At 46.5% G+C, this 121,896-nt stretch overlaps 1 protein-coding gene across 2 annotated transcripts; it reads right to left on the minus strand.

Moving 5' to 3' along the window:
* Positions 1-6,053: 6,053 nt before the first annotated feature.
* Positions 6,054-114,627, minus strand: SV2B (synaptic vesicle glycoprotein 2B). Of its 2 annotated transcripts, XM_005294870.5 has the most exons (14): positions 114,358-114,459; positions 106,670-106,976; positions 53,113-53,994; positions 35,907-36,087; positions 33,521-33,672; positions 30,657-30,790; positions 29,611-29,700; positions 27,016-27,126; positions 26,058-26,146; positions 23,749-23,913; positions 16,984-17,117; positions 14,777-14,977; positions 12,334-12,493; positions 6,054-10,472 (listed from the first exon to the last, which is right to left on the minus strand). In XM_005294870.5, exons 3-14 carry the CDS (start codon positions 53,624-53,626, stop codon positions 10,289-10,291), a joined length of 2,115 nt encoding a protein of 704 aa, XP_005294927.2. In that variant the 5' UTR covers positions 53,627-53,994; positions 106,670-106,976; positions 114,358-114,459; the 3' UTR covers positions 6,054-10,288. The 2 variants fall into 2 exon arrangements, with proteins under 2 accessions (XP_005294927.2, XP_005294926.2); XM_005294869.5 differs by lacking the exon at positions 106,670-106,976 and having other exon boundaries at positions 114,358-114,627.
* Positions 114,628-121,896: the final 7,269 nt, after the last annotated feature.

The following is a 121,896-nucleotide window of genomic DNA, read 5'->3' on the forward strand; positions in this document are numbered from 1 at the left end:
CCTGCTTCAGGCTTCCCGGGAAGCAGGGGAGGGGGCGGAGACTTTGGGGAGGGGGCGGGGTTGGGCGGGGGTGTGGGCGGGGCTGGGGGCGGGGCCGGGGGCCGTGGAGTGTCCTCCATTTGGAGGCACAAAATATGGTAACCCTAACTTTGCACCATGCATGCTGGTTATTTCCTCTTTGCATTTAACAGGCTTTATCAGTAAAATTAAACTGGTTGGTTTCACTTTTGTTTCTAGTCCATTTCCCTTTATAGTCATTGCAGGAAGTAGCCTAATTCCTTTGTTTGGGGTTGCAACAGTAGGGGAGGAGGTGTGGAAGGTGGGCCTGATCCAGAGCCAATTAAAGCTAATAGAAATATTTTTTTAGGATTGGGCCCTGTTCGAATAAAAATCCTGCTTACATTGAAATTTGTTTTAAAGATAATGTCAAAGGTTTCCATGTCAGTTGAGTTTCATTTGTTTAAAAAGACGGTTTTTGTGACAAGATTTAAATATGGGGCCAAAAGTTAGTGAATGTTAAACCTGTAGCCATCACACTCATATAAGACGGGGCTCTCAAACTTCATTGCACCGCCACTCACTGCGGACAACAAAGATTACTACATGACCCCAGGAGGGGGAACCAAAGCCTGAGCCCTGCCACCCTGGGCTGGGGCAGGGGCAAAGCCCAGGGCTTCAGCCCCAGGCCTGGGGCCTGTAACCTGAGCCCCGCCACCCAGGGCTGATGCCTTCAGTCTTCAGCTTTGGTCCCGGGTGGTGGGGCTGGGGCTTTGGCCCGGGCCCCAGCAAGTCTAACGCCAGCCCTGGCAACCCCATTAAAACAGGGTCCCGACCCACTTTGGGGTCCCGACCCACAATTTGAGACCCGCTGTTCTAACGCATTGGTATGTGTGTTACAGCTCCTACTCTGGGCCCAGTCTGCAGGGTATATGTACCTGTTGCAGCCTTTAGCTAGCAATCAGTGGCTCTTTAGCTCAAATTGTAGCAGCTTGTGTTTCTTGTTTGTTTGTGTTTTTAAAGCTCTGGAGGTCCCCACTTTAATCCCCGGTATGTTGACCAAGATAGGGAAAGTCACAATAACAAGACTGTGTTGTCGCAGGCAGAAGATTAGGAGCAGCTCAGGTTACACGAGGTTGTGTGGTTGTGAAACTCCTGTTTTGTTGTTTTTTCATGTAACTCTCCTTTCTAAGGGGAGAGGAGAAATGCAGGTGGTAGATGAAAGGGTCATAGAAAAGCATTGTGTTTAGAAACAGCTCTATCTCTTTAAACCTCAGTCATAGTCAAGAACAATGATTGCGTGGCAGCTTCCTACTCAACATTGCTACTGACTTGACCCAAGGGAACTTAGAGCCATACTTGCTGAACTGACAGAGCTGTGAAAGCACATTCAATTCTTGTGCCTCGCCCAAACAACCCATGGGGATGTCTTTGCAAATGGAATTTGTTATTGTGTTTGGATTGTTGCTCAGCGCTGCAGATCAGCTTGCTGCGTTTACAAGCTCAACTTTGACAGGGATCTCCAGTGGTTACTGAACCAACGGAGACACCTTGGCTGAAGAGGGAAAATTATGTGGGCACTGAAAGAAAAATCACCCCTCGAAAGCCAAAAATTCCTTAGGCAGGAAAACCTAGGAGAAGGCAAGATGGAGAAAGCTCTGTGAGATTCTCCTGTGGACTTCCCAGCAAATTCTTCCATCAGGGTAGAGGTGGGCCCAGCATGGAAGAAGCAGGATATTCGCCTAATCAAATATCACTGATCCCTTGAGCTGTGGGTGGTTCTCAGGGCTTCTGACCAGGGTTATCTACTAGGAGACCCTGAGCTTCTGAGCTGCTCCTGCCCAATGAGGTCTCTTCCCAGGTCCCAGTCACCATAGCTCCTGTCAGCTGGGGGCAACATGGCTTACGCAGTGGGTATTACCTCATGGAGCTCTCCCTTAAGGGGACGGTCAAAAGCACGGAGGAAATCTGCTCAGGAGTTAATACTGTCATTGGCAATTTCACCATGAGACCAAGGGCATGCCGGGGGTTCAGAGACAGGGCAAGCTGTATAGGGAGGATGAGATCCATAGGGCATGATCTGGCCTCCTGGGCTGAGTCCTTCTGCTTCTGTTATGCCACGTAGTATGGCTGCAAGTCCCATTATTTCCCTCCCACAACCCACTTCTCTGTGCGCATGCACCCACACACACATCCTTTATGGCGGGTAGGGTGACCAGATGTCCCGATTTTATAGGGACAGTCCCGATTTTTGGGTCTTTTTCTTATATAGGCTTCTATTACCCCCTACCCCCGTCCCGATTTTTCACATTTGCTGTCTGGTCACCCTAGTGGCGGGTGGGAGAGTGTCACTCCTGCTGCCAAAATGGGTGTTTGAGGGTGAGTTACAAAGGAAAAACGGAACCAGAAAAGGAAAAGAGATGAACCAGTTAAAGAGAATAATCATAGAGAAATGGACAAAAATCCTCCTACTAGTTTCCTCTGCAAGTCCAGGTGGCAGCATAGAGACAGCAGCATTAACTCCACCAATAGGTTACCCTTCTCAGCCTGTTCCCTCCGAATTCCATCCTTCCACATTAAATGATATTGGCATATTTCTGACTTTTTCTTCTGTTTGTACAGTGCCTAGCACAATGAGTTCCTGTCCCATGACTAGAGGTCCTGGGAGCTTCCACATAATACATAGAAGAAGAAGACAACTTTTCTCTGATCTTTGTTCGTAGGCCAGCAGAAGTCTATTTTGTGTGTATGTGCTGCCATCTAGTGGTACCAAAAAGACAAATTATTTCAGAGGCAAGATGGGGAAGAATTTGAGAGAAAATCAGCAGAGACAAAATGGAATAGTCTGTTATAGTTTAGCCCAGGGGTCGGCAACGTTTGGCACACGGCTCGCACCCTGGTGGGCCGGGCCAGTTTATTTACCTGCTGACGCGGCAGGTTCGGCCGATCGCGGCCCCCACTGGCCGCAGTTCGCCGTCCCGGGCCAATGGGGGCAGCGGGAAGCCGCAGCCGGCACATCCCTTGCCTGCGCCGCTTCCTGCCGCCTCCATTGGCGAACCGCGGCGAGTGGGGACCGTGATCGGCCGAACCAGACACGTCAGCAGGTAAATAAACTGGCCCGGCCCGCCAGGGTGCTTACCCTGGTGAGCTGCCTGCCAAACATTGCCGACCCCTGGTTTAGCCCATGTGTATATGTGTGTACAAATATATATGGCCTTTATTTACTATAACAGGCCAAGCAGGTGCTACAGAATAAACTGTTCTCCAGTTGAATTATAACTTTTGAGATGTAAGTAGTAGTTGGTTAATTTTTGCACTGTGCTTTAAAAATGTAAACTGCTATATAAATATTATTATCATAATGTGCTGTAAATCCACTCAGTGCATTGAAGGTGGCAGAAAAAATGCTTCTGTTGCAAATCACTTGATCAGTTCTTTTGTTATAGACACCTGCTCACTAGGAACTGCACTGAGAAATACAAACTAATTTCCTGTAGACCTCTGAACAGCCCTCACATGGCAAGGATTTTTATTGCTACCAAATTGGGCTCAGTTTCAGCCAACAACTTCAAAATCAAGGACTCTGTCTCCTATTGCCAATTCTCTGAGCCAATCATTCTCCCTTTCCAGCTTTTTAAACAGAAACTCAAAATTGCAAAATTTGGAAGCTGGTCTCAACTTTGAAATTTCCATAGTAGAGGGGAGTTAAAATCCGAGGCCACTAATAAAAAAGGGACTGCTTCCCAATAATCTTGATCCAGATTTAGTTTCCAGTTTCAAACCACCTCACAGTTCAGGTATATGGTTTAGACCAGGGGTTGGCAACGTTTGGCACGCGGCTCGCCAGGTTAAGCACCCTAGGGAAAAATGCTCGCTTTGGTTCACCTCATAGAACTGCAGTCCACCGGGAGGCTGAGGCACCTGGGTAAGTCTCAGATTAGGAAAGTTGTCTTACCAATGGAGCTGGAGTGACCTCTTTGTTTCACAAAAAGAAGAACAGGAGTACTTGTGGCACCTTAGAGACTAACACATTTATTAATAAATAAACTAATAAATAATAACTAATAAATTTGTTAGTCTCTAAGGTGCCACAAGTACTCCTGTTCTTCTTTTTGCGGATACAGACTAACACGGCTGTTACTCTGAAACCTCTCTTTGTTTCATTAATTCCAGTTTCAAGGTGTTATGTTTCTTTGTCCTTGAATGTTTCTCTGATTCACTTTAGGTTGTTGCACCTGTTCTGTAGCTAGAGAACTTGAACACTCAGTGTAGCATCTTTCAGCAACACTAAATTCATTAGCACCACATGAGAGATGGTTCAAAATCAAACCCTGGGTCCAAGTCCCTCTGAACTTCACTGAAGTCTATGTCCAGAACTGAACTTTGTGCGGCAGGCCTGGCACTCCATCCTATATAGTAGATATAGCTCAAATCTATGCTTGAGCCCCACTTATTTTTCAGACTTCCTGCTCTGATCTCCATGTGGATGATATCTCCATGCTGCCTTGTGCATAATTGTTGTCCCATGTAGCACATGTTCTTTTAATTCGATTGTAAGCTCCTTAGGGCAAGTACCTCTACAGTTATGGGGCTCTGTGATGAATAATAAATTTATACGGCTTCAGTGTTTATGTACACATATATACTATGTGTTAGTCTGTCTACAACTCTGTGTCCTCCAGTATCTGGCCTCCTTTTTTGCACAGAAAGCCATTAATTGAGTCTGAAAATGTCACTTAGATGTCTACATACCTGATTTGCAAGCACAGTTGAATATTTAGATATCTGCATGTCCTAAACCACGTCTACATATAATTACAGGTGGAAAATATGGATGACTCCATGGCAATATTGAGGTGTGTGTGTTAGCTTTGTTTTAGATTGATGGTTGTGACGTTAGCTGATTAAAATATGACCATGTAGATCATTGTTGCTACCACTGTTATATAATTGCAATAAATCTTATACAAAGTGGGTCAAGTAAGGTGTCAATTGAAAAGTTATGATTTGCTGAATATGATTATGCTATTTATATGCATGTATTGTTTTTATATTTGAAGTTATGAGTATTGGCTCTGTACCTGTATTTCAAATGTTTGCTTCTGGGTAGCACCCACAAGGTATTTAGCCTGCACATCTTGAAGGTACTATTCAAGTTAAATGGCTCATCAAGGAACACTTAACTCGCAATGGACCCTGGGATAGCTACACTTAATAAACTTTCCTGTGAACATTCCATCTGGAATATAGGTAATGTCTTCTGCTGTGACTAAGCGAAATCAGGCATGGACATGTGACTTGCCCATGTGACCCCAAACACCATCTTGCTACCTGTACTTTTCCACAGTGAGAACAATGGGTTTCCCTTCACCTGAGAGAAGCTATAAAAGGCCCTGAAAATATCTCCATTTTTCCTCTTTCCTGCTCAAACCTCTGGACTATGGACTTACACTAATGGGAGCATTCTAACCAAGGCACTGAGGACATTCCAGTGATTTGGAGGCAACCAGAGTTTAAGCCAGCAGTTTATTCCATCACTGCTACAAGCCTGATCCAAGAACTTTGCAACTGTAGTACATATCTGATTCCTTTAACCAATTTTAACACTCATCATTCTTTCTTTCTTTCTTTCTTTCTTTCTTTAAATAAACCTTTAGATTTTAGATATTAAAGGATTGGCAACAGTGTGATTATTGGGTAAAATCTGAGTTGTATATTGACCTGGATATGTGGCTGGCTTATAAAGAGAAATGTTCATTTATGAGGTATTTTCTTACAAGAAGACACAATTTAGCTGTGTCTGGAGGTCATTGTTTTTGTTGGGTGCCCTCTCCATCGGTTGCTTTCAAAACGAGAGGTTTTCTGTACAGTACATTAGAAAGTATGAGGCCTGACAAAAGAGTGGTAGGAATGAGACTTAATCAAGTTGGGATTGGCAGGGAGGATACAGGTATCCTACATCAAATGAAGACCCTTATTTTTGAGGTGAAAGGTCAGCAGCTACAACCCCAGTAGAAGAAGGCGAGCTATACATTGATGCATGGACACAGCAAGAATTGTTTTATTTCTTCCAGATTTTAATGTGACAGAACAAAAACAAAGTCCATTGCAATGACTCCATTTTCCAGTGACAGTCAGACACGGATCAAACCAAAAAATTTTAAAAAAGAAAGAAAAGAAACCAAGGAAATGGAATTGGCCATTTCACACATACAGAGTCAGCTGAGAGAACATCTACATGAAACATTCCATTAAATGTACCACACTGGATATTATTTACAGAGAAACACAAGTTTAGACAGCTCTAAACGGCCTGGGACGGCGAACCTGCACCAGTGGGAGCTGCGATTGGCTGAACCTGCAGACACTGCAGGTAAACAAACTGGCCAGGGGCTTTCCCTGATGGGCCACGTGCCAAAGGTTGCCAATCCTTGCAGTAGGGTGAGGATAAAATCACTGGATGATTGGGTGCAGCTTTACAGGGAGCTAATTGGGCTGCAGGTGAACAAAAAACGGGATGTGTTGAGGGTGTATTTAGGGATTTGACAGATCTCTGTAATAAGAACAAGCTGGGTTTTATTCCCCCATGCTACAGTCTTTGTTATATCCCTAGCACTGTGATATTAGCTATCAGATGCAGTGTGTGTCTAAGCTCTCATGTTAGAACTGGGCTGGTGAACTCCTCGTCCAAAGTTCACAGACAAGGACTGTACTATCCATCAAGATGCATCCTGTGCACCTCTGAGTGATTGATTCATAGACATTAGAGTTGCAACCGGCATATTATATCATCTAGCTGATGCCCCTGGCTAGTGTAAGCCTGATACCCACTGTCTACTGCTTAGTATTTTGTCCCCACAAACCTCTGGAATCCAAACTTTCACCATGCAGACTCTGGGGAAGATTAATCCCCGGAAGAAGAAAGGCTTCTAAAGTTTCAGTGACCATCTCCTACTTCCCCATCTCTAATCACTGAAGATCTCAGTTTCTGCCTCCTGAGAAGCGAATTGATGGGTTTTTCAACATAAACACCGTGGCTACAGTCGTACAAAATCAGTGCAGAACACAATCGGGTCAGGTTAGTACTTTTGAATGTCCCACCGCTACACACTTATCTGACTAACAATGCTTAGTAAAATTAATAAAGATGACCTCTACATCACAGAGTCATGCAACACAATTGCCCAGAACATGAAACATTCTCCCCAAATACACTGGGACAAATGGAGTAAGTCACCCTGATAGTGGTTTAATCACAAGAAAGTCTGTGATCTCTTCAGCGCTGAAGTACATATTTAAGGTCAGGCTTGACAAAGCCCTGTCTGGGATGATTTAGTTGGTGTTGGTCCTGCTTTGACCAGGGGGTTGGACTAGATGACCTCTTGAGGTCCCTTCCAATCCTGATATTCTATGATCCCTCCAGCAGTGGGAAAGGATAGGAACACTGCTTTCTGGGACACAATCCTCAGCAGCAGCGAAGGGGTTAAGGAGGTGCCCGTGTACTGTTGCCATATTTAAAAGGACATAGCAGCATTAGCTTCAGCCTTTCCGAGGGACCGTGTGATGTGCATAAAGAAAGCTGGACCTAGCCCTTTTGAAGACTAGTAGAGAAGGGTTCAAACTCAAAGCTATCCATGAATTGAAGACAGGAGGCATAAGAAGCCTAGAACTATTACAGCAGCTCATGATTTTGTCACTTTCATAAGCCTCAACCTGAATCTGAAAAATCCATAGCCAGTTGTAACCTGGGAGCTTCACAATTACTTATTGCAATTTTCTTGCTTGAGACGACCACAGAACAGTGAAACCCAATGGAGATTTAGTGTCGGGGCAAGGAGTCACTGAAACATTTGCTTCCAATCATTTACATATACTCTGTATACTTCTACTGTAGAAAATATACTCCTGACAGTGGTGCCATGAATGAATCCCGCAGCTATTAGGGAACAATATTAATGTGAGTTACTGCTTATATATAACTGCCTCTGTGCAGCGGAGGAGTTAGACTTCAAAGTCTTTAACCCCAGGTATAGGGGATTCAGAGTGGCCTCTTTCCTATCCTTAAAGGCAGGGAACCCAGCTGGGGAGATCAATATGGCTTTTGAAGGTCATGAAAGAGGAGAGGGAGCACATGGACAGAGCAGTGGGTGGATGAGGAAAAAAGGAGAAAGAAAGAGCAAGTGATCCACATAACTCCAGAATCCAATCAGCATGTGAGTTTCTAGTGATCTGTTAGCCAAATTAGTGATCTTCCCTAGTAGTAAGATGCATCATTGCATGGTAACTGTGCCATTATAACTCATTTCATTTCCGCAGTGTTGTGTAAATGGGAAATCCCTGTGGATTTTTACTGTGAACCAGTGATTTTTAAAAGCACATATGGGAACCTTGGTTTTCCTTTGCACTGTACCACTTCTCCATCAAACCCGACAGTGGCAATAGTACCAAACAGCTTTTTATGTCACCAACTGTCATAGTGACACAAATTTCCCGTCACTCATCGGTTCCCATTAGATATCAGCCAGCCTCTGTGCCTGCTAATGGTCTGATTAGCATTATCTATATTGTCAAGAGCAGTGGAAGATGGTTTATTTTTTTGCCTTTCATTCTTGCTTCCAAAAAATATATCCAAAAATGCAACTGAACATGCATAGTAGAACCTCAGAGTTACGAACACCTCGGGAACGGACATTGTTCATAACTCTGAACACAACATTATGTTGTCCTTTCAAACGTTTACAACTGAACGTTGACTTAATACAGCTTTGAAACTTTACTACGCAGAATAAAAAATGCTGCTTTTAACCATCTTAATTTCAATGAAACATACCCTTACCTCATCAAATCTCTTTTTTAAACTTTCCCCTTTTTTTAATAGTTTACGTTTAACAACAGTATTGTACTGTACAGTAGTTGCATTTTTTTTGTCTCTGCTGTCTTATCGCGTACTTCCGGTTCCAAATGAGGTATGTGATTGACCAGTCAGTTTGTAACTCTGAGATTCTACTGTAAAGTATCACTTTGTGTCTAGTTGTGTGGCAAAGCCAAAGTCATATCATGAGGAATATAGGAATTCCAAGAACGATCTTTACAGGATTTAAAACTTAATTATTCCACTTATCAGACAATTAAATGTACTGTACAATGAAAGTTTGCTAAGTGCATTCTCTAGACATCAGGTTACAAGGCTATAAATACAGTAATTGTGCTTACAGTGCTTCAATAAGACCCAAATCTATAGGAAACTCAAACATCATTTTCCTTAACTAATATGGCTAAAATGCTGGTAAATTCTAGTAGTTACCATACTCTAGACTTTAAACAAAAATTGTCCCCTATTTACACTGCATAATATATACACATTTGGTTTGCAGAATCCCCAACATCATGCCAATTTCTCTTAAACAGAACTAGGCAGAAAAAAATCCCTATTATAGAAATATCCTAAAATCAACACCATTAAAGAACTGTTGACTGGACAAGAATGACATGTCTCTTCCTAGGGATTGCTCTGGATGTCTTGGATTAGTGGGACTTGGTTTTAGTTTTGTTTTAGTTTTAGATTCTTCTTGATGAGAACAATATAGAGATTTAAAATTAGAAATTGAAATAGGATATATTTTTATTTAAAAAATATCCCAGATCAAGAACATGACTAGTGATTCTTGGTGCCCAACTAGAGATAATATAAAGGGGTCTGATTTTCAGACAGCACTGAGCACTTACCTTCTAAAAAATCAGGCCCCTGAAAGGTGTCTCAACTTGGGCCCCCCAAAATCAAGATATTCCATATCACTAGTCATTTTTGGAAATCTTGACCCCAAAGCTAGACCTAGCCTCAGCAGAGTTGGTTTGTTAACTATCTTCCAGTTCTTTTGCAAGCCAGGACAGCTTGTGCTAATTGCCTGAAACAGCTCGGAAATGCAGATGTTTTCTTGCAACTCACCCAGGGCATATAAGGGTTTGAATCTGTTCTCCCCTTTGATGCCTGCACACACAATGCTGCTGTTAATATTTTGTGTCAGTTATGCCCATGCATACCCGGGAAGGACAGATCCTCAGTCTCTCCCCAGCGTGGGTTGGATCTAAAGCAAATGAGCAAAGTTCTGCAGTGTGTATGTACCCTGGTTGCAAAGAGCCAATCATGGATGGGAGGTGATCTTAAATTAGGGGTTGTTCCCCCCGCTCCCAATAGCTGAGGTATCAGCAGCAAAGGATAAATGGACATTTTAATTTTTCTAGACATGGCTCTTTTTTGTAGCTCTTCTTCATTTCCCTGCTGCCCAATTGCTCACATCAGGACCTGTTCTCGAGTCTCTGGTAGCCTCAGGGCTAGCAGGCCTCCCGCAACCAGCACAGAGGAGGCCAGAAGGATGGGAACCACTTTGGTTATCCCGACAAAGGAAGCAAAGATAGAGTTCCCCAGGATGGCACCAAACTTGCAGAGACCGTTGAGGATGCCGAAGGCTGTTGATCTGCAGGAGAGGAAGAGCAGAAAGTGATGATTAGGAGTCAGACAGGATTGCGGGTTATTTGGTTGGTTCCTCCATCGCTAAAGGAGAGTTGGGTCATTGCATGAGTCCTCTAATACTAGCAGCTCCTATTCTAATTATAGGATGACTGCCGGCATCCAGTGTGATAATGGTTAAGCTCTAAATGAAGCCTGATTTGAGCTATGGAAGTTAATGAAACCTCATGCATCAGAGCACATGCTGTTCGCCTGCAATTGTCAACAAAGAATTTCCCCATCCCCACAAGTGCAGACTTGAACATTTGCTCAGGTGCATGTCGTGGAGTGTCCAATTTCCTTTGAAAAATCACATACTGGCCACTGCTGGCGTCAGGATGGCAGGCTGAGTAGACCAACAGTCTGATCTGATATGCGGAGTCTATGCTCCCAGCAAGTAACTGGAGCCAGACTGAATGAATGCCCCTGAGCTTTCTGGGAGGGCAAAGGCAGGGTGTATTTGGCAGGCCTTATTTATTTCCACACCACCATCTCTTGGACTTCGTGGAGTGCTTAATTTGTGCCCCACAATTTGTGCCGACACCTCTCGGCTTGGTAGTTCGAGCCCCGGCACCTCTGGGCTTGGCAGTTCAGAGCCCCAACACCTCTGGGCTTGGCAGTTCAGAGCCCCGGCACCTCTGGACTTGCTGCATTACTTATGAAAGTAAAAAAGTTGCTTGAGTCCCGGCACCTAATTGCTTGAGTGCTGGCACCTCGTTCATTACAAATTAAGCACTGAGTTCATGTCATGGATAATGTTTTGTTGTGGACATAAAGCCATGAACACAGCTTCCTCTAGAGCTTGTCAAAGTCACTCCAAGTGCTGGTTAGAGTGGGTGGTGGCTGGAGAGTCACAGAGTCTCCCCCACACCCTGATTCACCCAGCAGCTGAGCCCGGTGCTGTCCCAGCGCAATCCCAGTACCACCCTTACAGCTGTCATCAATAGATTGAAAAGGGCAGAAGAGACTTGTCACTATCCTCTTCTCTCAAAAACTCACTCCTGAAACCTGAATACGGTGCCTCATTTCCACATCCACATCTTTATGGGTTGTCTGCAAGAACTGGAAGCTAAAATAACCAGGAGTGGTACACCGTGACAAGAGATTGGAGGACACATTTCCAAAGGGGCTTCAACCTGTCCTCTAATCACATACCTGCAATTGACAGAGTCTTCCTATACAAGTTCTGTCTGTGCGTAATTTACGCTTGCCTGTGCAAATTCATGTACGCAAGTTATATTACATGTAGAATAGAGCTGGGCGAAGTTTTTCAGAAAACAGTTTATTGGATAGAAAATGCAGTTTGGATCAACTGGAAAATATTTGTGAACTTGACACAAATCGTTTTGGCCATTCACAAAATGGCCAGAGGAAGAGGAGGTGGTGTTGCTACTACCACTCCCCTAATCTGCATCTCCACATCACCTTTAGCCCAGTGAATAGGGCACTTACCAGAGATATAGGAGACCCACTTTCAACTCCTCCCTGCCTCCCCCAGAACAGACCCCAAATGGACTTTTCTTTGATTCACTCCCAGTTCTGAATATCTTTAGATTCATTTAGACCCAAACTGTTTGGGGGTTTTCTGATTCTTTTTTCCTCCCAGAACTGCCACCAAACCAAAAAATCAGTTGTTTGCCCACTTCTACTTCTGAATACCTGTGCAGATCAAAAGTATACACAGGAACAGTAGGACCCGTGAGATTTATTTAAAAAAAAACCTTCCATCACATATGTTTTAACTCAGTAATGGGCTCTTAAGATGAGAGTGGCTGTGCCTGAAGTCAGAGAATAAAAATCAAAGAGAAGAATATTCTCAGCATAGTTACCGTTTACTGGTGGGATAGAGCTCCACGGTGATCACGTCCAGGGCATTCCAGGCAGCAATGCTGGCCCCGCAGAACAGACACTGCAAGCCAATCATCGCAGACTCACTATTGCCAAAGAACAGAAAGAAGCAGCACACTGCAGAAATCAGCATTGAGCCACCTGCCAGGGAAGTAAGGAGAAAACACTTGGCATCATTCTCTTGGCATCTCCGGGCAGCCAAATCCACCATTAATAAGAAGAGTCTTCAGATGATGGATTTTCTCCCTAGAGAGGAGTGGTCTCCACAAGATTCAACTCAGCATCCAAATGATTCTGTCTAGCTCATTGGGGCCAGGAAACAGGTTGGAAATCTCCTGGTACTAGGCTGATGTCACCAATAGTCTCACCCTGCAGATACCACAAACGTGGGCTCTCTCGTGTGGTATTGCAGCTGGACCCAGGACGAGCTGAAGCAAGTAAACATGAACATCGGTGAATGGGAAGAGTTGTCTGAAGGTTGCTGAAGCTGAAAAATGGTTTGAGTTTTGGGTGAGGCGTTAGGGCTGGTATATTGCATTCAAATCACCTGGCTCATCCGTAGTCTCAGGATTAATTTGCCGTCTATAATTAAGGGATACCCCAAGTGCTTTATACAGTTAAGATGTTATTCGACTGCCTGACACATTTTATGCACAAGCCCAAGGGAGAAAGTGAGAACATTCATGGTTCATTAGCCTCAATTCAGGCTCACTGATCTAGGGTCTACACTGTTAATATTTGCAAGAGCTAGCTGGGAATTTCCCCTTGGGATGATTTTCCAATGTTTCTATTTCCTGTCAGGAAAACCAAAAGCAAGTATTTTGTTTTGGGTCAGTTTGACTGAATCAAAATATTTTGAACTGTTGAACTGACACTAAATGTTTCATTTTAGGTCAGTTCAACATAAAACTGAATTTCCTTATTGTGGCACGTTGCCTCATGGGAATCATAGTTTGGGTCCCCTTTCTTTCCTATGGGCTGGCCAGACTACATCTCCCACAATGCAACACATTCCTCTGACTAAGTGACGTGGTGCATCATGAGAGTCGCATAACTTGGGGTATATCATAGGAGATGTTGGTCAGGGAGCATAGCCCATGGGGGATAATAGGGGCTTCAGGCAACCTGAACTAAAGCTCTCATGAAGCCATGTACCATTACAGGGAAATGCAGTTTAATGTTGAACTGATTGGAAATGAAGTATTTTGGATCAGTTCAACAAACCACAATGAAATATTTCAGCTTGGGCATATCAAAATGTTTTGTTTTGATCAAAAATGCCAAAACAAAATGTGGTGTTTTTTTTCCAAATTGAATTTTTTTCAGAACTTTTCATTCTGTGAAAAGTTTCAATAGTTTAACCTTTTGTCCCACTTTGGGATGAAAAGAAATGTTGAACAATCAGAATTTTCTGCAGTAAGGAAATTCTGATTTTTATTTAGCTCTAACATTTGCCAGCTATCCCAATTTTTCCATAGGACACTTTTGGTTTGGTTGGGCATGTCCATTACAAGAACTCTGAATTCACTTTGACGTTGATACAGTTTGGTGTCGCCATCCCACTGTGCCGTGAAGCTATACTGGGACTAGATGAGTTACCTGGCCACTTTGTGAAACAACCTCAGAAAATCCTTGTATATGCGTCACAGTCACATAAAATGAGGATTTAGTCCCGCAAGACAAGAAGGTGACACTTTTATCAGCATGTAGCATAATCAGTAATCCAGGCCAGGATTTAGGCACAATCTGAGTTTATTCAATTTGGGAGCTTGAGGCCCTGAGCGAGAATTATAGGATCTCTCTGTGTCCAACAGCCATAGTAAAGAATCTCTTTTTATATCAATTACTAATGAGCTATGTCTCTTCTCTACCACAAAGGATGATACAGGCATCAGCATCACCATCAACACAACCATGCCTAGAGGTCCCAACTAAGACCAGAGCCCTATTGTGTCCTATAGGTACTGGACAAACCCAGAGTGAGAGACAACCCTTGCCATGAAGAGCTGACAGTCTAAATAAACAAAATACATAAAAGGTGGGAGTAGAGATGCACAGAGAGGGGGAGTGACCTGTGCACGTTATTACAGTGGGTCAGTTGCAGAGCCATACGTTTCTATGGCCTGTGTAACACAGGAGGTCCAACTAGATGATCACAATGGTCCCTTCTGGCCTTAGAATCTAGGAATCTATGAAATAGGACCCAGATGCCCTGAGTCCTCATCTAGTGCCCTACCCACTGAACCATCGACTCCTCTGCTTTATTTGGTATTGGAGTGACTCATCGCATGCTTAGCCGGACCATTTTTCATTTGTGCGCACAGAAACAGAGAGACCTTTGTATTCACAATATCCCTTTATTATGCCCTGGGTCATCCACGCACCCAGCTGTTGATGTGTCAGTTGACCATCACCTTCACTCACCAATCATCTTTATCCTTCCTATTTTGTCCATGAGCAGTGCTGAGATGATGTTGCCAGGCAACACGGACAAACTACCCAGGAAACTGACGAGATAAATTAGGAAGTCGTTTTCCTGCTCGAAGTCCAGGTGACATCCCTCCTTCTGGTCCAGGAAGGTGACGTTTATAAACCTGCACTCGATGAATTTGTCTTCATAAAGATCTGAGAAGGCAAGAGGCAAAGATTGGACCCTCCGTGTAGCAGCAACAGCAGCTGGGAATAAGGGTACATTCTCGGAGCTCGGTTTCGATGGAGGCACACCGGATTAGAAAGGTGTTCCCTGCCTGAGTGGAGGTAGCTGGCGGCATTATGCCTGAGTAGCCAGACGCAGGCATACTATGTGAAAGGCCACTGTGTGCAACACACATAGAACAGATATAAGCCTGTGCACCTCCTTGCATTAACTGATATGCAGGGAACGGGGTCGTATACATACACCCAAACTGCCTCATCTGGCTTCTTCAGTGTCGATCATCTCCCTACCCTCCAGTGCCTGGGGAGTGCTGGCTACAGCATTATGCCTGCCTTCTGCACTAAAGGGAAGAGGAGCACCATTTTAATGCACCCCTGCCGGAGCAGCCATAATTTGGCCCTAATTGATGGGCATTTCAACCAGTGATGAGCAATAGCCCAGGAGCTGGTGCTGCAGGCTGCAATTTTCATCGTCCAGTGGTTTATTTTCAGTTAAAGGGGAAGTGAAAAGCTCTTTCAAAATTAATAAATGAATGAATTAAATTAGTTAAGCTGCTTGAGATCCCAAACCAGAAGCTGGATATGGGCTGAAAAATGACTATTTTAAGCCAAACTTGTTGAATCAGTTCTTCTGTTACTTTAACTTGCCAAGGTCTGAATTCATTTTTTCTGGGTTTCTGCTGCAACCGTCAATGACACCATAAGCAGTGCAATTAAGGAAGGCTGGGAATACAGCTGTCTGATCTGCCCTAAGTCCCTCACCAAGTGTTACCTGAAACTAAAGATGAGACGGAAGCTGCAGATGGGAGCAGTCTTAATCGCTGGCAAAATCCTGATCTCAATGTAAATTTTGTGACTCAGACACATATGTGCATGGACTGGTAAGCTCAGGTCTGGAAAGATGGGAAAATTCTAGTTCACCTTACATTTTAAGGCAAGTGTAGCATGTAGACCTGGTTCTACAGAAGTTCACCATAGTCATAGAGCTAACACCACAATTGGTCTCTTGTTTGACTTCCCCCTTCTTATTCCCTGATCACTGTCACAGCACAACACACACATTTCTATAGCCCCACTACAAACCGTTCACCACAAATCAGACATGCACATTGTTCCACAGCCTAGACCAGGGGCGGGCAAACTTTTTGGCCTGGGGGTGCATCGGGTTTTGGAAATTGTATGGAGGGCTGGTTAGGGGAGGAGGTCGTGGCCCGGGCCCCACCGCTTATCTGCCCCCCCCCCCCCCCCCGGGACTCCTGCCCCATCCAACCCCCCTGTTCCCTGACGGCCCCCCCCAGGACCCCTGCCCCATCCAACCACCCCTTCTCCCTGTCCCCTGATTGCCTCCGTAACCCCTGCCCCTGACTGCCCCCCGCCAGCCCATCCAACCCCCCCTCTTATTCCTGACGGCCCCCCCCGGGACCCCTGCCCCATCCAACCACCCCTTCTCCCTGTCCCCTGACTGCCTCCAGAACCCCTGCCCCTGACTGCCCCCCGCCGCTCCATCCAACCCCTCCACTTATTCCTGACTGCTCCCCCAGAACCCCTACCCCCATTCAACACCCCTGTTCCCCGCCCTCTGACTGCCCTGACCCCTATCCACATCCCCGCCCCCTGGCCACCCTCCTGAACTCTCCTGTCCTCTGTCCAACCCCCCTACTCCCTGCTCCCTTACCACGCTGCCTGGAGCACTGGTGGCTGGCCACTCCGGCGCCACCGCGCAGCACAGAGCACCAGGTCAGGCTGGACTCTTCAGCTGTGCTAACCCAGGAGCTCGCAGCCCTGCCGCCCAGAGCATTGTGCTGGCAGCGCGGCAAGGTGAGGCTGCAGGGGAGGGGGAACAGCAGGGGAGGGGCCGGGGGTAGCCTCCCGGGCCAGGAGCTTGGGGCCGGGCAGGAGGGTGTTGCGGGCCAGATGTGGCCCGCGGGCTATAGTTTGCCCACTTCTGGGCTAGACCAAGCCAGGAATCCCCTTACCAGTGTTATAGAAGACAGTGGCTAAAATGGTGCAGTTTTTGAAGACGGTCTCGGTGGATGTCACATCTTCAAAATAGCATTCCTCAAACAGCATGTCCTCAAAAGTCACATCTTTGAATTTCATCTTAGCAAACCTGCAGGGCAGGAAAAGAAGCCCCACCCAAGCAGCAGTGAGTAAGCACAAAGCGCTCAGTGACCATTCCCATAACCTCCTAACGTGTAAATGATGTGGTCGCACAGAGTGGCAATGGTGGATTCTGGGGTTCCTGAGGAAAGGTGTTGTGTGAATGCAAGAAACGGGTTGTTTTAGTAGACACAGGTCATCTAGGATTCCCTGCACCTGCTTCGCTCCTCAGAGTCCTCACATCAAACCAATCCACCCTTTCAGCCAACGAGGACTGGATACAGCTCCTGTCAATACTGCTCCTGGATCAGCTGGAGAACGTATCACTCAACAGTAATGCATAGCACTCTCTCTGTCCCTGGGCAGAGCCTCTTGTCCCCATTCTTCCTCCTATCCCCTTGCCAATAAAAAATATCCTTTATCAGAGGCCATTGGATCTATTGGGCTAAGCATGAGGTCTCAGAGGCACAAACACCTAATTTCCAGTCCCATCTCTGCCACTGTTTCTCTCTGTGGCCTTGGATAACATCTCTGTGCCTTATTTTCACCATCTGTACAATATGATGGAGGGAATCAACAGATGGCGCTGTTACATATTGTTTCCAGAGTTCTTTTCCTTAGTGTTCGAGCACTGTACATTTCTGGAAGAAAAGCAGCATTGTTGTTAGTGTGGTGATGTAATTTCTTTCTGTGGAGCTGTTGCAAACAGCAATCAAGTTTTCTCCTTGCCTTGATTTCTCCAATTAGAGTCAATTCTTCAAGCAGAATTGCTTCCTGGGAATGAGGCGTTGGAGCTGGGCTTAGATTTTTGGAAGAAGAGATTCACCGCATGTTGTTTGTGACTGCCTCTGTTCAAGGACTACTGTGTGTAGTGTAAATAAAACAATTTAAACTAAGAATATATTCAGGCTCCACATTGCTGATTTTCTCCTCGCATGGGAAGCCAACCTGCAAGGCCCTGACATCTGCTACCCACTTCTTAGATGGGTGACACTACCCTTACTTACCTACAGTATCTCAAAATTTATTCGTTAATATGTAGGAAGCGCTTTGAAGTTGTAAAAAAGTGTGTGTAGGAAAGTGCAAGTTTTATTGTCCAGGTTAATGAGACCAGGGCAGGCACTAGATAAAAGGCTTTGAACAAAGATCCAGAACCTTCATTTAGTTGAACTTTTGCAAGAGATGCTAGTTTGATGTTTTTACTCCACTAAATTAATGCTACACACGTCTCAACAAAGGCCTCAAACAGACATTATTAGTGCTCAAAAATTACATGAAGACTAATCAAGCCCTATGTTCCATAAAGAAGGTCTCGGAGGTTACAGCAAAACTGAGGCTGATTTGCATTTGCACAGTATTAGCCTGTGAGGCATTTACTCTCCAAGACCTTTAAAGAGCCCTCTCCCTGCAGTTTGATTTCTGAACATTCCTCTTTAAAGGAGTTATAAAGCAGTTGCATGGCCTCCAGGGGGGTTTTAACTCACTGCCAAGGGCTGATGGGAAAATGGAGCCATAAGTCATACCAGGATGCGATGCAGGCCGTGCTGAAACACAGTCTGAGAACTTCTGAGTGAGTTACTGCACTAGGAAAGAACCAAACAGGGACTGGGCTAACCGTTAATAACATGGCTGACGGCTCCTTTCACTCCAAAGAGATGAATGTCTGGTCACATCCCCACCCAGAGTTCAATCCTGTAAGGTGCCGAGTGCCCCTGATGCCGGCTGAAGTCAAGAGGCGCTGAGGACATTCAGCACCTCATCTGAATAATCAGCCCTTTGCACGATCAAGCTCCCAGTCCCTTCACCAAGACACTGTCCCAATCCTGCCAGCCAGTGTCTGGCTGCTCCCCAGTGGGGAGATAATCGTCCGGAAGCTATTCCCAAGTGCTATCAAGGAATACCTGACTCTATTAACTGTGGCTGAAACTTGCCAGGTTACAGCAGATGGGAAATGAAGCTTATTTCCTTTCACAAACGCTGAAGAGCATCGCCCTGTACAGATGAAAAGCAGGACCAGGAATGCAAAACAACATGCAGGGAGGGCTGAAAGGGAAGAACATTTAATACCTGTACTGACACGCACATACATGCACACACACACACATTCATCCTTGGGCCATATCCTATATTAGAATTTTGCATTGAGAGTTCACATACAACAACGGTGTCCACATAGTAGTTTACAAACAAAAAAGATTGTGGGATGGGGGGTATTTGGGGTGTAGTCTATTTACTTTCTTTGGCCAGATCCAAAAGACACTCTATTGTATTATAGTCTAAAGGAATTCTTTGTGCTACCGAACAGCCTTGGATCTGCCCAGGGTTTTGTTGTAAGTTCCCATGGACCAGACCGATAACCATTTTGATTCCTCCATCAGAGGAGTGAAGTTCTGGAACAGCCTTCCAAAAAGAGTAGTGGGTGCAAAAAACCTAACTGGCTTCAAGACTGAGCTTGATAAGTTTGTGGAGGGGCTGGTATGGTGGGACTGCCTACATGTAGCCGATCTGCAACTGCTAATGGCAAATCTCTCCAATGGCCGGTGATGGGACACCAGATGGGGAGGGCTCTGAGTTATTACAGATAATTCTTTCCCAAGTTTCTGGCTGTTGGGTCTTGCCCACCTGCTCAGGTCTAACTGGTTGTCATATTTGAGGTCAGGAAGGAATTTTCCCCCAGATCAGATAGGAAGAGATCCTGGGCGGGGGGGTCATCTTCTTCTGCAGCATGGAGCACAGGTCACTTGCAGGTTTAAACTAGTGTAAATGGTGGATTCTCTGTAACTTGAAGTCTTTAAATCATGATTTTAGGACTTCAGTAACTCAGCCAGAGGTTACGGGTCTTTTACAGGAGTGGGGTGGGTGAGGTTCTGTGGCCTGCAATGTGTAAGAGGTCAGACTAGATGATCATGATGGTCCCTTCTGGCCTTAAAGTCTATGAATCTATCAACTGGTCTTTCTGTAGCATGTTTCATCCGAAACACATTACAGACATCCATTAACAAAGCTTCACAACAGCATCACTGCAGTGTCAGTCAACATTATCTCCACTTTAAATAGAGGGAAGCTGGAGGAGTTGGAAGGCAAAAGGGAATGAAGTGATTTATCCAAGGTCATGTAGTTACTCAGTGGCCGAGACAGGAGTCCTAGCACTTTAACCACCGAACACACTTCCGGTTAGGTTGGATTTTGGGGCGGGAAGAGGAGGGCTTGCATCCTACTGCAGTAGTGGTCTCACCCAGGATGATTGGGCATCAACAAGAAGCAGCCATAAAAAGGCCACACTGATGTCAAGCTCCATCAGAAACACATGGACGTATCCCAAACCAATGTTTGACAAATGGAAATGGACAATAGCGATAGGGAATGCCATGTAGTTTTCAACTACTAGGAGTAAAATAAAATGTGATTGTAGGATGGTGACTCTGAGTCCATAATGTATTCCTCCCAGAAATTTTAGAGAGTCTAAGTCTATTTGGAACTATGTGAGTAACACCTAGAAGGCGATGGGTGAATTTCCATTTAGACAGGGGACATGGTCCCTGTAACAGAGTGCTGAGGGCTAGCACTTGAGCCAGCACCCTGGTCACTGTTTGTACTAATTAGGTTCCTCTAGAAAAGGCCTAATTGGACAAAGGTGTACCTGATTACCAGGTCAGATTGGAGCTAGTGAGTCAATGAGCCAATTAGCCATTAACAGGGAAGCTGTACAAAAGGGCACGGGAAGGAGTGCTTGTGGGAGGAAGAGAAAATGGGAGAGAGAAACCAACCAACCAGAAAGCTACAAGAGCCCAACAAAGGGGGTCCTCGAAGTAGAGTCACCTTATCTTCCCGGCCTTTGGAGAAGGAGTTAGAAAGTTGAGATACAGCGTGTAAAGGTGTATGGTGGAGGGATTGAAACACTGAAAATAAACTATACAGTGGCATTTACAAGCAAGAAGGTCTCAGAGCAGTCTGTGTTTGTGACAAAGGCAGGGGTGTGGCACACTGCCCCATCACAGCCCCCCCATCATTTTCATTGTTTATATTGTGGTAGTGCCCAATACATTCTCCATGCTGTACAGATGCAGAAGAAGACACTAGCCCCAAAGAGCTTTCAAACCAGAAAGACCAAAAAGAAAAACTAGACCCAGGGTAGGGAAAAGAGATACCACATACAAACTAATCACAATGATGACGGATACATGTCTTGACAGTTACATAGGGACAGATCCTCAGCTGGTGTAAATCGGCATAGCTCCATTGACTTCAAAGCATTAACTAAGGATCTGGCCAATATATTTTGTTTTGAGTTGGCAAGGGTGGGTGTGGGAGAAGTTTGTGAGACAGATACAAAGTCAGTGGCAAAGCTCACGTTGACTGTGATGGTGCAGAATGGTGGCCATGGTAAATAATAGCTTTAAGCGAGCACAGAAGTGTTTGCTTTCAGGAAGCAGAAGTGGAAAGTATATTTAAAAAGAAAACAAATCTTTCTTGCCCAGGACCACTAGATGTCAGTGTGTCCTAAGGAAAGAGAAGAAAGCCACCTCTGGCTCCAAAGAGGCCCAGGAGAGCAATTCCACATGCTCTGATTCCACATGCACTGGTCCCAGATAAGAAGGTCCCATCATGAGGACATGTGAGACTGGTAGGAGAAGAATTCTGGGAAAGGAATTCTTCAAATACACTTCTTTAGGACTGTAGGTGTGGATAAATGGGGTGGGGTGGAGAGAGAGCAGAGTAGAAAGAGCACATGATCTCTTGATGCTCCATGGGTTTGCACGTGGTGTTTCCCACAGAACGAGGGTTATGGCTAGCTGGGTGAATAATGCAAAAATGCAAAAAGATGGTTCCTACAAATATCCTTTCCACTCTTAATTTACATAATGTTGCATTGGCTGTGTGCATGGCTTTACTGGGGGCTTGGGGTTTATCTTTCTCAAATGACTAAGTTCAACTGGCAAAACATATATGCTGAAAACAGATGTCACAGGCATGAGGATTCATAGAAAGTGAGTTTCAAATCCATACGCGTGTGTTTTCAGACCAGAAGTGCTTATGCACGTCCTTGTTGCTGCCAGCCTGATGGTAGAGAATTGAGATAGGATCATGGGCCCACCTCTTCCTCATCCCTCGCCATACCCTTTGTGGCACCGTGTCTCCCCAGGAGTGTATCCAAGGAATCAGACCATATGCACCACTGGCAGAAATACTATAAGCATGGCAATTACAGGTGGCATAAGTAGGACCTGACACAATCTATCTGAGGTACTTCTATGGCCCTCAAGGGCACCTCACAACCTTTTAATGGATTTATCTTCACATCATCTCAAGAGGTAGGGCAGTGCTATTGCTCCCATTGTACAGATAGGGAACTGAGACAGAGAGAGATTAAGTGACTCACCCCAGGTTATATGGGAAGTCTGTGGCAGATCAGGGAATTTAACTTGGGTCTCACAGGTCCCAGGATAGAACATTAACCACTGGACTATCATTCCTCTCTGCCTGGCCCTAAATCTTCATTTAGACTGGCCCCAGCCTGAATTTTTTTATTATTTATTTATTAATGGAGATATCCTATCTCCTAGAACTGGAAGGGACCTTGAAAGGTCATCGAGTCCAGCCCCCTGCCTTCACTAGCAGGACTAAGTACTGATTTTTGCCCCAGATCCCTAAGTGGCCCCCTCAAGGATTGAACTCACAACCCTAGGTTTAGCAGGCCAATGCTCAAACCACTGAGCTATCCCTCCCCCCACTTCTAATTGAAGAGCAATTAGATTTCCTAGGAAGCTGGCAACATGACATGAAAGGGACCATATGACACACCTGATACTGAGGGCCATATTTATACACTACCACTAAATGCTAGACTGCCTTGCTACGGAATGGCAACTTAATGGCCAAGATTTCAAACAAGTTAGGTATGTGTTTTGAGTAGAAATGCATGTCTAATTTCTGCATGCAGTTATTGTAACTGCATGCTTAAATCAGGTAACTGTGTGTACAAACAGTAAACATGCTTGCCCAGGTAAGTACCCAATTTGCACATGCAGTTGCAGCATTTGCCTGTCTAATTAGTTTGAAAAACTGGCTGTATTCTAAAACTTCAGAGAGTCATGAATGGTGATCACCGGCATTCCCAGACTGGTAATGATTTAGAACAGGGATCAGCAACCTTTGGCATGCAGCCCATCAGGGAAAGCCCCTGGTGGGCTGGGCCGGTTTGTTTACCTGCAGCGTCCACAGGTTCGGCTGATCATGGCTCCCACTGGCTGCAGTTCCCCGCTCCAGGCCAATGGAGGCTGCGGGAAGGGTGGCCAGTACATCCCTTGACCCGCGCCGCTTCCCACAGCCCCCATTGGCCCGGAGCAGCGAACCACGGCCAGTGGGAGCAGCGATCAGCTGAACTTGCAGACACTGCAGGTAAACAAACCGGCCTAGCCCGCCACGGGCTTTCCCTGGTGGGCCATGGGCCAAAAGTTGCCGATCCCTGATCTAGAATGTCCAATCCACTGCTACTCCTTACTAGTATGAGGTAAAGCCTGGGGAGCATTCAAATGCTTGAAAATTTCAGCTCTTTCTCTAGAAATGATATGTGCCATGTTTTATTGAACCATATGCCCTCATCCCTCAGATATAAAGGAAATCAGGTCACGTTCACTTACTTAATATTGACAAATACCCCATTCCTATGGATCTGGTTTTCCAGTGTGAAGTTTATGGTGAAGTGCGTTACATGTTCCCGATTGAAGGTTTTGAGTCGGGAGTCATACTCCTCATTCTGGAGATATCGGATCATGTCAGGGAACCAGACAGTAAGGCCATAGTAACTGCAGTAAAGGAGAGGAAAGGGGCATGTTCAGATAAGGTTTACACATATTTTGGTGTTGGCCCTGCACAATATCTGACTTCTAAGCAGCTCTAATTTTTGGTTCTCTGTCAATGCTTTCAGGTAAATTTAATGCTGGGGGAAAGTGTCAGATTGACAGACTGGAGAGCGAAGTCTTCCATTTATCCACAGCACAGGAATGTCATGGGCAATGGCAAAACCTGCCTTGGAGGGACCAACTGCCTTAAGTGACAAGCAGTAGTTCAGTCTCTAGGGAATTCTCAGCCCTTGAATAAAGCAAAAGAGGGTCCTGTGGCACCTTTAAGACTAACAGAAGTATTGGGAGCATAAGCTTTCATGGGTAAGAACCTCACTTCTTCACTTGCATCTGAAGAAGTGAGGTTCTTACCCATGAAAGCTTATGCTCCCAATACTTCTGTTAGTCTTAAAGGTGCCACAGGACCCTCTGTTGCTTTTTACAGATTCAGACTAACACGGCTACCCCTCTGATACTCAGCCCTTGAATGATCAGTTGAGGTTGCCAATGAAGAAGGCACCATTGGTGCCAACCAGAGATGGGTAAATACAGTAAAAATATTCTATATACATTGAATTCCAATTTTGTTACCAAATTCACTTTTTCGTGTCTGTGGTTCTTTTGCGTTCACTTTCTGGAGCAAGTGCAATCAAGTTGCATTAGCATGGCTCCTTGTGGAAAGCAAAGGTAAACCACACATTCCCTAATTCGCTGTAAAAGAGATTGTAAATTCACTTCCCACGAGCATTCACACCAGAAGCCCAACCGTAAGTTACATTCATCTGCACAAGGATCAGAAACTAGACCATGTGCTGTATGTGACTAATTAAACAGCATAGTACATGCCACAGAGCTTAGGAAAATCATCTAACACTTTTTCTAATACTTTTGAATCATGGTTGTATTCAAGAAAGCCATGATCCATTCATAGATGTTCTATGAACAGAAAAGGACAAAGCATTTTTTGTTATAAACTATTTCAGGGGTCGGCAACCTTTGGCATGCGGCTCGCCAGGGTAAGTACCCTGGTGGGCCGGGCCGGTTTGTTTACCTGCTGTGTCTGCAGGTTCGGCCGATCGCGGCTCCCAGTGGCTGCAGTTCGCCGCTCCAGACCAGTGAGGGCTGCGAGAAGCCGTGGCCAGCACATCCCTCGGCCCACGCTGCTTCCCGCAGCTCCCATTGGCCTGGAGCGGCGAACCGCGGCCAGTGGGAGCCGCGATCGGCCAAACCTGCAGACGCGGCAGGTAAACAAACAGGCCCGGACTGCCAGGGTGCTTACCCTGGCGAGCCACGTGCCAAAGGTTGCCGACTCCTGAACTATTTGCTCATCTTTATCACCAGATCAGGGAGTGGTGTCCCTAGCGTGGACACTTATTTGTTCTTAAGTGGACTGAAATCCACCCACTTAGTTGACACAGACCAATGAATAGCCAGCCAGCTGGTAGCAATTACTTTTCGACACTACTAATATAGACAGGATTCAGACGAGGGACCTAGAAGTGAAAGGCTCCATATAAGACTACTGAGCCATGCAGTACTAACCCGTCTTCCCCAAGGCCTGGTTTGTTCAAGGTATACTAAACTCTCTGTTATGGGCAGTTGGATGACTGAGTAAAACATAGATACTTAGCAGACCATGGCCTAGTTCAGGGGTCGGCAACGTTCGGCACGCGGCTTGCCAGGGTAAGCACCCTTGCGGGCCAGGCCAGTTTTATTTACCTGCTGACGCAGCAGGTTCGGCCGATCGTGGCCCCCACTGGCCGCGGTTTGCCGTTCCGGGCCAATGGGGGCGGCAAGAAGCCGCGGCCAGCACATCGCTTGCCCCATTGGCGGCGTCAGCAGGTAAATAAAACTGGCCCGGCCCGCCAGGGTGCTTACCCTGGCGAGCCGCGTGCCGAACGTTGCCGACCCCTGGCCTAGTTTTTCATGGGCTCTGTCTCCTTAAAATAGGATCAAGGGGGCAAAATTTGATTTTCATAATAATTTATTCATATGCACAGTTAATCCCACAAAAACTCAGAGCACACTTCATTGTAGATGGACCCTGACTGCAACAACTAAGCCCTCGATGGCTACTGTTTCTTGAGAAAGTTAGAGAAGTGACTTACCTAAAGGCCATTGAAAACCAAACCATAGCCAGAATCAGTGTATTCATCTTGTACTGGGCTGTCAAGCAATACAACAGGTTGTCCCAGATCTACAAATCCACAGGAAGGGGTCAGTCACAGAGAAATCCTAGCAGAGATCTTGAAAGATTCATTTCTGGGCAGGTCAGGAATTTAATATTAACAGTGAAGAGAGCTCATTTAGGGAAGGTGGATGATCTGCTTAGATCCCAGTGTTTGTTCCAAACTATGTTTCACGAGATACGTATGAGGACCTGAGGGGACAATGTTCATGAAGCTTTGCTCCAGTATCCTTCAGTATAAGCATATCTGTAATGAGCTGGCTAGTGTGTACGTGTGACACTGCCCTCCACTAAATGAATCTGGAGCTGCTTAATTGTGTTTCATAGAATCTAGACTGCTAACAACCAAGGGAGATTCTTCTTTACTTCAAGTGACAGGAGCTTTTGCTTTTGGAGCCTAAGAATCTAGGTTTAACCCCACAGCTGCTGTGAATTTCTGGGCAGTTGTGGTGGGCAGTAGAACGGCAGGTGTGAAATCCGTAGCTGGCCAAAATGTTTATATTATAATCCTGGAGACTCAGCCTTAGCAAGCAACAACATTAAGCAGATAGAATTTTAATTCATTCACTGGGGATGGTATTCTCTGTTAGGTTTGGCCAGCAGAGCATCTCTGTTCGTGCAAGTGGAAGGGAAATCAGATACTTGTATGCTGTGGTCTGACCCTGAGGTCTTCCTTTAGCCATATACAGCATATCCGTTCAGGAACTCATTGGTGGCTTGGGTTAAGAAGAGACAGGGTGAGGATAGGGGGTGGGGGAAGTATAGCAAATGCTACCAGAGCCCAGGCCCATTTATCCTACATAGTAACCCGAGGGATGTTGTGAATATGAATCAGAATCTCAATACATCTCTTGTGGGATGGTCCTCATGCTCCATACCTGTTTTAATGTGGTCGTGAATCTGACCAACCAGCGCTGGTACCATGCCCCTGTTGAGCTCTGGATTTCAATAAACTCATCTATTTGCTTTGGAGTTTTGATGTGGGCGACCTGAAAAACGCAAACCAAAGTTTCAGCAATTGACCCTGGATGGATTCAATCATTTCTCCGTTTTCAGCACAATCCCTTCTCTGCCTCCTGCACAGCAATCTTCTCTGATGTTTGCCACAGAATTTTCACCTGCTATCTTTTCTTGATGTGTTGCCATTGGATACTGAGTTTTTCTCATGGGCTAAAAATCTCTCTCTCTGTAACACATTTCAAATTTTTCACATCAACCTCAAACCTTCATTTATTAGATTGATAATAAAATGTAATTCTAACACTCAACACGTTAAGCTAACACACATACACTATGTGATCTTGATGTCTTTAAGAATCTGCCCGGTAATTAGAGCTGATAATTACTGCTTAAAATTTTCAATGAATAGTTAATACAGTTTTAAATAAACTTGCTTCAACTGCTTTCATGTTCTCTTTTCTCAAATGCAACTGGCAAAAGCATTCTCTAACACAGTAAATTTTAAGTGCCAATGGAAGAACATTTGTGGAAAGTCAATTCTGAGTGCATAAATGTGTATGTTTGCATCAGAAAACTCATCCAATCAGGGAATAGAAACATACCATATGACTAATTTGTCCAGTCAAAATAGCCTGAATTTTGAATATTGAATACTTGTAAGTAAGTGCTCGTGAATGGGTTATAACCTAGGAATCAGTCACAGAAAGTATTTGGTGAATAATTTTGAGTAAAGAACATATTCAAGAAAATCACAATCTGTTCACATGCAGAAAAAGAGGTGAAATTCACTGAATAATTCATTCAGTATGAATGATTCACCCAGCTCGATAAGATAGTGTCTATGTTCTCCTGACTGGAACTGTTTAAATGTCAGATCTGGGAATTGTCCCAGTAACAGCTGGTGCATGACTGACTGACTCCTGCTGCCAATTAGCAAAATACAACTTCACGTGGAAAGTACAAGGCAAGGAGAGCTCATTGTCTGTCTGTGCCAGGAGGTTTCAGTAATTCTTGATTCAACAGCCAAACTCCAGATCTGAAGTACAATGTTTCAACCCATTATGACACATGGCAAATAGGACATCATTAGCTGGAATAATAAGTGTTCATGAGTGCAGTATAGTTTGACAGACTGAGTCCTAACAGGAGCAGATGCCTTTACGATCATCAGATGCAGGAGCAGGTACACGTGGATTTGACACAGGAGCGACAGACAATACATGGTTTTAATCCAGGAGCAGCATTGGAACAGGGGGCCCTAAATCCTCGAGGATGGTCAGTCTCACATTACAATACGAATGTGCCCGGCTTATCCCAGTGCAAGTAGGAGAGAAGCTGGTGTGCATTGAGGCTGCTGATGTATATTAAAGGTGAGAGGTGGGGACAGCTCCTTAATAAGGGGCATGCAGCAGAGGGGAGAGCATCTGAAACATGCAGGGTCCTGTTTGCCACAGCTTATAGATCTGCAGCATAACTGACCATCCCAGTTTTACAGGAGCAGCCAAGTTTCTTTCTTTCTTTCTTTCTTTCTTTCTTTCTTTCTTTCTTTCTTTCTTTCTTTCTTTTCACAGCAGTCAAATAGCTTGTGCCCTGGAAATAGCTCAGGCTCATTAAGCCCATTTTCTGACCTTGGAGTCTTAGCCCACTTGGAGGTACAGTAAATTAATCTCTTGTATTATTGATGGGCTCATTCATTATGGACAGTGTTCTTCCATAACTCCTTTTTCCAGTTAATCGGGCTTTTTGCACCATAAAGCTGAATTCTGCAGCCACATTTTTCTTCCCTCCCTCCTTCCTTTAAGGGTATGTGCCTTCTCTGACATAACCTAATTCAAGGAGCATTTCCTAGCCGATGCACTCACTGTTTACAACACCCTCACTGCGATTTACAATTAACCCCACCACACGCCTTCTCTAAACTCACTAAATTAGACTCTGTCCAGTTCAAATTTTTCACTCTGAGCATTGGCCTAGTGAGTAATAATCATTCACCTCACTTTCCTTCAGAGAGATTAAAGGCTGGCTACCAGGCAGATGGGGTTTGGGAAGCTCATTAGGAAGTACATGGAGCTTAATCAGAGTTTGATTAGAAGCTGGAATGGAGAAAGGAGTCGTCCGGATTTCCCACATGAGTAATGTCCCTCTCATTTACTTTGCTCCTAGAACAGAGCAATTAGATGTCTGAGTATAATTGGAAACCTGCTGGGCTATCCACTGTGCTTTATCCCCATGCATATACAACTCCCATCGACTTTCCTGGGATTGAGCACAGCAAAACAAGGCTTGTGTATGGCCTGAAGTGTGCAGTCCTTATCTTCTCCCATTCTCCCTCCTGGCTGCTGGAGGTCACATAGTGTCGGAGAAACTGGAAACCACAGGGGGGAGAATAAGGCAGCTCTGGTGCCTACTAAAGCAGATTCCAAACCAACACCTGGCATATGAAGACTCCCATGTGCCAGTGACCCCTTTACCACAGTAGAACTAACTGCTTTCCAGAAGGAAACCACACTCACCGTAAACACCCTCTCCGGCTCCCCCTTGGCCCGCATGTTGGTATCATGAACTTGCTTGAGAATCATCCAGGCTTCATCATGTTTACCTATCTGGAAACACCAAGGGAAGAACATCTCAAGTCAGCCATTAAATACTATGGTCTCCAGTCATGTGGTTTTAAAATTGACACAGGGACCAGCTCTGGAGGCCCAGGTGTAATGGAGCAGGGCTGTGCCGCATCGTGTGTTGAGGAGGGAGAAGCAGAGGGCAGAAGGCTGAACCATCAAGGTTTATATTTGCTGACTGTGCAGTAGTTTTGTGGTAGAAGAAGGAAACCACTCTGTAATTATTATTTGGGAGGTGGGAGTTAGGCAAAGTGTTGTCTCCAGGATAAGCAGAGCGTACGTCAGGAGACGTAGTTCTCTGCCCAGCTCTGCTAATGACTTGCTGTGTAACCTTGGGCAAGTTGATGTGCCTCAGTTGTTCCATCTATAAAATGGGAATAAATAATACTTACATACATTGCGGTGGGGTCTGAGGTTTAAGCCATGTATGTCAGCTGCTTTGAGAGCCTCAGGTGAACGGTACTATGTACAATAAGTGCAAGGTGATAATAAATAATTAAATGCTGTCCCTTCAGCTGTGTGAGTAGTGCACTTCCCCTGCTGGGTCTGAGATCCAACTCCCCACATATTTTATCCTGCTCCTGTTTCTTGCCCTTCACTCCTCTTCCTGCCCAGCTCTACTAATTACATTTCCAAAGGGTACATGCTTGTGTTTTAATCAGGTACGCAAACCCTTTAATGGGTTTATGAATCCCAGGAGTCTGCATTTTGCTTGTTGTTCAATGCAGATGTCAACATTAAAAAGTGATACGATGAAAGTATGTGATTAGCACCTTAATACAGAGAGTCTCTAAGATTTAAATGAAGCTGGCAAGCCAACATGTGGGTGTGTGACCAGGGAGCTGGGGAGAGGGCAGTGAAGAGATAGCCAGAAACATGCAAGGACCAGGCCTCCTTTGTTAATTGATATTGGAGTACAGTTTTCAGATGAGTCATCTTACCTCTAGCAAAAAACGTGGACTTTCCGGCATGAATTTAAGTGCCACCAATGAAGAGATACAGGGCAGAACACAGATGATTACAAATACCCTCCAGCTGTGGAAGTGATACTTGGTTCCCATGCTGAAACCCCAGCCTATGAACAACAAAAGCCAGAGTGAAAATTCTGTCCACCTAGTCAGATTTCTCTCTCAGATACCCACTGGACCGTATGGGCTCTGTGCAAGATGGTGATAGGCTGACAGAGTCCCATCTGATGAAAGATTTATTATGCCTGGTAATGAATTCCTTTGTGGACTCCATCAGACAGTCAGATGGATAACAGCCTATGGGTTTGTGCTCAGCACAGACAATGGAATCGGTTATTATTAAGTTCCTGCCTTTTTAAAATCTTCCTTTATCTTTACATTTAGAAATCAGGCTGGAAGTGAGCTATGCAATAAAACTAAGGATACTGTGGCACGGGTCACATGGGATCCACTGACATATTTTATTACACTTCTGTGGCCTCCTTACATAACATTACAGAGAATTTCTAATACGTAGCCCTTTTCTGATTTCCAGAGCAATTACGAGACAGCCTGACAACATATCTGTAAGGGAAGTGTTAGTCCCCATTTTACAGAGAAGGAAGCAGGGGCAGGCAAGCCCCATAGTCACCAAACAAGGGGCACGAGGGTGTCTGAGAGCAGCACAGACACTTTAAAACTCAAATGGCAGCTTGACCAAAGCAGGTTTTTGGGAGGGTGCAATCAATCAAACTTTAATTAAAGACACACCAAAAAGATCATGAATCAAAATTCTTTCTTTCTCAGTTTGTCTTCCCACAGTCAGATCTCAGGGAGGACGTTTATTTCAAATGTTTCTTTATAATATACTCTTGCTCATAATATTGAAAAAAAAACCAAGTTACAGCTTTTGCAGTGATGAGGACTGTATCAACTACAATACTACACACAATTGAGTTCCAAGACAATATTGAACAAAGGGATACTGGAAAGGAAAAACTGTACAGCCTGGGGCTCAGATGCTCCAACATGTGACAGAGACAATGTTGACCATCTGCAAAATTTAAATATTACCCTTTAAAGGATTGGGTTTTAAAACCATGTTTGCAAATAATGTATGTGCGTTAGCCTGACACCATTTCACTCTAGTTTACATGTCTGTTCCAACAGCCTGTTTCCAGCCAAAACTTGAAGGTTTCTAAATACGGAGGCTAGTTTTAGCTTGTAAGATGGGTGGGTGGATATTATAGTCCCTCTTCATGATCTTTTTGGACTGTCCTACTTTTCTCAAACAAGATTTTGCAAACAGTTGGCAATACTGGATACTGGGGGAATTAATCTTTCTCAATAGATAGTGAAGTCTGATGTTTTCCTAGGGGATGCAAATGAATTACCAGGAAAACCATGTGACATGCAGGTGTTTGTTCCTCATAGTAGTATTGTACATTTCAGAATTACCATATTCAACACCATGGGAAAATCAGTAGAAATCAGAGGTGATCCCAGCAAATTTAGGTTTTAGGGAGACATATTCACACACAAAAATTACCCCAAATACATTGGTATCGGCTAAGACATGGTGGAATGTGCTGACCTTGATAATGTGCTGCTTAGCCCCCCGTCCCAATGTTATTGTTCAGCAGAGTTACACTTTATTGATAACTGCTTAGCTCAGCTCTGCAGTCAACATGGACACGAGCCATGAAGTTACCTGAGTCAACCTATCCCCAAATTCAGGGATGTGTGGATTTGTGGTCCTGGGTTTGACCGTTCATAGAGAGAGGCCAGCATTTATAATCTGCAGTACCAAACGTGTGATGTATTAGAGGCTTTTATCACAAAGGAGCCATCCTACCTAAGTATTGATCCTACCTAAGTATCAATCATTCAATTTCTCTCTATCATTGGTATGTATAGGGCCCCAATCACAATAGCGTCTTCAGTGCTAGAGCTAGACCAGCAGTTCTCAAACTGGGGCTACCGCTTGTGTAGGGAAAGCCCCTGGCAGGCCGGGCCAGTTTGTTTAGCTGCCCCGTCTGCAGGTCCGGCCGATCATGGCTCCCACTGGCCGCGGATCGCTGCTGCAGGCCAATGGGAGCTGCTGGAAGCATCAGCCAGTGCGTCCCTCTTCCAGCAGCTCCCATCGGCCTGCAGTGGCGAACTGCGGCCAGTGGGAGCTGCGATCAGCCAGATGGGGCAGGTAAACAAACCGGCCCAGCCACCAGGGGCTTTCTCTACACAAGTAACGGCCCCAGTTTGAGAACCACTGGGCTAGACAATCCTTCCTGTCCTTCTGGGGATGTCCTGACTTGCAGGATGAATTCCACTGATTATCTTCGAGTTCCTGTAAAAAGGCAGGTGGTGGGATTTGAAAGTTCCAGGATGGCAGGGGTGAGTTTGGTTGCAGTTGGTACAAGCGTGTCGGACTCTGGTTTTACACACCACAGAAGCTGCAGGGCTAACTTGCCACAGATCATGTTAAGAATCGATAGCCCACCAGATGGGGGAGGGGGATGTTGTTAATGAGTGAGGGCTAGTCTATACGAACCGTTAGTGCGCAGCAAGCTGGGGTGTAATTTGACAACGTACTAGCCTGCCAAGCACTAACTGGCCATGTGGACCCTGCTACCATGCACTAAGATTTCCATGGTGCACTTTAATCTATGCCAATTTGAAACGGGAGTAGGTCGAAGTGCATTATGGAATTTTTAGTGCATAATGGTAGAGTCCAAGCAGGCAGTTAGTTTGCAGCAGGCGAGTGCACTGTTGCCATGCACTAACTGTAAGTCCTTATATCTGTGTGCGCAGGGGTGGTGTGGAGGTGGTGTTATCTGTAACCGAAAGCACAAGGCAGTTACCATAGTGGGGAATGATGCTCCAAGCCATTGCAGAGGCATAAATGCCACCGATCATCCAGAACATGCAGAGCCAGCTCAGGTGTTCCCCCCTCTTCTCACGAGATAGGAATTCAGAGAAATAAGCAAAGACGATGGGGAGGGATCCCCCGATGCTGAGGAGAGAAAACACCACATGGGAAGAATAAAGGACTTTGCCAAACAGGTGTCACCAGCACATCTGGAGCTTCATAGGTTTGGATTCATCTACAGTAAAGGTCTCTAGAGTTACAGCCCCGCAGGGGGAGGGCAGCTTTTCTTTCTGGAACTCACTGGAATTCTAGGCGATTCTCACAGACTCTCTACTCAGGGAGTCATGAGAGAAGAATATCAAGCTCCCCATACCGGGTTGTTCTTGAACATGAAGGATGCACAGGAAGCTTGTCACAAGCAGAAAGTTGATTTTACTTTCCCGTTTTAACAAAGCGAATTAACCTGGCCTCGAGGGGACCTGGATATGCTCGGCAGAGCATTGTGATTTGGATGCTTGTGCCCTAGGAAACTGGAGAACTGCACAGGAGAGCGTAAACTCATTTCACCGGGGCAGCAAACAGCCAGGCAATAACAGCCTTTGGTTGCTAGTGACTCCAGCCAAATTTGACCCAGTCCACCCAAGGAAGGACCCATTCTGCAATACCCCTTCCACATCCCCTCCACCATCTTTTCAAAGTAGCTCAGTTGCCTCATGACTCAGAGATGGGAGGAGCCAAGGAGTGCTGGGATTGCGCGAACTTTTGGAAATATTTCTGAAGTTCTAAGAAACATTTTGGAATTAACCATTTTAAAATGGGCCAATGTTTTCAAACGATTTGGGGTGCCTCCATTTTGGGGTATCCAAACGGAGACACCATAAACGGCCTGAGTTTCACAAATTCAGTATTCAGTTCTTTCTGAAAATCAGTCCCCCTCAATGTGTCTCGAGCCAGGCATTGAAAATCACTGGGCACTTTTGAAAATCTTGGCCATGGGCCCAAATTCACTTATCACATGCACCAGTGTAACCTTACTGACATCAGTGGGATCATTCCTGGCTTAATTAGCATAAGGGGGGAATGAAATCTGCAGCCTTTTGTCAAAGGTTTAAAACAAGTTCTCTCTCTTGAACAAAAGCTTACCTTTTACAAGGCAAAGTTCCAAATGACTATAAATGAAATGAGAGGGTATGGGCCCTCCCCTCTCTCCTTATTAATAGCATGGAAATTTATAAAGAGTGAGCTCTGGAATTCTGCCTTTGCCCAAAGTGACTTCCTGATGCTTTGTATAAGCCAAGCCATATCATTGTATCAGCAATTTGGGAGACTGTATGGCTTGGGAGAGCTACAGATCCTTTCACCTCTAAATCACCTATTTAGATTCAGAGCAGGTCAGTCGTGACTGAAAGTTACCAACTTAATGTTGTTCCATGCCTATGAAACGGGTAGAGATCTCAGTACAGTGCCTAGTATAGACAAGCATCTACATTGCAGTCAACATCAATCAGCACCCGTGTTCACAGTTTCATCAGGGAGATTGAGATTTCAGTGACTGAGTTCTCTTAGGTCAACTTTGAGGTGTCTTATCCTGAAGTGGTGAACAGATGCTGTTGCATCCTTTTATGCACCTCTTTTCTGGCTAAGACCTCAGACTATCTGACTGTCAATTTTCCAAGCATTAAATTGTTTTGTTTAAGGAAAAACAAACTATATAATCCCCCTTGTCTAGTGCCTTCTCCCTGGCTGGCTCTAGATCGGGGTGGCCAAACTGTGGCTCCGGAGCCACATGCGGCTCTTCAGAAGTTACTATGCGGTTCCTTGTATAGGCACCGACTCCGGGGCTGGAGCTACAGGCGCCAACTTTCCAATGTGCCAGGGGGTGCTCACTGCTCAACCCCTGGCTCTGCCACAGGCCCTGTCCCCACTCCACCCCCTCCCCTGAGCCTGCCGTGCCCTCGCTCCTCGCTCCTCCCTCCTCCCCCCCAAAGCCTCCTGCACCCCACAGCTGATCGGGAGGTGCAGGAAGGGAGAGGAGGCGCTGATTGGCGGGGCTGCTGGTGGGCAGGAAGCGCTGGGAGCCGGGGGTGGGAGCTAATGGCGGGTGACTGGTGATGTGTTACTGTGGCTCTTTGGCAATGTACATTGGTAAATTCTGGCTCCTTCTCAGGCTCAGGTTGGCCACCCCTGCCCTAGATCCTTCCAGGGTGATGTGAACATTGTATTTAGAACACACACATGCTGTGTAGAACCTGTCCAGTCAGTCCTTCCATTTCCTCAGCTGGCAATCCCAAATCATTGTGCAGTCTCATCTAGCACAAAGGGTTCTCCCACCTTAAACCTCAGCCTGGAGCTGAGGGACTAAAGAGAGTGTTACCCACCCGAGGCCGGAGATAAGGCGGCAGAAAAGGAAGAATCCATATCCCTGGACGAAGGAGGAGAGGAATGCAAAGGCAGCGTTGATTGCGAGTGATATGATGAGGCATTTCTTCCTTCCCAGTTTATCTGCCAGGCCACCCCAAATGACAGCTCCCACCATCATTCCCAGGTAGACTATCAGCCCTAGAGAAAAGAAAGACAGGGAGCTGAGTGACATCCTCTCACACGTGCAATACAGGGCAATTAGGTCGATGTTGCACAGATATCCAATGTTTGGAGCACTTCCTCACAAATCCCAACCAGCCACCAACCAAGGCCCTGTTAGCAAATATTGAAATACTTCACCAGCCTGAATGCCTGTCACATTCACTTTCTACTTGAGCGAAACAGCACCCTTTGCCAGATACCAGTCAGGCCAAAGTTGCTTCACCAAGTGCTAGTGATGAGCTCATACATACTCATCTGAGAATCAAATTTCTAGGCACTGTAAAGTCAGTCATCAGCTTTCAGGTGGAGTACGCCCTCTGGTGACATCCAAAATGGTACCTCAGGCTACTTCAGAGGGAGTCATCTTATGTCGCTTTTCCAACCCTTGGACACTCAAAGCCCCATGAGTCTGGAGGAACCTGCAATCATATTTGTCTAGAAAGTTCCTGGCACATAGTGGGTGCTCTCAGGATACAAAATGATCATTATGAATAATAATATTTTACAAACAGGGTAGGCCCAGCTCTCAAACATAAACCCCTCAGGCAACTGGCTGTTTATTATTTCCAGGAGCTGCTCTCTTGGGAGTCAGTGTGGCTGAGTGGTCTGAGCATGAGGCTAGAGGCCAGGAATGCCTGAATTCTACTCCTGCTTCTGCCACCAATTCATCAGGTGTCCTTGAGTTTGTTGCTCCCAGCCTCAGTGTGCCCATCTGTACAACAGTGATAATGATGCCTGCCTACCAGGGCTGTTATTAGGACTGAGTAATATTATTTTTCTCAGACCCTCCTCTGACTCAATTCCAGGTAACAACAAACACCCAATTTGCTCAGTGAGATCTCATTCCCCCCTCCCTCACCACAAAACGCCTCAGGAGCGGTCTCATTTGACCAGGCCCGCAGCCTCTCTTCCCTAGCACGTCCCAGGCACATCAGCCAGAGCCAGGCATAAGCAGCTTAGAATGCACGTGTCCCTGCTGTATGCCACTAACTGCACAACGGGAGTCTGACGTCTTATATCTGCTAACCCCGCTCAGTGCAACTGGTGCTGAGGGAGCACAGGGACGGGTGCTGTGTGGCGGTTGATGATAACTCAGGCAACTGGGAGAGGGCAGAAGGAGAGCTAAAGGAATGGAAAATTTCTTTGCAGGTTACATATTTCATTCGAGTGCCCCTTTAAGTATATCACCTCCTTTCCTCTCTGTATTTCGTAGAGACATAGACTTCTGAGACTAGAAGGGACCATTTAGTCTGACCTCCTGAATAACAGACCATAGAATTTCAGCTAGTTACTACTGTATTGATCCCAATGGCGTGTTTGATTAAGGCATATCTGCCTTGATCTGAAGACTTTGAGAGATGGAGAATCCACCACTTCCCTTGGCAGTTTGCTCCAAGGGTTAATTATCCTGGCTGTTAAAGAAGTGTGCCTTATTTCTAACTTGAATTTGTCTGACTTCAGCTTCCAAACATTGGTTCTTTGAAAAGAAAGTTTTAGTGCTGGCTGAAAGTGCTGGATTGAGAAGAAAGAATTGATTCACCCCTGAAACAGGTATTCTGTGCAGTAGCATCCTCACATCCTAGGCACCATGTTCCTCTCAACTCTGTCCTGGAAAGAAGGGCAATTCAGCCTCCAAGACCCATTCAGTCCTTGGCCACTCTGCTGATACTACCAACAAAGGGGCCAAATGAGGAGCTAAGTTTTTTATAAGGACACCAGACCAAGTCCTTCCAACTCATCCATGTTCCAACCCCACCTCATTTTTTTAAGATCCACTGATTTCAGCAAGGAAATAGAATATTCAGATTAAGGGCCCCATCCCGAAGTCTTTTTGCTGGCAAAATGCCCACTCAAGCCAGCAGGCATTTGGCTCATGTAAGGACAGCAGGATCAGATGTTAAGCATTTAAATCTGATTACATACAGTGCGTATCAGTGCCTGAGGGGTTGGAAAAATTGATCAGGTAGAGTTAGATGATTTGTTTAGCTATAAGGAGAAAACATTTGGTGATAAGTCAGTCCAGCAGCAGGCAACCAATGGAGAGAGTCTGGGAATGCAACAAGTCATGGCTTGGTCTGGTTTCCAGCTTTCAGAGCTTTGATTTAACTTTCTCTATTAGCAAATTCCCTATATTAATTCTCTTAATCAATGGAAGATGCAATACAGGAGATGATCGGCCAGGAACAGTTGCCCGAGTGTCTCTTTCAATCATCCCAGAGGTGGTGTGGACATGCTTAGATGCTTGGGTCAGGTAGTCATCTGATATCAATCAGTGTTATTCCACTGAAATCAATGTCATTCCACTGACTTACACCAGCTGAGGATGTGGCCCTTCAAGTAGTCCATTTGCTGCTGTGTAACGGTGCTGCTGCTACCCCAACATCCAGGAGTGAAATGTCTGGCGACCAAGTAGATCTTCATCATATGTTCTGCTGGACCTGTAAGCATGCTGAGTCTATGGTGTCCAGGCAGCACCTCCATGAAGAACATTACAGCATCAGCAGCTACATGGCTAATAAATTGGGCATGGGGCCCAAAGTTTCCCCCCAGTGGGTTGTCATCTTCAAGTTATTGAGCCACAGAATAGTTTAGGAGTATCAGGAATGGTATGTTTTATTGGCAATTTCATGTGAGAACCCAAGGACCCAGTGGGCCATGGGAGAAAATGGATTTGCAAAGTTACCAAACTGTTTATCTTCCTCTTTTTAATTATTCTCCAAGGAGTGCGAGGCAGAAAACCCAGGGCCAAGTGAAGGGAGGTGAACTGACACAACAGCCTTTCATCCTGCTGACAGATTGGTGATAGAAAACCCAACCAACCAACCAGGACTAAAAAATCAGCCCCAAAACAGAGGTTACTGATTGGACACTGTTAATAACTCAGCAAGCAATGAGCGTCCTCAATTCCAGCAGGCATTCTTTTTGGTTCCCAGAGCACTCTCCCTAGCTCTGGTGTGCTTTGATCAGCCACTGCAGTAACAGTCCCACCTGTCAATCTTGGAATGGCCCTGATTTTGCGGTTTGCTGTCTCTCTATCTATAAAATTGTCCAGATTACATCAGCCAGTAACATTTTCAAACAGAAAAGGAAAACTAAGCTTCCTTAATTGTGATGCAACACTGCTATCATTGAGCCACTGGTGAAACAGCTAGAGGGAAACCCAGCCCAACCCGTCTTGCACCAAGAGTGATGTGCAAACAGATTGGCACTGAGATGCTCATAAGATAAACATGTGGATGGTATCCCAGATGAAGCTCCATGAGACAAGTCTCTTGATTCCCTGGGACCTCTGTGAGCTGGCACCCAAAGTCAGACACTCCACGGGGCAAGGGGCAAGCACCCACAACTCCTGCTGGAGACAAAAAGATGAAGGTGCTCAGAACCCCTCAACAACCAGCCCACTCCCATTTAGGTGCCTATATATGGTTCAGGGGTCTGATACTGAGAGATGCTGTTATTCTGGGATGTGTTAGGAGTGGCATGTGTAAGATAGGAGGTAATTGTCCCAGCTACTTAGACTGGTGGGGCATCAGCTGGAGTACTGTGTCTAGTTTTGAGCACCACACTTTAAGAAGGATGTCAACAAATTGGAGAGAGTCCAGAGGAGAGCAACAAAAAATGAGAAGTTGTTTGGGAAACATATGCTATGTTAGTCTAGAGAAGAGAAGGCTGAGGGGGGACATAATAGTCTGCAAATGTCTAAAAGGTTCTTATAAAGAGGACAATGATTAATTGTTCTCCATGTCCACCAAGGGTAGGATTAGAAGCAATTGGCTTTGTTTGCAGCCAGGGAGATTTAGGTTGGCTATTAAGAAAAAGTTTGTAACTGGAAGAATAGCTAAGCACTTGAACAGGTTACCAAGAGAGGATGTGGAATCCCTATCATTGCTGTTTTTTTAAGAACAGGTTAGACAAACACCTGTCAGAGATGGTCTAGATCTACCTAATCCTGCCTCAGCACAGGGGGCTGGACTGCATGACCTCTTGAGGTCCCTTCCAGCCCAACATTTCTATGATTTACAGCCCTGGTTCTAGACCAACGAGGTTCTGGTAAAAGTGTCCTTTCATAGGCCGAGCTAAAGAAAAATTCTGACCCTACAGGGGTTCAGCCCTCACCGTGAGTCAAAGCCTGTCTTCACTGAGAATTACCAGTACTTCTCAGGAACTGGTCCTATGATGTGTAAAACCTCCTGCCCAAAAAAAACTTGTCAGTGGGAGACCAGGGAACAGTAATGAACATTCTTGCAATACATAAATGACTTGACTTAAGCCGATGACTGCAGGCACCATTCAACCATTCAGCAGAGGATTGATGGAGGGCAGCATCTGGCACAGTCAACTCCAATATTCTTCTGGATTGTAAATGAGCCTATTTTTTTCTGTGGCATATGTTAATCAGATCTTGGGAAAGTACATACGACTAAAAACACTGTCATCCCCTAACTAGAGCTGCGGGATTAACTCATAGTGAATTATTTAGTTTTCTTTCTCTGTTCACAGACTTTCCATGACCTAATCATAATTTCCTTTTGTGTATTCATTGTATGAATTTGTTCAACATTTTTTTTCCAATTATTCTTTTTCATTCTGTGGTGATCACAAACAGTTCTCTAAGCATATTTGCTATTCAAAATTCCATCCATGTTGATTGGTTAGACAAGTAATAGCGTAAGTAGTTAACACTTATTCTAACAGGCCACTTCACTTTGACTGGTCCCTTAGAGCAGTGTTTCCCAAACTTGGGACTCTGCTTGTGTAGGGGAAGCTTCCCGCAGCTCCCATTGGCCTGGAGCAGTGAACCACGGCCAGTGGGAGCCACGATCGGCCGGACCTGCAGACGCGGCAGGTAAACAAACCGGCCCGGCCCACCAGGGGCTTTCCCTACACAAGCGGCGTCCCAAGTTTGGGAAACACTGCCTTAGAGTATGTGCTAACTACTTATGCTAAACTATCTGTTGGACCTTGTATGTAGCTGTGACACTCTTAGTATCTTTCCCAGACCCGAAGCAAAGCTCTCTGTAGCTCGAAAGCGTGTCTCTCTCACCAACAGAAGTTGGTCCAATAAAATATATTGATATGACCTCACCCATCTTGGCTACAGATATACAGACAGCATGGCAGCCAGAAAAAGTGCACGCACATGGCATAGGAACTCTGGGCCTCTCTCTCCACAAACACAGGCCTCTGCCACGTTCACTAAAATTAGAGATTTGGAAGACACCGCAGCAATACATACAATACCCAAAATCATAATGAAGGCGAATCTCCAGGGGCTGCCATGTGGGTTAGGACTTTTACACTAGCTCCTGGGAGACACTCTAATCCCACAAACTGGAGCAGCTCTGATTCCATCCAGGAGAGGGAAGTGGCAACGCAGGCTGGGCATGTTGGTTGGTGTGTCACAGTCACCTATCCGGCTGATAAGCCTGGCCAACAGAATAAGGGATGTTCATGCAGCACCACTAAGCCCACGTTCCTGCACCCAGATTAAAAATGAATGATCAGGCAGGGTTGTTTTCTGCAGAGAAAATCCAGGTTGGCAGCTGTTCATCCAAAGCTTCTTAAAAACAACAAAACCAAAAATGAATCTGCTCAGAAGGCGATTGCTGCATTCTAACCTCCAAGACTCCTTTCTGGTAGCCAGTGATCTATTATTATTATAACTGGATATCCCAACTGAGGGCGTGAGAGCCAGGTGCCCAGCCCTGGGGGGGTATTTGTTATTCAGCAGCAGCCGCCCAGCTCAGAGTGAATAAGCAACTGCTCCAATACTTTGGATATTTTATGGACGTCCCCATTGGTTATAAAATGTCTGACTCAGCCATTTGGACTGAAGCAAATGCTGCTTCCTCTCTTTCTGCAAACAAGAGACCCGGTGGACTTCAGGGCTTTGTTAGAGGAGTGATAATATTGAGGGAGATCCACAGTTCTACAAAAACTCCAGGACTCTAGTATCTTGCCCCGATGCTCTCATTTCTTTCTTTTATTTAACAAAGAAGCTGATCCGTATTAGCCTGTGTGACGCAGAAGCAGATATTGAGGTGGTTTGTGCACCACAGCTGGTGACCACAGACACACTGCAGGTGCAAACTTGTCAGTCTGCAACAATGTCTGCATCTTGCATGCGCTCTTTATTGGCATCCTTTGCTCCCCAAGGGCTGAACTGAGGCTCATCGCCCTAGTGCCTCAGGATGTCATCTAAGGGAGTAGAGAGGCTACTGTGCAGGCAAGAGTGGAGGAGACTTGTCGTCAGGCCTCCTTGGGCCAAATCCTGGTTTCCGAACTCCAGTGCACAGATGTCAATTTAGGCAACAGCAGTTCTCCGATCAAGTTGAAGGTACTCAGCTCCAGGAAGGAGAGAAGGGCAAACATTTGTTCACAGGTGTATCTTTGCTTGGTTTGGGGCCAGAGCAGGATTTGGCCGATAGTGTTATTTCTAATCAATGATAGGATTTGAATTAATTGCACTGCTGGTGTCAGGGTGACAGTTGATGCAGAGAGTGTAGTGCTCTGATTTTAAAGTCACTGCAGACTGGCAGCTTTATGGGGGGTGGTGTTAAAGGGGCAACAACTGCACATGAAGAAGCAGCCCAAGAAAGAGCCTGGAACTGCTATTGTAGATGAAGAACAGTTCAGATTCTGAGCTCAGGAACCCAAGCTAAAGGTGAGCCTCAAGATTATGTCTCTGTGATACAGCATTTGTTAAGATGAGTTCTATGTAAGGTGCATTAAAGCTATTGATTAGTGTTGCAAAACATAACTCAGTGGAAGTGGCTTCTATTTAGTTTCAGACATTTTTTTACTGAGTCTTGTAAAGCAGTGGCAATGGGCAAGCCAGCCCCTAAAACCTTCAGACAATCAAGATCTGCAGCCATCACTTCAGTGACTATCAGAGGCGAACCACTTCACCGGTTTCTGAGGCACTATAAAATCAAGGGAATGATTTATTATGATGGACAGTTGGTGGGAGGGTCCTTTTGTGAAGACTACACGTGCCAGCCAACATCAAAAAACCTTCATTTGGGCAACTGCACTAAAACACGCCACCAGTAAGTGTCAAACAAGTACAGGAAAGAAAATTTGTTAATAGCAATTTTCCTGGATGGATATCCTACAATAATGAATGATATTCATCATTTACTATTCTTTTCCAAAATGTGCTCCATGTTTTTCTTCTGGGGGAGTTCTGCAGGAGGTCAGTTACAGAAAGGGGTACATGATTTGGATGAGGCTACAGAAAGAAGATCACCAGTTTTGTAAAAGATACAAAACGGAAGGAAAAGCAAGTAAGGATCAGAGCAGCCAGAATCCAAAGGAATCACAGCTACTTAGGTGACTGAGCAAATGAGGATCAACCTCAACAAAGGTACAGTCATTAATTAGTCTGTGCAGAAGAAACCAACCTGCGGAATGATAGCCTAGTGGGACTGTCATCCAGAGTGCTGTGCACAAAAGGGATTCGGGGATTACTGATCATTGAAATCATGGACCCAGTGCATATACACTGCAGCCAAAAAGGCAAATTAGATACTGATGAAGGGGATATGAAAGAGGTAATACTGTTACTTTCTAAAACCATTGTGTGTTAAATCCCTTCTGGAATATTGTGAGCATGGTCCCACAGCAACAATTCTATTACCACCAAAAGGAAACAAGCGTGATATTAGGTCAGGGGTCGGCAACCTTTGGCACGTGGCTCACCAGGGTAAGCATCCTGGCGAGCCGGCCAATTTGTTTACCTGCCGCGTCTGCAGATTTGCTGCTCCAGGCCAATGGGGGCCATGGGAAACGGCGCGGGCCGAGGGATGTGCTGGGCACGGCTTCCCGCGGCCTCCATTGGCCTGGAGCGGCAAACCGCGGCCAGTGGGAGCTGCGATCGGCCGAACCTGCGGACGCGGCAGGTACACAAACCGACCTGGTCCGCCAGGGTGCTTACCCTGGCGAGCCGCGTGCCAAAGGTTGCCGACCCCAGTATTAGGTATTGGAAATCTAAATAATAAGCAATACTGGACAAAATAATTTGATCAGATTTTGAAACTAAATTCCTTCTGCTGTGTTCTTCCTGGTTTTTGTCTTCATAGAATATTCTAGGGTACAAATTTACTGTCAGGAATGTCCAATGAAATAGCAAATGTTATGAAAATATAAAAGGATATTCATTGGAAACAAATTTTGAATTTGGAAACGTGAGAGTTCACACCAGAAACCTAATTCCAAAAGTTCTGGTCATCCAGCCAGGGACAGAAGTATACAGTGTGACCTAAGCAAAACTAACCAAAGAAGCACAGATGTTGCGTATTAAATGTAACAGCTGTCAAGCAATTTAGAGAACAATCATTATTTGCAGCCATTATTCTGTGACTAATATAAAATAATGAATACATGCGAGAAAAATGCAATCTGCTCAGAAAATATTTGTCAAAAAAAAAAGAGGTGAAATTCAAAGAATAAACTCTTGGTTATGAATAATTCAACCAGCTGTAGCTATGCAGAAAAGGTAAAGGCATTGGGTTTGTTCCCATTGAAAAAGAAGAAAACTTTGAGGTGCCATCATCAAAGTTTCCAAATTAAGAAATTCTTTTGGCTTCTGTTGAAATTCCATCACCTGTGTTATGCAGGAGGTCAGACTAGATGATCACAATGGTCTCTTCTGGCCTTAAACTCTGTGAATAAAGAAGGATGGATACAATACTATGCTATGCTAAGTGCTTATTAATGTATTATCACTATTATTATAATATTCCAACAAAGTTGTTAAAGACAAACTGTCCTAGTTTCAGAAACCAAAAGACATAAGGTAAAATTTTCAAAATTACCAAAGTGCCTTAGGTTCCTAAGGGCCAAAATATACACTGCAGCCAAATGGGTACAAATGGGACTTTGGCTTCTAAGTCTCGTTGGAAGTCAATGGGATGTAGGCTCTTCAGTCAAGTAGGGGCTTTTGAAAATTTTACCTATGGTCCTAAGGACCTGGGAATAAATGGGGAACTCAGGCAGAATGATTGCACTCAACGGAGTAACATTCCCTGGAGTAGATTTGGTCTTACAGAAGATTGGGGCAGGGGGCAGGGTACATTGAACATCTGGAAGATGTGAATAAAATAGATGAACAAAAGGCAGGTATGTTGGGTCGGATGGCCTTTTCGCTTCCTGATATTTCCTATGTGCTTTTGCTTGTAGGACAGTTGCTGCTTTATCTATAGATATCACTGCCCTGGCAAATGGCAATCAAATGATACAGAAAGAAAATTCCCATTGGTTCATATAGCATTTGCTTTGTTAAATAAACAGAAGTAGAGATAGCTCACCTACCATTTAAAATGACTTACCCTATGAGTTAAAAAATGAGTCACCACACCTAAAATAATAACAATGGGATTTTCCTATTCAAAGAGAAGGGTGGGGGGACATATACACACTAGCTGTGTGAGTGATCTATGGCTGCTGGAAATTCTGCAAAGTCAAAGCAAAAGGTGGATTTAGGAACCCACAGAATCTTCGAACGTGGCATTGAAAATGCGCGCTGAATATTTCACTGGGTGCTGCCAGCACAGAAAGTGGGTGGGTGTTTGCGCTCAGTGTCTTTCAAAGTACCCCCACGGGTTTTGTCCATCAATTTAAAATTCATAGCACCATCTGGTTCCCCCCCTTCTCCCTCACACCTAGTCCCTCTGCTAAACTGAAGTCTTCAATAGAGGAAGCCAAATTAATCCTTTGCCATTAAATGAAAAGCTGTTCATTTTGGCTCACGTCAGATAAAATTACTGCTGTGTTTACAAATGAGGAGACAATCATCACACTGCACCAGGCTCTACCTTTGCAGCTAGATAGAGCACCAGAGGTGCAAATACTGCAAAGAAGATATTGGCCAACACTGACTGGAATATTGGCTGTGTTTGTGCCTCTTTCGTGCCTGCTGATTCTATTGAACTTGCAGGCAGAAATGTTGCAGAAAATCTTAAGAAAAATATTACAGAATATTCATGAGAAGCAGATTAGGGTCAAAATCATGAACAGCGGCACCAAAAAACTGATTCTAAGTGTCCAGCTACACAACAAGCTTAACCACAGCAGTACAAAGTTTTCTGGCTTGGTTAAGAGCATCTGTGATCTAATGTGGTTGTTTGCAGCATTGTCAGGACAGTGTACTTACGGAGATACGTTCATAAATCATGTGACGGCCTAAGTCATATGCTGCCTGGTTAGGTTTGTAGGCCCAAGGCACAGAAGAGGGTGGGCCATCAGTAGGGCCCTACCAAATTCACAGCCATGAAAAACGTGTCACGGACCATGAAATCTGGTCTTTCGTGTGCTTTTACTCTATACTATACAGATTTCATGGGGAGAGACCAGCGTTTCTCAAATTGGGGGTCCTGACCCAAAAGGGAATTGCAGGGGGTCACAAGGTTATTTTAGAGGGTCACGGTATTGCCACCCTTACTTCTGTGCTGACATCAGAGCTGGGTGGCATACTATACCATACTACCCTTACTTCTGCTCTGCTCCTGCTGCCAGAGCTGGGTTCCCGGCCAGCAGCTGCCACTCTCCAGCTGCTCAGCTCTGAAGGCAGCACCACCACCAGCTACAGCGCAGAAGTAAGAGTAGCAGTACCGCAACCCCCCCTGCAATAACCTTGCAATCTCCCCAGAACTCCTTCTTGGGGCAGGACCCCTACAATTACAACTCCATGAAATTTCAGATTTATATAGCTGAAATCATGAAATTTACCATTTTTAAAATCCTATGACTGTGAAATTGACCAAAATGAACCGTGAATTTGGTAGGACCCTAGGCCTCAGGGAGACATTCATGGGTTTACATATGTTTATCCAGAAAAAATGTGAGTGGTAAGAAGATACTGAATTCTCTCGAGATGATAATTAGGATTCATTGAAACAACAGGTAAATAATGACAGAGACAAAGCTGTTGGGCCAGTATATGTTTCAAAGGGATAATAAACCCTGATATTCACCAAAGCAAAGGCCAGTGTATTGTTACATAATCCATTTTAAACCAACTCACACAGCTAGGCTTGAATTCCTATCTACCTGCATAAACTACCAGCAGACTTTTTAATTTTGGCTCTAACATTCTGAACAGGAGATCGGAGTAAAAGTCCAGAGGATAGTATTATATTTAAATTATTACTATTAATTTGTAGAAAGAAAGGGCAGCTTTGTACCTAAAAGCTCTGAAGTCTGTTCTCAGCACTGATGTGGACTCTTTTGCAGCCTTGTACAAATCACTCAGTTTCTCCTTGTCTCAGTTTCCTCTTCTGCAAAGTGATGACAATAAGCCTACTTCACTGGAGATATGCAAAGCTTAAACTATTTGAGCTCCTCATAGGAAAGGTGCTAACTATGTAAGTGAAAGATATTATAATGCATCTTTTATAGTATTTATACACTTACTGCCCTGTGTGAATAACTGATAATATTAACCCCCTGAGATGCTAGTAATAGCAATAATGAATGCAGGGCTGGCTCTAGGCACCAGCGCCCCAAGCCTTTTCAAGGTGTGGCATTCGAGCGCTTGGGGTGGTACTCCGTCGGGGTTTTTTTTTGCTTCGGCGGTGGCACTCCGGCTTTTTTTTTTTTTTTTTTGCTTGGGGCGGCAAAAAACCCAGAGCCGGCCCTGAATGAATGCACATAGTACCTCCAATCAATATGTATTCATTGAAGGTATAATCTGATTGGTTGATATTCCTCCAGATGCCAGTATTGCTCACTTTTCAAGTGAATAGAAATTTACTGACTCACCACAGACCTGTTTTCAGCCAGTCATGAGGCAGGCATTTTCTCATCTGTTGCAGTGGATTTAATACATTTAATTTATTTATCATTATTATTATTATTATTATTATCATTTTATTTATTACAGCATCAGACTCAGCTAAAGCAGAAATGTCTGGTGAATAAGTGGAAATAACCTGGTGAGAAATTAGCAAACTTCTCAGCCCACAAAATTTTAAAAATAAATGCCATCAATGTGCTAAAATATTCACTGCTGTGGGTGTGGGTTTTTAATTTCCCCAGCACTTATCTTTGAAGTAACATTTCACATCAAGGGAAAACCCAAATACTTGTTCTTTACCATTAGGAATAACTGGGGTTAAAACAGCTGTTCATTTGTATCTGAAGTAGAACTGTTTATTTTCAGCACAAAATTGAAATGTTTTATGAAATCTCAGAGGTGTCACATGGATTTCTCACATTTCAAGAAACTCTATGGGCATTTGTTTGTTTGCAGTTTTTACTCAAGCTGACTGCAATTTTGGTAAATTTTCCACTTTTTCTGAAGGGGGAAAAACATGCAAAACACCAGGGACACTGGAACAATTTTTTATAGTGCAGGTTCTGACAGCCATTGAACCAAACTGTAAACCCTGTATATAATGGAAACCACTTCAAGCCAGGGGGTGCAGCAGCATCCCCTGCACCCCCAGTTCCAGCACCTATGCAAAACACTGGGACTTAAAGGCAAAACATCCTTTCGGCAAAAGCCAAAGTTCACCAATTTAGGCAGTGCCACTTTTAGCTCTTGCAATTTGTCTGTCTTCTTTTCTTAAATGGTTTGATTATTTCTCCTGTTCATTTTCCATTCGCCCACTCCCCTCCACCCATGACCAAGAGAGCGAGAGTCACTTTCATATGTGCAAACATTAGCTGCTGCCTGGAAGCAACCTTAGCTCTGTCTGGAATGACCTAATCATGTTTCCTTATCAAAAATATGACTAGAACAGTCACCAGAGAATAAATATGAACCCTTGTGCTGATTCTATTTGTATGTAGAAAAGGTAAGGGATAGTAACTCCTGCGTATATAATGACCCAGGGGCCATGGTAATTTGAGTGAAAGCCATGCCCACTCTCATCAAACCTCTGCTCATTTCTCAGAGACACACTCTTGCAGATTATCACTGCACATTAGGCACAGATTGAGCCAAAAGAGCTCTTTGATTGCTACCATTATTCTGACAAGTCAGTCTACAAGTATCCTTGACCCTTGAGCGTTAACAAGACTAATTTGCCAGAGTACAACCCCTCGAACATCAAAGAATTAGAATACCCAGAAGGAAATGAGCCTGTGGCAGAAGCTCTGGGCATCGTGAATAGGTTTGGCTACTGCCTCCTTTTTTGAGTAGTTGGTGTGTGGCCAGAGAAATTGAGCCAGGAAAGGTTCTGAGGAAGCTTATTTTTTTGTATCCATCATTAGCACCTTTATAGTTCTCCTCTTCAGGTGATGGTAATAGCCATCTGAAGGTGCATAGCTGCCATCCTGATACCGGTGACAGAGAGAGAGAGATGACTCTTCAGGTGCTAAACTCCAGCTGTGCCTGCTCTAACATGCCATACCCTCCCTGGGTGCTCAGAAGAGGAGAAATCCTACACCGCGGACACAGAACCCTCCAGAGCCAGAGGGTATTTGTGTCATTGAATATTCATTATTCCTACTCCTGCACATCTCTGCAGGCTAAGTGTTTGCTAAGCCATTCTTAGCACAATTCCTTTTCACACCGATTTATCTCAGAGCCCTAGAATCCAAGCCGACTCCTCCGACATGCATTAAGCCTGCTGCAGGAGGGAAACCACGACAGTTGAGACGATATAAGCCAAACCTTTTTTATTTAAAAAAAAAAATGACCTGGATCTGAGAACCTCTTCCTGTCCCACATCAACCAGTAGCAGTAGGGAAATACTCCACTTTCCTCTGCACCTCCCCTATCTGGCTCTTCATTGAGCTGCACCAGCCTCAAGCTCTGAAAACAAGCTCCGAAATCTGACTCCCCAAACAACTAGGAAAGGGGTGTGGGAAAACTGCAAAAAGGCCCCTTTTAACCTTAAAGAGAACTCCCAGTGAGAAGGAACTAGGAGGAAAATGCCATCCCCCTTCATTAAAAATTGCAGGCAGATGAACCTGACCTGGTCTATAAGCGGTAATTGGATAAACGTGCAAAAAGTTTGCTTGCCTAGCCAAGCTCACTCTGTGAACATTGAGTCAGGTAAGTATTGGGTTGGGAAAAACAGAAGAACAAGCTTCCTCGTGAGACTTCTGGTACTCTCTCACTCTGGATGGGCCAGTAATGCTTCAAAGATATTTGGGTGGGGGGGACATATCAGTGCTTCTGACTCTGGTGCATGTTAGACTGAGCTCCACCAAGATAGACATTTCTAGGGTCAGATTTTTAAAATAAAGGGCCCGTTGTTCAAAGGTTCCCACCACCCAACATGCTGAAAATCTGGCCAGAAGCCTCCCAATGGGAGCTGCTGAAAATCTGACCCTGAACTCTTTTGACATTTTGGCCCTAGAAAATTGAATACGCTTTCGGAGCGTGGGGGGAGACTAATTAGCTAAATAAATAAATGCCCAGCCCCCAAGTCCAGCTGATGTACAATTAGTGCAGGACTTGGGAGTGGGACTGGAGAGAGAAAGGTGGCTCTGAGCTAAGCTACACCAGCCAGAGAGGTCCTTATAAGGGCAGCTGTCTGTTCCCTTTGTACTGCTAAAGTGGCATATGGGGGATGGATCTGACTCAAGCTTTCAAGTTAATTTCAGTTGGGGTAAACTGGTTAGGATCACAGGCCAGGATATAAGCTACAAGCCCAGGAGATTTCTCACCACCACTATAGATGCACACACTACCCAACCATCCCAATTCAGATCAAGCCTGGATTCCTAGGGGCCTGGGAAAGTCTATATCTTATTTGAGTTTTCAGGAAAAAGTTATTTTATCCAAACTATTCCACTCAACTTCAACCTCAGTTAAAATAAATAAACCTTTGCTTAATGCCCAAGGGGACAGGTCAGGAGTGAAACCAAGTGCATATTGTTACAGGTTGACTCTTTAATCTCATGTGGGACATTAAATTCATTCCCCAGATTTAGGAGGAATCCTCCATAGGCTACTTTTGACCCAGTACACATTAGCAAACAGCTTCAGCTGAGAATCCGGTGTCCAAAGGGAAATGACTGCACAGCTTCTCTGCTAATTAGGACTTTGGGCAAAGAGACATGGAGTCTGGACAAAGAGAAGAACATTAGTGAGAAGGGCAGCATCAGGGGAGACAATGTGGCAGCTTGCAAATTGCTGTGGAAGCCTAAGATCAGCAGCGGCGGAACACTGAGGCGTGGGGGGAAGGTACATGATAAGAAAAGAGACCTACACAGGCACCAAGAATAGAACTGAGCTGCAGCCACCTCTGCCTCTGGATGGAGAAAATAAAAAGCCAATTGATGCATAAAGTTTCCTGGTTTTATGAGTGTTAAACCAGATAGAGCTAAATCCTGTACTTCTTACGCAGATGAAATTCCCATTGATTTTGGTGGGCATTTTACCTGAGTAAGGAGTGCAGAACCGAGCCCTTATAGATCAGCAGGTTGTTATTTCAGATAGGCCTTTCAGTCCACTTGCATCATACCAACCACTGAGGAAGCAGAATCCTATCAGTCAAGGAGCTTTCAGTTCAAAGAGATACACAATACAATGCAGGTTCATACTGAGCCAACTGGACAAAAGTTGGACTTCCTACCAAACCATGCAGTTTGAGGGTTGATTAATATTGACTAGACGTCACGGGAAAATGAGGTTTTTAGGAGAGATTTAAAAGAGGAGAAAAGATAGGGATGGAGTTGCAGGCATAAGGGGTAGCACCGAGGAAGGGATACCTGTGAAAACCTGAAGCTGTGTCACCAGATGGAAAGGAAATGCACCAACTAGATGCTCCATTGTTCAGTAGCCCCCAGGTGACAGAGAGAGAGAGAGAGAGAGGACTCAAAACTGTTACAAATGCCTCCAATTTATACTAACACTGATTCCAGCTGGTAACTCTATAAAGCTCACTGAGACTTTGCAGAATTTCGGCTATCATCACGCTGGGAATGGATTCGCAGTGGAGAGGAAAGAAAGATGCAAGGAATCAGAGACATTCCATTGTGATTAGACTGTCCTTTAGGGTGTTTAAATTAAACTCTTTCCATTTCCCGACCCTAATCTAGCACTGGTCCCATCATTACCCTTCGGAATGCTCTGCGACTGTCAGCGTGAGAGCCGTCGTTTCTGCAGATCCTGCTATCTGAAGGAACCTTTCTGTGTCTCTCCACAAAAAATAACATTTAGTCAAAAACTGAATTTTCCATCCAAAAAATGTTGCAGCAAGCCCTGCCCAAGAGTGCTCTTCTCTGCAGAGAAGCCCTGTGTCTCTTGTCTTCCTTCCTAGGTCTCTCCTCATTCTCATCTATCCATTCCTCTTCAAGCCTGATCAGAAAGTTTCTCTTTCCTCCTCATTTCTACGCCACTCAGATACCACAGTGATGGGCATTAGATTAGATTTGATTAGATAGGAGACTCCCGTACATAAGAAAATATGTCTAAGGGAAGCTCACCCTCCTGTGAATGGAAATGAACTGGGATGGAGGCAGATACACAGAAATGATCCTCTGGGACATAGGTTCTGCTCACCCACTTAGCAGTTTAATATACAGTTAAACTGACTCATCTACTTTAGGCTCCATCAGACCTGTTTTGTGAACTTCTCATTACAGTTGAGCTACTAAAAGGGTTGAAATCTAGTTCCCTGAGTGCTCGGATTGGGAATGTCTCCATGCATGTTTGTCCTTTACATCAGTCTAATATTTTTGTATAAATAAACCTGCTCTCTGGAAACTGCAGACTAGGCTGCCTGGCAGAGGAGGTAATTCAAGTTGAGGTGCCAGGTTTGTCCTGGGCTGTGAGTACAGGAGCTGTGAGCACATTTGGCAGCTGGGTATGGGCATGATTCCATTATATTGCTCTTGAGAAGCCCCGTTCTCATCAGCACATGGAAGGGCATGGACAGGGTCTGGAATCAGCTCCATCTAGCCATCCTCAGCCCCATGAGAGTGAGTCAGGATGGGGAAAATGGGGGGGGGGGATCGTGAATGAACCCACCCTATGGAATAAGCTATGTTTGAATCCATCCTGGCTGCATAATGTCTGAAGGAAGGCTGTTCAGTGGTACTTACCTAGCATCCCTTTGTTTGAGCTGGACAAGCACATATCCTTCTCAGCACTGGGCAGAACAAAGCCAACCACAAACACCTCCACCCCATCCGCCATCAGTGCCAAGCCTAAAACAAAGAAGAGCATCCACTGGAAGCGCCCGTGGCCACACTCCTCGATGATGTTCTCATACTGGTGGGCAAGCTGTTCCTCATCCTCCATCCGCTCGGCTATGAGCTCAGCCTTGTCTCTAAACTCATCGGCCATGGCAGGGACTTTCTTCTTCTGTTTGCCCTTAATGTCATCTGGGTGAGGGATGCCCTGGTACTCTCCTTCGTAGACCTCATCTTCCTCATCATGGCCTTCCGTGGCATCGCTCTGGGCATCCTCTTCTTGGGTCCCATCACGGTAATAGCCATCTGAAGGTGCATAGTTGCCATCCTGATACCGGTAGTCATCTGACACCTGGTTCACCTCTCTAGCTATGTCCTTAGCCCCTTGATACAGATTTGCGTTGTTCCTATACCGATCATCCATTCTGAGTATATACTTCTACACACAGTATAGCACGGTGTGTATAATCTTGAATATAGTTGCGTGTTTATTTATTTGTGCAATCTCTGCTACTAGCTACACAAACATAACTTCCCTCCGATCTGGAATCTGATGCGCAGTGCACTGAGCTGGCTGTAAAATTTCAGGGGGGAGTTTCTTACAGGGCTTTTGGTAACGTTTCAGGTTTGAGCTAGACTTTGTTGACTTGCTTCTTTCAGTAGGAGGGAAGGTGTAGTTGGGATTATTGACTGGAGATCTGTGAGGGATCAGGAACTTTGTACAACTAGGAGCTAGGAAGACTTGGCAGGTTGCTCTTTTTTCTGATCCATTGTGCTGATGAAGGTCATGCCCTGAGAAAGAAAGAGAAACAGCGATGAGACAATATTGAGTTGAGAGGAGAAAGGCAGTGAGTGAAATAGACAACATTGCTAACACACTCTTTTCTATCTGAAGGGTGAAAAAAGGAGATGGAACATTCAGAGACTGTTATTGCACCTTCTAAAGGGAGGCATGTAAAGGCTATTAGATGGGTTGGAGACCATGATTACTCTACTGATGTCCCAACTTGTGGCTGACACTGTCTTGAATCAGAGTATGTCATTCCTAGAAGGCCGCAGCATTTGTTTCCATAGAGGACATCATGATAATGAGTGGTGCTGATTGATCAATGCCTTTAAGTCACTAGAGCAGTGTTTCCCAAACTTGGGACGCCGCTTGTGTAGGGAAAGCCCCTGGCGGGCCGGGCCAGTTTGTTTACCTGCCGCGTCCACAGGTCCGGCGGATCGCGGCTCCCTCTGGCTGCAGTTCGCTGCTCCAGGCCAATGGGAGCTGCTGGAAGCGGCGCGGGCTGAGGGATGTACTGGCCACCGCTTCCAGCAGCTCCCATTGGCCTGCAGCGGCAAACTGCAGCCAGTGGGAGCCATGATCGGCCGGACCTGCGGACGCGGCAGGCAAACAAACCGGCCCGGCCCGCCAGGGGCTTTCCCTACACAAGCGGCGTCCCAAGTTTGGGAAACACTGCACGAGAGGAATGTCTGTCTGCCAACTTGGAGCCCAGCCTTCATGATATTTGGGCACTCGTCGTCATCTTAATGAAAGAAAAACGGAGCTTTGCTTTTTCTTTTTAAGCCAGATCGCAGATGTCATTTTATTATATGGATTTTTTTTAAATGTATCCCCATCTGGACAAAAAGACCTGACAGATGCAGTGCATGCAGAGAGAAATTCTCCCACCCACCCAGGCCCCATTTATTCCATTTTGAGCAACCACTGTAGGAGACATTTTCTCACTTAGCAACAAATGAAGTTAAGATGGAATCATGACCCTCTTCGGAGAAAACGGAGTGAAGCCAAATCCTTTATAAACAACCTCAGATTTTGGAGACCTGTATTCAATTATTTTTCAAGTGGATTTCAGCCAGTTGGCTCTCTTGTGCCTTTTCCTATTATTACACAGAGCTGAAAACAAGGTTTTTGAAAGAAGGCGTCAGTTAGTAAATAAATATACAGTACAATCATGCAATAAGAGCTACTATAAGTCAGATGTGGTATAAGATTGGTTTTCATTTGAAGCTTTCAAGTAGTAACCTAAATATGTAAAATATAAATGAACCATTAACTGACATATCTATATAATATGTAACCTGTGAGCACTATTATTTTGTGTGTGTATACGTATATATACACTTATGCACACTTTGCATTTGTGTGTGTGTGTACACATGCACATACATACATGTGTATGGCATGCAAAGGTGATAACATAACAATGCAAACTCTGCACTTCAGAATATTACTCTCATCATGTGGGCACTGTGCAAATGCCATACAGCTGAAATTATGTACACACAATTCTGATAGGAAATGCAGTAAAACCAACATTGTCAAATGCTCTGAAGGGAGCCACTCATGTCACACGCTAGGAAAAGGCATTACGGTCAAAGTAGCATCAAAAATATAATTTGGATTAAAACAGAGTCTGCCTGTAGAGAAAGGTCTTTCTATACTATATTGAAAAGAGTTCCCTTGAGCATGAATGGGGATCCTCCAAGCAGTTCCATGTGTTTATGCAAAGCCCTGTTTTGTTATGTTTACAACCGAATCAGGAGTTTCATGCAGAGTAAAACAGCTTTTGCTCCTGTTGCTCTGGTGTCCTGTAACAGATCTGCTTTCTAGCTCATCTAGAGGGCCACTCTTCAAACCTACTAACTGTGGGAGGCACCAGCTTGCTGGTCATGCACATATAATCGGAAAGAGGCAGGTCCCAATATCCAGTACTACAGTTACTACTGTTTCCAACAGAATTGCCATATTTGTGGTATGCCAAGCAAGATCTCCACTCAAACTACATTAACTTTGATCTATGATTCCCCTATAAGTGGCATCACAAGCCTTCCCGGCAGCAGGTAATAACCTCGTGGCACAGTAGATGTGCCAATAAGGCCCCTGTAACCGAGTCTCCACAAGTGCACAGGTATGTTTATCCCCACTGGTCCCTGCTGATGCAAGAATCATCTCACCTCAGCCAGTCACTGTTGAACTAGTGGTTTGACTGTTGTGTCTTGCAACAAACCAGCTGCTCTGTATTAAGTGCTGATAAAAGCTTGTCCCCACATTTAGTGCTGGAGAGCACGCTGTGGTGGATCATCCAGCAGGGTTATAAATTACCTGACCTACTCGTTTGCAAGCAGCCTTCATTTCTAGGATCCAGTGCTGTTTAAGGGATTGCGCTAGCATGGGGATAGAAGGGAAGGAGGGAGGGATGGGGGGCTGCCTACCCCAATCCACTCCGGGGGGAGGCAGAGCGCACAGAATGCTCCCTGCTAGTACCTTCAAGGGTCTACACTGCTCCAAAGGGAGGCACAATCCAGCCATTTATAGGGGCCACTGGCAGTGCAAGGAATAGAGAAAATAAGAATCTTTGGGCATGAAAGAGGCCAGGACGCTGAGCTCGGTCTTTCTGCTCCTTCTAACCAATGTGTGCAGTCTGCAGCATGTGTTTGGTTAAATGTATGGCATACACATAGGCCGCTTTCTCATTATGGGGCGGCGGGGTCAGTCTCTCTCCGTGGATACTGTCAGAGCATCTATCTTTGCTTTAGCTCCCATGACATTTGTCGCTGCAGTAAGCACATTTCCTTCTTTTGCTGAGTTATCCCATACATTTTCCATTAGGTTAAAAAGGCAGCCGAGGCATTTTCCAGGACTGTGAAAAACCAATCAATAAAAAAAAAAAGAGGCAAGCCAATCAAGTCAGAAAGATCAAGCAACTCTAGAGAACGCTGCAGTAAAGAGAAGCCTTTGCATCCACTCTGGATGTGTTTATATGCAAAGAAGTTAATACACTGACAGCCAGCGGAGGCATTTCACAGGTTTTACATCTTGCGTTTCATTGCTACAGGGCCTCCAGCGTGGGTTAAAAAAATCCCCAGACTCCTTTGGAGTCTTAAAAAACCATCTCGCTTTTGAAATAACCTTTTCCATTATACAAAGGTTCACTCCAAGGGTGGATATTATTCTCTTCGAGGCAGTGAGAATTTAGCTCCATTGAGAATATTTTCTTCCAGAAAGAAGGGGGAAGGGTTTTTAAACGGGAACACTCTATTCTGGTACAAAGAATCAGGAAGAACATTAGACCCTGCTGTTGAATTGTTCAAGTGGCACTTGTTGGCAGGTTATGTTTCAAAGTGACCTCAAGTCTCAGCCTGTCAAATCAAAGAAAGTGGCCTGGGCAGTGTTTCCGTTGCCACTTTCTTTTCTGGAAACAACACGTTGCTTCCTGCTGATAGTTGTAAAGGCGAACTGTAAAGCTTTCCTTGTAAATGAAATTATAATAATTAACAAACTTTTCAAGAGTCCAGATCAGCAACAGCCTTTAACATACCAAATCAGCAACAGGCCCAAGATGCCCGAATGCCATGAAAAAGCTGGCCCTTTATACCAGCACCCATTGAACCCAGCAGTGAATTTTGCTACTGATGTAAATGGGAGTAGGATTGGGTCCTCAATGCGCACTGGCAATTTGGGAGTGGATTAAATATTCGATGCCCCAATATCTTCTCTGTCCTGACATTCATGGAAACCAGTAACTGGTCATTTATCATTTGTTAAAATTACAAAGATATACATTTGACAACAAAAAAGCTGGAAATCATTTCCTCCTTTCCTAAGATGCCACAACATGAGCTGAGGATTGTGTGTGTCACCCAGAATCACAGGAGACAGAGGAGCATCCAGACCATCACTCTCCTGCCAGGTCAGGATTGTTCCCTACCGTATGGCACCACTTACCTCAAGGGCATTGTGAGGAATGCAGAAAGTAATGCCGCTCTAGTGATATCATCGGCTGTTGAAGTGGGAACGTGAACCATATAGTTCAGGTCTTGGCGGGTAAAAAGCTTTTCCGTACATATTTATTCTGCAGAATGCAGGGCTATCGGCTGCACAGGATGGTAATGGCAGTGGCACATGGGTCATTATCTTACTCAACAGCTATACAACAGCCCCTGCCTTTGCCTTCACTTTGCAGCTGTTCCACAGGTTGCAGTCACACCCAGCAATTCCTGAGACAGACCCACTAACTCTAGCAGCACAAACGCTCCTCTCCTGGGGCATGGAGTAATGCAGCACCCACTCTTCCAGAGCAGGGAACTTCCGCTCTCTCCCTGCAGTTTGCACACCCTCCTGGGAGCAGGGAAATCTCTCTCCCTGCAGCCTGCAGGTTGTCCTCTCTCCCACACTCAGGGCCGGCTCCAGGCACCAGCCCTCCAAGCATGTGTTTGGGGCGGCACCTGGAGGGGGGCGGCGCTCACCCGGGGAGAGCGGGGCCGCGGCCGGGCTCTCTGCCCTCCTCCTGGCGCGCCGGCCGCCGGGGAGAGCGGGGCCGTGGCCGGGCTCACCGCCCTCCCCCCCGGCGCTCCGGCCAGCCGGGAAGAGCAGGGCCGCGGCCGGGCTCGGTGCCCTCCCCTGCCGCGCTCCCCGCCGCAGGGCGGGGGTGGGGCGGCGGGAGGCTTTTTTGCCTGGGGCAGCAAAAAAGCCAGAGCCGGCCCTGCCCACACTCTTGCTGCCTCTCTCACACTGCACCCTGCACAGTACTCTGCTAACAACTTCACTCTGCTGGAATGTGTAGTGAGCCAGCAGTTGGCTGTATTCCCCCCATGAATCCTCCTTTGTCACATGGTACTGGCCAGGCACTTTCATGACCAGTTACTGGTTTCCACAAATGTCAGGACAGAGAAGATACTGGGGCATCGTATATTTAATCTACTCCCAAACTGTCAGTGCGCATTGAGGACCCAATCCTACTCCCATTTACATCAGTAGCAAAATTCACCCCTGGGTTCAGTGGTTACTGGCTCTAGGCCCCGGTATTCTAAGCAACTGCCTGTCAGGAGTCCTGTTAGCAGCTTCTTGTTTCACTCTGCCCCGGAGGAGATGCTGAGCCGTGAGACTGTTCCATGGGGGAAGGAGTAGTTGTCAGTTCAGTGATTTATTGACTGCTCTCAGCTTAACCAGGCCAGCCCTTCAGCAGCAAACACATCATCCAAGCAAAGTTACAGGTAATTCTATCTTTTCCTTGGGACATGTCTACCAGTAACTTACCCTGCAATTGCCCAGTACTTACATGATACTTACCCTGGAATTACCCTCTGCCTCTGTATACTCTGTATTACTTACCTTTCAATTACCCCCTTGCTACTAGCTAACATATCTAGCCCTCTACATTAGATTTTTCTATAGTACTCATCACCCAAGTATTTAAGCACTACCACAAGTTTAAATGCTACTTACCCTACAATTACTCCTCTTAGCAACCCCACTTACCATGTGTAACGCCCCCTCTCCACCCAGTTACCTTCTTTAATGCCAATCTGCTTACAGGTTTTTTGATGGATAGGTCTGGGTTCTTTTGGATCCCGCCACCCACTCAGCAGGGTGTATCTTCCTTATTTTTTCCTATGAATTTATTTGGTGGTGCCTCCACCCCCCTCGCTCCTTCCTGGCAGGGTCGCCAGGGCAGCTTGGGAGGAAAATTCTAACCACAGGTTAATCCCCACTTACTTGCCAGATCGTTGGAGACTTCCAAGAAATAAGACAAACACATACAATATATAGAGCAGCTCCAGCATGGGGAAGGAGTGTCTCTCTATAGTAGCTAGGAAGGGTTATGAAAGGGGAAGGGGTGTCCTCTCCCCTCCCAGCTGGTGGGAGTTGAGAAAGCCGTAGGAGGCTGGGAGTTAGTACTAGTATCTTGAGTTTATTTGCTCCTGTTTTGGAACCTGGTTTTTACAATAAATTGAACCTTAGGGACCTTGTACCTGGGATGTTATTTTCCCTCCACTGCTGGAGCTGGGGGTGCTGCAAAAACCCCTGGCTTGAAGTGGTTTCCAATATATACAGGGTTTACAGTTTGGTTCAATGGCTCTCAGCACCCCACTGTAAAAATTGTTCCAGCACCCCTGCTGGCTGGTGAATCTGCATTCCAGTGTACACCCCTCTGCTACACACTACTTACCCTCTAAACATACTGCACAATAACCCTCTCTATATAGTCTATTTAGTATTTACACTCCAGTTACCTCCCCACCAAATACTATGTACCATCCAATTATCCTGACTCTACACAAAACGTATCCTTCATTAAATCCTGCCTCTGCATGCTATAATTTACTCTGAAATTACCCCTCCTCTACATACTACTTACTCTGCACTACATTACTGCACATCCAGGAGCTACTTCGTCTGTGGCCAAATATTGCCTGTTTATCCTGTGAGCAAGGTACCTTCTAATTTGTACTCTGCAACTTAAAATGTCAGCACAAGTTCTTATATATGTCACGTTGATATAAGAGTAAATGGTAGTGGGACCTTTTCTGGGGGCTGTCCTGTTTTCTCTAGCCTCTTATTCACCAAAGATCAGATGCTTCCCTCCCCACTTCATCATGTAGCCATAGGTTAAAGGAATAAGGTAGGTCTTGGGGTAATCCCTCTTGGCAGATTGCCAGGGAAGAAAGATTCAGGAGAATATGGACGAGAATAGAATGGACAAGAAATCTGTAATTTCCCTTTCCCGGGAGCAGAGGAGCTGTAAAGCGTGTGTGTGTGTGTGTGTGTACATGCAAGCGCATGCACACTCTGGAGAGGGGGACAAGACCTGAAAGCAGGGCCGGCGCTTCCATTTAGGTGACCTAGGCGGTCGCCTAGGGCACCAGGATTTGGGGGGGCATTTTGCTGCCATCGGCAGTGGGGGGTCCTTCCACGCTCTGGGTCTTCAGCGGCAATTCTGCGGTGGGTCCTTCACTCGCTCCAGGACCCTCTGCCGAAATGCCCCGAAGACCGGGAGCGCGGAAGGACCCCCCTGCCGCAGAATTGCCGACGACGACCGGGAGCGCGGAAGGAACCCCGCCTAGGGCGCCAAAAACCCTGGCGCCACTCCTGCCTGAGAGGAGAAATTCAGATCATTTCCCTTCTTTTCCCAGATAGGACACAGGGAGTGAGATGCTAAGGGGCAGAGAGAGGGACTCAGAAATATTGTCATAGGATCTTTAGCAGGCACCAGCATAATCCCCAGGAAACAGATGGTAGCTCAGTTTAGCATTCTGCCTGAAGGACAGCTCCTTCAGCAAAGCATCCGCCCCTTCCCCGCCCCCAGAGCTGTTTTCTGCTGACAGCATTGGGAAGGAGCCCAAATCCTACAGCAGCCATAAGGATACTGCATTCGCAGAGCAGGTTGTAAAACAAGCCTGGGAGGAAATTCTTCTCCTTGACTAGGAGAAGGGGAGCTGTGCCTTTATGTTTTTCTGATGGTCCAACCTGAATGTGAATATTAATGTGGATGAAATTAATGAATCCCTTTATATTAACCCGGGACCAGATTCTGAGAGATGCTGAAGACCCACATCTCCCATTGGACAATATCCTGGACTTCGGGGATCCTGGATTTAGAGGAGCATTATTGTGGTGGTAGCAGGGGACCTAAGTGGGACTGAGTGCTGTAGGTCTACGTACGTGTGACAGGAAGGATGGTCCAGCACTTGGGGGCATTACCTTGAGGGCTGGACGGACCAAGTTCAATTCTCTACTCCGGCACAAACACCCTCGGGTGACTGTGAGCAATTCATTTAGACCCAGCTCCTCAAACACATTGAACTCAAGGGGCGTTAGGCTCCAAAATACCTTTGATCTGGGGCTTAGTATCCCTGTGCCTCAGCTCCCCATTTGTAAAATGGAGATATTTGTACTTTGCTACCTCACAGCAGTGTTGTGAGGAGAAATGCATTATGAAGCTTGTGAGCATAGACCGTGTATATAGGTATATGGGCCCATGGTGCCTGTGCTCCAACAATATTCAAGAACGTGGGCCCAGCTCCACCAATGTTTGGGGCTCTGCTGCCGGCCTGGCATCTGGGGTCCCTGCTGCCGCCCAGGGCTCCGTTGCCAGCCCCAGCCTCGACCCCCTTGCCCCCATCCAGGTCCCCCCTCCTGGAGACATGGCTCTGCTCCCATGTGGGGGCGGGGGACTTGGACCCGTTCTGGGCACCACCAAAAATTATACCAACCTGGCGCCCATGCTTGTGAAGTGCTCAAATGCCATGGTAACGGTGGGCGAGGGAACATAGACACTAAGTCCATAGATAGCGAGAGATAGTCCCTACCCAAAAGAGTTTACAGCCTAACCAGACAAGATAAACAACCAAGGGAAGAAAGGAAGCACTATTGTCCCCATTTCACAGCAGGGGAACAAGTTCCCAGAGAGATTAAACAGTTTGCCAGGGTTACACAGAAAGTCTGTGCCAGACCTGCGAACTGAAGCCAGACCTCCCAAGTCTCAATCCAATGGCTTAACCACAAGACCACCCTTCCTCTCTCTTTAGAGGGACACACTCAGTAGACCCGTTAAAATGTCAGCTCTCTCTGAAGTCATTTTCTCTGTACTATGTGGCACATGCAGCATGCATGACAGTGTGGTAAAAAGGTTTAATTGGAACAACTCGCAGAACTGTTTTACTCCGTCCCTTGGGAATCATGCAGCCATCAAAAGCCCATGATGGTAAAGTCTTCAGCCCCCCCACACACCATTCTCTCTTACACTCACATACGTCTCGCCTCTGTTTCAGGGGTTCTCTTCCATATGCTGTATAGAAAAGTGCCAGCCCACCCTGGGAGACCACAGCACCGGCATTTGTATCTGAAGCACGCTTTCCTCTTCTCTGTTTTCTCTCTACTGAATTTGATGACTTCATACGGATTTTTATTAACTCACGTAAAAACTTTTCTGCCCAAACCAGATTAATGACCTGCACCATCTTAATTTCAGGAGGGGGCTTGGGAAATGGCAAGGCTGGGGGGAAACACCTCTGCTGCATAATTCTCATGAACTCCTTTGCCCGGGGAACAGGAAAGCACAGCAGAATTAATGTATATTAGTTAATATTCTGAGTGATTATTTTTTTTATCTCACTTGAAACCCAGTAATCTTCGGAGGACTTCCTTAATGCCTCAGGCCATTTATTTGATTTTGCTGGAATAAAAAGAAACAGACTATTTACCCTCTTGTTTGCACTGCAATATTTTCTTTTCTGTTCACTAAGGCCATTGTTTTGTAAGTAGCCAGGACTCTGCCCTCAGCTCCACCCATGTAACCTCCTTAACTGTGGGGTGCACAACTGGATTTAAGGGCAGAATATGGTCCTGTGTAAGGATTGAGTCTAAAAGGGGCTTTACTGAAGGGAGTAGGGTACAGAGGAGCCTTTTTTCTGCCCTTTAAGGAGATATGTGTAGCCTTTTTACTTTTCTGTTTGGGAAATCTGAGGGTGACTTTGGAACAGGCAGGTTTGCTTTAAAAGAAAGCCCTAGAATTTGTGCAAACACAGCACTTGGGGAGAAAAACCTGGCTGTTTGTAGTAAAGATTGGTTCTGCCTTTGGGAAGATAACCCCCACCACCATCAAAGCTCACAAACCAGATTGACTCATCTTTCTGGCTAAAGATGGGCCATAACTGGAACCTAGACTCTCAACCCCTTCAAATGTGAGCACGTTTGGTAGAAAAGAAGTTGAATTCAAATCCGATTTTGGAACAATTTCTTGAAAGCACATCCTGGGAGGTATCAGCATCACCAAATCTGAAGCTGATCTGGCCTCAAAAACCATGAATCTTCACCAAATCCTAATCCATATCTAGCACCAAACACGGCTTCCTCATTCATTCCTTAGTACCAGACATGGAAAGCTATGTGTATTTCCTCTACTGCCCATAGTGAATAAACATCTATCCCTGTGTCGGCAAAGGGGAAGGCATTGCTTAAGAGAAATATGCGGCACATCCTCCCTCCCAGGGACTGCATCACCTCTGCAGTCCTCCTACTCCCTGCTACCCCGAGAGCAATGAGAGTTTGGTTGAGTAATGTCCTCAGGGTTTAATCCAATAATAATTGCTAGTGCTATTCTGTGAGCAGTAGTTACGCCTGCTGGCAATAGAAAAGTATTCTAGAAAAGCATAAGAAAAGTCAAAGGGAGTCCTACACTCTACTGATTTAGTTGCAAATGAATGGCACCAGGGTAAATAAGACAACACCCTCTATGTAAATGAGGCTATGCCTTAGAATATCAGGGATGGACGGGACTTCAGGAGGTCATCTAGTCCAACCCCCTGCTCAGAGCAGGACCAATCCCCAGACAGATTTTTGTCCCAGATCCCTAAATGGCACCCTCAAGGATTGAACTCACAACCCTGGGTTTAGCAGGCCAATACTCAAACTACTGAGATATCCCTCCCCCCCAATGCTGTCTAATGCCCTGACCACCCTTTGCAGACCTATGCACAAAACTCAACAGCTGCAAAATCTGCCGAAGAGCTGAGCAATATCCAGGAGGAAAATTGCTCATCTCAAACCAAGGTGACCACTGAAAATTCGCAGATGTTTTATGGCCTGTGTTATGCAGGAGGTCAGACTACATGATCACAGTGGTCCCTTCTGGATTTACAATCTATGACTCTACCAAAACACTGAATTCTTCACAGCTGCATCAGCTATTGTTATCTGTGGTCTCCCTATCATGGATCCAGATCTCAAGGTTAGCTTGGATTATCTCCCCCTATAGTGTTGCTATACGATTGTTTTCATTTAATGCAAGTTGAATAATAATCATATCATACAAGCCAAGGTATTTTATGCATCAATTTGCTGTGTTAGTCAACCATTGAATGTTCCCCATAATCACCATGCATAAGGCTCCAGGTCTTGGAGTTTTACCCTTATCAAACTCAGGTGGGTTTATCACATATCAGTACTATGGTGGGAGGTGGGGAGGGAGTTGATTGTTAATGAAACGACTTTTCTTCCTTGATTGGCTTCATAGAAGAAGCGTGATTCCTGGGGGGATACGAATGAAAAGACGGTTGGTGCAGCAGGAAAGGACTGGCTTCCAAGGCATATAGAGCGACATGAGAAAAGGATACAAAGTGAGCAGGGCAGCAAGATATAAGAACAGAGATATAAAGGGGGATACATTTGTGTGGCGCCTTGAAGGTGAGAATAAGAAGAATGAATTTGATGCAGAAGGCAGGAGGAAACCAGTGAAAAGGCTTTGAAGATGGAAGTGACGTTGTTCAGAGCAGCAGGCAAGGAAGAGGATTTTAACAGTGGTAGTCTAGATAGATTGGAAGGGAATAGGTTAGGAAGAGGAGAGATTAGGCAGGGCATGGCCAAGGATTTCAGCCATATGGGCTGATGGCAAGGATGGATTCCTGGCCAAAATATAGAGGGAAAAGTGGCAAGATCTGGAGACAGCCTGGATGTACTAACAGATGGGAAAGAGGAATTAGTAGCCTGCTGATGGGCTGAGAGTGGAGGGAACTGGAATTAGGAGACAGGGAAGGAGGATAGGGCTAAGGATACATCTCAAATCGTTAGAGGGCAAGAATCAGAGACTGGAGCGAAGGAGGACAGGATGTTTGGTGTACGGAGGGAAGTCACTGGACATGTGAGGAAGTGTAAAGGGGAAAATGAAAGCTCTTGGGAAATTATTGATACATAGACAGTGGAAAGAGCAATCCCTGTAGCTTAGCAATAACATGAGCTCTAAACGTCAGTATTATATTCCCATCCCATCCTCATTAGAACTGAACCCTTAATCCTCACAACATCTTCAAAATCAAACTCCTGCTTGACTTTTGTAATTGTATTTCACCTCCAGAACAAGCTGGAATCATACCCATACCGAGGACACTGAACATTTTACTAGCGCATATGTCAATGACATATGTTCATAAGGAGCTAGTGGGGGGGAAATCAGCCCATCTAAATCGCTTAAAATATGAGGGGATTACACCTGGCTTTTTCTAAATAGATCCCATTTCTTCTGTTGTGAGTTTGCAGCCATTCGTTCCATCATCACATGAACTGATCGCATGACACCAATGAAACAGCGGTCCTGGGATTTTCTTATATGGTGATATTGGGCCAGATCCTTAGCTGGTGTAAATCAACATAGCTATGTTGAAGACAATGGAGTCATGCTGATTTCAATCAGCTAAGGATCTGGTCCATGGTTTGGAAGCACCGATGCTCCCTGATCAGGCATCATGACAGAAGTTTATAGTTAGATAGAGACAGATATTGCATAGCATATCATTTAAACAGAGAATTCCCTTAGATTTCTCTTGACCCCCTCTCAAACCCCACTAGGGTCCAGAGGGGATTATGTGCTGCAGTTTCTTGCATTGGATCTAGCCAGAATCTAAGTCTAAAGGAAATCATGACCTTCTAGAGATGGGCCCACAACAAAATGCCAGGTCCGAATTCCCCCGAACTTTGCATCCCAGTTCAGAACTTCCCCAAATTTGACTTCTTGGGCCCATTTTCTAGCATCTTCCATGCTCCTCCTCCAGGGAATCTAGCTCAGGTCCATGAGCTTTCTCAGCACTGTTCATGCAACTGGGTTTGATCTGTAGGAGCTGGGAAGCTACTTTGTCACCGGTTAAAGGCATTTTTAAAAATCACAAAATAACCATGTTGTGATAGTCTGGCATTTATTTTGCATTTCATATGGCTTGATGTCCTGTCACAACTTCATCACATATTCACACTACAGATCTTGTCATACAAAGTCAAGACCTTTGGCCATGATTATTTTACTCATCCAGTGCTCATTTTTCCTGGCTTCAGGGAGGTAAAGGAGTGTTTCTCTCCAGTCTCTCCCAGACTCGTGGGAGGAATGCTGCCAGCAGCATATTCTCCCAATTCCACATGAAGCAATGAACAAGCATGAAGCAAAGGCACCCACTCCATCCATCCATTGGCTCTATGTTCCCCAAGCCACCTCATTAAGCAGAGCTCCACTCACTCGGCTTGCAGTCAGGACTAGTAATCATCACATGCACAGATCCTTCAAAGGCCACATGCAGAAGTGCAAGCTGGGTATCACTGCAGTAAAACTGTACTCATTTACCGTAATTGTAATCTAGTGGTTTGAAGCAACACATTATTCACCCACAAATCAGATACATACTTTTCTTGCAGTTGTCTCTAAGAGTGTTACCAGCTGGGACCTATATTAAGAGTCTGCTTTCAGTTTTGTCATCATAAAATTACACCCCCAAATAATTATGGCTATAACAATTGTGCCTGGGGCTTACACATTTACTGAATTTGTGGGTGCAATAAGACATGGTTTACAGATACTTACAAATGCTATACATTGTACCCACAATTAACAGCAGGGGCAATTATTTGCAGGAGCAAAACTGCAAAATAGGAGGCTAGATTAAAAAATCAAGGCCATAATATGGAGGTCTTTCAGAGATTTCATATTTACAAGTAAGTCCTTTGAAAACTGGGTAAGGGAAGTATCTTTTGCTGTTGTTTAAATCAAAAACATAGCATTCTATTAAAAATAATAAACATAAACCTGTTACCCAAGAGACTTTTTTGTATCAACTTTTTTGTTATTTGATGGATGCTGTAGTACAAGCCAGAAAAGACCCTAGTGGAACTTATTAAGTAAGCTATCTGCAACACAGATTCTGTATTAGTAGCTGTGAGTCACAACTCATAAGAAAAGAAAGACATCTGAAGGTCATTGACTTCATATCCTCTACCCAAGGAATAGTTTTCAGCACCATAAACAGCACCTAATGACTACTACCCTGTGATATACATAGGCCAGGTAGGGTAACACTCCGTTGTCCAATTTAAGATTGGAGATTTGCTTTGAGATGCTGCTGTGTTTATCACTTCAGAATGGTGCTCGTTTAATCATTCCATATATGTTACAGATTGGTGAGAGATCGCCAATGATGTATCCATGGCATATTGAGAAATGTAGGGAAAACAAGAGCTCGGGTAATTTAGTGTACTATCAACATAAAATTTATTATTTAGAGAAAACATTTTAGTTCAAAATATATTGCTGCAGAGTTTATTGAGCTTGGACTGTCATGTTGTTGGATAATCTGTATTTATTATTTGGTACATTTTTATACTTTTTCTTGTATGTGCCCATCTTGGAATTAATTCATTACTTCATTACAGTAATCTAGTTTCTATGAGTATAAATCATGGGGCCTGAGGATAAGTAAACTATCCTAAGAAAGGCTTGGTCAGATCTCCAGCTGCTATAAATAGGGGTAACTCCATTGACTTCAATTAAACTATGCCAATTTATACCCGCTGAGGTTCTGGCCCTACTGGTCTATTTTGCTGCCCTTACTCATATTGCATAGTGGCAATATGTGGCAGAAGTGGTTCAATAAGGAGCAAATACAAAGCAATTTAATTGTATATGAATAAACAACAATATGTGGAAAAAACAGAAAAGAAACATCAGAGTTTCAATTTGATCCAAGTTGTTTGATATTGTTTAGGAAACAATAGAAAGTCATCACTTTTTTTCTTAATGGGGTGTATTGTCATATGGGAGAGCTCTGACTTTAATTTGAGCAAATGTAATGTAATGCATGTTGAGTCTAAACTTCATTGTGGTGGGGTGTGTCAGGCCTTCTCTGTCCCCTGCTGGAGGCACCAGCACCCTGATATTCCCCACCCAAGGAAAAGAGACTCAGACCAGGTACCAATAAGACAGTCTTCCAGAAGGGCCAGGAGGAAATACTGACCATCCAAGAGCCAGCAGGCCAGTTAAGAAGGCTTGCCTGCTTCTTCTCAGGGCAGGGTGAGACTGGGACAGAGAAGGAACTCCTTGGAGATAGCTCAAAACCCCGGAGCCTAGTCAGGGCCTTGCCCTCAGGCACTGCAGATAGGCATTGGCCTTGGAGTTTTGTTTTGTTTGTGTATTTAAAGGAGCAGACTGCCAAAGTTTGACTATTGGTCTGGGGGTAGACTGACGGCAAGCTTACAGTCACAGCCAGTGGATTGAGGCTGGGGACACCTGCTCTACCATGCCTGGCCCCACAGGGGGTGTTATGAAGTAGCCCCACTTGCCACAATCATAAAAGGTGAATTTTTCAAAAGCACCTAACTGACTTCGGGGTAAAAGTCCATTAGACTTTTAATGCTCCTAAGTTACTTAGGCGCTTTTGAAAAAGTAACCAATATATTGCTGGTAAAGAATTGCAATATATGGTCAATGAAAGGGACTTAGTGATTCATGGTAGGATGTATGCTCGGAATAAATGCTTCTACAAACAGTTAAGGGTTTTGTAATATACCTCATAACTGGAATCCCTAATGATCATGTAAATCACCTTTAAAGGGATTTATCTTTCAGTCTATATAGAACTTAATACTGGTGTTATTGTTTTATTTCTTAGATTGTCATGATGAGGCAGTATGAAAACAAGAACGTGATTGCCTGGAGAGGGCGCTGTCTGTGTGTGGAGTCAGAATTTATTCCACAATTGTTTCACAAATGTAACATGAAATGTTTTCAAAAAGCCATAACACTTAAGAAGCATGTGAGTGCACACGGACAGACACACACACATACTTCATTTATCTCCAATTCACCATGGCCTCGAATGACTGATGGCATGTGAGCTTCAGTATCATGTCTCTCAGCATATCCTATGAGTATGGGCATCTGCTATGAAGCTAACACTTTGGGCTGGATTCTCAACCCTCCCCACGCCGAGCGCAGGTGCAAGGAATGGGTGGTGAAGGCTTCACGGAGCCAGTTATGGTTCCAAGATCCACCACCACCCAGCCCTCATATACATTAGAGCAGCTGGGGTCCTGCTGTAAATTACACCAATGGAGAACTGAAGTGAAAGATCTCCGCTCCTCCATACCTGCGCTTCAACCCCTCATCCCCAACCTAACACCTCCTGTTAGTTCTACACCAGCTGAGAGTTTCTCCACTAGCCATTTCCACCCAGAATCACCCACATTGGACCACCTGAGTGGCACAAAGAGTGTGGACAGAGTAGGCCACAGAATCCAGCCCCTTGTGTACTACACATACTGTTGCCATCAAACTCTGTTTGATGCTTTGATGCATGGTCCCACTCAGAAGCAAAACCTAGCAACATGGTTCCTTTAGGAGGAAAGCATCCAAAAGACACAAAATGGACCAATACCATTTTTCCTTGAAGCCTGATATACCCTGCTGTGTAAACTGCATTCAAAAGACAATTAAGAAATCAGGTATTTCATTTAATGTTACGGTTAATCTACTTGATGTCATTCCATCCATGCAAGTACAGTACATCAGGAAGCCAATAGTCTGGTGTGTTTTCTTTGCCTCCTACACCCACGGAGCATTGGGTAAGTTTTCCATTAAAACATGTGCCAGATTGATGACTAAAATGCCATCCGCTGCATGTGACAGTGACTTTCCTGGTGAAGTAACTGCAGCCTGAGTTTAAGTTTTGCTTCTCCATGTTTGTTTGAAACAGGATGACAGAAAGCTTCACGGATTGCTAAGGAGATGTTATATTTTTAATCTGATATTCTAAGAGTCTGGATACTTTTAAAAGTCGAGTTGAGGACGGCATGTACTCATGATAAGCTGGTGCAGTGCTCATCGAACAGATGAAACAAGTAACAATCATCAGTCTTCTCTGAAGAATAAACAGCTTTTCTGAATGTAAGGACATAGAACAAGAAGGGGCGTGTTTGTGAGATAGAACTAGGATAATACTGAACAGTAGTAACGGTAAGACAGAGGTTTAGAGTCATGCAAAGCTATATAAGACCACACATTAGGATGCAGGAGAAAGGCCATAAAAGGTCAAGTTGAAAAGCTGGATATGTGTAGTGAATTGAAACAGACGGCATAAAAGCAGCTGATAAATCTGAGCAGAGGCACTTCCAGAACCAAAAGACCTCAGTGGAAAAGAAGGAGGTGAAAGGGAAAAGAACAGAATTAGGGAGGACCGAGAGATAATCACAGCATGAGGCCTGCTGAGGCCTTCCAGTGTTTTTCAGGGGGTAAGAGAAGAGTAGTTTATGCAGGGGCCACTTAGAAATAACCGGAATGTAATTGTCTGAACTGATATTTGTCCAGGCCACTGAGACTAACGCCCTTAATCCTGAGAAAAGTGCCATGGTGTCTTTAAATGTATCTTGGCTACTTATCTGCCTCCCCCTTACCATCGTATCTGAGCACCTCACAATCTTTTAATGGCTTTATCCTCACAACACCCCCATGAGTTAGGGCAGTGCTATTACTCCTATTGTACAGAGGGGCAACTGAGGCACACAGAAACTAAGTGACTTACCCAAGGTGACTCAGGAAGTCTGTAGCAGAGCAGAACCTTGAGCCCATGTCTCCCAAGTCCTAGGCTAGCACAGTAACATCCTTCATCTCTTGAAGGGCAAGGAGTTAGGGCTGCTGAGGTTCTACAGCTCATAAAAAAACAGCACCTCTAGCAGAACAGTGCACCCAGCCAGTGTCATGCTGATGCACGGACTTAGCACAGGTTCAGAATGAATCCTGCCACTTACTGGATCACCAGTCCCTCTTCTGGCCATTCCTGGGAGGTTTCCTCCCAGGGAAACTTAGCCGTGCCCAACCCTCGTTGGCTCATGAGCTCTGACCTCTTTACCGCCTAAGGCGATATGACCGTAAGATGAAACCAACTGACTGTAATTCAGCAAATTCCACCCGTGTCAAACATTCCTTCTTAACAATGAACGTCTTACCTTATTGGCAGACTTATTTCATCACCCTTTCAATCTGGGTTATTAAAATAATGAGCCACTTAATTAACAAATCCATTCAGACATGACAATATTGAATAGATCCATTCCAGTGATAGTCCACCATGGAGGTTCTTGCAACCCTGGGTAGGCTTCCAAATTACCCTCTATCAGAAGGGACTTACATTTGATCAGGTATCTTTATTAAATACCTAATTAAAATACCTCCATTTATGCTGTCTCCTGCTAGTCAGATATCAGTGTTAGCCTTTGCCTCTCTTTAGAGTGCACTGCTCCCCCATCCACTGCCTGCTCTCCTTCCATGCCACACTTCTGAACTCCCCGTTCCATATCCTTCTCCCACTCCCATCTTTATGCCTCCTGCTAGGTCAGCACTGATACCTGAAACTGCCTCCCCGTCCTTTTGTCCCTAGCAACCTCCACTGCTTTATTCAAATCCCTCCCTCAAACACACTTCTTCCCCCAGGCCTTTCGGCAGTAACCCACCATGAATGGTGTGGGGGTGGTTGGGTACGGTGGGCAGCATTAAAGTCATCATTTGCCAAGAGTTACCATAGTGTGGTATCTGAGATACTTCCTTATACTTAAAATTGGGGGCCCTCAGCTACTATATAGGATTGTTGTCACCTTTCCCTTTCCACCTTCACCCGCCCACACATATGCACATGACTTCCGTTGATAGACACTACAGAAGGGCAAAGATCTATGTGGTTGTCCTGCGCCTCTTCAGAGGCCAGTGCAGGATTGTTCCCTCTTGTGCATTCTCTAGCATGTACTCCTGTGAATTGCACAGGTCAGCTGTAAATGACTCCATTACTGAGGGAGGTTTCTACAGGCTAAGAGATCTCACTGTTAGCAATTATTCCTTGCTATTGAGAACATACATTTCATAACCAAAAGTCATTTTTCAGGCCTCACTTTCAGGCATTGTCTCAGGAAAAGGCTGCCAATTTCAGTGACATGTACAGAGCCAGCCAGCTGCCCCAGAATTCAAATTCACTCCAAGAAGTGCCTGGGCCCATAACAATCATAACCAACCTTATGTTTCTATGATGCTATCTCACAGGATTCTTGTTCTAAGTTTCCCTTCAGTGCTGTTATACAATAAAATCTCAGGAAGCAAAGTTATTGCAATGCTAAGAATGAGATCAGATAAGAAGCTAGGTTCTAGACCTAAAATGTAATAGCTTTCTTTTTTTATGTAACCCCACCACTATTGCAGCATTTCGACTGACTACAGCTGCCTTGTGCCCATGTTAGCAATCAAAGTCCATTATGCATTCTATCTATACAGGCTGTAGTGGGGTGGCTGCCCCACTCCTGGTGAATTTAGGCTGCAGCAGGCCAGGGGGCCTGCGCAGATGGGCAGCCAATCAGAAAAGGGCTTATTGGGAGCCAATCAGGGCCCAGATTGGAGGCAGCCAATCAGGGCCAGGCTCAGCCCTATAAAAAGGCTGCTCAGGGAGAGAGCTGTCAGTCTGTCCCAGGCCTTCAACAGGGGAAGGTCAGTCTCTAGAGGTGGGAGACTAGCCCCGCGGACAGTGCAGTGCTGGCCAGGCTCGGGGAGCAAAAGGGAGTTCTAGCCCATAGCCTGCCAGGCTATAGGCCCTGAAGGGAAGGGCCTAGCGGGTGCAAGGGACCGTAGGGGAAGCGGCCCAGGGAAGCAGACATACGAGGGGAGAGAAGGACAGCAAGCCTGCTGCCAGAGGGTCTCTGGGCTGGGATCCAGAGTAGAGGGTGGGCCTGGGTCCCCCCCCCGCCTTCCTCCCTTGCCGTACACCAGCCATCGGCCATAGGGAGCGGCCATCATAGACTATGCCAGATCCCTGACAAGAGGGATTAGACTTTGGGGGGTGTGGTTGGACATGGTGGCTAGGGCATAGAGAGACTGCTGATCACCCCCCCCTCCCCGGAAGGGGATGTGGATGGACTAAGGGGCACAGCCGGAGGGCCGTGGTCCTGAAGAGGACGTCGCGAGCTGGAGAGTGACGCGGGATCAGACGCCAACCAAGGGCGAGACGACGGACGGGAAACCACCAGGAGGGGGGCGCTCCACTGTACAGAGCTAATTCCCAGAGACAACCAGCAGGAGGCGCCGGGTGGTGAGTCCCAACACCGTTACAAGGCGTATAAACCTATGAAGTGGTAGATTTTTAACAAGCATTCACTTGTAAGGCTCTCTCCAAGGTTACTTAGCAGGAAAAGTGCTGGACCGTGGCTTCCATTTCATCAGTAATCAGACCATGCTTTCTGTTAGGATGCTGTTGCGGGACAGTGTGCTGGCTGGTAGGACCTACACTCTGCAGCAGCCATGGCCACTAAGCAGAGTCCATTATCTGGTTGTCAGACTCACCATGTGCATCAGACACATTACTGCAAACTGGGGTTCAAGTTCCAAAAGAAACAAACCTACACAGCGAGTTTCCTTCTAACGGAGCCTGTGGAAGCGGCTCTGGGAATTGCACCTTGCCTGGCTTACATGCATAAGTCCCTAAAGGCCTGGCTGGCACAACCTCTTTGTTGAAATTCACAAAGGTAGGGTGTTTATTCGCATGACTGGGTAGGTAAGTTAAAGGTACCTCAGGGTACTGAACAAGCTCCTGCATTGACTTGGCAGATAACCCAGTGCCTTACACGAGGCAACATTACATGGCTATTATTTTCACAATCATGTATTCTTTATAGTCACATTTTACATTCAGACGTCAACTTTCAACTCCAAGGAGCCCACAGTGCTTTGCAAACTACATATATACAGCACCACGGAAATGCGGCCACTTCTGGGGTAGCTGGATGGGTAGGTGGCACCCAGCACACTGCACAGCAATAGGAGGAGGTGACAGGGCATGCCTACAACATGTTTGACAAAGGCTCTTCAACAGCTTCATGCATTCTCTCCCTGCTCCCATAGTGGCTCTCAGGGCTGCTGGTTATAAAAGCAGCTCATTTGGCTGGCATAGGCAGCATCCTGCCAGCCCAAATTCCTTCTCTCTGGTCCTGTGGCTCTCAGCTCAACCATAAGCACAGACATCTTAACTCACCATCCCTTCCACCCTACAGCCTCCCTCCAGAGCAGCCTCTAGTCCGCTCTTGAATAGGCAACGTGGGAAGAGGAGAGGATGGCTGGAAAAGGGGAAAAGAAAGAGAGAAGGGAGCCACCTAGGAAGAAGTTGGCACAAAGGAACAGGGAACAAAGAACAAGACAAAGCAAGCACAAAGTACCCCAGGGTAGGAAAGGGGTAGGACCACAACAAGAAGGGTGGAGAGAGAGTGGAGGGGAAAGAAAGGTAACAGTTAGTGTGCAGATGCAACACTGACAGACCCTGGACGTTGGTGGGTGGGATTGAACCTGGGACCTCTGGAGTTTAGTGCATGAGCCTCTACTCCATGAGCTAAAAGCCAGCTGTCTTTTATCTAAGGCTGTAGAGCAGACTCATTTTATTTCTCTTTAAGTGGTCTCAGTGCCATGAGATGGGAGAGAACACCACACCCAGAAGGTGTGTGGGTTACACAAGGACATTGTCGGTGGGAGAGGAAGTAAGTAGTGGAAGGTGGGGTATGTCCAGCTGTCATCCATCCCAAGAGAGTCTCTAAGAAGAAAGGTTTAGAACCACCGACCTGGTCAATATACTGACGGGGTTCATCTCCATTTAGCTCATGTGATCTGATGGGATCACAGCATGAGGTGCTGTCTGCCATGCAATCCTCTCGGAAGTTTGAAGATAACATTGTCTTGAGCCATTAGAAGGGCAGAATAAATACTCAATAGACATTTTAAATTTCCAGTGAGAAGGCTATGCATTTGCCTCCCATACACTCTAGTAAATTCCTGCCTAGCTTGGACATTAAGATAAATGATGAGAAAGCTTCAGCTCTGGAAATGAATAGCTGCAATATATTCACCAGTCCATGCTACAATGACTTGATGTGTTTGCAAAGAGAACATCCTCAGAATTCCCTACCAAAGCACTGGCAGGTTTATTGATACTTTGCATCTGACCTGAAGCCATTATTTATTGCCTACCAAGGTGCTTGTGGGGAGGGGCCTTGTGTGGATAGAAGTTATAGCTAAATTGCCATTGGTGGATCGTGTACAGGGAGAGTTGCAGTCAGGTTATTTTTGCTTATACTTTACTTGTGAATCTTCTGTTCAGTATAAGAAGGCTAACAAGGTGAGCTGGGTTCTACAGGACAAACTACTGCATGTGCATCAACTATTTAGGAATCAGATCGAGAGGAAGGACAGATGTCAGTCTGGGACTACGGAGACCTGGCTTCAGTTCCTTCTGATGTCACAGACTGCCTGTGGGACCTTAGGCAAGTCACTTAGTCTCTCTGTGCCTCAGTTTCCCATGAGTAAAATGGGGACAATAGCACTTCCCTACCTCCTAGGGGTGTTGTAATTAAACAGTATGAGGTGCTCAGATGAGGACCAGATAGATACTGTCGATAGCTGAAACATAAAAGTCTTAACAATCGATGGACAAATTCAGAGATTCAGCTTTCAAGACTTTAGATGCTGCTCATCAGGACCACTGTGACCCTGAAATCACTCTCAGAGGAGCAGAGTCTCTGCAAGCCACTCAGTAGCTCAGAAGGAAGAATGTATGAACTTCCATTTGGACTTTGAGGACTTTATTTGGAATGATCTACAGGTCTGTCTCATCTTACGCTGGGGTTACGTTCTGCAGTCAGCGCCTACAGCGAAAATCGCGTATAGTCAAAATTACATTGAGTGTAATGGCGGGCAGAATCGTCCGCACTACAGAAACAGTATTTAAATTGTTATTTTTCTCTTTTTTTTTTTTTTTGGTTTTGCCGACCGTGTAAAGCTGAAATCGCGCATGTTAAATGCGCCTAAGATGCGACAGACCTGTATGTTAATAAACCGGAGTATTATTGGCCTGGGTGGAATTTATCGAGGAGCGCTAAAAAAAAGGAAATTGAGGCAGGGATGCTGCAGGGTCCATGAATGGGCGCTCTGGAGGCAGCGGCCCTGTTACCGTCAGAAATACCAACAGCGTTTGTCCTGGTATTCCAGCATTTCCTCTTCTTACCTCAGTTGTACCCACCGGACGGACACCAATGAAACCAAATACAAAAAGCAGCTAAATCCTGTCCAGCTCCCAGAAGGTTTGGTCTGAGTTGAGGTTTAGATGAAGGTCTGCTCTTATCTATCTTGAACTGGCTCATGTCTCCCTCGTCTGAACTTGGAGTGAACTTTGGAATTTTTGCTGCACGCTCACGGCTGCCTGTAGGGGCTCACTCTGAGCTCTTGACAGACCACAACACTGCTATCTCTGGCGCTGGTCCTATCAGCTCTCCCCAGATACACAAAGCCAAGTTATGTTAGCACCTGCATGTGTGACCTCCAAGGGAATAGCAGGAAGAGGGGTTGTGGAATCAAAAGGTGGAGCTCTTCCCAAAGAATCACTATTGAGCCAACTTTCTGCGCAGTGTTAGGAGGAGCGGTGCGGACAGTGGTATTGTCTTTGCAATGAAATGTAAAACAATGCCTCCAGTGGTTATCGAAGATCCTGTGATACTTTTTCAGAGTAAGAGCATTAGCCCCAAACTTCTGACCAAAATCCACTTTGGGTCTTTACATTCTGATCTTTAAATAGCTCCAGCTGTTTCAATTGAACACAGCATTCTTCTTCACTTCCTGTCCTAAACTGCTGTGTAGGCTTGCCATGTGCTGGTAGGCTATCGCTGCTACTAAACTTCAGTGGTGAATGAAGTGATTTTTTTTTTAACATCTGTCTGATCAAATGCTTTGTAAAATGCTGGGATAAAAGGTGTCCTATAAATGTAAGATGTAGTTAATATAATATTAAAATCTGAGAGTAAAAAAAATGAAGATTTTAAAAACATTCAGCAAAAATATATGGCAGGGTCCCTTTAAGAACTGTCCCATTGCTTCATAATAATCTACCCTGGATGGAGGAATATTTTCACAGATCTGCACCATCCTAAACGCTTTGCAGATACTGGTTGATAAATACTAAAATAAAGGCCAGACCCTGTCCCAGTGGGAGTTTGATCATTGACTTTGATGGAATCAAGATTTGGCTCAAAATGTTGGCAGTAAAATTCCAGTCCCTTATAAATTCACGCATCTGGGCAGAGTTCCCTTGGGCGGTGTCCACGGGCTCCTTGGACTCCTTTGAAAAGTGGGTTCTTTGCTGAAAGTGCCCCTCTGGATCCCTCATTTTGGCCTGAGGAACTTCACTCCCATCCCTGTTTTCTTATTTGTTGTCCCCCAAACTCAGTTATGACCTGGGCTCAGCAGTTCCTCCCCTCTGGTTGAGGGGCAGGCCTGGGCCCACCTGAGCCATGCTAATACCTGCAATAGGTAAACTGTGGGGGTGAGGGAAACACCCCTAACCAATCTCCATGGGCTGGGAGAGTGGGCATGATGATCCTACAGGCCCAAGCGATTGACTTTGAAAAGGAACTGAGTGAGAGTTAGTAGTAAACTAACCAGGTACAGTGTTCTGGGGCAGGAGAGAGCCAGACTATGGTAGATCCATCCATCTTCTACCCATCCATCAATTCTCTTCAATAGCCAGTTATAAGGATATGGAGATGGTGAGTGGAGGGTGTTTCCTGTTTCGATGGTAATAAGGAGAGTGGGGAGTTTATTAGCATGGGATACGATTACTACTGAGTCAAAGGAAATACCCTCAAGTCTTGATGCTGACTCTTAGGATAAATTGTCTAATGATGAAATATACTGGGAGGGGACATGATGGGAGTGAAACTAATGTTTGCATTTTGTAATTGGGAGTAAAGCAAAGCAGCTGAATCAGCCATGTCTGTGGCGGCCATAAAGAGATGGGAGAGGTCTGAAATTGTCGGTCAGAGCGCAAGGAAGCTGTGACAGAGCTGGGCACAGCCCCGGATTAATTTCTGATTGCTCGTTTCAGTACAAACACACTGAAATAAAAGATTTTCCCTCGTCTGGGTCCAATCTCCTCCTGTCCTGCTCCGTCCTGCAGTGGAGTCATGAGACTGAAATTCCTTTACAGGATAATGGCCTTACTAGAGGTGGATGGAAGAGGGATAAAGCCCTTACTGGGACCTAGAGAGCTGCAGGCAGTTGTAATCAAAGGGTCTGATCCTGCAAGGGGCCAAGACCCTCGTCTCCCACATTTCAAATGGGTTGAAAGCGGTGAAGCGGCACCTGCTTAGCCCAGCTGGGTTCTTGGCTCCCTCCCTGTACCGCAGCTGCCACTGTCACTTCAGAGCTTGCTGGTGCGTGACAAGCAGCAGGGCTCTTTAGGCTGAGGGCCCTTCATGCCAGGCTGAAGGCTCGGTTTGCTCACACACTGGCAGCTGGGCTCCGATCTTAATTAGCCTGATTGAGAGAACGGCTCAGTGAAAGTGACTGCTGGGGAGGTAACTGGCAGCCGGCAACTCCCTCTCCCTGCACACTTCCTACAACTGAAGCAGGCGTCTCTCCTTCCTTTGCATTCTGGGCATCGTGGGCTTGCCTTGGTTATTTGCACTCAGCACCATTCAGACAACTGGATCCTCCCTCTACCCCCTGTGAGTTAATATTCTGCTTGAAAACAAAATGAATAAAATGATCTGGACAAACTGGAGAAGTGGTCTGAAGTAAATAGGATGAAATTCAATAAGGACAAATGCAAAGTACTCCACTTAGGAAGGAACAGTCAGTTGCACAGGTACAAAATGGGAAATGACGACCTAGGAAGGAGTACTGCGGAAAGGGATCTGGGGATCATAGTGGATCACAAGCTAAATATGAGTCAACAGTGTAACACTGTTGCAAAAAAAGCGAACATCATTCTGGGATGTATTAGCAGGAGTGTTGTAAGCAAGACATGAGAAGTAATTCTTCTGCTCTACTCCGTGCTGATTAGGCCTCAACTGGAGTATTGTGTCCACTTCTGGACACCACGTTTCAGGAAAGATGTGGACAAACTGGAGAAAGTCCAGAGAAGAGCAACAAAAATGATTAAAGGTCTAGACCAGTGTTTCCCAAACTTGGGACACCGCTTGTGTAGGGAAAGCCCCTGGCGGGCCGGGCTGGTTTGTTTACCTGCTGCGTCCGCAGGTCCGGCCGATCGCGGCTTCCAGTGGCCGCGGTTTGCTGCTCCAGGCCAATGGGAGCTGCTGGAAGCGACGCGGGCCAAGGGACGTACTGGTTCCCAGTGTCTCCCACCTTCCTCAGTGTACCCACATAAGAACAGGCAGAATCTGGCACTTGAGGACTGATCCCAAAGAAGCAAGTGCCTGCTGGGAGATGCTGATTGCTCCCAACTCCCACTGCTGCCAATCAGCACATTGCAAGAGCAGGCTATTCTACTGTGATCTTTGCGGGGGGCCAGAGATCATGGGACCTTCCGTTTTGTACAGCCCTAGTCTTCATTTGTCACTCGGACCCTGAATTGATTCGCAACCTGTCGGCAGGGAAAAAAAGTACATCTGCATCTTTGCGCAATGCCCGAAAAGTACGTGTCTGCAGATTGCACCCGAGGCCAGGCAGCTGTAATAGCAGAGCACCCAAGGACCCCATAACAGGTGGTAGTGGAAGACAAGGCAGAGCAACAAATGTATGTCAGTGAAATGTCAGCAGCATTCCCTTTGGCCCTGGCAGGATCTCTGTGTTCTAGCTGGCACTATGACACGAAACTTAATGGTCACATCGAAAAAAATAGGAATGGGCTAGAGAAGATAAATCAGGCACTCTTATTTACTGCCTCACAATACAAGGGGACAGTCAAGAACATTCAAAGGCAACAATTTCAAAACTGATACAAGGAGATACCCGTTTACACAAGATAATGAACCTGTGGAACGCCTTGCCACCCAATATCTTGGAGGCAGAGAGGATTCCAAATAGGAATTGGACATTTAAATGGCTAATGGAAACGTCCACATTTACATTGAATGGGGTAATTTATTTTTTTAGAAGGAAAACAAACCCTCATGCTTCAAGACATAAACCAGCCACTAACCGACGGGGGTCAGGAAGAAACTTTCCTTTGGGGAAAGTTATTCCATAATTATCTATGGTGGGGTTTCTTGCATCAGCCTCGTAAGCAACTGGCACTGGCCACTGTTAGAGACAGGATCCTGGACTACTCAATTCACTAGTCTGATTCAGTATGACAGTGTTTCCCAAACTTGGGATGCCACTTGTGCAGAGAAAGCCCCAGGCGGGCCGGGCCGGTTTGTTTACCTGCCGCGTCTGCAGGTTCGGCTGATCGCGGCTCCCACTGGCCACGGTTCGCTGCTCCAGGCCAATGGGAGCTACAGGAAGCGTCGTGGGCCAAGGGACATACTGGCCGCCACTTCCAGCAGCTCCCATTGGCCTGGAGCAGCGAAACGCGGCCAGTGGGAGCCGCGATCAGCCAGACTTGCGGACGCAGCAAGTAAACAAACTGGCCTGGCCCACCAGGGGCTTTCCCTACACAAGCGGCGTCCCAAGTTTGGGAAACACTGCTGTATGATAATCCCTGCGTGGCTCTGACAGGAGAGTAGCATCAGAATGGCTGTCATGGGGTTTTCTAGCGTGCCCTGTAACTGAACTGAGGCTATTGAGGCAGAAAGGACACTACAAGACAGCGATATCAGAACAAGTGGCATTTACTCCTGCAAAGGAAGAGAAAAACATGACTTGTCACATTCCCAATAGCTCTGAGATAAAATAAATACAGGACAATGCTGGCAGGAGGCATGCTGGGTGAGAAAGCTGCCAAGCAGCAGAGTATGTTAATAAGTGACACAGACGTGACAAGGCAGGGGGATTCACTGGAGAATTTCAGAGGGACAGTGAATACTTCAAGCCAGACTACACGCGTAACATTTCAGAAGGAAGGATGGCATACTATCACAGATAGCCAGCAGGGGAGAGATGATTTTCAGTAGTCATTAGTCAAGGTGTAATGTAAGGAACTGGAGAATGGCTCTCAGGCTTGATAACACTATAGCACTTTTAATCTAATCCGGATCAATAGCGAGCAAAAGTCATTACTCTGGGATGGCTGTTTGATGACCTAGGTGAAATGAGTTGGTGAGTCTCACTCCAGTTTCTGGAGGAGACGCAGCCAGAAGTACTAAACCCCCTTGCCACAATTGGCAGTAACAGGTACCTTTCGGCAATCTTAGCAACATCCCTTCCTCCCCTGCCACAGGTCTTACCAGGCATGAGGGAGCACAGAGGAAGGCAGGATAGTCCAGTGGTTAAGGCTTGAGGGTAGGACTTTGGAGACTTGGGTTTAACTCCCTGCATTGCTATAGACTTCCTGTGTGACATTGGGCAAGTCACTTAGTCTCCCTGTGCCTTCTTTCCCCTCTCTACAATGGAGATAATGGTACTTCCCTACCTCGTCCGAGGGTAAATACATTAAAAGTTACTCAGATACTACAGGGGACCAGATAAGCACCTAATATAGATAGGTAAGGGGCATCAGCAGAGCTGGCATGTGGGGGAAGCTGGCACCACCATTGCTCGTGCTACACCATAGAAAACATCATACTCCATGGCTGTAAATCTGGTGCTTTGCACCAGCACTAAATTCACTGGGCCTGGCGTTGGGAGACATGGAGGTGGGGACCCTCGTAGTCACTATGGAACGCTCAGTGTCTACCTTTCTTGTGCAGATGAGACCCACAGATGGATTTGCATTATGCACAAATAGTTGTGTCCTAAAGGCATTTACGTGGCAGTTGTGTTTTCTGCCCTTGCCAGCCCAGCACTGAAAAAGGTCTAAGTACAGCCTGAATCTATTCAGACACGAGTGGATCTGCTGCTGGAAATGGAACAAGATGTATTTGGCGGGTGGTTGTTTGCTTTTAAATAGGATCTTTAGAAGGACCTTTTGTTTCCTAAGGGAAACAGTCAAGTTTTTCATTCCCTGCCTCCTCTGAAGAATTTAATGGGCAGGTGAACTCTGGGGCACGGAAGCTTCCCATGACTAAGAATGGAGTGTGCATGTTGCTTTATACCCCACAGTACCGGGATGTGGTGGTGGGGAGGCGGGCAGCTTTCTGAAGATAACTGCAGCCCTTCATGCTTAATGGTCTGCTTCATCTTCCAGTATCTACCGTTGTCTGTACACCGGGTCTAACTCAGTTTGCACTGGGACACCACTGCAGGATTTACTATACACACAGCAGTCTCACTAGCACCTGGCTTACACTGTCCTGGAGGCTGCGACGTACAGTGTGACTCTTGACCTGCTCCTGAAGCGTTAGGAATGAGACTTGAAATCCCACCAGCTAATTTTCTGTGTTGGAACACGTGCTCTGACTGCTGCTCTGTGCATCATTTTCCCTTAGAGAGAGTCAAATCCTGGTTCTTTCCAAGCACCTCCTTGAGCGAGAGGAGCAGAAGCTACTGTCACCTTCCTTGTCAGTGCAACAATCTGCATGGAACTTGGAGGGTGGAGCACTGTTTGCAAGAGGGACAAGTTTGGCGGAGGCAGCAGGAATTCAGTCTGTGACCACATGGCTGGAATGCTGGCAGCTGTTGCAGCATTCAGAAATACATATTTCTCTTAATAAAGGACCAATTTAGTTTTATTACCATGGAGTGGAGTCCTTTCAAGCTATCACCAAGTGCAGTACAACACAGTCTCTGTTATTATTAATGCTGATATAATTTATGTTGTCTTGGCCTCTGATGTTACGTGCTTTACCGTAAACCTGTAAGCATGGGAGGCACTAAAGGGCAAACGAGACCATAGGAATAGGACTGGATCTGTATCGGAGCCAGTCTGAAGGAGATGCGTTTGAGCTTGCCAGACCCCAACAGCCCAGGTTTGGCTCACTCAGGGTTGCCACCTTTCTTTCACAACCTGGTATTGTGATGTTGTGTCACCGAGCTGGACTCAGAGGAGAGGACTGGTTGTTTCCCGGTAGTTAGATCTTTATTCCCCAGAGTGCCCCAGGCCAGGATGCTATGGAGCCAGCCCAGGCCATAGCAGATGTACTTTGTCCCTCTTCAAACTCCCACCCAGATACTCTCAATTGCAATCCTACCTGCAGACTCCAAAACACCCTCCCCCTCTGACCCTTACGCATTTGCCTCTTCATTACAGGCGGGCACCCAGCCTCACTGACCACCAACTCCGGCGCTACTCCTAGAGCTTGGTGGTGAGGGTGTGACAGGCTGGTGGTACTGGTTGTGGTGGTAAAGACTTTCAACTTTCTTTGAAGTGTCTAGAACTGGCCAGTGCTGGTGCCAGGATTCAGGACTAGATGGACCAATGGAGTGATCCACTATGGCCAATATTAATGTGTTAAAATCTTCACAAGGAAAGACTGAGCAAGCAACATAAGAGAAAAGACAGAGAGGGAGAGAAAGCTTTGTCATATTCCAGCAGAGGAAGTTAACAGTCACCAGCCCATCTGAGACAGCACATTAGAGTTCAGACGAGTCTGTGAAGCGTTATTGTAACTGAAGGGCAGGTTCTGGGGATGCTGTGTACCAAGGAGCCAGCAGCTCTTTCTTAGCTAGGCCGATAGGGTTACTCTACTAGAAAAGGCCAGCTCTATTCACAAGTCCAACGAGCGATCTCATGCTGACAACATGATGTCATGCTGCAGGGAACCCCATACCGCAGACTGTTAGAGCAAGCGTTTCCCTACTGCAAAGCAAGGGAGGCAGAAGAATGTATGTAAGGAAAGGTGGGGCTGACAGACCGTATTTAAGAGAGCTACCTCCCAACAGGAGAGGATCCTGAGAGAGGAGACAGACAGACTGGGACCACAAAGGCAGCATTCACAGTGTCCAGGAAATCATATTGTTGGATCAACTTTTCCAGCCTCTGGACCAAATTTTCCCCTCAGTTACGTTTGTGTAAATCTGGAGTAACTTCACTGGGCCATATTCAGACTTCGGGTAGGCAGGTATAATTGCATCAGGTCTGAATTTGGCCCACTTGGGTTTGATAATCCTCTCACATGCACCACTTCTCACCTGGGCACCAGTTTTCCACTGACCCTCCCCTGACTTCAGCAGAGTTATTCCAGCCTGACATTATCTGCCCCTGGATTCTCAGCACTTTACAGCGATTTACACTGACATTTAAGAGCAGAACTTGGACCCTCGATGACAAATGCTTTCCTAGTCACAGCAAGTTCGGAGGTTAATTTCCAAAAGACCGATGGTGGAAGTTATTTTCTAGTGACACGAAACACAGCTGTAGCACAGTAACATTTGATAGTGTCGCTGCTTAATGACCCAAGAAATGCCTGCAGCCAAATCACCCTGTGCTCTGACCCTCTCAGATCTCACAGGCTTTTCAATAGTTCAGCAGATCCCACCCGGAGAGACATAAGTGAGTGATACATGGGTGGCCACAACTCAGTCAGGTAATTCCCAGGGCTCCGTCTCAGGGATCCAGGGTGTGGGACAGGTAGAAGGATACATTACATTCATTTGTAAGTGCACACTGGATGTGGTCTGGCCCGCCACCACTGAAGCAGCTGAATGTTCACGTGAGTGTGTGAAAACAGACAGAACTGGAATCTGGAGTAGCGCTAACTTCCTACTGCAAATGACAAGGACACAAGGCCAATGGATGCTGTAGTGAAAAACTGGGAGCGATCCTGTTCGGCCTCAGCAACAGAGGCTGTGCAGCAAATTCTGGCTGCACTGAAAGAGCCATCCCGCAGGGCTTTCTGAACAGGAATCATGTGAAGAGGCTGGGATTGAATTTCCTCATCCCCAGAAAAAGCCATTTTCTGTCCAAAAGAACAATTTTGATGAAAAATCCATGACCCGCTCTAGCAGAAGAAGCGGGTTCAGGAAGAGACAGGGAGCTTCTCTCATAATGAAATATGATTGCTTGGCATTTTGGTGCGGAGGGAGGAGAGCTCGTTAGACCTTGTCTACAGAGATGGAAGGGGTTTGCTGTAGGAACTCCACCACCCCAGGCATCGGTAGCTAGGTCCCCAGTTGCATCTAAACTGGGGGTTGGTAGCTACGTCAACCAACATCAGTGTTTCTCAAACTGGGGCCGCCGCTTATTCAGGGAAAGCCCCTGGCGGGCCGGGCTGGTTTGTTTACCTGCCCCGTCCTGAGATCTGGCCGATCGCGGCTCCCACTGGCCGCGGTTCACCGCTGCAGGCCAATGGGAGCTGCTGGAAGCGGTGGCCAGTACATCCCTCGGCCCGCGCAGCTTCCAGCAGCTCCCATTGGCCTGGTGCGGCGAACCGCGGCCAGTGGGAGTCGCAATCGGCCGGACTTGTGGACGGGGCAGGTAAACAAACCGGCCCGGCCCGCTAGGGGCTTTCCCTACACAAGCGACATCCCAAGTTTGAGAAACCCTGACCCAGGGCCGGCTCCAGCATTTCTGCCGCCCCAAGCAAAAAAAAAAAAAAGCCACGATCAGCGGCGGCAGTTCAGCGGCAGGTCCTTCGCTCCTACAGGGAGTGAGGGACCTGCCGCCCCCGAATTGCCGCAAGTGCCGCCCCTCTCCCTTGGCCGCCCCAAGCACCTGCTTGTTAAGCTGGTGCCTGGAGCCGGCCCTGCCCTGACCTACATTGTAAGTGTAGACTAGGCCTCAGTGTGCTCTAGGGGTCAGATCCTGAACTGGTGGTGCAGCTCCATTGAAATTGGTGTACCTACCTCCATTTACACCAGTCGGGGATCCACCAAAGATGTGGGTGGGGGCATCACACGTAGGAATGAAGGCAAGAAATTCAAATGCAGGCTATCAGCAAAAACCTCTTTAGAGTGAGATCTACTGAGCTGAAGAACAGCATCCCGTGGGAAATGACAGAAACCCCATCATTTGGGAGATTTAAAATCAGACTGGACAAAATGCTATTCAATGTCCTTTTGGGATAATCCTCCCACTGGCTAGACAGCTGGGCTAGGTGAGCTAATAATAGGCCTGTTACATATTTAACCTCTAGACGAATAAAAGATGGGAAAGACATTGACTAGCTGGATTTTTTATTTGCTATTCGGTGACGCAGATCTGCTTGTTTTCTGACTCTTCCTAATGACCCGTGGGTGGGCGAACCAGCCAGTCACCCAGGCATGTCTGAATACAGACAGATTTTAAGAGACCAGTCCAGAGCCAAACAACATCCAGCCCTGAGCACTGGAGGCAAAATCCAATGCAAGAAGGGGAGAGATCCCCACATATTTCACCTGTCCATGGGCTTTCCTACAGAAATCTTAAGCCATCATTCCTCTTCCAGTTCAGAAGCCATTCAAAGACACTGCAGGCAGAGCACAGCTCAGCAAGCCTCCGGGAGCCCAGGGACTCATGAAATATAGATAGGGAGTAAGGCAGGCTCGCTAGCACTGGATAAATACAAACACTATAATTGGCTCCATCTGCACTTCAAGCAAGAAATGTTTTGCATAAGGATGCAGGGCTGACTTGCCTCGATTCAGTGATAGCTCATTCTGTTATCAGCACAACCCTGACAAATTTGCTTATTTAGCAGAGACCCCTCAGCCCAGCATGAGACAGCTAAAATACCTCTCCGTGCAGTACCTGTGCACCATATAAATGTCTTCTTGAGAACAGTCATGTGCCTCCTGTACACTGGGCTAATGGTGTCATTCACAAGCAGTCCTGTTAAATTCCTGTCTGTGTTGCATTGTACCTGGAGTTAATGGTAATTATCATTGGTGATGTAGCGTTTCACTTATATATCACTGTTCATCAAGGGATCTCAAAGCACTCTATAAAGGTGGTCACATTTTATTAGCCCCATTTTATAGGGGGAAACCAAGGCAGGCACAGATTAGTGCAGGGATCGGCAACCTTTGGCACACGGCCCGTCAGGGAAAGCCCCTGGCGGGCCGGGCCAGTTTGTTTACCTGCCGCGTCTGCAGGTTTGGCCAATCGCAGCTCCCACTGGCCGCGGTTCACCACCCAGGCCAATGGGGGCTGCGGGAAGCGGCACGGGCTGAGGGATGTGCTGGCCATCGCTCCGGCAGCCTCAATTGGCTGGGACGGCAAACCGCGGAAGCTGCAATAGGCCAAACCTGCAGACGCGGCAGGTAAACAAACCAGCCCGGCCCGCCAGAGGCTTTCCCTGACTGGCCGCGTGCCAAAGGTTGCTGATCTCTGGGTGGAATGGTTTGCTCAGGGTCACAAAATAAGTCAGTGGGCAAGACAGGAAGAGAATGTTCCCTGTAAACTGCGGGCTTGGGTAGCTGCCCAGGAGAGATTCAAATGCCGCCCAACTGATTAGCAGAGTGCGCACAGCCAGCAGCATGTGTTCAAGTGCCCCTCCCCAGAGCCGACGAGAGGAGGGGAAGCTGGTACAAATCACTGGGGCCTGGCGGTCCGGAAGGGGGCCTGGGGCCCAGCTTCCCTGGCTTTCCCCCCCCCTTGCCGGCCCAGTTTAGCCAGTCCGCCCTTGCTGGGGGGCCTGGAAAAAATTTTTCACTGGGGCCCGAACCTGCTCTCGGCGGCCCTGGCCTTCCCCGCACATGGCTCCATCCCGGGATCCTCCTGCTGGCTGTGCAGAGTGGGGGGAGGGCAGGCAGGAGAGGAGGCTGCTGATGTCAGGATGACTCCCTCCCCCCGCCCTGTACCCCATCTCCACAGAGCAAGGCAAAGGGGACACAGCCTGGCTCAGGACTTCCACAGCTGCTGCCCTGAAGAGTGAGTGAGTGAGTGCCTTTCTTTAAGACAGTGTTTCCCAAACTTGGGACGCTGCTTGTGTAGGGAAAGCCCCTGGCGGGCCGGACCGGTTACCTGCCGCATCCGCAGGTCCGGCTGATCACGGCTCCCACTGGCCGCGGTTCGCTGCTCCAGGCCAATGGGAGCTGCTGGAAGCGGCGCGGGCCAGGGGAGCACTGCCTTATGGTAACTTTTTTAAAATATATATTATGTCTAGGTTTTTTGTTTCTACTGGTGGCGCACATCCCCACATACCTTGGTGCACATAACAAAATTTATTCCACACAGGGATGGAAAAAATTAGAGGAAACACATGACTCCCATTACCTAATGGCAGCATACAGGTAAGGATAGATATTGTGAAATGTTAGTGGATTAGAAGTGAAATCACAGTCAATTATGATGTTAGCATCTTAGAAGCAGGATTGTTTGTCACAAGTCCCACATTTTGCAGGACTGTCTCAAGTTTCAGAAGTCAGTCCTGCAAGGTGGGCTTGTGGGACAGAGAAACTCCACGGATTATCATGGCGACCTTGCATGGTGATGTGACATCACAATATTAAGGTGTTGTGAGGGGGAGGAGTTTGTTCTGCAGGGCAAATCTGAGAGATGGCAATGCTCTCGGTGATGCAGGAGCAGCCAGCCCTTGCCCTCCCATATGCATTCTTGGGACAGGATCAGGGCCAGTCAGGTGCTTGCATACCCGTTGATTAGAATGAAACACAAGACAACATATAGCACAAGGCCATAGGGCCCCACTGGGGTCACTTTCTTCTCTGTATATTTCATGCCCCTAGGGTGCAGAAAGGGTTAAATGTTGCATCCACCCTAGCCCTCTTTTTACCCCACCTTCGTTCCTTTAAACACTGGAGGATAGGAGACCTTCCGAAAGAGCAACTGTGCTTAAATTGAATGCCGCAGTGATGTTTAATGCAGCAGATCAGCTGTTTGATGTACACTCAAAAGCCCAAAGCCAAATCACAGGGGGACAAATGCTGAGCGAGGATCTGAGCCCCCACAAGAATCACTGCTAGTACTCAGCCCCTCTTAGGAAGCTTACTGCAGGCAGAAGAAACTCAGTCACGTATGTTGCTAATTATTAGAGCTATTGCTTATTAATCTACCATGTGATCACCAGGCTGACACAATGACATAATGGGGATCTAATCCACTCCACCCTGGACAGTTGGAAATATTGCGTCAGAAGATACCTGCGTCTCTCCCAAGCATGAGTTCTTAAGAAGAATGCAGGCAGCTAGGTGTCCTCAAAAGGGATGCTTATTTTAGGCCCTGCCTTGTGCTATGAGGAAAGCTTTTTATTGCTCATTTGCCCTGAACAAATCTCACTGCTCGTGTGTGGAATTGGTTAATGCATGCGGAATCCCACCACAGAAGGCATTTTAATTTGGTGACCTGGAGAGCTTCAGCCCTAGTCCCACCTGTAATTTTTGCTAATGTCAGTGACTCAGGAGGGGAACAGCTTCCTTCAAAAAGTTTCTAATCCTGCAGACCTTTGAACAGATTATTTTTATTTTGGCTGGACAAGCCTCCACTTCAGACAGCAAAATCCTTGTTTTACACTTACTCATGGGGCGTGCAAACCTGGATGATGAGGGGTTAAATTTGTTCACAGTGAAAGGTTAAAATCCATGTGCATTTTATATAACAACCTGGTATATGGATTGGGCCAGCTCTTTCTCAGACCCAAAGTCCAGAGTTTGGTCTGGAGACCAGAAGCCGTGCAAATAGTGATTAGCTAAGAGAAAAGCAGAATAAACAAGATGACATTGCCTTTGCTAAGATCAGCTTGGTCAGTAGAAATGCCAGATGTTGAAGCAATAACTGAATAATTATGTTTCATCCAATGTTTCAAATTGAACAAAGGATCCCTGTTCCTATTGTGTTTCTCCTGAAGGGAAAACAGTCTTCCCACAGATCCAACCTTGAGTTTATGAAAATTGGCACGTCAGTATAATGATATGGCATCCTTCCACCTCCCTTCCCAGGGACCAATGCCCTGCCTTAAAGCATAAAGGAAACAATCTGTATTACCATATCCTTTCACTGTTTCTTTGCTTTAACCCCTAGGAATGTACCTGTTGGACAATCAAAGGAGTTGTTCCATTCCTATGGACCCCAAATCAGAATTCAACATATATATTTTATACTAATAACATTTTATCAAAGTATTAATTAAATGTTAACTTGCTAACTTGAGACCATGGGCGGAGACATTATGTAACCTTTTTAACCATTGGCTATCTTGTCTTGCTGCAAAACCTATCCCGGGGTGTGGAACTGCCTACCCTGTCACTTTCCCCCACCCATGGTACATCTATATATTCCATTGTAATCAATTGATTGACAATGTCTCTGAGCCTAATAAGCCAGGTGACACTCCGCCAGCGCTGTGTGTAATAAACCCCTATGCTTTGACCTCTACACGGTGTGGATTTATGTCCTTCAACGGTGTGGCATAGCAATTGTTAGGGGCCTGACCCAGAGCCCATCGCAGTCTGTGGGAAACTTGCATTGACTTTAACAGCCGGTGGAACAGGCCCTAGGAAAGCAAAGGTATTGGATTCAGGTGTCTTCTCTCTCCAGCAGGGCTGAGTGAAATTCAGATGGAATCGTCATCATATCCATGAGCAAGCAGCAGCATTTTGGGAAGGGCATTATAAAGAACAGATTCTTGCCATGCGATCTGGAGTGTTTTCCTCTAACCCTGTAGCAGGAAGGGAGCTGGGGAAGCTACTAAGCAGAAGTTCTCTACTGAAGCAGAGAGAGAGTGTGGCATTATCCTTAGTGATATTCTTTTTCTTATTCTAATCATGTTCTTTGACTAATGTCAAAAGAAAGCAACTTTTTCTGGGAGTCTCTGCCACTGTCCCATGACCACAGGGGTACTACTATTGGATTTTTGTAAAGTAGTTGATGAAGTGTCTCACCAAAGCTTACTCAGCTTCAGTAGGAACACTACGTTGTGACTGAAAACTGACTAAGTGGGTATAAACAAAAGGTAATGGAATAAAGCCACGTTCTGAGTGGGGTGGGCTGCCAACGGGGGTATCTCAGAGCCCACTGTTTGATCTCTTCTCCTTTAACACCTTTGTGAATTATCTGGAAGAAGGCGCACAGGACAATGATGAAATTCATAGATGGTATTAAATGGGGAGGAGTTGCACATGCTAGTAAGGACAAAGAAATAACAGTAAGGGACCTAGCGAGATAAGGAAGCTGGGCAGAAAACTGTTGCATTAGGTTCACTTGTTCCCTGATTGAATCTTTGCTTTCAGATTGACAATTGTAAATCTCTTGACATTGAACCACGTTGGCCCAGCCACGGAAGTTGCCTGCTGCCTTTGGAGTCTGGCTCATTTTGTTCCTTATTTACTTTTCTTCGCTTTTCTATCTTGGGGTGGGAGGGATAGCTCAGTGGTTTGCGCATTGGCCTGCTAAACCCAGGGTTGGGAGTTCAATCCTTGAGGGGGCCACTTAGGGATCTGGGGTAAAATCAGTACTTGGTCCTGCTAGTGAAGGCAGGGGGCTGGACTCAATAACCTTTCAAGGTCACTTCCAGTTCTAAGAGATAAGATATCTCCATTTATTTATTTTATCTTCTGCAAAACTGGTGATCTTGCTGTCAGCACCTGGGTCCAAATCATTTGCACTTTCTATGAGCCCCACCCCCAAGGAAAACATCTGGCTACCTGGAACGTTTAGAAAATGAACAGTGAAACATGTATGAATCTCATTATCATGGAGACATAGCAGTGGCTTTACTATCAAGGTATGCTAGAAGCAGTCTTTTAGGTGAATGGAAAGTAGCGTGAAAAAACAAACTCATGACTCTCTTGTGCTTGGTCTTCTAGAGTTATAGGACAGGTGGAATCAGAATAACCAGATAGGACAGGTTCACGAGACAGCAAACAGTGCCAGATGGACACAAAACAAAGCTACGCAGGGAAACCCAGTGTTGTGAAAGTCATGCAGACAAGTAGAGAAAACCTTCCCGGTATTTCCTATTCAAATATCTCATGCTTGGACTGATCTATTAGATGATTTTTGCTAATGAAATTCACCCACAACCTCTCTAGCTCTGGGCTGCATCTGTGGCCAAATTAATAACACCTTTTTGCCAACGTCCTCGATTCCACCACTAATTAACACAGTAACAACCACAGGAGTTAATTATGGAAACTGCTCCTTTATCCCCTATAGCCCTTCTGGATAGAAGAGAGAAATCCTCCAGCTGGCAGTTACAGGCTCTGCACTAGGCAATGTGATGGCAAGGGTGGGAAAGTACTCATTCTGCTCCAGTTCAAAGGTATCAAATGCATTTATTACTCTAATCTGAAAAGTCACCCTGTTGCCAATAAATGGCAGACTGAACTGTCATTCTCCTTCCTGCTTAGCACAGAGTCCCAGTTCTCCACACACAGTCATGCGCTGACCTCTCGCTTCAAAAGCTTCTCATGCATTCACAGCACTGTAATTTTGTCAACCTGATAGCAATCCTCTGACAACGCATTCCCCCTTGTCCACCTACCTGCTTTGAAGCCAAGAATTAAATTAAACCACAGATATTATATATATGGAGAGAGAGAGCGGGTCAGAACTAGGGCCACATGCAAAGCTAAGTGTGAATTCATATAAAAACAAGTGGCCACATATATTACTGACACTGTGGTACTTAAGGTCCTAGAACTCAGATCTCCACTATTTGCATTAAAGAACTTCTTTAAGTGGGGTCATCTGTTGGAGGGAGACAGGATCACTGCATTACGCACTCCTGGCCTGACTTCCATATGAGTGGAGCATCCAGTAGTTCCCACCGATTTCACTATTTACTGCCTGGCGATCAGCACTTTGGAAAATCAGGCCATCCAGCTGTTAAGCTAGTCCCAAGTATGTGAGGTCCACAGGAGGTCTAGTCCCATGTTGTAACAAGCTATGGCTATTCACCTACAGGCACCACGCTTCACAGCAGAGATGGAACCTGGGAACTTCAGCACCCAAAGCATAAGACCTATAATTATAATAATAATAATTAATAATAATAATAATTAATTATATACCTACTTGAGCTAAAAGAGGTTCCTTTTATCTGTAAGCAGCAGGCTTGTATAGTCTCTGGGTCCAGACACTAGACAGAGATGTGACTGCACATGCCGTGTTGGTGTGTTATATGAGCATCTACAAAGACTGGCAAGCACCTCCATTTATTGACTCTGTGACCAGCCCAACAGAGAGCAGCCCTCTGACTCATCTCCAAGGGCCATGCAACCAATGGCATCATGGCCAAAATTTTCAGAATGGCTCAGCAGCATCCGTGATCAGGGCCGGTGAGCACGCTGCCTGCATGACGGGGTTGAACTCTTTTGAGAATCTGGGCTCTGAGCACTCGGATTACTGGCTCTGAGCGCTTTTGAAAACCATAATCCACCCTGACACTGAGGGGATGGTGGGGCTTTGAATCCGATTGTGGGAGAGCCCTGGTGGAGTGAAGGTGAGGAGATAACACAAAGCCCAAATCCCTCGCCCAGGCCTTCACTGAGTGCTGCAGCACAATAAGCATTTGATCTGAACACCTCTCTTTGTTCAGGCAGCAGCTGTGGGTCTTTCATGATCTGTGTGGTCAAATTAGAAAGTCGATAAACTGTGTTTCTTGTCAGACTCTGCTAATGTTCCTGGGCAGCTCTGCAAATAGAACTCATCCTGACCTCCATTAGCACTGAAATGACCTCTCAGGAGGCTTTCCTTTACCTCAGTTTCAGATCTGGCTTAAAATTCTATTGCTGTTTTTATTGGGAAAAAAAACCTTCCCTGTCCATTCTCACCAGGTAAGAGATTCTGCTGCTGCAGTTCCTCTGGGGAAAGCACATAACTAGAATTGGTCAGAAAATGGGATTTTTCATCCCCCTTGTCATTTCAGAAGTAGTTTCCATTTGGAATCAGAATGGCGAAAGTCAAACTACCAAAAAAATTCACACAATGAAAAATTCCAAAAAGTTTTGAATCCAAAATGTGGCCAGGGAAAAATGTCAATGTTTTCGATCAAAATGAAACCATCCAACATTTCCAAACGAGGGGGGAATTCATTCTCTACATGATTACCCCCACAAAAATGGCAAAATCTGTCAAAGCATGTATTTCACACATAATAATCAACCAGCTCTAGTTCAGGGAGAGGTTTTGGGGTTGTCGGTTTTGGTTTGGTTTGTTTTTTAAAAAAACAAAGGATTAAATAAAATATAATAGAAAAAGAAATCTGTTTCAATTTGACTTTTAAATATGACAGGAAGTATTTTGTATTGGAAATAAACTTTCTACTGCAGCACTGGAAAGCCAAAGACTTTTTGATAATTAGTGCAAGAGAACAGGAAATGGAAACTGACTAGAAACAGAAAGTGAAACTGGCCAGGTACACTAAAATGACAAAAGTATAAAGCAGAAATGGTGAAAAGTGATTGATATTCTGAATGCTCTTCCGGTTTTAACAATAAAAGGGATAGTGTGGTCTGGATTTGTAACTTGATTTTAAGTAGATCATGGGCCAGAACCTCAACTGATATAAATTGGTTTGATTTAGACCAGCTGAAAAAGTTTCATCATTTCTATCATGGCATTGTCCCTTTAATCATGGATAACTAGCAATTATCATCTTACACATACTTAGAGGCTGGTACAGTGTTAATTGATTAATATAATCTCTGAAATCAAGCCCAGAGTTCTTTCAGGGGGTTGTAACTGGTTCTCTAGAATAAAGAAAACGTGTAGTGAATAGTGAATTCCCCACAGGAGATGCCTTCTTTCATTCTAAACAAGCAAGATAAAAATGATACCTTCTTCCACTGTATTGTAAACATTTAACATCAGAAAGGCTTCTAAGCACCAAGCTAGGCATTATGTGCTTTATAGTAAATACTGTAAAAGTACTGTACCTTGGAAATCTAGCCTGGCTCCCATCTAGATGACTTTTGCGGGTGTGTAAACATAACATAGCTCATTTATTTATTTTATTTATGTGTAGGCATTTCTATAGCACTCACCACCATCCTATTTTACCACCAACCTCAAGGGATAATAGCTTGGTTTAACAGACTTGACTGAAATTACATGGACAAATGATAAATTACTTTCAATGCCAGTTATATTCTAAAACAATACACATACGAAGCAATCCGGGGAAATTATTGCTGCCCAAGCTAATTGTCCATTGTAAGAAATATATAAACACTATCTCTTAAAGAATTTCTTCCTTCCAGAGGAACCAGTCTCCCAGCTCCATTCCTCTCTGTGATCTGTTGGCATCCAATGGCTTTCCCTATATCCACTCAGGTTTGGATACACTACATAAATTTTGGGTTATTTATCCAGTCCCCAGACATTATTTGTGTTGTTTCCCATCTCTAGTGGCCAGGCTATCTTTCCATTCATTGTTGTTTGTTTGGTAACATCCAGTTGTTACCAGATGTCTGGATGCCAATCTATCCAGAGTAATTACAGAATACAGCAGCATTAAAATCAAGTCTGTAACTACTCCCAGGATAAACATACACTGCCCGTGCTACAAGGTGCACACACTCACACCATACTCTTCCAGCTGCCCAGGAAAAGGAATCTTCTACCTTGAGGGTGCACACGCGCACAGATACACCCACACACTCTGTCTCTCAAGTAGACAAACACACTTGCATGCAACCAATCCTCTCCTTTAGATTTTGGAGGGAATCTGATTTGCACCTGGAACTCATCTAGCTGTCCTATTTACACTGAATCATGTTCAGAGGGATTTTTCAACAGGCCCCCTCTGAACACCCTGCAGCGGATTTAGGCCCCCACTTTTGTCACGCAAACTACACCGGGAATTTTCCACGCAAAATGTGGGCCATGCTAGTGCTCTGAAAAAATGTGCTGTCAATACTAAGTGCCCAAACTGACTGGCTGCTCCCTGGCTTAGCTGGGCCCAGCTCTTGGGACCGCACTGCTCGAGGACACTATGTTCCCTGGGCAATAATGTCTTTTTTGTTTCTAAAAGTCATGACATCCCCCTATCCAGCGTGACACACATGACACTTCAGGGACCTCCCATGGGTCAACCTATGGCAGAAAAGACTCCGAAAGAGATGGAGGCCAGGGGGGAATTGGTCACTAGCTTTTAAAAGTGCTATTGAAGCAGTTTTTCCTATTCTGTGCTAAAAGTGAACTGGGAAGCAGAGAAGGGACAATTCTACACACCGCGGGCAGCACATCAAAAGCATGAGCTGGTGCAAATAGCTATTTGGGGCCCCACCTAGGGTTCCATGTGGAAGCCGGACACCCAAGGGATTTTCAGCACTGGAGTTTGCTGCCCCAAGTTGGCTGAATGCTCGTTGTTTGCTGAGATTTTCAAAAGCAACCCGTGCAAACATGGTGAGTTCTCAGAAATACTCATTAGGAGGATATTAGCCTACGTAAATTAGTACCTTGCATATGGGCGCCCAGTGGTGAGCAGCATAAAAGCAGGTTATTTTTCAGATCCCACAGGATAAGGGCCAACCCCAAAAGATTTGGGGTAGTGGGAGAGATGGCAAAGAAAATGAGTGGATAAGAGGAAGTCCAGCTACAGAGACCCAGAAATGGGCACCACAGTTACAGAAATGACCTCTTGGGGTGAGCTGTTGGGCAAGTACTCCCAAAGCCTCACTTCAACACAGAGCAGGTGTCGAGGGCTCAGGTTAAAAATTGGGTCAATACTTTGGTGGAGGGGCAGTGTCAAGATAAAAGTCATGAAATGACCCTTGGTATTTTTTGCCACCACAGCCATGGATACCTTGGTGCCATGTGCAGCCATCATATCCATAAAATAGGTATGTTTTCTATCTCCAGAGGCTGAACTATGTCCCCCTAGTGCACTCAGAGGGAAAGCTGTGCCTTCTCCAATGTCCAATACACACAGCAAAGGATTCCTGCCTCTCTCGTGATCCATATGGCAGCCCCTGGGGAGCCCTGAGGATCATAGGGTTTAGGGGATCCTCTAGGCACACACAGGTGTGTGGCTGATCACAGAAGCATCCCCACCCCACCCTTTGAAAAGTCATTGAATGCAGTGGTGACCCTGATGGGGGCGGAGAAAGACCAGGGCTCTTCTGGGTCAGCCTCTCTATTTCCCCCTGAAGCTCAACCCAGATGGTTTCAGGAATGCATTTTCCCCTCTCTAGGTCCTGCGCCTCAGTGAGGTCAAGGGAGATTTTCTGAGGCTCAGAGACTTTGTTAGGTGGTTAAGGGCCCTTCCTCCCCCAAGTCCTGGCCTACATTGCCTGCCACCTTCTTTCCTTGCGTTGTCTGATGACGTACAGCCCCAGCCTGGTGCCATACTGCAGCCTTTCCACAGTGCTGTCCCTGTGTTCCCAAGTGACCTTCTCCCCAAAACCCCAACAGGTGTGCCTCAGTCCTTTCCACCTTCTTCTCACTTCCTCTAGCCCCACCCTATTCCTGACTCTCCTCCTCTCCCATTCTAACCCGCTAACCCCACAGCAAATCCTCTCTCTCTCTCTCTGCCTCTGTCTCCGTCCCTCACCCTGTGCCTCTCTCTTGGAGGTGTATACTGGAGCTGTGTGGACACAGACAGCGGATCAGCCAATGAGGGGCTGCTGCTTGAACCTGGGTCTTCTGGCTTAGCCTCAGTCATGACTAACCTCTGGGCAGCCTCTGAGTGCCACTGGATCCCTCTGAAATACTGTTTGCCCCCTCAGTCCACCCGTCTGCCTCGCCACCCTACAACACTCATCATCCCCCTAGGCCATCAGTCAGCTCAGGTGTGACCAAACAAAATTCTTCTGGGCTCCCAAGTCCCATTTGAGCCTTCACACGAGCACCCAAATGGCTATTCACACCTGCCCCAATGGGAGACATACTGTAATATCAATCCAGAGAGAGGAGAGGCCCCTTCTGCCAGGGCCGATTTGTCCTCAGACAGCCTCATTTTCATCTGGACTTGGGCTTCTGCACAAAAGCAACCAAAGCCTTTCAATATTTAATCAGCAGCACAGCCGTAAACAGAGTGCACCAGCTGCCTGGTGCTGTGCAGGTGGGGGAGGAGAGACAGAGAGCCGCCTTTTCCTTATACCTCCCTCATGAATCCTTTCTCTATACAACGAACACGCCTGTCATTTGCGCACTCACCCTGGCGGAAAGCAGAACAGCAGCCCGTCTGCTGCCTCAGCCAGGCAGGTTTCAAACAGCATCTCTTTGAAACATCCTCATTTCTGATTCCCGGACGGTTCCAGCCGCACAGCCGCCCTCAGGTGTGAATCTAACTTTCTGCCCTTCAGACTGCGGGGAAATTGCTGTGCTCAGCACGCTGTGCTGACAGATCACGTTGTACAAAGGCCCAGCGCTCGATCCCAAACCCTCCCCGAAACGCAAGGCACCTCCAGAGCTAAAAGCATGAGCTGCTACAGCCTGAACTGAAGAGGCAGGAACGGGGGTTATAACCGACTCACATTCTCTGTGGAGCGTCGCAGAGGGGAACTCACCAGTGGCTTCTGCTCTCAGCCCTAGCCCTCCAAAGAAGGCTTGTTTTGCCATAAAATAATATATAAGATATCACTTAACACAGCTGCTTTAGCTAAAGTGCCCATAGGACCGACTTTCAGTTGAGACAAAAAACCAAAGTCCTAATGACTTCTGGTTAGTAATGTTCCCCTGGCCTTTTCTGCACGAGCCCTAGTATCTTGGCCAAATTCCAGCCTGGGTCATTATACCCTGCTTCCCTACATCCCCTCTGCAGTTTCAACTGGCTGTGGGGGTCTCCTTCACTTCCTGCCTTAATCTCTTAGTGTGACTATGTGCTGTTAAAACTGCTGCTGCCTTCCACACCAGAGATGGCTGCAGTTATAGCTGCATCTATAATGTTTGGGATCCGTAGGGGTGAAAGCCTCCGGCTCCATGGCCTTATTAAATAACTAGTAATAATTGGCGCTAACTAAGAAACATTCTTACATGCAATCACAGGGCACCCAGATGGCACAGTGGCCTACGTGCACATACTGATAATTCATAATAAATAATAAATGCAAGATCTCATTACTTGCATTAGAAACACTCTGCTCCAATTTGCCATTCTCCTGCCTGGAGAAGGCAAAAGGCAACAACCTATGCTCCGGAGTGAGATGTGACTTTGAAGTACCCTCCTCAGCCTCTCCGCTGTCATCAAAGGGAGCACCAAGGGGGGGAGGGTTCGGCAGGTAGACACCTGCCCAGTAGAAATAGACACCACACTCATTTTCACACCGTGCCTTCAGACAGCAATGCTGGGCTGCAGCCAGGTCAGTAACTCAGAGGCAAAGGGCCCTGCAACCCCCTTTGAGTCCCTGGAAACTTTGATTAATTGGCAGGGGCAGCTTTCTATCAGGCAGAGAAGTCCCTGGAATGCCTCAATCTGTGCCTGCGTATCAATAATTTAACATTCCATCTAAAAAGGATCTTAATTAAAAGCCATCAGATTCCTGCGTTGAACCAGCCCAATTAAAAATACATGTAGAACTGTTGCCTTTGGGCGGCAAATGTACCTGGTTCTGGTACAGTTAGAGACAAATACTTCGTCCCCAGTGAGGCCTTCACCGGTGTCCACCTAAGTTTCAGCAGGAGGCGGCACTCACAGGACTAGATTTCCAAGTGCGCAGCGCCCACACGTGATGTGCGGAGGTTTTTGGAAAATCTGTCCCCAGTTGTGAAAAAAAACCCGGACTCCCAAGTCCAAGGCACAAAGCCGACCTAAAGCCAGCAGTGAGGGCAGAGAGACTCCGCTACAATTAAAGGTGCATCACCCAGAGGACAGCCTCTCTTTTCAGTTACATTGCTACATACTTCGCAGGCCAGACGTTGGTCTCAGTTACCCTCATGTACATCCAGAGGAATTCTGCTTACTTCACTGGATTTACACTCACATGACTGCGTTCAGAATCGATCTACCTGTCTGTCTACCTAGGCATTTAAATTGTGCTACTGTGCACATCACCCTAATAACTCAGCAACTAACAGACAATGGTGCCCTAGAAAAATAACACCATTCCTTTTTTAAAACCCATATTCCTTTGCCGGAATTCAGTCCGAATGCTGTACATTAAAGAACTCCGCAAAGATCCCAGGGCCACTGGTCTCCCTGTTCCATTCAGTGATTTTGTGAAGGTGCTGCTGGGGTGGGCAAGTGGGTGAAGTGTACGCTGGGAAAGGTTACATGTGATTTCAAGAGGCCAGAGGCTTGTAAGTCTCCATCATTAAAGCAGTGAAAACTAGGAAATCTGCCACAGTCTGACCACCTGTCAGAAAGGGCAGGAGAAATCCCCCTCCTGTGAGGCATTCTGTCTCTGGTTAGTTGCGTGACGGGTGTTTGCATGTGAGAGGGTAACAGAGACCATGTGTGGCCGTGGGGCTGGAGGACAGGAAGGGTGATCCATCAGCTCCCATTTGGCTGTAAAAGCCCAAACCTCCAAGCAGGAACTATGTTCAGTTGTTCACTGAGTCTGGCTGCAGCAGATGGGCTCAATTCCCACTGGCAGTAGGAATATACTGCCAAACAAAAACTACATTCAGCCCACACAAAGAGTCAGAAAGAAAATCCGTTGCCAAGGGGCTGGTTCCTGTGTCTCTTCCATACTCTCCGCATTCAACATCAGCTGAAGAGGTTTTGCTCAAACTCCCACATCTTGCAAAAAATCAATGATCACCTTCAGGCAGAGCCCAGGGCTGGAAAATGGCATGTTGCCATGGAAATTATTTGGTGTCCTTAGCTATGAAGGGTTCTGCTAGGTCTAAACACCCTATCCACCTATCCCCCTAGCCCAGTGTTTCCCAAACTGGGGTCGCCGCTTGTGTAGGGAAAACCCCCGGTGGGCCGGGCCGGTTTGTTTACCTGCTGCGTCTGCAGGTCCGGCCGATCGCGGCTCCCACTGGCCACGGTTCGCTGCTCCAGCCAATGGGAGCTGCTGGAAGTGGCGCGGGCCGAGGGACATATTGGCCGCCGCGAGCCTCGATCGGCCGAACCTGCGGATGCGGCAGGTAAACAAACCGGCCCGTCCCAGCCCGGCCTACCAGGGGCTTTCCCTTCACAAGCGACCCCCTCACAGGTGAGCCTTATGTTTCATTGGCTATGGGTGGGTGAGGTGATGAGTGGGTCCTGCTGTGCTGCAGACCCAGCCAGTGCCAAAGTCTAAAATCTCCAGCACCCAATCAAAAAAATTGATGAATTTCTGCTCCTTCCCAACCCACCTCTGACAAGAGCCACTGTGGGCCAGAACAGAACATCCGTCTCAGGAGCTGAACTGAATTATGGATTTGCAGTATTGTTGTAGTTGTGTCGGTCCCAGGATATGGGACAGACAAGGTGGGCGAGGTAATATATCTATCTATACCGAGAACTGTTCTTCAGGTCAGAATCATGGATTAGCTGCTGCCCAGTCCTACAACACCTTCTATGGGGAAAATATCCAGACCCAGGCAAGACACTAGCCCACTCTGCTGCAGTCCTCACACTAAACATTGTTTCTTCCTCATCAGCAGGGGTTAGTGACTATGAAATAAGAGCAGTGAGAGGAGGCAGCGCTCATGTGGCCTTCCAAGTTCCACTTGACCACGTGATGGGTCAGCCTGAGCGATTTCTTATGTCGAGGACGTTGTTCTAGGATCCACACCTCCTACATTCATTTATTCTCCTACCTAAAATCTCCCCTGTGGTTTCAATTATATATAGCATTCTCTACTTCCCCTGCTAGGGCCTGTTGTTGTAGTGTTTCTGGCATTGAATGGCTGCAGTGTTCTACCCCAGAGGTAGCTGTCTTTGAGTGGTGGCTGAATGATTTTGCAGCCAGAGACAGAGAGAGCAGAGGGAGGCCCTGGCCAGGTAAAGGCTCTTTGGGATCCTTACAAACGCACTCTGCTCAGTGTCAGAGTTTGCAATAACAGTATAACAGCTTGAGAGTGAGGTTTTGATTGGCGCTTGAGCCCCTCCCCACCACCCCCACCCCCAAATTGAGCCCAGAGTACATGCCTCTTCCAGCAATTTTCAACGAGGAAAAATCAGCCTCAGCAACAAAAATCTCTCGATCACTTTCCCTGGGGAAGGCCAGGGCTGTCCTAAAGGAAAATGGCCATCAAGGCGATTCACAGGCTGATATCAGAGATGGTAAAAGCCAGTCCAGGTTATGAAGCTGCACATTTTGGACGGGCCTAGAATGCTTCCCCTCAAAAGAGGAGGTTTCCATAGATTCTCACTAAGCCTCAGTCCTGTCCTTAGGTGCACACAGTCACTAGTGAAATCAACAGCTGCACTTGCCCCTCTCCTGGCTGTCATCTTACTCTCCCTCCTCACTTTATTTCCTCTCTACCCCACCCTCAATGCTGCTCTGTCTCTCATCTTCCTACCCGGAATACAGTGTTCATGAGGGCGACCACAGAGGCAGCCGACTGTAACCTCCCTCCCCTCTCCACGAGAATGGGGGGAAGAAATAAGAATGATCATGTGCATCTCCGCATGCATGGGCTGTGTAGAAAGAGTGAGAGGGTTTAAACGGAGCCAGGGACACAGACGGGAACGGTTGGGATAGTGCGAATTCTGGTGCCGATGCAAAGTAAAGAGCCTCACACAATGAGACGAACTCCAGCAACGTCACAGCAAAGGGGTAGTTGATACGGTTGCAGACCAGCAGCCTGCTCGACCTTTAATGAGGCAGCTATCAAAACTATTCAAATACTTATCACCTCTGCCACCCCCAGCCATACAAAAAACACCTGATTTAATTTTCTCCGGTGGAGATGAGACTAGCAGGAGGATGTGTGCATGTACAGCTACAGGGAACACATATCTGAATGCCAGTTTTCACCGTGCTGCACAACAGCACTACTAGGAACTTGGATTTATTAGTGGGTTTTGCAATAAACACACTAAGAGCCTCTGGTATCGGTACCGATGAAACCTCAACGCCTTCATTTTCTGTGTACTGTACCTTTAAACATCCAAGAATTCAGTCTATGGGCCGAGGCTTCAGCCATTTTGTTCCCCTAATTGCTGCAGCATGTTTCACAGGTGACGGGCACTTGCTGCTCTCTCATGGTGACTACTTTTGTTCTTTTTTGTAGTTAATCCTCAATCTAAAAAGTGAAGTCAGTTGAAAGTGAAAGCAAATGGTTGCCCTTTGGGTATGGAAAAACATAGCAAGGCCAAATTCTGCTCTCAGTTGCTCTGATTTCAGTGAGATTGAAAGGATACCTCATTGTTTCATTTTCATACTGTCTCCTTATTTCCTTGTACTACTACCCCTCTCCTCCAACTGTCTGCCTGTCCATATCCATCTGTTACTCACCTTATATTTACATTATAAGGTCTTTGGGATAGGGACTGTCATTTTGTTCTGTGCTTGTACAGTGCCTGGCACAATGGGGTCCTGGTCCAGGACTGGGCTCCTAGGTGCTACCGTAATACAAATAAATAATAATAACAGCAATAATGTCAATGAGAGTAGAATCAGGCCTATACAATACACAAAACGGTCTTGAGCCTGTATTCCCTAGGGAGGCAAAACCCACATTGAAGTCAACTCTAATGACTGCAGGATCAGACCCAGTGGGGGCTTTCTGGTACCTTGAGTTTAAAGGTGACTTTCATGCTAGGACAAGATCGACAAAAAGAAACATTTATACAAAAAACCCAATGAGGGATCTTTCTGTGGCCAGCTCTTCCTGACTCGTCTGCTCTGGTATATTTCTCTCCCCCTTTTCACTAGTGGCTCATCCCCTTTCCGCCCACCCCTCCCCATTTTATCCCAACCCCAAGTGAAGCTGCAGTCCCATCTCTGCAGCATTGCCCTCCACAGTCATTGAACATGATAATAGAATCGTGACTTTACTGGAGGAACAAACAGGCTGAGCAGATGGGCTGTGAGGGAGGAAGCCCTAGTTTAAAACACAAATAGCTTGTGATAATTTAGCAGATGTGGTAAAAAAAAAAAAAGAGAGAGAGAGAGAGAGACTGGCATGAGGTGATTGGATTTATATATATGTTGAACAAATGTGGAAGTTTTCCCCTCTATGAAAGTTTCTCTTTACAGTTTCTCAGTTACATCCTCTTGATGGGCTAAATTTCATAAGTAAACAAACCCCACACAATAGATAATTAAAAATGAGGTGGATGTATACATTCCTTCCATTTTTATAATCTAACTAGGCACGGGAATTAATTGATAGAAATTTCTAATTTTTAACTTGACAGTGTCTTTCCAAACACATATAGCAATGAAAGATTTATGCTCCTTTCGAAACCAAGCCTTGTGGTTTTATTAAAGGCAACAAAGGCTGTTCTCTCTGGGGCATACACAAAGCACTTAGAAACTTTGCTCTGCAGGCTCTCCGTTTGTTCAGTGGCATCACAGAGGCAATAGCCAAGGCCCACAAATACCCCAATCTAGAGTTACTGTGCTAGCCCCTCATTGTACAGCATCTGGACGGCAAGAGGCATGCAGACCCTTCCACTTTTAGTGCTTGTTCTTCAGCCGTTGTTCCAGTGCTATTTTTATTGGTGGCTTTGATACAAAGACTGTTACTTTGAAATATGTCTGAAGCAACCACCCACGGGCTCAGCAAAAGTCAACTGCCTAGCAGTGCTGGGTCTTTAACTAAAAGTTTAATGTAACTGTGCTGGAAACCATAGGGAGGCTCTAAAGTTAGCACTTAAAACAGGGGTCCTCCTTAGTGCAAGTTTCACGGTATGTAGAAACAATCAGAAGAATGTCTGTGATGGAGGGAAGTTATTGTGCACATCGTGGTTTAATTTTTGCGAGCAAACCAGTTTGGTTGTTTTCTCTAGGCCAGTGGTTCCCAAACTTGTTCCGCCACTTGTTTAGGGAAAGACCCTAGCGAGCCAGGCCGGTTTGTTTACCTGCCGAGTCCACAGGTTCGGCCAATCATGGCTCCCAGTGGCCACGGTTCACTGCTCCAGGCCAATGGGAGCTGCTGGAAGCGGCGGCCAGTACGTCCCTTGGCCCGCGCCGCTTCCAGCAGCTCCCATTGGCCTGGAGCAGCGAACCGCGGCCACTGGGAGCTGCGATTGGCCTGAACCTGAACAAACCGGCCCGGCCCACCAGGGGCTTTCCCTGCACAAGCGGCAGAAGAAGTTTGGGAACCGCTGCTCTAGGCAGATCTCTGTTAACCCTAATCTCAGAAACACAGAAGGAACACATATTGGAATCACCAAACCGAAAACTTTTACAAGCCCCTCTCACAAAAGGGTCTCAGGAACTCCTGGACCAAGGCACCAGTTTTAGGAAGGGATCCAGAGATGCTAAGAGGGTCAGTGCTTTCCATCTATTAGCAGAATAATTGAAGATGCATCATCATACTTTTCATTTCCCTCCTACCACTAGAGGTATATTATGGACAGACCTTTGCTGACCCAACACAGCCAGACTGCTATTAAGGTTACTATTCACTGTTCCTCTTTAAGCAAATGAGGCCAAATTCACCCCTGGCATAACTGTGCTGGCTTCACTGTAATCTGGCCCAGGCTGTCTATCAGCTCAAGAGCCCCATAAATTAAACCAGCTCAATGCCTTCAAATTCAACATAAGCAGATGTCTGGGACACAGAATATCTCACAGTTCAGCTCAGAGTTTGACTAGACTCTCATTTTTGTCAGCAACTACCTCACTGCTTCTCTCCCTATTTTAAATGCATGCAATACTGGGGAGACCAGTTCCAGGGAATAATGCAGCCTTTGCTGACCGGGAGAAAGTTTAGCACACAGGAAAGCTGAAGGGCTTTATTTCTCAGCTGAGAGACACATATTCATGAATGACTTTCCAAAGTCAGTGCTATGAAAGGCATCGGATAGAAACAGAAGCATTCCACAAGCTACACCCACAGAACTGCGTGACAGAGATTGCCTTTTAGGTCTGGCTGTGGGATCTATCTAATAACCAGACCTAATTGGAAAAGGCACGTAGAAATACCCATAGAGGGAAAACATAACATCAGCTACTGCCCTTGTACCTGGCTAGGTACTTCAACTGCCTTCGTCACCGTATGATCTGACTAGCCTGGAGCCATGCACTAGTGGTAAATAAATTGCTCTAATAAACATTTGCTCCTGGAAAGGCTTCCGTCTAAATTATATTGGCTCTGCTATTTGTCCGTCTCTTTCACAACTTCCTCCCCTCTCCACCGTTTCTCTCTTTAAGCCTCGTCGCTATCTCACTGTAACCAAATGCCCAGAAAGGGGACCAAATGGAAAAGCATCTCTTACCAGAACTAGGAACTGTTTCATCCCAGAATCACCAGCCATTTGCCAGTCATTTCCCCCACTGCTCTCACCCACAGCAGCCCCTGGAAGAGCTGCCTTTGCCACTAGGCTGTCACAAGCTGGGGATTAGGAGTAAATGCTCTGCGAGCCAAGCCGATCATCCCACTGCAAACGGAACAGAGGCACCAGCAGTGGACGAGTCCATCAGCCACCACAAAAAACGCACACACCAGCAACAAAGCAGGTGGAGGATCGGGAGGCTGCAGACAGAGTGGGAGAGCAGGTGCGGGAGGGAGGGCGCCAGGCGACGCTGAAATGACAGATGTGTTGACTTTAATTTAAACAGGAAATTGATAGTGCTCGACACAGAGAGAAAAAGACAATAGCTGATATTAAAAGCAGTGGCTGTTTGCACTCGGTGGCCTTTTCTTCTCTCCGCTCCAGCGGAGCTTTTTGGTTTAATTCTAGCTCTAGCACAAAAAAGCAATAACTGGCAGCACTGACTCTACCTGTCAATCAAAGCAAAGCAAGTACTGATGTTGCCAGCCGGGTCTCAGACGAGAGTTAAACAGGTATTTCCCTTCCAACAGCTACTTACGAGGCCAATCCTGGATTCCTTGCCCCAATCAAACTCCCACAGAAGTTATTTATATGACGTCATCCAGATATACTGGACCAAAATACTGAGAGCCAAGATAGGGTGCAAAATTTGCCTTAATTTTGGGAAGAGAAAATACAATAGGACCAGAAATGCCAGATTTAGGTTTCTGAGGAAGTACAGCAAAGAGCTGAGAGTATGTTAAACACAATTTAAAGGCATGAACAATGGTGTCCCTTGATAGAATTCACTTCCCCCTGAAAAGATCAGTGTCATTCCCCACAGTTTAATGCTGATGCAGCTGAAGCCCTCTCAGGCCCTGGATTTCTAAGGATGGTTTGTGGGATAGCAGCTTCACCCAGAGCCTGTCACTCCAGGATCCGACAAGAGTTAGCTTTTATTGTCATCAGAATTCACTCCTGGCTGAAACGACGTAGTAGCAACGTTGGAGGCCAGCGATGAACGTGCAGAGGGAAACGAGGGGAATAAGAAACATCTAGCCATTTCTGAGTGAAAGGAGAGGCGGAATAAATACATAAATAAAGGGTAGTGGGGGTGGGGGTGTAAAGTGAACCCTAAGAACTGGGGGGCAAAGGCAGAACCTCAGCTCATATAAATCCCAGGGGAACTAACAATAGCCTCTGACTCTTCCAAAGAGTGGCCCTGTTGCTGCTTCAGAAATGGATCTCCAGTTTCAAGTGAATTTAGTGCTGGCAAAAGGAGCTGGCCTGATAGCCCTGGAGAACCGAGTCATGTATCCCTAGGACACGTACAACACATGCAGTGGCAGTGCACCCATGCCTGTCACCTCACCAAAACGCTGACCCGGAGAGCCCACCCTTAGAGGGGAGGGGAGTTTATTCTCTATGGCACAGTCAGTCTTTGTGGTGAGAAAGTCAACAAGGGACACTTTTTTGTTAGGCTGACATTTGTTCACTAGGCACCAGACTGAGACCCACCAGCTCATTGCACAGAAAGCCATCACACAACTTGTGGTGAGAAGGATTTTCTTTCCCTAATGCCATCCAGTCCTCCTGACACCACATCCCAGCCCTTCTGACCCCATCTTTTCCCTGGCTGTGTCGCCTTCCTGCCCCCGTGCTGCCAGACCCATCATTTACTATTGAAAGTGATTCATTCCCACTCAAGACAGATGGGACGGACCTGCAGCCCCAGGGTTTAGTTTCTATAGCCAGCCAAAGCAGGTCAGATGCTGGCAGAACAAGGCAGGTCAGGAACAGCTTCCAGACGGAGAGCGATGCTCCTGATAAGTAACCCAGGGAGCTTCCCTTCCCCTCGCCAGAAGAAACGGCATGTGACAGGGAAGCAGGGAAGCGCGTTGGGAAAAGGCTGCTTTGTGCCTGTCATCCCTCCCTTTATCTGCTGTCACACTCAGCTTCACAATCCTTTAGAAAGCGCCACGTTCTTTCTTAATGGTCACCCCTTGACGTTCCGTGGAGCATCGCACGTCACTCCTGTGTCACTGCGCATCTGGGCCGGGAGCAAGCTCTTGGAGGGATGCACAAACCTGCCAGCAGCAGCCTTCCCTCCGCCATCCTCCTCCCATCTGTTGCCCCCAATGTGTCCGTAAAGCCAGTCTATTCCACGGTGGCCTCCTGGGGCGGGGGAGGCCTGGTGAGGAGTTTAAAGCGGTCTAATCCCCAGGCTGGATAATTCATGGAAAGAGGATTACCCGCTCTGAACAGAGCCCTCACCTAAATATAGACTGGCCCTTCCTTTTCATCTCGTCTCGTCTCGCACAGTGACATTTCCCCCACTCCACTCCCTCAGCTAGTCCCAGAGGGCTGATTCTGTTCTCGCTTGCCCCAGAGTAAATCCGGAGAACCCCGTTGTCGCCAGGCCAGTCACGCTGGAATAAAACCAATGTCCGCGAGAACAGAACCAGGTCCCTAGTCAGAATGTCAAAGCCAGCCCGACGGATGCAGTGAAATCCCCAGATGCGCGCATTCCTACTGAGCAAGCAACTGACTAAGCCACGTGGTGGTTGTTCGTTGGGGCCTCAGGATGCGTATTTGGAGTGCGTAGTTATGGTCTACTCGAGAAGATGAAAGCTAGCTCCTGGGGCACGCTGGCAATGTGAAATTACAGCATAGCGTGCTGTGCACATTATGGAGAGGGGGGACCACACTTACCCCCTTTGTGCCAGTGTGGCGGGACAAAGGAGCTAAGCCAACTCTACACTATCCCCCCCCCCCACATGCTTCATCATAAGAAGGGTCTTGGGGATGTGGCCACCGAGGAGGGTATGCCAACGTGCTGCTGAGCTCCAGCAATCTCCAGCCGCCACAATGCCCCATTGGGGGCTATTGGAGCCAATGTAGGCTAGAGCAGCCCTGAGGCTGTTCTAAATTGCACCAACAGACAAAGTAGACCCCCTTCTGACTCCAAGACCAGGAGAGCACAAAAATGATGTAAAGCCACCTTTGCCTCCCTGCTGTCCACCCAGCTCAGGGCCTGCACTGAGTAGACCTCGGGGTCAGGACCTGGGATTGGAAGATCAGTTAAGGAGCTGATTTTCCCTGCAATCCCAGACCAAAAAGGGGAGGAGCTGTCAGATAGTTGCCTCCCCTTCTGGTCCCTTACATATTTATGGGAATAAGAAGAATACCATTCACAGTTGCATGACTTAGGATAGAAACATCTCAGAGAGATCAACCTCCGGACAGCAGCCAGCCACTAACTGCCTAAGGTAGGAAGGAACTCTCCCAATATCCATTAGGGAGCTTTACAGCCTTCTTCTAAGCATCCAGTGCCAACCACTGTCAAAGATAGGATTCTGGACTAACTGGACCATGGGTCTGAGCCGAGATGGCAATTCCTACACCCTACAGCTCTGCTCCCATAGCAGGTGACCAGGCATTGAGCTGTCTCTTGCTGCTGGCTGAAGTACACTTGTTTTGGAGGAGGAGAAGAATCAATCTGTGGGTTGCCTTCCCCTTTGGTCCCCGCAGCAGAAAGGGGGATAAGATTAGGGGCTGCTGAAGATATTACTGTAGGGCTCTTCAGCTTAGTTTTCCACCAAGTTTCTTCTCCTTACAGTGTGGGGCTTAAGCCAAGCCTGGCCCTGCAAACTGTGTGTTTCAGTGACTCAGTGCATGCCCCTCCATCCCCCTGCCCAGACACCTCAGGCTCCCTGTTCTCATGGTACCTTCAGTTCACTGCTAAGGCTCCTTTTTTCTTGCAGGACTTTAAGCTGCCGTAACATTAAACTGCTCATTAGCATGGGAGTAATTCCATAATCTTTTCAGACGAGACCTTTTTCAAAGGCTCAGCTCCTGATCCGGAAAATTAATTTGGGGAATTGACAATATGGGACGGGGGATCCTCCAGGCAGAGTTCTGGGCTTCCCCTGTCAGGACTGTTCGCAGTCCCGGGGTTTTGTACTGCGGCCAGAAAACTATTCAGTGCCAGCACTGAGCAGCGGAGGGAGAGTCTGTGTCTCTCAGCACTTAGTATGGAGAATGAGGGTAGCTTAAATAGTGGCACTAGATAGTGTACAGCAAATAAGAGACAGCCCCTTTAGCCCGGGCTTTCTGCCTTTAACTCCAGATACCCATTGCTCAGAGGTGCCATTTTACCCCATGATTGGCTGTATGGAGTGGGCAGGATTACCACATGGGAGATGGGGGAGTTAAAACTTCTTTACCTCTCCCTCGCTTCTGCCTGCCAACCTCCACCCTTCCTCCCAGCTCTGGCTCTATGTTCCAGTATTGTGTCAGAATGTACAGAGGTAAACACGTACCTCCATACCTGTGTACTTCACTTCTCCAGCTTCCTGGCTCTTCCTGGCAGTCTCCCACTCAAGTATACAGACACGCTCACAACCCTGGGATAATAAAGGCCCTGACACAGATGCTCACTCCTACCATAGCGTATTGCACACTCCCTTTTGTCCAAGTTGTTTACAGCACCCCATGAAGTGTGTGCGCTCACATTTTATGCAGACTAACTGCCAGTTGCGCACACAAACTCCGTGTACATTTGCACACACAGGATGGGTGCATGGCTGCTTTTGGGGCCGCACCCTGCTGTGCACTTACAAGTAGGAGTGCAAAATCAGAGCCTGCCAGAAGAATTGATGAACACGTGCCCCATCTCTCCAGATCACTTCCCTGAATAAAGAGCTGTCTGATGTTGGCCTCTGCATTGCAGCACGTCACAGACCCCAGATGGGTGCAAATAACACATCACCTTCATGACAGGTGCAAATAGCATGTCCCATGCCAACCGAGGGAGCTGAATGGCAAACCAGATAAGTGCCTCACTGCCTGGTGGCTTTCTGTTTGTACAGCAGTGACGCGCCGGAACATTCCCAGGCTACCCACAATAAGTGTTTCAGCCCTTTCAGGAAAACAAGAGGCATCTTATATGGTCAGAATTCTGGAGAAATGCAACCCAGCCTTCGGCATCTGCTCCCAGCCTGCTGGCTGAAAGACCCCCTCAAACTCTCTGTAGAAAAGAAGCATGACACAGATTCATCAGTGCTGGGTGGATAAATCCCAAACAAGTGCAATCTTTCCTTGTGGCAACGGACCGTTCTCCAGCCAGCCCGGGGAACTGCAACTGGGGGACCAGACGCCTGGTACAAAACTTTGTGAGGTGCTGAGCAATTCCTGCAAGTTGCTGGACCCTCTGCACCCCTGTTAACTTCAGTGGGAGCTGAGGATGCTCAGCATAACACAGAGACGCTGGCAAATCTGATGCATAAATCCCCCCATCACAGGGCCACCTATATTTCCAAATACCCCTGCACAAGGAAGGCATCGTCCACCCTCCCAGGCAGGGAAGGCTGTAAGAAACTTTCATTCTTGTGGGTCCAGGTGACCCACAGAGTGACACGTCCCAATGGCCCTTTGCTCAGCAGAGCCCAAAGCCCATCGGTGTTCCCCCCATCACCAGGAGCCCAGGAAATTCAGAGCCTGGGGAGGGAGGTGAAGTTTGGGTTACTTCATTGAACAGCTGGGAATTAAAGAACCAAGTTGTCAAGAGCAAGAAAAAGTGAGGAGCCAGTGGAAGCATAGGGTCCTCCTGCAGATGGCCCAGGACTGTAGAAGATCCTCAAATCTGCAGGGCTTGGGAGCAAACACTTTCCTTCTTCCAGTGAAGGGTGGAGGGCGACCCTGCTCCTCAAAATGTAAGACTCTGGAGGAAACTCTAGAGGTCTCCTCTCCTCAAAGCCCCCGCCCATGTACCCTGTGGGAGGGGGTGACCTGGCTGTGATTACAAGTGACCGACAGGATAAGCTGGCAGCCTGATGTGCAATTCTTGCAGAAGTGGTAGAGTTAATTGCCAGCTGAGGAGCAGGCATTTGGCTGGGTCTTTTCACCAGGAGGTGAACACTGCAGCACTATTGTATATTTAAATCTGACCAGCCAAGCAATGGAATTAACTCTTTCTCTCTCTCCTCTTGCAGATGACAAGAAATAGGATCCTGGATAGTTATGGCTTGCAGCAATTTTAAAGTCCTGCCTGGAACATCACTCACTCCCTACCCGCCTTTCAGGGCCGGCTTTAGGAAGTGCGGGGCCCGATTCGAACAGTTTCGACGGGGCCCCGGCAGGGAACACATAAAAAAAACACGCGGGGCTTGTACTCACCCAGCCGTGCTCCTAGTCTTTGGCAGCGGGTCCTTCACTCACTCCGGGTCTTTGGCGGCACTGAAGGATCCGCCGCCAAAGACCCGGAGCGCCTCCAGGTGAGTAAAAATTAAAAAGGTGCCTCTAGCCAGGGAAGGGATTCTCTGCCACTTGCCCCCCAATCTGGGCAGCCCTGCCACTGGACGCGGGGCCCTCTTAGGCGCGGGGCCCGATTCAGGGGAATTGGTGGAATTGGCCTAAAGCCGGCCCTGCCGCCTTTCATTTCTGCCTAGGCTTTCCATGCGAAGAAAGCCCTCTGAGCCCACGTATTCAGGTGTTGTGTGTAAGGCACCTGATCAAAACCCACCTGGGGTTCCCCTCTGCACACAGGAGAAAGCGCTACAGTCTGGGTCCCGTCCTCCCCGCTCTGCTATAATCACTCTGTTGGTTTGCAGAGCCATGGGCACACATGTCAAGGAGCCTTTTCATGGACCCAGTTCATGCCTATGGTTTTTATGGGATCTCAGTATAATGGATTGTATTATTGCAGTCTACATATGTAATGAAAATCTCTGCTGAACAGCACCTGTCCCCAAACACACATGCATGCACACACACACAGACACACACGCACGTGTGCAAACACACACAGGTTTATTTAACCAGATCAGGTGCGGCAGAGAAACCAAGATATATTACAGCCACAGTTCAAACTGAAAATCCTTACCTTGCCCTCAGTGGCTGTCTTTATTCTCTGAGTGAAGTGACCAGCTCCTGATTTTAGTTTGAGCTACGTTTATGATACCCTGAGGTAGACAGGATTATTTCAAAAGGACAGTTAACATGTGTGTTTGCTGTGTTGTGCCTGGGGCGGGGGAGGGTGGGGACCCTACACACCCACACACGACTCATCCAGATGCAAACAAACACATCTGTACACCCCCCCCCGCACCCAAGTATCTGCAACATACCCCATTTATACACACCTCACCCATGCACACCCCCACAGCCCACTGCTACACCCTTTCCCCAGACACACACCGTCGGCATGTATTTTAATTGTCCTCCTAAAATAACCCTGTCTCACTTCAGCCTGGGCACCTTCAACGTAGCTAAAACTACAAACCGCAGCTCATTACTAATCTGAGACGAGGATAAACAGAGCCAGGGAGGGAAACGGTGTTAGTCTGAATTGTTGTTTTGGTCTTGACTGCTCTGACCCTGCTGATCTAGTTCAAAGAACAAAGTACCCTACAATTCCGGTTACTTCGTCCCAGCCGGACTGCTGAGCCCGTGCCCTTGAGCCTCCTTATTTTCAGTGACATTTGTCTTTTGTTTTATTTTATTTGGTTTCCCTATTTCTTCACAGCACTCAGATGTTAGCTGGGCACTCAGCTAACTAATGTTGGGGATTGAGATCCCATCAGCCATTCGCTTTCCCTGTAAAATGTCTGTTGTCTGTTTCTGCAATAGTAGGAGAAATGACTTGCTCTTACCTGTAATGTGAAGTTATTTGCTTCTGCTGCTGCTCTGGGCTCAGTTCAGCTCCGGAGTTCCAAGAAAGAGGGCTGCACTGCACTGGAATCTCCTGTAACAATGATGCAGCCCAGCCAGCCAGTGCATGTTAATGATGCACCAGAGGGGATCCCAGCGGAGGGAGAACAGGGCTGTGTCATACCTGCATCACTGCCCCCACAGCAAGAAAGAGAGAGGGAGGGAGGGAGTGTGCAAAGGCAGAGAGAGAGAGAGATTTCAAGGCAGGCAGCGAGAGAAAGGAAAAGCTTGTGTAATTTAATCAGGGTAATAAAGTAACCAGACCACTGCCTGAACATTAAAGATTTTCTAGGAGAGCTCTTGGTTACACAGGGGAATATGTTTACTGTTATAATGCAGACACATATTTTGGCTCTAGATTTAAATGGGATCCAGGATGTTTCCTTGCTGCTTTATTTGGGTGACCCACATTATTATTTCCTCCACCTCCACATAGAATCATAGAATATTAGGGTTAGAAGAGACCTCAGGAGGTCTCACATCTGGTACTGCTGGCCACCACCACATCTGGAGCCATCTTTGCAGGGGTGGCTCTCGGCCCAAATCGGAGCGGCTGTTGCTTTTGTGGGCCATGTTGCTCCACTGCCAGAGTAAGCTATCCAGCTGAAAGCCCCTTCTGCCTCCAACAAGCCAGGAGCCTGTCCCCGGAGCAAAGAGAATCTGGGTGGTTGGATGATGTGTGCCGTAGGAACCCATGCCCACTGTCGGGGGTACCAGGCAACCAGAAGACAAGTTCCTTCCCCTGGTGAAGGGGAAGACAAGAGAAATGGGGATGATGGGAGCGAGAAAGTGATAAGGAGACTGGGGAAGGGACAAACATGGGGCATCAACCTGCTCTATTGATTGGGAGACAGGGCACAGAACAGTCCTCACTCAGGGCATCCGTGCAAGGAGAGCTTCACTGTATTGCTCTGGGGTTGGGGGGAGCGATTCTGCAATTACCCTCCAAATGGCCTCCAACATCACTGAAGAAGGGACTGACCTTGTGGCACTGCCAGGCCGGATGGCGCGTGGAAGGGCTGCGATCCATCATCCGGGGGGGGAATCTGCCTTCAACAGCTAGCTCTCCACACTCAAAAGATCCATGTAAGCTGAGGAGAAAGCCTCCACATTTTGGATGCTTGTCTACATTGAAACTCCAGACCTTAAAACTTCACAGGCCTCTGTGCGGCACCTGAACCCATTACGAACACTGGCCTCCCCTTGGAACCTCATCAGCAGCGGTATCTTTGGTCAGCCACCACCTGCCTCCTAGAATCCCACTATTGTATCTCAGCTCAGCAAGAGATCAGGCATGTGCCATGGAGGTGCTAGTGTGTGGAACTCACTCCCCGCACCCATCTCTGTCCCAGCCCATCCTCTTGTGGAAAGAGATCCGCAGCAGATCCAGTGTCAGGTAACAGAAGGAAAGGTTTTGACAGAGGAATAACGCACTCACAGACTCCCTGCTAGCTCCTGGCTGCGCAGAAGGAACTGCCTGTGCCCTCACAGAGCCAGAGGGAGGCCACGGGCTGCTCACAGAACACGGGCCTGGGAGGAGACAGACTTCTCAAGCAGTCCACACAGACTGGGTTTCACCACAAAGCCCTAGTTTTAAAAAAAACGCCTTAAAGCCACCCTTCTCTATTGCATCAGGCAGCGTGGCCTAGTGGATAGAGCCCTGGGCTGGAACCCAGGAGAGCTGGGTTGGCCCCTGGCCAGCTGCATAACCTTGAGCCAGTCACTTCACCTCAGTTTCCCCATCTGTAACATCGGGTTAATGATACTACCCTCCTTTGTGAAGTGCTTTTAGATCTACTGACGATAAAAGCAGGTATTATTAATTTGACCACTCCCAGTTCCTTCCCTTCAAACCCTGTCCCTCCCCTCCCTTTTATTGTATCTCTCTCTCTCTTTTGTCCTTTATTTTGCAGCTGACTCATTCTATTTGTTTCATCTGATTTGAATCTCAGGCACCGATTTTTTTTTTAAATGCCTCCAATAGTACGACTGGGCCTGCAAACTATATCCAGCACTGATCATTTGCAGGTGCAGTTTCTGTGACTGGACACACCAGGTGTGTTGAGCCCCCAGGCACATCAGGGCCATGCGGTTTTTTGCACCCACTCATTTAGAAACCAAGCATTACATCTGAATGTGAAGCTCCATTTTATTCTCCCGTGTGCAATGCATTAGCTTAATTGCATTTCTTACATTGTACAGTGCACTGATCGCTTTGGAGTGGGGGCGCTTTAGAAGTCAACTGATGATTATTACTATTATAAGTAAAAGGCTAGGTCACGAGGCCTTTAGACTAGAGAGCAATGTTATGCAAGCCAATCTATCGCAGCCCCACTGAGGGCCATTTTGTTCACATGTCACTGTGCCTCCGACTTCCCCAACGCAGTCATTCTTCGAAGCACATTAATTCTGTTTGTGTGTCAGCTCTACCACATCCAGCATGAGTCACATGGAGAAAGTGCAGCACCTTCTCTAATTGATATTTTCCCGAAGCCAGCTCTTCGGTAGTCCCAGCGATGCCCTCATAACTCCATTTTAATGCCACTCAGGAGGCTGCCTGGAAAATAAAAATCCAGGAGATATTCTCTTCCATTGCACTGTGAGCACCATTGTTTCCTACTTACACATGCACTCTAGGTGGGAATGTGAAGCTACTGCCTGTGTTAATGACTGCCAGCGGGATGCAGGTACTTCAAAGCGCAAAGGACAAGGACAGCCCCATTTTCTCTAACACCATGCAGGGAACCTGATTCTGCATTCCACATGGACTCTCTATGCTCAGTGACATCAAAGGGAATTTGAGGCCCACAAAGAAGGCAGGTTGGGGGCCCAAGGTCTTTCTATTTAGCAGTGTAGGCCAGAGAAACTATTATAAAGCCACTCAAAATCAGTTATCCACACAACTGCTCTTGTCAGATAAACTGCCCATTTACTCCTGAACTGAGGGGAGACAAAGGTATCCTCAAAATATCACTGCACCTTGTTAGGGACTCAGGGGCACAGCTGGGGATACAGGGACACAGCTGGAGGTCTGGCTAAATCATCCAAACAAAGCACAGTGCCACAGCATGAGCATTAATGCTGCTCAGGCTCTTTTAAGTAAAAGTGGAGGAAATGTTAACGACAAAGGTCTGTGTCATTCCTCCCCACCCTAGCTAACCTCTCGCACCTTTGAGACCCATGTTTCTACTCTGGCAATTTTTCTTGTGAGCACACTCCTGGGAGATGTATTATTCCCATGCCTTCGCTGCACAACAAAGCAAGCTTGATGCCTGCCCTCGACCATGTTAGCTCAAACTCTCTATGAAAACATACTGGAGAAACAAAGGCAGCAAAAGAAGTTAAGTGGCAGCTGAGTGACCTCCTGCTCATAGTATGTCAACTAAAAGAGAGATAATTAGAGCAAAAGTATGAAGCAGAAAACACAAAGGCAATGCATATTTAATGAATCCACCGGAGCCATCACTTACACTCCGGCATACTGCAATAAAACATTACATGGTGCTCATAAGCTGTAAGCTGGTAGGGGCAGGTGTACTTGGCCTGACTCCAGAGGTGCTGAGCCCCCTAAGTGAGGGGCAGCTGCAGGGGCCGTCTCTTGTGCATTTAGCAAATCGTATCCAGGTATAATCTTAAATCTTACGTCTGTAACTAAATATAAAGGTTAAGAGACAGAGGGATGCTAGTTTGCATTTCAGACAGAGAAGGCCAGGAAATCGAAACCATGCAAAGCACTGAAATTCATCCCATTCCTATCTATTTCAGGGTTTACCGCTTTTTCTTTTTGTAAAAAAGGCACTAGCTTTCATCAAGATTAGCCCTTTTTATTATTACTAATTACAATGTGGATGTGGTAGCAGTCCCAGGCACGATCAGGGCTCCCAAGATGCTATACAAGCTCAGAATAAAATACAGTCCCTGCTCCAAGAAGCGTATGTTCTGAGATCCCGATCCGGCCATCACTTATACAGCTGAATAATGTTACTCATGTGTGTAAATGATAACAGGATCAGGACCCCATTTAAGACAAGACACAGCAAGTGGATGTAGCCATCAGAAGCAACGGAGGAGGGAGAATAAGAGAAACAATATTAGTAGCAAGTAGCTCCGCAGGTCACTCTGCCAATTTTATTAATTAATGTATTCATGATAAATCATAAGATGAAGAAGCTAAATCTCAGAAGTCTTTACTGGCCACCTACATAGCTACTCTGTTAACATTTCCTGGAAGCATCTCTGGAGATGCTCTGAGAAGGGATTTGAAGGAGGATAGAGGCTTCACCAATGAGCTCAGAGAGGATGTTTCATGCACAAGGGGCAGCATGGAAGGAATGTGGCAATGCTTGTGGGAGAAAGGTCAAATAGGTGGCCAAAACTGCCACTGTTGGTGGAGCAATGAGATAAGATACGGGGGGGGGGGGGGAGGGTTGGGGACACAAGTATGGGGGAGCTAAGTTGTGAAGGGCTTTAAAGATAAAGACAAGATTCTTGTATTTGATGCACTGGACAGGGGGAACCAGTGGAAGACTGAAAGGGGGTGGAGGGTGACATGGTCAGAACAGAAAACTAGGAAGATGATTTTAGCAGCTGTAGTTTGAATGGAGCAGAGGGAAGGACAGGAAGACCAGAGAGGGGAAGGTTGCTATAGACAAAGAGGGGAGAGATGATGAGGGCCTGGAAAACAGAATCAGTAGCGAGGGTGGAAAATGGCAAGCAACCAGGCACCAATTCAGCATTGAGAGGTTGGTAAGGCACACACATCCCCCGGCCCATATTATGATTCAGTTCTGTTTGGACTGAACTCCTCATAGACCCTCCCCACAATCCCCAGGCCAACTCCAAGCCTAGCAAGGAGACACATAGGGGAAGCAAGGTGAAAATTGCTTCACGAGCCACCCAAAGTTGATTCTGTTCCTCCCAACGCAGGCAGGTGCTAACTCAGGCAGTCACCAGGCTGGGTGCATATAACATTACCATAGCAGATGCTGCAAGAATTCCCCCCATGGAGCAGGTAGATTGAACATCCAGAGGGAGGCATGGTGGGGACAAGCTAGTGGCACACAACACCCCACGGGCAGGCGTGGCACATGGGATCCCACTAGCACTCAAGGGTTTATAAATGGAGATGTCCTATCTCCTAGAACTGGAAGGGACCTTGAAAGGTCATCGAGTCCAGCCCCCTGCCTTCACTAGCAGGACCAAGTACTGATTTTGCCCCAGATGTCTAAGTGGCCCCCTCAAGGATTGAACTCACAACCCTGCATTTAGCAGGCCAAGGCTCAAACCAGACCCAAATGGGAGTGGACATTGCACCATTTTCAAGGTGTAGCAGTCGACACACCCAAGCATGGTCCCTCAGCACCCTGGAGCTGTTCTGCTTGTTGCTAGTCTCCACTGGCAGAATTCTTACAGCCACTACCACTCAGACGCTAACCCTCACAGTCCCTCCTCCCAACACCACCGGTACTAGTGAAACTCTGCTTCAGAAAGCCAGAGTCCAGCCTTTACTACAGGGCAGTGGTTCCCTAAACTTGTTCCACCGCTTGTGTAGGGAAAGCCCCTGGAGGACCGGGATGGTTTGTTTACCTGCCGCGTCCGCAGGTCCGGCAGATTGCGTCTTCCAGTGGCCGCAGTTCGCCTCTCCAGGCCAATGGGAGCTGCTGGAAGTGGCGCGGGCCGAGGGGCTTCCCGCAGCCCCCATTGGCCTGGAGCAGCGAACTGCAGCCAGTGGGAGCCGCGATCGGCCGAACCCGCAGATGCAGCAGGTAAACAAACCGGCTCAACCCACCAGGGGCTTTCCCTAAACAAGTGGCGGAACAGGTTTGGGAACCACTGCTATAGGGAATAGTACAGGGCAATGTTGGATTCACTGTTCGACTTGAGGAGGAGTAGCAGTAGTAGTAAAGATAATGATGAATACAATGTAAAATGCTAGGTAAGTATTACATCTAATGATGATATTGCTGCATGTTTGCAGTCAGATGCTGGTAAAATGCATGGGATAAAAACTCTCAGCAACGTAGCTGTTGTTCATGTGCATGGGAAGTCTTGCTACCAAGAGATCATCATTCCCCAGAGCAGCAACCAAATTACAAGAGAAAATCCAACTGCAATCAATTACATGCCAGGGAGCTAAACAAACCAGTGTCCTGCGCAGCATCGCCATCCAGAGGGAAGAATATTGATGCAAGAGGTTTCAGGGGGAAATTATCGGAGGCTCTTGGTTCAAATGCTTTACAAGAATACTTGGGGGTTTCGCGTGTGCTCCAGAACTCACAGCGGAAGAAATGAGCACCTGAAACCCAGCCCTGTGATGGCATTATTGCCATGCAATGTGCCCGAATGTCACTAGCATGTAATGAGATCCCGTAGTAGAGTGCAAAGAAGGTATATTGGAACATAGGTTTTGTCAGAGTGAATCTGACCACTGCTCCGTTAACTGCTCCACCCCCCTCTCAATGGCCAATGCTTCAGATGAAAATAACTATAATGCACGTGGCCAGTTGCTCAGTGGTGAACATGGGAGAAAGGATTCCTTCCTGACCCCAGTGGGGCTCTCAAAAACAAAACTGTAAAACTTTAGCGCCTTCCACTCCTACTTCTTGTTCAGCCAATTGCTAAGACAAACAAGTTTGTTTACATTTACAGGAGATGCTGATGCTGGCTTCTTCTTTGCAATGTCACCTGAAAGTGAGAACAGGCGTTCACATGGCTCTTTTGTAGCCGGTGTTGCAAGGTATTTACTTGCCAGACATGAGCAGCAGGTGGTACCATAGGCTAGGGGAGGCTGTGCCTCCCCAAACAGCCAGATGTGGCTCCGCCCACAGACTCCCCCTGCTTCCAGCTGCTCTGCGTGCACTGCTCCAGTCCCCCAGCCAGTGCTGGCATGCCTGGGACTGCACCGCGCACGCTCTGGGAGCTCCGGGGCTGGGGCCGGTGGCTGGGGGGATGGGAGAGAGAGAGAATAGAAGGGGTGGGGCCTCGGGTGCAAGGGGTGGAGCTGGGGGCTAGCCTCCTCCAGCTGTCGGTTCACATTCCACCCATGGTGCCAGATATGCTAAACATTCGTATACCCCTTCATGCTTCGGCCACCATTCCAGAGGACATACTTCCGTGCTGATGATGCTCATTAAAAAAATAATGTGTTAATTAAATTTGTGACTGAACTCCTTGGGGAAGAATAGTATGTCTCCTGTTCTGGTTTACCTGCATTCTGCCATACATTTAATGTTTTAGCCAGCTTGGATGATGACCCAGCACATGTTCATTTTAAGAACACTTTCACAGCAGATTTGACAAAACGCAAAGAAGGTACCAATGTGAGATTTTTAAAAATAGCTACAGCATTCGGACCAAGGTTTAAGAATCTGAAGTGCTGTCCAAAATCTGAGAGGTATGAGGTGTGGAGCATGCTTTCAGAAGTCTTAAAAGAGCAACACTCAGATGCGGAAACTACAGAATCCGAACCACCAAAAAATCCG

This window comes from Chrysemys picta, chromosome 10 (genome assembly GCF_011386835.1).
Source record: "Chrysemys picta bellii isolate R12L10 chromosome 10, ASM1138683v2, whole genome shotgun sequence".
In the NCBI taxonomy this organism is placed as follows: Eukaryota; Metazoa; Chordata; order Testudines; family Emydidae; genus Chrysemys; species Chrysemys picta.

What these genes read in the sequence shown, in the direction of transcription:
- SV2B (XM_005294869.5), bottom strand. Translation starts at nt 53,626, where the DNA reads ATGGATGATCGGTATAGGAACAACGCAAATCTGTATCAAGGGGCTAAG. An exon ending in AGCCGGAGAGGGTGTTTACG is followed by an intron (nt 27,127 to 29,610) that starts GTGAGTGTGGTT and finishes TGCGTTTTTCAG; the next exon opens with GTCGCCCACATCAAAACTCC. An exon ending in TCACGACCACATTAAAACAG is followed by an intron (nt 26,147 to 27,015) that starts GTATGGAGCATG and finishes GTGGATTTGTAG; the next exon opens with ATCTGGGACAACCTGTTGTA.